This window comes from Equus caballus, chromosome 1 (genome assembly GCF_041296265.1).
Source record: "Equus caballus isolate H_3958 breed thoroughbred chromosome 1, TB-T2T, whole genome shotgun sequence".
Lineage (NCBI taxonomy): Eukaryota > Metazoa > Chordata > Mammalia > Perissodactyla > Equidae > Equus > Equus caballus.
Window position 1 is genome coordinate 153,004,854 of NC_091684.1, and position 113,261 is coordinate 153,118,114.

General features: G+C 42.4%; 2 protein-coding genes across 2 annotated transcripts; one reads left to right on the plus strand and one right to left on the minus strand.

The window, feature by feature from the left end:
• The first annotated feature begins 13,477 nt into the window (after positions 1-13,477).
• On the plus strand, positions 13,478-34,969 carry HDC (histidine decarboxylase). The gene is made up of 12 exons (XM_001499648.6): positions 13,478-13,892; positions 15,969-16,141; positions 19,731-19,844; positions 20,768-20,890; positions 23,202-23,336; positions 23,590-23,733; positions 24,184-24,250; positions 25,067-25,229; positions 25,320-25,410; positions 29,137-29,235; positions 33,668-33,769; positions 33,905-34,969. The coding sequence occupies exons 1-12, from the start codon at positions 13,862-13,864 to the stop codon at positions 34,649-34,651; spliced, it is 1,989 nt and encodes a 662-aa protein (XP_001499698.2). The 5' UTR covers positions 13,478-13,861; the 3' UTR covers positions 34,652-34,969.
• Positions 34,970-40,469: 5,500 nt separating this feature from the next.
• On the minus strand, positions 40,470-86,954 carry SLC27A2 (solute carrier family 27 member 2). Its single transcript, XM_001502007.5, has 10 exons — positions 86,097-86,954; positions 75,290-75,499; positions 70,795-70,953; positions 68,460-68,584; positions 52,104-52,298; positions 48,088-48,178; positions 47,282-47,480; positions 45,550-45,647; positions 42,020-42,150; positions 40,470-40,939 (listed from the first exon to the last, which is right to left on the minus strand). The coding sequence occupies exons 1-10, from the start codon at positions 86,572-86,574 to the stop codon at positions 40,763-40,765; spliced, it is 1,863 nt and encodes a 620-aa protein (XP_001502057.1). The 5' UTR covers positions 86,575-86,954; the 3' UTR covers positions 40,470-40,762.
• Positions 86,955-113,261: the final 26,307 nt, after the last annotated feature.

A 113,261-nucleotide genomic window follows, 5' to 3' on the forward strand; every position in this document is an offset into this window, starting at 1 on the left:
TCAGTTATAAGCAAGAAGGATGGACCAGAAGTGGAAGCCTTCACATCTCAGCTCTTCCAAGGAGAACTTAATAAAACATTCCAAACAGCTAATTGTACAAAAATAAAGAGTTGTTACTAGAACTTTTATTTTTATTTTATTTATTCTGTTCACATCTCCTAAAAGAAGGAGGGAACAGAACTCCTTGTCCCCATGTTCAGAGAGATAGGGAAACACTGATCTCCACACTTAATCTTTCTGGAGGGCCTTTTATAAAATGGATCAAAACTCTTTGACCCAGCAATTCTACTTTTAGGAATATATTTTAAAGAAATATCTAAGGGTGCAAAATTGGTCTATCTCATTCTTACTAATACAAAACCAAACCAAACCAAACCAAACAGACACCCCCGCCCCAAAAAAACTTAATTGTCCAAATATAGGGTTGGTTTAAGGTTTCAGAATATTCCTATGATAGACTATTACACAACCATTAAAATGTTCAACAGATTCTTTTCCTGGAGTACAGTATGATTGATTTTTTAAAAGTTTGTGTCTATGTATGAGTGTGAGGCGTGTGTTTGATGTGTCTGTAGAGAGGGAGTTGCGAGGGGGCACACAGTAGGAGTGTGGAAAGTGAGATGAGGTGGGGAGTAAAGTGTGAGAACTCTAAATAGAAAAGTTTGGAAGATTACCTGATATAACATCCTTGTACTTTTATCTCACTATTCACTTCTTTGGTGATCCCATCCAGTTTCAAGGCTTTAAATATCATCTGTAGGCTGACAACTGCCAAAGTGACGTCTTTGCCCAGGCTTTCCCCACAAACTGCAGACTCATCTAAGTCCCCACTTGATAGCTCCACCCACACATCCAAGACGTGTCTCAGACTTGACACGCTCAAAACTGAACTCCTCTCAAATCCTTCCTGTTCCTTGGGCCCCAAACTTTGAAGTCATCCTTGACTCTTTTCTTTCTTTCGTATTCCACGTCTGCTAAACCATTAGCAAATCTTACTTGTTTTACTTTCAAAATATACCCAAATCTGATCACTTTTTCACTGGTCCATTAGTACCACCATCATTTCTTATCTAGATAATTATAATAACTTCCTATCTGGTCTCCCTGATTCCTTGCTGCCTCAAGTCCACTCCCAACACAACAGGCAGAGTGACTCTCAGAGTTGGACCGTGTCTCTCCTCTGCTCAAATACCTTCATGGTTTTTGATCTTGCTTAAAGTAAATGTGAAGGTACTTGTCATGACTTGAGAGGCACTCCCTGATCTGACCCACTCCATCCCATTACGTTTCTGACCCCATTCTCTCCTGTCTCCTGCTCCATTACTGAACTCCAGGTCGTGCATTCTCCTAGCTGTTCCTCAGACTCACAAAGACCAGTGTCATCTCACTGCCTTGCCCATCCTGTTCCCTCTTTCTCCAGATATGCCGAAGGCCCCCTTTCTCCCCTCTTTCAGATTTTTTCTCAAGTGTTGCCTTTTCTGTAAGGTCTTTTCTGACTTATCCTGTCTTGCACCATTTTTACCCCTTCTCTGCCTCTCTTTTATCTTTCTCACTGCACTATGACTTCTGACATAATAATTATATGTTTCCTCTGTTATTTTCTATCAGTCCCACCAGAATGTAAGCTCTGGGGGGAGTTCGCTGTGACTTCCTCAGCATTTACAGCCGTGCCCGGCACAGGGAAAGTCCCTGACAAATGTTTGTTGAATGAATGAATGAGTGTCAGCTCTGGTTCTCCGGATGGCGGGATTCTTCACATTCTCCTCTGTATGTATCAGAGTTCCTAATTTTTCTTGATGAAATTTGTTTTTAAAAGCATGAAAAGATGTTAATTATGCCTAAATTACAGATAGGGAGATGAGAGAGAGAACTTCCTTAAGTAATGATTGTCAGAAATAAACTGTAGCTCTTTTTACTCTTTTTTCCAAAGAGAATCGGATTTTTCAGTCTTGGCACTATTGACATTTTGTGCTGAATAGTTCTTTGTTGTGGGGCTGTCCTGTGCATTGTAGGATGTCTAGTAGCATCCTTGACCTTTACCCACTAGATGCCGGTAGCTCCCCCCACCCGCAGTTTTGAAAACAAAAATTGTCCCCAAATTTTACCAAATGTCCTCTGAACAAGCTACCAGGAATATCTTGTTACCCAGGCCCTTCATCCACTCAGGAAAGGAATCCACAGGGGATCCACAGAGCTGAGCCTGGTGCCCAGGCTCATTGTTAGAGCCTCCATGGATGAGCCAACTCCAGTGGGGAGCTGACCCAGGAATATGCAGGTGGAGAGTTGGAGAGATGGACGCTGATGCACACTAGAATAGAAAAGACGTGGGTGTCATGGTTGTGTGTGAGTTGTGTGTGTATTGGCAATAACTCAGCATAGGGAAAAAAGGAACCTGACGTTAGAATATCATAAACACGAAACCTACGGGAAAACCCTGCTGCGACTCTGCTGTGGTCAGTTCAGCAACTAGGAAATGGCGAAGTTAGATGAGATTGTCTGCTTATCAGAAGCGCAGGAACCACGCTGAGGAATCACGAAAGGAGGCAGGAGGGATGAAGTCTGATGTTTACTGAAAGCTTAAATCCCCAGGTGAAGAATCTAAGTTTGATAAACAGTATTTCCGGGTAGCACTGGTTGTGTGAGAGAATGTGATGGGGATAACATGGTGCAAGAGTGAGAAAAAGCTTTCCGGTCATTCTATATAAAACAAAAGGAATTAGAAGGAAGGGCGACCTGCTATTGGACTTTAGGCATAGAATGATGAAAGTATTTGGTGGCTGTGTCGTCGTATGTCTTATACCATCTGGATGACTGGCTCCTCACTGGTTTTTCATTCTAGATTTCCCCTAATTCAATTCTCTGCCTTGAAGCTAAAGAGGAGTAAAAATGCAAATCTGATCATGTCACTCTTTTGCTTAAAACCAAAAACGTTTCAATTATTTCCCATTGCCCTTTGGGCAAATCTAAATCCTTGGTAGCCCTTCACAGTTTTGCCCCTTCCTAATTCTCCAGTTTCACCTGGTACCTGGCTCTCTACTACTCTCTATTCCAACCTTACTAGAGTCTGTCTAACCTCGGGGCCTTTGCACATGCTGTTCCCTCTGATCATCTTTTCACACCCTTCTTCATCTACCTTTAATTCAACTTTTTGTCTTAGAATCAATGACATTTCCTCATCAAAATTTCCCTGTCTGACCCCCAAATTAGGTGAGGCTTCCCCAACCTTTGTATGCCTACTTGTCACCCTGTAATGCCATTTTCAAAAATCCTTTGTGGCTTTTGTCCTTCTAGACTATAAGTTCTATATGGCTTGGGTTGGTGTCTGTCTTGCTCTCCACTGTATCAACAACTAGATAACATAGGAGGGGCACAATAAATATTTGTTGAGTAAGTGAGCAAGTAGCCAGCCCTGATGATCTAGTGGTTAAGATTCGGCACTCTCACTGCTGTGGCCCAGCTTCATTTCCCTGTCAAGGAACCACTCCACCCGACTGTACTGTTGGTTGTCATACTGTGGTGGCTGCGTGTTGCTGTGATGCTGAAAGCTGTGCCACTAGTATTTCAAATACCAGCAGGGTCACCCACGTGGGTAGGTTTTGGTGGAACCTACAGACTAGGAATAAGGGGGTGGCCACCCACTTCTGAAAAAAATTGGTCATGAAAACTCTATGAAATAGTGGTGGAACATTGTCTCATACAGCACCGGAAGGTGAGAGGATGGCAGAAAAAGACCAGGCAGGGATCTGCTCTGCTGCACAAAGGGTCGCCAGAAGTCAGAATCGACTCGAAGGCACTGACAACAGTAAGTGAGCAATTAGGGGAAAATGATGAAGAAAAAGCAACAATTTAGTTATGAGTGTGATCTTGTGGAAAAAGAAATTAGAACAATTATAAGAAATCTCCTTGACTTGGAGGCCTGAGTAAGGGGAAGTCACGTTAGACATATATGAGCTGATACCTAGAAAGGGCTCAGAATAGTGCCTGGCACAAGGCAAGTGTGATGTAACTGTTAGCTATCGTTATTGTTGTTGGTAACAAACAGAGGCAACTATCTTAGTTTTATTATTATTTCAGCCTGTGTCACTTTTTCTCCCCCAGCTTTATTGAGATATAATTGACATACAACATTCTGTAAGTTTAAGGTGTGTGACGTGATGATTTGATACATGTATATGTTGCAAAATGGTTACCACAACAAGGTTAGTTAACACATCCTTCACCTCACATCATTGCCATTTTGTTGTTGTGGTGGTGAGAACCTTAAAGCTCACTGTCTCATAGAAACTTTCAAGTATACAATGTACATCCAGTATTATCAGCCATAGTCACCATGCTGTACACTAGATGCCTAGAACTTATTCATCTTATAACTGAAACTTTGTACCCTTTGACCATCTCCCCATTTCCTCCACCGCCCAACCCCTGTCAACCATCCTTCTACTCTTGGTGTCTATGAGTCTGATGTTTTTAAATTCCACATATAAGTGAGATCATACAGTATTTGTCTTTCTCTAACTAATTTCACTTAGCATAATGTTCTCAAGTTTCATCCATGTTGTCACAAATGGCAGGATTTCCTTCTTTTTATGGTTGAATAATATTCCATTGTGTGTTTATATACATTACGTCTTTCTCCATTCATCTGCTGATGGACATTTAGGTCATTTCCATGTTTTGACTATTGTGAATGACACTGCAGTGAACGTGGGAGTGCAGATATCTCTTCAAGATACTGCTTTCATCTCCTTCAGATATATATCCAGAAGTTCCCTATCACCTCTTTGAAGTCAGTTCTTGCGTGGCATATAGGAGAGAGTCAGTGGATGTTTGCTGAACTGATGAGCAAGATAAAGGCGGAGCCCAGGAGTCCCAAGTCTGCAGATCATCCCAAAGTTCAGGAAGCTTTGAAGGGTTTTCTGCAGCCTCACGCTTTAGAATTCTCAGGTGCCTCATCTCCTCAAACACCAGGCTAGGGGCCGGCCTGTGGCCGAGTGGTTAAGTTCGCACACTTTGCTTTGGTGGCCCAGGGTTTTGCTGGTTCGGATCCTGGCTGTGGACATGACACCACTCATCAGGCCACGCTGAGGTGGCGTCCCACATGCCACAACTAGAAGGACCTACAACTAAAATATACAACTATGTACCCGGGGGCTTTGAGGAGAAGAAGAAAAAGAAAAAAAAGAAAGAAGATTGGCAACAGGTGTGAGCTCAGGTGCCAATCTACTAAAAAAGAAAAACACCAGGCTGACTTATTTCCATTAGTTTTTTGGGGAAAGATATATGTGAAAATTAAACTACGTGGATATCCACTACAGCATAACTTACAGCAGAGAAATACTAGGAACAATCTTAATGCTCAAAATACAGATTGGCTAAATAATTCATGGCGATTGAAAGAAGATGCGGTAGAAGAATGTCATTGATAGAAAAGATGTTCAACATACATAGTTAAGTAAAAACTTTAGGTTTATAAAACATGATACATTTGTTTTGTCCAGGTTGGTATACCAGTTTATGGGTACAAAACAAGCCAGATTAATGTTTTTTTTAAAAGCTGTGTACATATATGTATAGGTTAAGAAATGAGTGCCCAACCTTCCAGAAGCAACGCCCCTGTGCACCCTAACCACGTGCTTCTCTGAGTTTTCTGATTTTGTGATAATTATTTCCTTGCTTTTCTTTAAGTTTTACCATCTCTATGTCACCTCTAAGCGATAGTTTTATCTATTTTCAAACTTTATTTAAATGAACTATCCTCTGATAACTTGCTTGTTGTACTCAGCATCATCTTTGAGATTTACCTGTGTTGTGGCTGAAGCCTCTGGCTCAGCGTCAATGCTGTGTAGTATTGTCCTGTGTGATACCCGCAATGTATCCATTCTACTGTGGGTGGAGTTTAAGTTATTTCCAACTTTTGGCTATTACAAACGATGCTACTATAAATGTTCTCATGCTTATTACCGCACATATAAATTTTATTGCCCACATTAAAATGGTTTATGTCCCCATCCATCTTAATCACACAACACCTGCCACCCCCCCCAAAATTCGGTCTGTCACCTGACTCCCTCCTCCCACTCCCTGCGAGGGTTTTGGGAAATCCTGCAGAGTGTGCTATAGGTTTTTTCTTTCTTTTTTTTTTTTTTTAGGAAGATTAGCCCTGAGCTAACATCTGCTGCCAATCCTCCTGTTTTTGCTGAGAAAGACTGGCCCTGAGCTAACATCTGTGCCCATCTTCCTCTACTTTTTATATGTGGGACACCTGCTGCAGCATGGCTTGCCAGGCGGTGCCATGTCTGCACCCGGGATCCAAATTGGCGAACCCTGGGCCGCTGAAGTGGAAGGTGCGCACACAACTGCTGCACCACCGGGCCAGCCCCTTGCGCTATAGTTTTGTATTTCACAAATCTGTGCTGGTCGTCACTTACCACCTGCTGGCCCCAAACTGCTGGCCCCCGCTTACGTGGGATCTTCTGCTTTAGATAATATCCTGTGGTCAGTTTGGGGGCCACATCTTCTTGCAGGCTGTTTGTTCTCCTTCTCCTGTTCTCAGCAGGCACGTCCCTGCTTCACACAGCACAGCTAAAATCAAGCTGTAACTTGAAAACTTGTAACAAGATTCTCCTGGAGGCTCCAGGTTTCAGAAGAAAAGCACAATACAGGGAGAGGGAGGGAGAGACAGAGAGACACACACACACAGAGAACTCTTAACTTACCAGGGAGTCCCATGACTGTGTCCCACCCCTCCATCCCCAGCCAGGGCCAAGTCACCTCCCCACATTGAGAGCATTGTCCCATTGAGAACATTGTCTCATTGAGAGCATTGTCCCTTGAGCAAGCCAACAACCTCTGCAGACTGTGTTCACCCTCCTCTAGTCTAAAGCCTAGACTACCTCCCAAAATTTTAATTTCCTTTCTTTTCCTTTTCTTTTATTTTCTTTTTTTTTTTTTTTTGGTGAGGAAGATTGGCCCTGAGCTAATATCTGTGCCAATCTTCCTCTGCTTTGTATATGGGACACCACCACAGCATGGCTTGATGAGCAGTGTGTGGGTCCACGCCTGGGATCCAAACACACAAACTGTAGGCCAGTGAAACAGAGCATACAAACTTAACCACTACGCCACGGCCCTTTAATTCCCTTTGTTGAGGAGAATTTCCACTGAGTTCAGGGATAACCTCACTCTCTACCCCCAGGGGTGGGCTTGCCTCCTCCAGGACAATTTCATCCAGAATCTTTAGATTTCTCAATGTCTGGTTGCCCGGTCTCGAAAACTCCAGAGGGTGGCATCGCCAGGGTCATCTTGAAGTGAGCTGGACTCAGGCTAGTCCAGGTTCTTTCCCATCTTTCCCTCCAGCGAGAGGTGGAATGGAGCCTGCTCTGGCTCCCTCTTTCCTGTGGTCCCCGGGGGCCTCCACTCTAACTTTTCCTGTGGACAGTGGGCGACTCCTTGAATGTAAAGAGTAAATCGCCTATGCCTGGGCATTTGGAGTCTAAATCCAGACACAGGCGGGATTTATTCCTCTGAGACAAACTGCAGACTTCTTCCATCGGAGGCTGACTTTCGCAAGCTCTCCCACTTGCCCCCATTTCTGGGGGCTGGCCTGGTGGCGCAGTGGTTAAGTGCGTACGTTCTACTTTGGTGGCAGGGGGTTCGCCGGTTTGGATCCCACATGTGGACATGGCACTGCTTGGTAAGCCATGCTGTGGTAGGCATCCCACGTATAAAGGAGAGGAAGATAGGCACAGATGTTAGCTCAGGGCCAGTCTTCCTCGGCAAAAAGAGGAGGATTGGCAGCAGTTAGCTCAGGGCTTATCTTCCTCAAAAAAAAAAAAAAAATCATTTCTGAAGGTCTTTGTTGTTTTGTGAAACTCAATGGCACATTTGAGGAATCATGTAACAAAGGAGTGGCCTAGGGGAGGCCAATTCGACCTCCACCTTCTAGAAATGACCATTCTTGCCTTTGTCCCTACCCTCCTCCCATTCGCTAACCCGCCCACCAAGGTTTTTAAAATCTTCCATTCAACTAATGTTTATTGAGCACCTACCTTGTGCAAGTTAATCGGTGCCAGAGTGGTGAGCAAAACCCCCAGGGGCCTCACTCTTAGGGAATTTGCAGCTCGAAAATGTGGAGACAGGCATTAAACAAACAAATCCTTAATTACAAATTGTAGGAAGTGCTATAAAGGGGCGAAAAAAAAGCATGGCAACTGCAGGAGGTGATGGTGCAAAATTTAGATTGAGGAAGTCAAGAAAAAACTGTCTGAGGAGAGCTTTCTAAGCTAAATTTTGAGTTGCACCTATTAGACAAGGCACTCCCTGAGGTAGGAAATAAGCTGACCTGTTTGAGAAGGTGAAAGGAGACCCCTTTCGGGAGGCTGTGGCAAAGTGAGCAGGGAGTATGAGCTAGGTGGGAGAAGAGGCAGGCAGGGGTCAGATCATGCAAGGCCTTGAAGGCCATTTTAAGAAGGTTAAATTTTATTGTAATAACGATACTAAAACATATTTGATTTAATTTTTAATAGACAGTAAATGTTCATTAAATAAACAAGTAAATCATTAAATACAGCAAAAAATAGTTATAAAAGGCATCTGTGAAAAGTCCTCCTCCTACCTCTGGGCCCCATCTGCTCAATTCCTCTTCCAGATGGCTACAAATATTAATTGCTGACTAATAATTCCAGTGGGGTTTTTCTGGGCACATAAAAGCAAATCTATTCTGTATTCTCATTTTCCATCACTCATCAGGCCACACTGAGGAAGCGTCCCACATGCCACAACTAGAAAGACCCACAACTAGAACATGCAACTATGTACTGGGGGGCTGTGGGGAGAAGAAGAAGAGAAAACAAAGGAAGATTAGCAACAAATGTTAGCTCAGGTGCCAATCGTTAAAAAAAATTCAACCGGGTAAATTTTAAAGGTCTTATTGGCTTTATTCAATCATTCATGAATTGGACAGCATCTCCTCTAGGAGACAGAAAGGAGCTCCAAGGAGCTGTACAAAATGGAAGACTTTAATAGGCAGAAGGGCGTGGGACAAGGAATTACACTAGCAAAAAGCGGATTGGTTGTGGGAAAGTCACCTTCCTTCAGGGGACAGTACAGACCTATCAGGCAGGTTATCTCCCTAGCTGACCAGGTGATTCCTGATTGACTGGCTTAAGAGTCCACTCCTGGGAGAGGCAGAAACTGTAATTAAGTTAGGTCTTGAGTCTCGACTTGGTGATGGTTGGGGTTTAGCATAAGTGACTCCATTTTGGTCTTGCTGTCTCTTTTCTAACAGAGCGTACTCATTCTTTTGCAGAGTTGCATTGTATGCATATGCCATAGTTTAATTAGTCTCCTACTCATGGACATTCAGGTTGTTTCCAATCTTTTGCTATTACAAACCGTGCTGCAAAGAATAACCTTGCAGCCTTGTCATTTCACGAGGATATCCTGAAGTGGAATTGCTGGGTCAAAAGGCAGGTACATTTGCAGTTTTGGTAGATCCTTCCAGAATGCTCTGCACCATGACCTTGCACACAGAATGTATTTTCAAGCAGGGATTTTGCTATTCTGATAAGTAAAAAATGGTAGTTCAGTGTAGAATTAAGTTGATTTTCTCAGTTAGGGGCTTTTAATTTGCCTTTCTGCTAACATCTCCTCCTATTCTTTGTCCGTTGTTCTGTTAGGGTGCGGGTCTTTCTCTTCTTGCTCTTGTGTTATGAGTTGCAAATATTTTTGTTCTCAGTTTGTTATTATCTTTTGACTTTTCTTGTGTGTGTGGTTTTTTTGGTAAATATAGCTGAATTTATGGTTTCTGGTTTTTGAACTATAGTTAGAATGATATTCTTCACTCTGAGGTGGTCAGCAAAGCTCTTAAATTTTCTTCATGGAATTTTAACTTTTATTTTTTTAACAGCTTTATTGAAGTATATTGATATACAAAAAATTGCACATTTAATATACATAATTTGATGAGTTTGGACATATGCATATGTCTGTGAAACTATTACCTTGATTATGATGATGGTTTCATGTAATTTTATGCCTATTTAAAAAATTTACATCTTCAATTTTTAAAAATAATTTATCCAGGAACATATTGTGAGGAATGGATTCAACTTATTATTTTTTTTCCAGGTGGCTGCTCCTTGTTCCGGCACAATTTATTAAATAGGTCATCTTCTTCCCTCTTATCTGAGATGCCACTTTAGTAAATGCTAAATTCCTATAGGTATTTAAATTTGTCTCTTCATACATCAGTATCTCATTGTTTTAATTATTGAGGCTTCTTAATATATTTTAGTACCTTCTTGGTAGGAACATAATCTTCTCGTTACTCTTCTTTCACAAAATTTTCCTCATTATTTTAGTTTATTTTTTTCTTATGAACTGTTAAAGTAGCTACTGAATTCCAAAACAGAACACCCAAAAAGCTTGTTGGTGTTTTCACTGGGATTGTGTTAAATTTATAAATTAATTTAGGGAAAATTGATATCTTTGTGATGCCGAGTCTTACTCTCCAAGAATATGGCATCCTTCCATTTACACAGGTCTTCTTGCATTTCATTCAGTAACAGTTAAAAGAAAAACATGTTTACCATGTTCAAGGAAATAATATTCAAGATTTAAGAATTTGGCAAGAAATTGAAGACTATAAACAAAGAACCGAATGGAAACTCTGCAACTGAAAAAAATACAATAACTGATGACAGGAAACCAATAGACAAGTTTACTATCATATTAAATGCATCTGAAGAGAGAACTCAAAGATAAGTCAGAAAAAAATTTCCAAACTGAAACTCAGAGAGATAAGAAGATGGACAATAAAGAAAAAAATATAATATATATAACATACCGTTTATATAACAATAATACATAATATATGCATATATAAATATATATTCTATATATGAGATAAGGTAAAAAAGTTTAACATAGGCATAATTGGAGTTGCAGAAGAATAGAAGAGACGTAATGAAGCAGAAGCAACACGTGAAGAGAAAATAACTGATATTTTCCCATTTAAAGTGCCTAACTTGGTGCTTGGTACTTTCCATGTGCTCAGTGCACGTCAGCAGCTATCACTGTCAATCTTCTTATTTTTCCCACCCCTGATCCTATGAAAGATTGTACTATTGGCAATATCGCTGGAGTCCAACTCCATTAGGCCATTTTTTTCACTGAAGATCTATGTTCTTGGGGCATTCTTCTTCTTCTTCTTCTTTTTTTTTCCTCACCAGCTTTATTGAGGTGTGATCCCCATACTGTAAAATCCTCCCGATTAAAGTGTACAAATCAGCACTTTTAATATATTCAGAGGGTTGTGCAACCACTGCAACAATCAATTTTAAAACATTTTATTCATCCCTTCCTTCAAAAAATCCTGTTCCACTTAGCTGTCAACCTCTGACTCCCCACGCCCTAGCCCCTGCTAACCAGTAATTTACTTTCTGTCTCGATAGATTTGACTATTCTGGACATTTCATATAAAGAGAATCATACAATATGTGGTCCTTTGTGACTGACTGCTTTCACTTAGCATAATGTTTTCAAAGTTCATCCATGATGTAGCACGAATCAGTACTTTATTCCTTTTTTTTTTTTTTTTTGAGGAAGATTAGCCCTGAGCTAATATCTGCCACCAATCCTCCTCTTTTTGCTGAGGAAGACTGGCCCTGAGCTAACATCCATGCCCATCTTCCTCTACTTTGTATGTGGGACCCCTGCCACAGCATGGCTTGATGAGTGGTGCATAGGTCCACACCGCGGATCTGAGCCGGTGAATCCCGGTCACGAAAGCGGAACATGTGAACTTAACTGCTGCGCCACCGGACTGGCCCCAGTACTTCATTCCTTTTTATTGTGGAATAATATTCTGTTATGTGGATACACAGTACCACATTTTATTTATCCATTCATCTGTTGAGGGACATTTGGGTTGTTTCCACTTTTTGACTGTTATGAATAATACTGCCACGAACATTCATGTGTAAGTTGTCGTGTGGACGTAAATTTTATTTCCTTGGGTGTATAGCTAGGAGTGGAATTGCTGACTCATAAAGGAGCTCTCTGTTTAGCCTTTCAAAGAACTGTCAGACCGTTTTCCAAAATGGCTGCACCATTTTACATTCTCACCAGTAATATATGAAGGTTCCAATTTCTCCACATGCTGACTGATGTTTCTTATTATCTGTCTTTTTGATTCTGGTCATACCCATGGGTGTGAAGTGGTATCTCACTGTAGTTTTTTCAGGGGCAATTTAAAAAAAAATTTATTTCAAAATAATTATAAATTCAGAAGAAGTTGCACAAACAGCATGGAGTCCATGAACCATTCACCCAGCTTCTCCCAATGGTAACATCTTACATAACTACAATACAATATCAAAACCGGGAAATTGACATTGGTGTAATACTGTTGATTAGGTTCAATTCAGATCTCACCAGTTTTAAGATGCACTCTGCTATGGACTGAATATTTGTGTCTCTTCCCTCCTCCCAAATCCATATGTTGCAGCCTAACCCCCAGCGTGATTGTATTAGGAAGTGGGGCCTTTAGGAGATAATTAGGTTTAGATAGATTCTTGAGAGCGGAGCACTGTAATGGGAGTAGTGCTCTTATAAGAAGAGGAAGAGACTGACACTCTCCACCATGTGAGGACGCAGAAAGAACATGGCCATGTGCAAACCAGGAAGAGAGTTCTCAGCAGACACTGAATCTGCCGACACCATGGAAAGGGGTTTGCCAGGTAGGCAGTTGGATATGAGGTTTTGCAGCTGGGAACACTGGAAGGGGCTCATGGATATCACACAGGTAACATTTAAAGCCATGGAAATGGATGAGGCCATCTAGGAAGAAAGACGAGAGGAAGGCTGTACCCCTGAAGCATGCCGACATTCAAGGGCTGGCTGGAGGAGACAGACAGCCAGAGAAGTGAAAGGAAGAGCAAGAGAGGCCATGTTATGGGAGCTCAGAGAGACTGTTTGCCTCAACGACAAGGAGTAGAAACTATCAAATACCAGAGAGGGCAGGAAAGATGAAGACTGGAAACAAATAAACAAAAACGTCTATTCAGTTTGGCAACTTGAAAGCATTCAATCACTTTTTACTCAGAAATCAAGCTCCAGGAGTAGTGATTCCCTCCCCACGGTACTTTCTGCATGTCCCTGACACACACACACACACACACACACACACACACACACACACACACTCTTTTAAGTGTTCAAAGCGATTAAGTCAGGGTGATGTTCGAGTTTTTATTCTTTTTGCTTACCTGCGTCTTCTCATCTCTCTACAACGAGAAGTATTATGTAGTAATAAGAGTATAATCCGTTGTGTGGGTGATAATATCTCCCTGTTCTGAGCGCGTGTGGCCAGCCAGGCAGAGTCTCTGTAAGCGCTGTTCCTCCCTCCCTGCCTCTGACAGGGAAGCGCTGGCAAGTATAATACTAACGATTTGTGCCATTTATTCTGCATACTGTTGGCTTTGTTCTGGGCTACCCACCCGGGAGCATTGTGGAGGCTGGGGCTCTCCTGTCTGCAGCCAGGGGCAGAAAGCAGGGAGGGCTCTCTACCGTAGCACCCGGAGGCTGCCTGCAGCTTTGGGTTGCTAAGCTCACTGTTTAATTTAGAAGCGCCTTTTATCCTGGATCTCTTGACCAGCCAAAATTGTGGTCACTGTTCCCAACAAGGGCTGGGGGAGGAAGGGGTGGGATTCATTAAGCCTAGAGCAAAAGCCTTTGAAGGGCGGAGCTAAGGTGGAAGAAAGGCGAACCCTTTAAATAAAGGGCCCACACTTGCTGCCCAGGAGTGGCCTTCCGCATCCTCCAGGTCTGTCTGTTGAGAAGGAGTAGGAGCCCGAGTGAGATGATGGAACCGGAGGAGTACAGAGAGAGAGGTGAGCGATGGGCATCCCTGGCCCTCTTCCTTGCTGCCACCCCACCACTGCTGCTTGTGGTCAGCCCTGAGATTTGGGGTGTCATTTGACTGGAGTATTAGAATTGCCTTCTGAGCATTGGCTTCCGCAAAATTTTTACTGAGAAAGGAATGTGGGATCAGAATTTAAAACTTTTCTCAACCTCTCTTTCATTCTCCCTCTCATATTCCCACTCATATAGGTCCCCACTACTATGGCACGCGTTTCCTTTATACTTTCCCACAAAATAGAGGATTTGAAGTCCTGAGCCACTAAATGGAAAAATGGGATTATTCATATTCCAAAATAGAAAAAAAATTTCCCTGAGTATTCTGTAGTCACTACAAAATCTTTTCTTTCCTAATATTCATTTCTCTAGGTGTGAATCTATCAGGAGTGTTCTTTCATTTAGTCATTCATTCCATAAATATTTAGCGAGCAGCTACTCTGTGTCAAGGCTTGTGTGACGAGCAAAATCAAATGGTTAACCTGTTTTCAGCATGGCTGTCCTACGCGGGAAAGAGGTAGTTGCTTATAATTTCTCTCCCTATGACTTTTTATATCCTTGTCCCCACTAGTAGGTCGCAGTGCCTGAAGTTCTTATCCAACTTTTCCTCCCTCTCCTCCTCCCAGACATAACTCACCAGGTGGTAGCAGCCTTTACACTTACATGTGCATTAGCTCCTTCCATTTCTTTCCAAAGCCACATTTAGCTGACAGCAGGTTCTCGTGGACATTTATCCTGGGCATGGAACACAAATGCATTTCGTCCTGCCTCTGGACAAGGGGAGGGCTCGGGGCAAAGCTCTCAGAGCTCTGGGGGTTTCCGCTGCAGTCACGAGAGGCATCAGGATGTGCGAAGGCTGAAGGAGAGCAAAACGAAGAGAGCAGGGTGCTGTAATCTCTGTCTCCATCACGGTTTTGTCTGGGGGCTGGTCCTGCTCATAAGAATTTTGCACCAGCTGGTGCAGAGGGAAGAAATCAGCTTCCCTCTCCTTTTCTCAATTTTGTTATTTTTTCATGGGTGGAAAAGGAGCATGGGGAGTACTAAGGAGGGATTATAGATATCAAGAGAGACAGAGAGATGAACACAGACACAGGAAGGGAGAGAAGCAGAGAGAGAGACTCAAAGAGAAAGAGAGGCACTGAATATGGAGACCCTCTCCTGAAGGAATGAAAGGGGAGAAAGAATAAATAATTTGTAGTGGCTTCCGAGTATTTGACTTGGCTATTTTTCTTCCTTATTCATTTGATAAATTTTTGGGAGCATCTAAAAAATATCCTAGGCACTGAGGTGTTGGTGGGGGCAGGAGGTCTAAGATAAAGTGATTAAGACGTGGTTCCACATCTCCCTAAGATTTCAGGCTAGCACAGGGTTCTTAGTCTGGGCCTATGGTGGTGCTTTAGGGATTTCGTGAACCTCAGAATTTATACACAAAATTGTGTGTGTGTGTGTAAGCCTACAGTTTTAATCAGATTCTTAAAGAAATCCATGGGTCTGAAAAAGGGCAGGAATTACTGGTCCAATGGGAATGATGAACAAGTAGGTTTTTCTCCTTAAATCAGAACCTGGCAGGGAGCTTGCCATCTGCTAACAAAGAGTATAGGGTGTGTGCGTGCGTGTGTAAGAGTATGAGTGTGTAACACTTTTTGGATATAAAGAGCCACGGCATTTCTGCTGAACTTGTAAGGTAATGAATTAATAGATGTCCTGTTTTTGACAGGAAAAGAAAGTTTGGAGAAGTGGTCAAGATTGGTAATGGATAAGGAAAGGGGGAGAAAAAAGAAATATTTTACTCGGGCGCTAGAGTTTTATGCTTTGGAGACGTTCCCTCTTGTTTGTTTGTTCATTCACACACTCCCTCCATGATTCATTCCCTCCCTCACTCATTTTTTTATTTTGAAGACAAGGCCTGTGCTGGGGCTCAGACCCCCTTGCCCACCCATGAATCCATCTTCTTCTTCACCAAGTCTCCCGGCCCTGACCGGAGGGGGCAGGCACGAATTGGCCAGGCCCAGTCAGGGGACGTGAGGCTGGTTTCCTTGCCTCCCTTGTAGGCAAACAGATGGTGGATTACATCTGCCAGTACCTGAGCACTGTGCGGGAGCGGCGGGTGACCCCAGATGTGCGGCCTGGCTACCTGCGAGCCCAGCTGCCTGAGAGCGCTCCGGAGGAACCTGACAGCTGGGACAGCATCTTTGGGGACATTGAGCAAATCATCATGCCTGGGGTGAGATACAGTCACAAGGGTGATTCTAGATTTCGGGGCATAGGATGATGAAGAAAGACCTGGGATGACCATTCACCCACTTGGCCAACACCCAAGCCCAGCTTCCGGACGTGCGGAGGGCCAGAACTTTGAAATTAGGTTTCTGAGGCCAGGTGACCTATAGTGTTGGGTGGGAATAAAGACTACATTCCAGGACCTAGTCTGACAGAAGTGTGGAAATCTAATGGGATGAGATGAGAAGTGAAAAGTGTGTCTGAGGGGAAAGGACATTGTGGATAGCAAGAAGGAGAGAGGAGGCTGGAGATAGTCCCTGAAGGCAGAGCCAGGGCCTCCCCTGCAGAATTCGGAGACACTCCAAAGGCAAGAAGGGAAGCTGAGAACACAACCCGCAAGGGCCCCCTGATTGTCGGGTGTGGTGGTCGGCTCCCTCCTTTCTCCTCCGTGAGTTGGGAACCATGTCTTTACTCACCAAGGGGAGGTCTTGCAATCGAACAGCTTTTCAGGAGTAGGAAGGGGCTTTCCCTGAATCGTCTATGCTCTGTGACAAAAGGCACAACCTGGTGATAGCCAGGGGCCAGGGAACAGACAGAAGCTGACTGATGCACGGGGCTTGAGCTACAGCCTGCCGCCACGCAGTGTGACAATATCCCTGGCCACTGGAGTGAGGAGTTGTGCCAAGGTGCTCATTCCAAAAGTGCACCAGTTTTCCTCCCACAGAAGGGCTCCCTTTTGTTGGACTCCATGCCATGTGCCAGGCACTGTAGCTAGCCACATTACAGGCTGGCTTGTTTTATCCTACAGTGACCCTACGACCCCTGTTTTACAGATGAGTAAACTGAGGCTCAGAGAAGTTAATCGTCCTCCCCTAATCACAGAAGTGTGCCTGGCAGAGCCAAGATTTTAACCTAGACCAGTCTCACTCCAAGGGCTCTGCTCTTTCTCCTATGCTGGTATCTCCATCAGTGAGTGACTCAGTGCCCTAGACTGAGCCTGTGCGCCCAGGCACTGCCCTTCGGTTGTGCCCCAACACACAGGCTGCTCTCATTCTCCCTGCTGGGGCGCTGGTGTCCTGAACCGCATGTGTCCAGCAGCTCTTCCTAAAGCTGACTTGAGATTTGCTTCCACCATTTCCTAAGAGCTTTGAACTTAGATGTGACAGAAATATGCCTGGAAGTGGGGATGAAAAATTATTCAAACTCAGAAAGTGATGGCAAGTTTGTACAAAACCACATGCTCCTCTCTCTCTGACCATTCAGGCTATGTCGTAAGCATCTTTTGAAAACTTCCATATCAGCAAAGCTCTGCCAAGGAGGCTAGTCCCCGCTAAGATTATCTCACGGATTTCATTCTGTAAAATGTAATCTGCTGAGGGGCTAACTGTAACTGGGTAGTGAGACTGAAGCAACTGTCAGAAGAGGCGGAAATAAGCTGATTTCATTTGGTAGACAGGAATTCCAGCAGTTGCTGAGGGTGTGGTCAAAGAGGCTCATTTCTGGACCCAGAGGTCTGTCTGTTTTGATAAGCGTTTCTCTAGCTTATCTTATCTTATTTATCTTACAAGAACAGACAATTGCCTCTTGATAGGGTCAGGGGGTGGAAGCCCTTCTCTGGGGTTTCCAAAATACTGTCGCTAAACACATCGATAATGAGGGCCCAATCGTTCATCTCATCTCGCAGGCTGCACTGGCCTCTGAGAGTCAGACTGCAAACAGTTGGCCTTTTGCTTTCTCATTTTGGCCGGCACCACACTGAAAGCTGGATGAATTTTCCCTCCCTACCACCTCTAGACACAAAGAGAAGAAAAACTGTCCTTCTGCTTTAATTCCAACCCTGGTTAGAAAAACGGCATGAACTCTTGGTGAGGGAGAGAGAGCGGCGCAGGGGAGAAGGCAGGCCACCATCCCGCTTAGGAGCTTGCACCGTGGAATCAGACAGCCCTGGGTTTCTGTCTGGGCACTGCCATCTGTCTCAATGAAGTGTGTGTGATCACGAGGGTGCTGCCTCTCTCTGCCAGCCCCAATGCTTATCTGTAAAACAGGGGTGATGGTAGAACATACCTCACTGGGCTGCTGTGAGAATTAAATAAGTTAATGCTTGGAAAGTGGAAGATCCTGTAATTACCTACACTGCCTCCTGTCTGGTGACAATCGGAGGAACAGGTTTGACTATCTAAGTGTCCAGTCAGGATATGTGACGTGTCTGTCACCATGTGATAAGTTTACTGTTAACATTAGCGCTTTACATTTTACAAGTTTCCTCCCACGCCAATCCACAGAACAACCCCAAGAGACAGGATTTATTTTATGGTGAGAAACTGAAGCGTGAGGGGAGGATCCTGGTTTTGTGGGATCTGAATTGAATACAAATTTTGGGACCCCCTTTAAGAAAAAAAGCTAAGACTGGATGGCGAAAGAGACCCATGAAAAGATGGGACTTCGGAGTTTAAGTTCATTAGTTTTGCAATAAATCAACAAGGTCACACAGCTGGTTAGAGGCAGAGGCAACCCTGGAACTTGTGGCCTTGGGCTCGAATCTTATGCTCCTTCTGCTGTGCACGCTGTCCAGGACACTGTCCTTGCACTTGAAGGATTAAAGAAATTTGTGCATGGTAAAACATTCAGTGGAACACTAAGGTGTTGTCCCATGAATTCTCAGTAGGGTGAAACATCGAGAATGAGAGTGTTCCATGGGTTCAGGGAAAGGATCAAAGGGGGCTGGGGAGTTGGGGAAAGGTTTGTGGAGGAATTGAATATTTAATAGCTTTCTAAGAATTAACTGGTTTTGGAGGGTCATGTTTGTATGAAAAGTGCCTTCTTGTCAGAGGACACAGCACTGCTCAAAGACACGAATGCAGAAATGAACAGGGTGTGTTTGCAGAACAGTAAGAGGAAGCCAGATTAGATGATCAATGAGGCCGAGGAGCCACTGAAGATGCTTCTGAGACCCATTATAGAGGGCCCTCCCTGTCTACCTGGCTCCTCCTTACATCAGGTTTAATCTGATCATGGGCTCAGGTGTTCACTTGGAGGCAGGGGTCCCAGGCCCTTGGGCTGGCCCTTCTCCTACCCTCTCCTCGCCTCTCTCCATCCCTACTGGGAAGCTAAGGACAGCTTTGAACCCATTGACCCTGACCCTCAGCTGTGTACCCAGACAGCTCAGCGATCCATAAGACAAGACGCTTTTTGCAAAAAACTGGGTGAGACAAGCACCTGCCCTTCTGTAGTTCGGTCTCCCCTTCCTGTTATTACAAGGCAGGGGCAGTGTTGGGGATAAGCACTGGAGACTAATGCAAACACTACCATAAGCCACAACTCTGATTACTGTAGCAATTTTCGTTTTGCATATTCCTTTCTGGTCTTTGTGTATGTACAAATGCTCCACTGATGAACTATCTTAGTATGTGAGAAATGTGGATGGCAAGAACACCGTGCACATGTCATATTTTTATGGCGTTGTGTCACTTCAAAGTCTTAAAAGTGTCGGCCCATCTCTAGAGTGGGTGCTTCCGCTGGCCAGGGAGGGTCTCTGGAGGAGGGAAGCCTCCTGGACATGCCTCCCGGTGCTGCCTGTGTACCTGCTCTGCTTCTAGGTGGTACACTGGCAGAGCCCCCACATGCACGCCTACTACCCGGCTCTCACCTCTTGGCCATCACTGCTGGGAGACATGCTGGCTGATGCCATCAACTGCTTAGGATTCACCTGGGTGAGTAGCAATGGCTGTAGCTGTAACCAGTGACAATGCGGGACAGAGCAGGACGTGATATCCTGGGGCAGACATTTTTTGTCCTGGTCTCTGAACAGGATTCCAAGTTAAATATTAACAGTGACTACATTCTTTGAGCTTAAACTTTACATTAATTATCTCATTTTGTCCTTTAACCCTATGGAATCATGAGTATTGGCCTCATTTTGTAGGTGAAGAAATTGAGGCGTAACTTATCTCCCCAAGATCACACGGTTCACAGAGACAGAGATGAGATTTGGACTGAGATCTGCTTATTGCTACAGTTTGTGACCCTAATTAAGCACTTTGGTGCCTGTGGGTACAACTTCCTCTGTACTCTTGTCTTTGAGGGGTTAGGGATATGCCCTAAGACTTCCTTTAATAACCCCTTAAGCACAAATCAGCTTTAAATGTGCCAGCAATCTCCTAGAACAGCTTTATATTTTAAGCCTGAATTATTATGAGGTGTGTGCAGTGGGTGGGGAGAGTCGCTGTCTTTTCCAGGAAGGAGTGCTTTCTTCCTTAGTCCTGACACTTCCCCCTTGCCTTCAGAATGCTTCTCAGCTGGGTGTTTTAGGGGTTTGGGGAGCCAAATGGAAGCAATCATTTCTAGCGCTGTTTCTCCATAGAGCCTTGGAGTCATAGGAGAATCTACCTCACTGAGAGTAACATGAATCCAAAGCCCCACATTCTTTTCCGTTTTTGGTTTGGCAGAGGATGGGGTAGGGGTGGGGCAGAGGGCCTGACATTGATCCTACCTCCAGGGAGAAGATAAGTTAGGTTCTCATTGATAACATCAGGGCCCCGAGGAGGACCAGAGCAGAGACAGATGTGTTTCTGGGGCTGGTGGGGCATCTTGGTGTCCTGAGGCTATCTGGATAAAGTAGCTTTCCCTCTTTCAGGCTTCCAGCCCTGCGTGCACGGAGCTGGAGATGAACGTCATGGACTGGCTGGCAAAAATGCTGGGACTCCCAGAGCATTTCCTGCACCACCACCCTGGCAGCCAAGGAGGAGGCGTCTTGCAGGTGCCTCCATTGGCAAAGCTCCCCCTAGCATGGGCGCTAAGTAGTGAAAGATAAGCCGAACCCTAGCCCGGGCAATTCTCCTCTTCTCCATGTCACTCACACCACCACTATCACTGCGACCCCCATCATCATTGCCATCATCACTGTCATGATTGACACCATCATCACCGACTCCACCACTGTCATAGCACCCACCTCTGCCACGGTCACCTTTCCCACCATTGCTGCCACTCCCATCTCAACTGCCACTTTGTCTATACTGCTGTCACTACCGTCTCTACTCTTCCTTTCTTTTTTCTTTGAAAAAGATTAAAACGTCAACACATTATCACATTTCCTATATTACTTGATTCAGGTTTCTTAGTTTATAATCTGACAACTCCCTTTCCTTGTCCCATTTTACACCTTATGGTAAGTGGAAAAGAGAAGGCAAGTAGAAACTTCTTTCTTTCCCCCCATCCTACATCCAGGAGATCCTTGGCAGTGAGAGAAATTAACAACATCAATCAATTGATCTTAAATTAACAACATCAATCAATTGATCTTATCCTATAACCCTATCTTTTGGATATCTGTCAAATGATGCTTCTTCAGATATGTTTTTTTTTGTCAAGAGTAATGTAGCATAGTGAGGCTTTCTGGGTGGATCCTGTAGACCATGCACATTGCTAGGTACTTTTGCATCTGTAAACCTTGACATCCATATATGAGGGCTTGGTTCTGAGAATTTTGAGAAGCCCCAAGTTCTCGAATTCTACTCTAATGTGTAATTTTCCTGGTTTTATAATCTATAAGATAGAGATAATAATAATAATATTAATATTTCCCTCAAAGAGTGGATGTGAGGATTAAATGAATTCTTCTGTCAAATGAAAATAGCTACGCTGCCCTGAAATGAGAACTGGAAAGTTTGCTGGGCCCATTTGCTAGCTAAGTGGCTCCCTCTCTTACCCCAGTCTTGCAGCAAGATTAAAATCTGAACCTCACAAGAAAGACAAATTACTGCATGTTGTGGCCCTTTGGGTTGTTAGCGGATAGTTCTAAGTTCAGATACTATACCTTGGAGGGCATGCTAAATGTCTGCTGTACATGATTTTGCTTTTCATCTAATTATCTCGAGAATCCTGTAGGTAAATAGCATCATCCCCAATTTTTGGGATAAAAGCACTGATGCTCAGAGAGGTTGAAAACTTGCCCCAGGTCGTGCAGCCGGTAAGTGAAAGAATGATTCCAAATCAGGCCTAAATCCAAACCGTGCTTTCTCCTGTATTCATCAGCCATGTGAACATGTTTTAGTGCTGTAACCTCTCTGAGCACCAGTATCCTCATCTGTAGAAAGAAATGACAGGTATCTGTGAGAGGTTTTATGAGGAGCAAATGGGGTGACAGAAAGTGTTTTGTGAACTATGAATTGCTACACAGATGGAAGGTAGTATTATTGTTCTTACTATTCTGCTGGCTTCCTTTTTGTGGAGTAATTTCCAGCCACTGAATATCTTGTGGGATCTGATCTGTACCACTCCCTGTGACACTGTCTGCCAGGCTTTTTAGCAGGGAGCTATCAGCTGTAGGTCACCTGAAGATTTCAAGAAGCAAAGACACCAAAGCCCGACTGACTGATGAGAAAGCATTGAGATTCCCATGAGGTTGTTGAGGTGGCCCTTAGGACTCTCACAGTAATGGCCAGAGCAAAATCTTATCTAACCCTCCTTTGGAGAATCGATACTCCCACTCTGGGAGGCAGCTAAAGGGATGCTCTCCATTTTATACGTGGAAAAGTGTCTTCTGGAGGGGCAATATTAGCCAAAGGTCATGAGAGCCACTGTTAACAAAACTGAGACCAAAGTCATCAGCCTCTCACATAGGCCAGAACCTTCTCTTTTTGGCATATCCCTGGGGAAACAAACTCCATTTCTGTAACTAATAAATTGAAAGTTCTTTCTTTTAAGCAAATTTTACATGGAAGCAAACATAGCTATAAGCAGACTAGTCTCCAGCAGGGGCTGAAGTTCTCTTTTTGGTCTCTGTGGCCTCTTTCACAAAGATGTTGACATTCGGTGCAAATTTGCTTTCATTACTTCCTTGGAAAATTAGAGGAGAGAGACGTGTCCCAGGAATGCGTGGGGTGTTGTGAATAGAGAATGCAGAGTTGGGGAGGAAGGACAGCCCCTTAGGCAGGAGCTGTATACTTCCTTTGGAATAGCTATTAAACACACACACACACACACACACACACAACCATGAAACCTGGGGGCATTTGCCAAGAGCACACAGGGAGAGGCTGCCACTGGTAATCCTTCTTCCACTACAGAGCACGGTCAGTGAGTCCACCTTGATCGCCTTGCTGGCAGCAAGGAAGAGCAAAATCCTGGAAATGAAAGCATCTGAGCCTGGGGTGGACGAATCCTCCTTAAACGCCCGGCTCATTGCCTACGCCTCTGACCAGGTGAGTTGCCCGACATGGGCCAGACCTTCAGGTTAGTGCTTGGCTTCTGGAGAGTTAGTCACTGAGCAATTTTCTCCTAGACATGAGCATGCTGGAGGTTAGGGCAGCTCAGGCCTCGGAGGTTGTCCCCAGGAGCTGCAGGGGAAGATGAACCTCAGATGTTATCTTTGATTCCCTTCGTGTGGCTTCAGCAGTTTCTGGGGCGTGCTTATCCCAGGATGACTCTGCTAACAGGTTTCTTCCGTTGTTCTAGGCTCACTCCTCAGTGGAAAAGGCTGGTTTGATTTCTCTTGTGAAGATGAAATTCCTGCCTGTGGATGACAACTTCTCGCTCCGAGGGGCTGTTCTTCGGAAAGCCATCAAGGAGGACAAGGAGCGGGGCTTGGTGCCTGTCTTTGTAAGTCAGAACATTGTTCTGAGCTTAGAACGATAGAACTGGGAGGTGAGGAAGGAATTTTGGCAGAATTCAGGTAAGTTACGTGCTGCAAACAAAAGCAGAAAGGTCCTCAAATACATTGTATTTCATTGATGTGTTAGGAGATAAATTTTGTGGGTCATCATCAGCATTAAAAAAAAAGAGATATAATAGAAAATCTCAGAGTGCATTCCTGTAGCCAGACTATGTATTGTTTGATGAAATTTTTATTTCAAATACACATGTATATATGTATTAGGTTGCTATATAGAATGTATTTCTCACTGTAGGACATGGTAAAATATAGTGTGAAATACACACTGCACTGGTAGGATGAGTGGGGTAGGTAATATCTGTGATTAAATCCTTTTTCAGGCCAGATGTGTCCCACGAGCCCACCTTCTCGTGATAACTTCCTTTATCTTCCTCCAGGTCTGTGCAACACTAGGGACCACCGGGGTCTGTGCGTTTGACTGCCTGTCAGAGCTGGGCCCCATCTGTGAGTGTCTGCCCTGTCTGGCTAGGAAGATGAATAATGAATTTTAGAATGCTCCCTACAGCAAGAACATGAAACCAGCTCTATGGAATTATCTTGCCCCTCCTCAGTCAGTGCAGAGAGCGTGGGAAGAGCCACCAAAGGTCACAAGTGCCTCCTCCCAGGCAGCCAGGTCACTGCTTTTCCCAGCCGTGTGACCCAGGGTTAGAGTTGCCCTCCTTTGCATCCTGTCCCAGGAGGCAACAGTGGGAGAGCTGTGGGGTTCTCACCCTCTCGCTGGTACGGGGAAATCGACTCAAAGCAGGCTCTGTCCAAAAACACAGGGCGAATGAGGCATAGTGAAATATTTTCTAGTGTAGGCTAAGAAAATGAAAAGGGCAGGGCAGGGGAAACCATGGGGGGAGATAAAGGCAGAAAAGAAACTCCAAGGTGATTGTTTAAAATCCCCAGGCAAGAAACCCACTAGGAAAGAGACATCCTCTCTCTAATGTGGGCATTAGATGCATTCACATTGCTCTCTGGGCCAGTAGGAAGTGGATTTCCGTGCCAGGTGAGAGAAGAAGGCCAGGGTGAGGTTCTGTAGGCTTTCTCTTTAGGAGGTGACGGCGTCTTATTCAGTCCCACTCCTCACACTGACTGCCCTCGGTCCCTCTATTTCCACGTGCCTTGACGTCTCATTTAGCCGGAGCAGGCCATCTTTTCCCAGCTCTTCTCTTGTAGTCCGCCAGTGAGCTGGCCCAGGCAAGAGATGCCTTTTAGCTGACTGGTGGCAACCTCCACTCGGCCCACCTCCTAACCAGGTGACGTTTGCCTCCTCAGGTGCCAGCGAGGGGCTGTGGCTCCACATTGATGCAGCGTATGCTGGCACTGCCTTCCTGTGTCCAGAGTTCCGGGGGTTTCTGAAGGGCATTGAGTATGCCGATTCCTTCACCTTCAATCCTTCCAAGTGGATGATGGTGCACTTTGACTGTACCGGGTTCTGGTGAGTGTGGCGGCCGAGCTCCCAGCCCTTGGGAAGGCCTTGCTTCCTCTGAGAGCCTGCAGCCTCTAACGCCCACTTGGAAACCCACAGGGTCAAGGACAAGTACAAGCTGCAGCACACCTTCAGCGTGAGCCCCGTCTACCTCAGGCATGCCAACTCGGGCGTGGCCACCGACTTCATGGTGAGTGGCCAGCCGGGCAGCCTCTGAGATGGAAACTGGCTGCATCTGACCCCTAAGGCTCTCCTGTTTGTTGGCTTCCGTCAGAGAGCGGCCCTCTGTGCACTCACTCCATAATATTGCCTCTGTATACCTTTGGTTTTAAGCTGTGCCTAAGTAGATAGCATGAAACCCAGGAAACTTTAAAAACTCTGGAAAATGAAATCAACCTTTGAGGCAGTATACACGTTTCTGGAATATTTGCGGTATTTTTTTTTATTCCCAGAAATGTCCTTCCTGCCACGAGTGTCCTTCCTGCCTTCTTCCTCCATTCTGGATAATCTTTCCTGCTTCCTACCCAGCAGCAGGGTAGGGTGGAGGATTTCCTTGGGTGTGGAAAGAGGCTCCTTGTCTAAACCACTTTCATCTTTTTGACCCCAGTGGAGGCCCTGTGGGAGGCTCCGTGGTGGGAGTGGGCCACGGGTACTGGATGCCTCGAAAAATTCCTGGCCTTCTCACTCGCTGCACCTCAATCTCTCGAAAGTGCCCACGTTCTCAGCCTGTCTTATCTCTTGGGGAGAATAAGTTCTTCAGATTTACTCCTCAGTTTGAAGATGAGCCCTTCCTTTAATTGTAGCGGAGACAGGGATGTAAACAAACAAGTTACATGTAACACGACCAAGGAGAGAGAGCGGAGCAGAGTGAGACCAGCTTGGTTTGGAATGCCACACCAGCAGTGAGCTTTGGGAAACTTAGTGGACCTCTCTGACTCTTGGTTTCCTCATCTGTAGAATGGGCATAGAGGCACTGATTTCAAAGGGTATCATGAGGCTGAAATGGGAACGTACATGTAGATCACTTAGCACAATACTGAGAATGTGGCAAATGCTCAATAAATGGTAGACATGATATTCTTAAAAGCTCTTTTAGGTATTTGTTATATAGCAAAGTGGGTCAGTGTTTAAGTACTAAAGCCAGATGGCCTGAGTTTGAATCTTAGCTCCTCCATTTATGAACTTGCATGGCCTTGGGCAAATGACTTAAACTCTGTGTCTAGGTTTCCTCATCTGTAGCATGAGGGTGGTAACGATGGTGCTGGCTTCTTAGGCTTGCTGTGAGGATGAAATGAATAAGACAGTGAGGCACAGGGAGCAATGCCTGACATCAGTGAGGGTCATACTTTGTGAAGAGAGGGTTCTGTCTTTTCTCCTTGGGCAACAGAAGTGTCTTGCCCTTTTAGCCCTAAAATAGCTCCAGCATCTCCACCTCTTGATTCTGTTTGTTATTCTCCCTCGGACCAGCTCACACTTCCTTTAGATTTTGAAGCTTTTTGATTGGAATTGCAGGCAGTAAGTTTGCAGTGGTGGGGTAAGGCCCTCTTGATAAAATAGAAGGATAGTGGTTATCTCATCTCCACTGCCCCAAGGGGCAGATATTGTTGGATAACTCTAGGTTATTTTCCTGAGTGTAAAATGATGCCCATTCTCCTGTAAGTGAACTTGGACCATCATAACTTAAAAGCATTATCTTTCCCTTGCCCATTTTGAATTTCATGTTAATTTTTGTTTGTTTGTTTACAACCATAATCTCAAGATCTTCCTGTGGTCCCTTCCTCTCAGTCTGGAGATTTTACAGTGTGTTCTGTATTCTAGATAACTTATAAAAATATTAAACTTCTCCCAGCACTGGTCTGGGGGAATCTTACTATTTATATTTCTGCATCCAGAAGATGCTGCTTTATGCTTTTCCTTCCTCCACCTCTAATCTTATGGATTTAATTTTCGAGTCTCCTAACAGAAAATCCTGAAGCTGCTGTCTGATGTGGTGCTGGGGGTCTTCATTGCTGCTCTCCCCGATGCCCCAGCCTCGGGGCACCCAGATAGCTGCAGCTTTAAATAGAAGCCCAGCCATATTTGGGACGAGCCAGAATTAGAGCAGCATTCTGGGAAAGAAGACTTAAGGTCTTCATCCGTGGGGCCCCAGAGCCATCTGCAATCAGGGCTAGATTCTCTTACATCAGGAAAGTGCCCTCTCCTCTCCTGACTAGTGAGTGGGACATTGTCTTGCCGTTGGTGGCAGAGACCTGCAAAACTTGAAAGGACCAGAGCAGGCTTGGGAATGCATTGAGTTAAAGAAGAGCCATAGCGCCATTTACAAGTCCAAATTTCCTTTTCCAACAGAAAGTACTGGCCAGAACCCACCCTGCTGGGTCAGCATGTGTTGTTTTTGGAACAGTGACAAGAGGAATAACTAGGGGTACAGAAAGAGTGTGAAGAAATCAAAATTAAAATCATCTCTGCCTTTCCTTTTAATTTCCTCGTGAAATTAAGTAGCTAATTGGCTGTAATCGAATGTTTTTAGAGATGGCCCCTATAATCCATTCACTCTGCTCCCAGAGTGTCCGTCTAGTAAGTAGCGGGGTTGAAGCTTTCCCTCTTACAGAGATTTTGTCCCGTTTCCGGGTTTTGACGCCCTCTGCTGGTGAACCGAAGTCCCCAAGCTGATTCTCAGCACTAGAGTGTTTGGCTTGGAAATCAAAGGCTTAGCCCTTGATGTGAGAGACACATTGTCCATCAATAACGGGGCAATGTGCCAACTGTGTCTGGGTCAGGAAATGGGTGAAGGATGAAGGTGAGCACATTTTTGAGGATTTGGCAATCCTGTCGATGAGTAGATAAATATTTGATGGAACAAAAATTTATTTTTAGTGAACAGAAATTGTGGTAGAAGCTTCCTGACATTTGAGGAAAAGGTCATTAAAAACCACATTACTCATCAGAATAACTGCAGATGTTTTCCAAACCCTTTGTTCTGTTTTCAGATCTGAGAAATTGATTTGAAATTGGTTTGAAATTTTTCAGGTGCCTGCAACCGTGGACTTTAAGCTCTGTTGAATTTGGTCACCAGGAGCAAAGGGTCAATTTTAGTTTAACAGAGGCTGAGAGGCGGATGCTCATTTGAAATCTGAAAGCTGGAGGGATGCCTCCTGAGGGCACAGGAATGTCACAGGAAAAATCAGGACAGGGCAGTGAGATGAAATAATGATCATCTTGGTTCTAGACAGAAATACTGCTGTGATCTGTAGCTCAAATTTTTATCATCTCCTTAGCCAACACTTGCTGACAACTTCCTCTGAGGCTCTGTGAATCTCTTCACATGCTGCCCTGGGGGTTGCTGTTGGTTCTCTGTCTCACAAGGAGCCAGTGAGGAGGCAATGCCCAAGGTCACGGCTGGTGACTGGCAGAGCTGGAGGAGAGACCCAGGTCTGTGGGCTCCAGCATCTGAGCTCTTGACTACTATACTTTACATTTTGGGGGAGGATAGAAATATATTTATTTTATAGAAATAAAATAGAATAGAAAATAAATTTATTTTCTGCTATTCAAAGAACTTAGACTCTTCTAGAGAAAAAAAAATGTATTGACCTTATCCTGAATTTCAGCCTGGGTTGAAATGTTTAAAGCAGCATTTAAAGCAAGGCATCTTGTCTTCGGTTCAGGGTCATGGACTCGATTTCCACTTGTCCTGCTCTTAGACAAGGGTGTGTTGGCCAGCTTCACCAGGATTTGGTCACATGATGGGGTAGGCTTTGGATAATTTGCCTTAGCTTCTCCTTAGCAACATCTTCGGGAGTCACGGTGACATCGTCCATCCCTGGAGGGCTGGGCAGACTACGGATGATAAAACCCAGGAGTGCATGAGGGAGCAGGTGCCCTCGTCTAACGCTGGGCACTGTGTTCTCTGTTCTAGCACTGGCAGATCCCCCTAAGCCGACGGTTTCGCTCTATTAAACTCTGGTTTGTGATTCGGTCCTTCGGGGTGAAGAATCTTCAAGCCCACGTCAGACACGTATGTAGTGCACAGACTATGGGCTGAGCCCGGGTTTGCTTTGTGTCCTAGTGGGGAGGAAGGCTGGCCTCTGCTTTGCAGACCTGCCCAGGGAACCTGCATTGTATGCGCAGGTGTCTGGGTCTGTTCCCGGGCTCCTGGGACTCCATCATTTAGGCGCCATCTCTTTTTTAGCTAGAGGATCAGTGAGCAGGACATGACACCGAGGGCTGCCTGGCACCTGTCCCTCTTGCCTGAGTGTCTCACTGTTCCTTTTGCTATCACTGAGCCTGGGGAATGATAGCCTGAGAGCCTGGTTCGCAGAGAGAGAAAGAGAAAGTAAATCAAAGGGCAGCATGTGTGGCCAGGCTAGGAGCATATCTTGTCTAGAATTACCCCGATTGTCACGGCTGTCTGAAAATTTTAGTCGCTATTATGGTTATGCCTGAAACCTGGCTCTCCTGGCTTGGCCAGGTAGACCTACTAAGTCTGGAACAAACACCCCTGCATTGTGTCAAGAGGTATTTATTGAAGGACTATTTGGTACAATTTATTTAAACTCAATTCAACAACAGCCACAAAATTATTGTGCTAGGAAAGCGGCCCAGAGGTAAATGAGACAAACATAGTCCCACTGTCGTATTCTTCATGGAAAGGGTAGGACCTAACCAAGAACTTGCCTAGCAGCGTTTTTCTTTCATTTGTACAAGCACCTATGCAAAAGATAATGTCATCGGTGAAAGCAGCCGGGTACATCCAAAGACACTGTCCTTTATTACTGCGTGTCTTTCCCCTTCCACCTTGCCCCTAGGGAAAGAAACACAATACAAAATGAAACGGTGGAAGCAGGAGCTGTGATAACTATGACTGGTTTACTCTTGGCAATTTTACATTGTAATCAACGTCAAGGTGTTTGCGAACTGGATGTTTATCAGTGAGTGGCTGTACCCAGCATATTGAGGGACGTTGGGCACATTGTGCTTTCCCTAGATCCTCAGACTCAAGACTGGAGGGTTGTGCTGGGGAATGAGGCAATGGAGGTTACAAGTAACCAGGAAAACTCTTTCCCTGACAACTTAGGACTGGATATCACCGTGCAGGTGCTGGCCAACTTCCCGAAATGCTGCCTTTTGCAAGTCAAACCCCTGACCTCCCATCAGTTCCCCCATTGCCTACACTAGGCCCGCTCTCCTGGGCCTGGCCTTCAAGGAGCTGATTATCAGCCTCTATTTGAGCTCAAGCTTCTCACTGACCCTTTCCAACTCCATCCTCAGTCTGCCTCCGCACCTTCACCTGTGTGTTGCTCTCCCTTCTCCAAATGTGCTAGTGGATTAGGTTCTGCTTCTGCCACAAGCTTCCCTGACTATTCCCTCTGCCCTAGTCTCAGCTTCCTTGGCATTCCTAGGATCACCTACTCAAGCACACTTACAAAACTGACCTCAAAAGACTACCAGTGTCCCATAATAGTAAGGGGTGGAACTAAAACAAAGTTGTTGGATATGAATTAGTTTTATCTCTTCAACTTGACTGCGATCAAAATTGTTATTACTTGAATAGTGCCTTAAATTAAAACAAATAACTTAAAGTGTTTCATGAGATTCTTACAGCAAGGCTTGGGGTGGTCACCCTGATCAGCCCCAGTTTATAGGTGAGACTCAGAGATGGCGATTGCCCTGCTCAAGAGTGGAGGGCATCCTTTCTTCACAGTTCTGGGCTATCTTCTACTATGTGAGCCCTTGAAGGTTATAGAAAACCAAGTCGTGTACCTCTCTGTTATACAGCTTTAGAGAATGGGATCTGGGTTTGAGTTTTTAGTTCTACCCTTTACTATTTGGTGACCTTAGGCAAATTACTTAATCTTTCTATGTTTCTTTTCCTAATTTATAAAGTGGGAAAATGATAATACCTCACTCAAAGGCTTAGTGTAATGATTAAATGAGATAAAACATATAAAGTCCCTACTTAGCACAGGACCTAATACTTGACTAAGTACTCAATGAATATTTCCTCTTCTCCTTTCTCTTCCTCCTCCTCCTCCTTTTCTTCTGCTTCTTTCTCCTCCTTTTCCTCCTCCATTTTTTCCTTCTTCTAATCATAATAAGTCATCATCATCATCATCAACATCATCATCATCATCTCCTATCACCTACGCTAGGGACTGGTAACCTTTCAATGTAAAAGGCAGGTAGTAAATATTTTTAGCTTATTTCTAAAGAACTTTATTTACAAAAATAGGTAGGGGTGCTGTACTTGGCCTGCGTGCTGTAGTTTGCCCAGCCCTGACCTAGAGTGGGACCGGGTACTGGTAGCAGTGCTGCTTTCATCACCCACGAAGGTGGTTTCTGGTGGCGGGGATGTCACCTGTGCTGTCTCCCTCTCCCCTGGCTCTGCTTTTATCTCGTTGCAAACACCCTGTGTTGTAGGAGGCAGCAGAGCATGGTGGGAGGAGAATGTGCTTGGCGACCAGGAGACCTGCATTCTGTCACTTGTACCTTGGGGAAGTCACTTTCCCTTGGCTCTTCCTAGAAAATGAAGAGGTCGAACCAAGATGACTTCTGGGTCTCTTTCCTTGCTCAAAAGCATCAGTTTCGTGGTCCTTAGCTAGCCTGATTCTGGGTCTGTACCTGAGATGTCTTAATGGTACTCAGGTAGCTTTAAGAAAAATTTACTCAGAAAGATACAGAATTGGCAGGGCAGGTGGGTGGAAATGGACTGGAGGGAAGGAGATACAGGGGAGAATCATGACAAAATTAGAAAAGGAATTGCAGACATAGAAAACAGCTAGGAAACAGTTAGCAGGGTGCTTTCCTTGAGAGAGAGCCTTAGGACTTGAAAATGGAAAGTTCTTTGGCAGGGACTGGAGACTATTTTAAACAGACTGGGCAGTGAAGAGAGGAAGAAGGGGTTCTGGACGAGCATTGTAGCCACTTGTTGCATCATGATGGAAGACATGATTAGCCAAATCCCTGGGCTTTCCCTGAAAGAGAGCAGCAGGTGTGAGAAGAAGGTGATAGCAATTACTCAGCAAATCTTTCATGGAGATCCTTCTGGATGCTTGGAGAAATTTTAAAAAAATGAAAGAAAAGGCAAATCTTGTCCTGTTTGGTTAATATTCCTAGATAAAAACAAACAGGAAATTTAAAAAATGACAAACTTCAGTGAAAGATTAATATGGTACAAAGCTTTAAAATTATTTTTTGATTGTAATGTAATATACGTAATACAAAATTTAATTTTAACTTTTTTTTTTCTGAGGAAGATTCAGCCTGAGCTAACATCCATGCCAATCTTCCTCTATTTTCTTTCAGTGTGTGGGCCACCACCACAGCATGGCTGCTAACAGAGTGGCGTAGGTCCACACCCAGGAACAGAACCTGGGCTGCCAAAGTGGAGTGCGCTGAACTTAACCACTAGGCCACTGGGTCTGGCCCTCTAATTTTAACTATTTTTTTTTTAAAGATTGGCACCTGAGCTAACACCTGTTGCCAATCTTCTTTTTCTTTTTTTCTCTCCTTTTTCTCCCTAAAGCCATCCAGTACATAGTAGTATATTCTAGTTGTGAGTGCTTCTGGTTGTGCTATGTGGGACGCCATCTCAGCGTGGCCTGATGAGTGGTTCCATGTCTGTGCCCAGGATCTGAACTGGTGAAACCCTGGGCCTCCGAAGCAGAGCATGCAAACTTAACTATTTGGCCACTGGGCTGGCCTTCAAATTTTAACCATTTTTAAGTGTACAGTGCAGTGGCATTAAGTACACTAGTAATGTGTGCAACCATCACTACGATCTATTTCCAAAACTTTTCCCACCATTTCAAGCAGAAACTCTGTACCCATTAAACAGGTGCAAAGCCTTCTCCACGGTGTAAGTGGGGATGATATGTAAAAACACGTACTTTGTGGAATGTTAGAAAAAAGGAGATGAAAGGGCATTTGAGGTGATAAGGTTTGAGAGGAAGGGAAAGATGTAGGCTTAGGATGGGGGCAAGGCTGTCCAGAGCCCACATGGTGCCCTATGTGTAGTAGAAACAAGCATCTCTTCCTCTGGGCACACGCAGCCCGGGTGAGGCACCCAGCTGGGAATGCAGGGCATGGGCTGGGTTTCGGCTCTCACTTGCCCCCTCTGCCAGTCAAGAAGCTGTGAAGCCGGGACATGAGGACAGATTGCCTTGATTGCAAAGCACATGCCTTCTGGTTCTGGGGGTGAGTTGAAAGAGGGCTCTGAGACATGAATTCTCAAGGTGGATCTGATACGACAAGACACAGGGAGCCATTGGAGGTTCTCCAGCTTGGAATACGAGCAAAGCCAAGCGGAGAAGAAAACCAGGCAGAAGCTATTCAGGTCTCTATGGTTCAAAGGTGATCTGGTTTAAACCCATTTAGCAGTGTGAAAGTTTATGCATAGTTGTCCCTTGCCTGATTATTGATCTCAGTTCTCTCTCTATTTACAATTCTAGGGCACTGAAATGGCTAAATATTTTGAATCTCTGGTCAGAAAGGACCCTTTCTTTGAAATTCCTGCCAAGAGGCACCTTGGCCTGGTGGTTTTTCGTCTAAAGGTAATGCCATCTTCCACAGTCTGTGATGATGTTATTTGGTGATCATTTGGCATCTTGGAAACATAAATGCTGGGCTTCTGGGGATGCTTCTAGAGGATGTGATACAGACTTCACTTCTCTTTATCCTTCAAACAGGGTCCTAATTGTCTCACAGAAAGTGTGTTAAAGGAAATAGCGAAAGCTGGCCGTCTCTTCCTCATCCCGGCCACTATCCAGGACAAGTTGATCATCCGTTTCACTGTGACATCCCAGTTCACCACCAGGGATGATATCCTGAGAGACTGGAATCTCATTCGAGATGCCGCCACTCTCATTCTGAGGCAGCATTGTACTTCCCAACCTAGCCCTCAGGGCGAGAAACTCATCCCCCAAACCAGGAGCCCCAGAGCCTTGGCCGATGAAATGTGCCTTCCATCTGTCAATGGGGCAGGAGATGACTCAGCCCAGACCAGGAAGATCATCAAACAGCCTCAGCGTGTGGGAGCCAGTCCTGTGAGAAGGGAAGACAGCCGCCATCTTGAAACCCTGCCGGACCCACTTGATGACTGCTTTTCAGAAGAGGCTCCAGATGTTACCAAGCACAAGCTGTCCTCCTTCCTGTTCAATTATTTGTCTGTACAGAATAAGAAGAAGGCAGTGCGCTCCCTCAGTTGCAATAGTGTGCCTGTGAGTGCTCAGAAGCCACTGCCCTCAGATGGCTCTGTGAAGAATGGGGGCTCCTCCCGGGTCAGAATCTTCTCTAGGTTTCCGGAAGAGATGATGATGCTAAAGAAGAGTGCCTTCAAAAAACTAATCAAGTTCTACAGCGTCCCCAGCTTTCCTGAATGCAGCTTTCAATGTGGGCTCCAGCTGCCCTGCTGCCCTCTGCAGGCCATGGTTTAGAACAGGGGCTTCAGCCAGAGTCCACGGATGTGTTTCAAGGAGTCTCTGAACCCCTCAAAATTGTATGCTGAATTCGTGTGCTTATGTGTATGTGCATTTTTCTTGAAAGAAAGCCTATAATTTTGATCAGATTCTCATAGGGGTTCATGACTCAGGATAGGATACTGATGGAGAATTTAAGCCAGCACAGTCCAGAAGGTTCCAGTAGGCTGGCCAAAAAGAAAGGGTCCAGGGTAGTATACTGGCAGGTAGTGTCCATGGCTCAGCTTGTGACATGAAATATAATGTAGAAATAAATTGTGCTTTTCCCTGAAAAAAGCATATGCTGTGTCACTTAATTATGTCACCGAAACATTGATTAATTAACTAGGGCATGTCCTGGAGACTTAATGCATATACTTATGGATTCTGCTTTTTAGGATGCTGAAGATTTGAATTTAACTGTGAAAAAAAGAGTTTGGAGGAACCCTTGGTATGAAGAAGGCAGGCAGCTTGAGTCAGGCACTGTGGCTTACAGTTTATCAATGAGGAAACCGAGGCCCCAGGTCACACAGCTTGTGAGTAGGCAAACCCAGATCTCTGTCTTTGATAAAGTTCAGGCTATTACACCACATTGTGTTGTTCAAGGCTGTACTTGATTAGAAGCTCACGTAGGCCCCTCCAGTCCTTTGGTGCATTTAAATGTTCCCTCTCTAGGTTTGGAATTCTTGCATGTCCCCCTTTTTTTTTGGACCCTGTAGTCAAATAAAATATGTGCTCACAGGCAGCTTGCCCATGGTTGGTTTATAAGCCAAAAAATCATTTTCTTCCCATTTCAGACGGTACTTTTACAGGGAGTGGTTCTGAAATTGGTTATATTAACAGGGTCAAAGGTAAAGCCAGATATTAGTAAAGAGGTAAGGACAAGTTTTAATCAGTAATAACTATTGCAGAAGGGAAAAGAGTCCAGCAAGAACTGGACTCAACTTCGACTTATGCAGAAGTCACTGGGCATTTTTTAAATTAAAAATTTTTTTTTTTTGGTAAGGAAGATTGTCCCTGAGCTAACATCTATTGCCAATCTTCCTTGTTTTGCTTGAGGAAGATTGTCCCTGAGCTAACATCTGTGCCAGCCTTCCTCTGTTTTGTATGTGGGATGCCTCCACAGCATGGCCTGATGAGAAGTGTGTAGGTCTGCACCCAGGATCTGAACCTGTGAACCCCAAAGCAGAGCCAAAGCAGAGCATGCAAACTTAACCACTATGCCACCAGACTGGTCCCGAGGTCACTGGGCATTTTAAAAGGAGAATGAGGGATCAGCGAGGGGTGCGAGCAGGGGCTCAGCAGAGTCAGGGAATTGAAAAAATTACAAAAAGCAGGAAGAGAGGGTTGGTCCACGTGAAACCCATCTGGGGTTGCTAACTGACACTAATCAAAGTTCGACTCCTACCCTCCCACAGAGACTGGAGACAGAGGCCCCAAATTCAGGTGTTTGCTGGAACAAGCAATAAATTTTTTTGGCAGCCTTGAGTTTTTGCAGACAGGCACTTTAAGGGGAACTATGGTCATCCTGGTGTTGTGGCCTTGAGCTGTTAGAAACTATGTCAGTGTTTGTTCAAGTCTTTATAGGCCAAGGTTGAGGACTAGCAGGGAAGAGGGCTCCGAGGAGCCTGGCTAGAGTCTGGTTAAGGAGAGAATCTTTCCTAAGAGCTTAAAGCTTCATGTTGCCCCTTGTTCTCTATCAGTGGTCCCTGAAATTTGCTGCAGCCTAGAATCGTCTGGGAGTCTTTTAAAACCATACTGATGCCTGGCTCCCACTCCCAGAAATCTTGATCTAATTGGTATGGGTGGGCCTGGGCTTTGGGATATTTGACAGCTCCCCAAGTGATTCCAGCATGTAGCAATGTTTGGGAAGCCCTGCTCTAGAGTCACTTGCTATTCCAAGAAGCCTTGGCATCTCCAGCTGCTTCTCATGCATGTTCAAACTTGAGAAGCATGACTCTAAGCTGGTGGTTCTCAAACTGAGCCTGCATCAGAATCACCAGGACGGCTTGTTGAAACAAGATTGCTGGACCTTTGCCCAGTAGTTCTGATTCAGTAGGTCTGGAGCGAGGCCCGAGAATTTGCATGTCTGACAAGCTCCCAGGTGATGCTGATGCTGCTGGTCCAGCCCACACTGTGAGAACCACTAGTCTATGAAGATGTTGTGTCTTCCTGTAAGGGCTGGATGGGAGCTTAGCCATGTCAATGAGCTGTGTGACTTTTGGCATGTACTTAACCTCCCAGGCTTCAGTTTTTTCTTTTACCAGATAGAGGTTTGACTAGACACTCTCCAGGATTTCTTTTAGCTTTGCTGTAGCAAATAATATGTACATGTGTATCTAGTAAATAGATATGCACTGTTAACATGGATTTTCAAGCTTTGTGCTGGGTATTTCCTGGGGCCAGCACTTTGAGTCACTCCAGGTCTAAGATCCGAGCCTCAGTTAATAAAGATAATCCAGTTCTGAGGAACTGAATTACACTAAGCACACACTATATGTAACTCAGGATGCGTTTTCTTTATGTCAGTGGTTCCCAGAATGTGGCCCCTGAACAACAGCATCAGCACCACTCGGGAATTTGTTAGACAAGCAAATTCCAATTCCAATTCCAACTCTGGTGAATGGGTCCCAGCGGTCTGTGTTTGACCGAGATTTCCAGGTGATTCTCAATGCTCAAGTTGGAGAATCACTGCTGTGCGTGAACTAGAAGACTCAGATCATCTCTGTAGCTAATCTTCTCTGCCTCCTCCCGCCCACCCCCCAGCCCTTAGAAAAGCTTGCATGGGGAACCAGATGTTTATCAGGGTTGCTGGATGCAAAAGCAACAAATAACTATGGCCTACTATGTGCCAGGCACCGTGGATAGAACGATGAGCAAGATAGACAGAATCTCTGCCCTCATGGATCTTACAGCTTCATAGAAGCATGACATCTGTGCAAAGGAAAATTGATGATCATAATGGAATGTACCATCAGCTATATATGACGCCCTGTGCACTCTGGGGAGATAGCAACCACGCTGACTAGAAGACCTGTGTTGGCCAGCCAGCCCACCTCCCCTCGAACAGTGGGGCGCTGATGCTAAGCTCCACCTTCTTTCTTGTTAGCTGCCTCTTTGCACACTTCATGCAGCCCCACCAACTGTAATGACAAAATAATTATTGTTGACAAGTTAAAACACAAGCAGAAGACTCTGGCCTTCCTTCTAGGCGTCTTTCCAGTCAGCTTTCCTTGAAGTTCTGACCTGACTTCCTAGATAGAGGCTTGGAAAACTCCATCACACTAGTGATGAGCTCACATCTGGGTCTACAGCAGGCACCCACTAAATGTCTGTAGAGTGGATGTAAGAGTGAGAAACACATTTAACAAATCTTCTCTTAGGGTGGGTGACTGCACCTGGTTCATCATATCCATTTTTATCCTGATTCCTATTATCTTCCATTTCAGATGCTGACATTTCCTAGTTTTACCCCCGAATTATTTTGATGCCTGTAGCATCCTATCTATGCGCTGATTCTATGTTTCCAAACAATACACTTGAAATCAGAGAACTATTGAATGATTTACATGGAGATAGCATATGTTTTAAAAAAAATATTCATTTGTACTTTCAAATGAAGATGACTTGTACAGGTATTTCTATGGGCACAATTTCTCACCCTTTAAAAAGAGAAGAGTCTTTAAAAAGTTGATTGTCTGTCACAGGTAATGGGTTATGCTGTTTACACATATGCAAACCCAGGTATTGGGATTCTGTGCTGGAACCTCTATCCCTCACAGTGGAGCTGTGGTACCTCAGTCACAGAGGGCTGGGGACGGGGGAGGCTGAGGAGGCCCTCAGGCTGGGACGGAGAGTTTCTAACTGGAAAGTCTAAAATGTGGCTCAAAGGTGATCAGGCCTCAGCAGGTTTTGGCTACTGGAAAACTAATGTTCTGGCTAAGGGTGTTAGTCCTGACCTCTCTTCTGAAAAATGGCCCTGTGGGGGCCGGCCCAGTGGCACTGCAGTTAAGTTCGCACGTTCTGCTTCGGTGGCCTGGGGTTCGCTGATTCAGATCCCGGGTGCGGACATGGCAGTGCTTGGCAAGCCATGCTGTGGTAGGCGTCCCACATATAAGGTAGAGGAAGATGGGCACGGATGTTAGCTCAGGGCCAGTCTTCCTCAAAAAAAAAAAAGAAAAAGAAAAGAAAAGAAGAGGTTTAGCAGCAAATGTTAGCTCAGGGCTAATCTTCCTCAAAAAAAAAAAAAGAAAAAGAAAAAAAGCCCTACGACATAGAACGATGTCACTGCTTTAACAGAACCTCTGCTGACAACCGGGTTCACTTTCACAAGATTCCAGTAACACCACTGCACAATGTGATATTCTCAAAAACTAAGGTTGTGCTATCCCCCATCACTCAGGTTGAAATTCTCCCTGGGAGATCAATAAAGCAAAGGCAGAAATACTCAGAATTTTGTGAAAATTCCCAAGCAATAATCATTCTAAATTACTGGCAAAATTCCCAAAGATGCAGTGACATCCAGAGTTTTCCTGACGCCCTCCTTAAGTCATTCATGCAAGATAAGTGCTCAGGAAACGTTTATTGTTGGGCATCACGAGCGGGGGCAGGGATTCTGGTCATGACTCCTTAGGAGGCACCTAAAAGAGTGGAGAGAGTTTAAAAACTGTTTCTAGTATTGTGTTGGGTGGGGGGGTGGTGACCTCTCTTGTCATATATTATTGAGGATCCCTGCATATGTGTGCCTGGGGTCTTGGGTCTAAGCTGGGGGAGAATTGGGGCTCCTTGCCAGCTCCCGGTCATCTGAGGATGTCCTCTAGGAAAAGAAACTCCACCTCTTTTAGGGAGGCCGGGGCGAACGTGGGTCACACTTTCTGGATGTGGACTTTGTGACCATGATGCTCCTGGGGCCCTGGACAAGCTCTAGTTAGGAACATGTTGTCCTGAGTGCCGCCACCAAAGACCTGCTCCTGGAACGCTGTGTGTGCACATGCAGGGGTTAAGGAGTTCTACTCAGGAAAGGAGGCAGCTGAGTGTGAGGAGAAAGAGCCAGTCTGGAAGAGCTCCTCAAAATTCACAAACCTTCCTGTGTCACGGGAGGGCCTGGCGTCCTTGACCAGGCTCTCTGGCAGGAGACTGGCGGTGGAGTGGAACCACCTCAGGTCTGAGGAGCATGCGGGACTATGGGTGCTAACTGGAGATCTGGGACTTCTCCGGTACACAAATTTTGAGATTTTACATTTAAAAAACTGGGAGAGTCACATACTAGATTTCTGTTTTCTAAATTATCAGAAGATCCTGGAAGTACCTGAGCTGTACAGCCTTGTGACAATAATCAGCTGACTGAAGCGGAGTAGTGGCTGTCCCCAGGTTTGCCACATTCATTTGTGACCTGCTTCTCTCATCCACATTACCAATGTGAATCCTGAAGACACTTGAGTTTGCAGCCCTTGATGTAGCTCAAACATACTTACTGAACACCTTTTATGCACAGAACTCTGTTGCTGTAGACTTAGGTTCCTTCAAAGACCATGGGTGGCATTATCACTTGTTGGATAATGATGCTTGTAGATAGTGGCCAGGATGCTATTAGGTGGGGAGAGCTGGCCTTACACTGGAGCTGGACTTCCATTGGGTTGCTCATGGTGACCCAACCCCCTCACCTCCCAACTCCTTGCCATTTTTTATCTAGAATGCCATTATCATTCTGGGTGGGGCACCTGTGGAAAGTTAGCAATGAGGCAGTCAGGCTCAGGGATTGCATTTAGAATATAGTCAAGAAAGAGAGAGTGCCATCTCATACATCGGTGTTCATCTATTTTATTACGATTTAAAAAAAAATATTGCCCTCCTTCTAACAAGCTTAGTTTGCAAACACAAACAGTAGGTGCAATGGGAAAACAGTTCTCTAAATCTTTTCACTTGCAAAGGTTCAGGTGTAACTAAAATAAGTCTCTCCTTATCAGTACACATCAAAAAAATAGCACCTCATAATCTTCAGTCAAATTAAAGTTAGATTACATTAAGTGGCTGTACTAGGGCCAGTCAGTTTCTTTCTGGAAATAGTATGAGTTATCCTCCTGGGAATAGTCAGAGTTTCAGAGTGTTACCATATATGGCATTGTAAATGTCCTCAGTCAAAGGCACATACATTTCTGCTTTGTCTTCCAAGAAATACAAGGCATCTTTGATGACGGCAGGGTTAAAGCCCTCCTCCACGAGGGTCATTTTGCGGTGTTTAAAAGTTCCCGTGACCTCAATGGTGTCCTGAAAAACATCGAACGATCCACATTGCTGTAGTGTTTTGCAAACAGAGTAGGGTGCAGGGCAAGGGGAAAGGGTGGAGCAGGGGGACTGGCAACCCGTTGGCATCTGGCTCATTTGAGAGCTGTGAAAGTGAGTTTTGTATAATACTGATGCATCCTGTTTTCAGGCGGTCCTTTGTGGAGGTATTTTCCATTCCCTTAAAACTTTAAGATCACCTGTGGGGAGAGGGGAGCTGCCGACAGTGGAATGTGGCACAGAGGAGTCTTGCTTGGTGAGCTTCAGGTGTTACTGGACTATCCTGATTAATGGTGGGGTGGGCTAGGGGTCATCTACACCAGACAACTCTGTTTTTTCAGCCAGTTTGTCTGTTAGACTTGTTTTTTTTTAGATTTGTCCATTAGATTTGTTTTTTATTCAATTAATAGGGGATGATCTGCAGAAATTTCAATTTTTACATCTCTCAGCCACCTCCTTGTAAAGCAAACGTAGGTGCTTTATGAACATCAATAGAAATAACTCTATAAGCTCAGCTATATCTGGTACCCTAACATTCCATCCTCAAGTCTTCAGCTCCAGGAGACTCAAAGAGCTCACAGAGCTCAAGTCCAAAAGTGAGAGTGCAAAACTAAGTAAGGGGTTAACGTAAGGAAAAAAAATCCCTCTGGCAGCGATAGTTAATCCTTTGGTAGTTCCAACTGGCTAATGATGCCCAATTAAATTTCACACCATGGAAAGGTGTAGGACTTCAGTGGATTTTTCCATTCTTTAAAAGCAGAAACAACAAATAAGAGGGTGGAGCATTTCTAGCTTACCTGTCTATCATACCTCCTCAAACACAGACTTTGTGAGTTATTCACTAATACGACTGCCAAATGAACTGGCCTGTCATTTTAGAGAGAAAGGGGTTATGATTGGTTCCTGCTAGCTATATTTTCCGATATGTCTGCTTCCTTATTGAGCTTCCTGGAAAGGGTAATGAAAATTTGGCCAATGTGGTCGCCATGGTAGAAAGGGAGGTGTTCCTTAAGAGACAGGTGTCTCCGAGAGAAGATAATTGAACTTGATAACCAGAGGTCTCACCTGTATTCTTAGAAACCTGGGCCTTGCATAACTGGGCAGGTAATCGACAACATGCTTAAAGAATTTCTTTCCATCAAATTCACGGTCTTCCTTTAGTTTGATCGAGGCCATGCCAATTCGACCTTCGTGACCTAGAAATAAAGTGAGAAAAAATTAGATGTGTTATAGCTATTTATTTTATTCATGATGCTTTGCTAGTTCAAAGAAGAATGGACAGAGACAACATTATAGCAGGGTTTCTTTAGGATAGTTGGAATTTTTTTTCCAATATATGTTGAAGTTATTCTAAAGTGAATATAATAATAATAATAATAGCTCTATAGTGACTGAATCTTTATTATATGCCAGGCCCTCTCCTAAGTGTGTTTTATGGACTATCTCATTTAACTCTTATAACAACCTTATGAAGAGGTACAAATGTTATCTCCATTTTGCAGATGAAGAAACTGAGGCTTGAAGACATTAAGAGACTTGCTCAAGTTCATGCAGCAAATACGAGGCAGTGTCAGAAATTGAATTGAGACAGACTGGCTCTAGAGCCTGTGCTTGTAACCGTCATCCTTCTTAACAGCCTAGATGAAAAGACCCAAGTGAGAAACAGGTTGAACCAGTGGCTGACGAACTTTTTGTTTTGGATTCCAGTGAAAAGTCCTTGCTCCACCGTCAGGAATAACAGAGCTCAGGTTGTTCTTTAGGTTGCAATGCCAAGTCTGTTGCACTTCCAGGCACAAACACCACCTTTGAGACTTACTTATTTAATCAAGGTTCCTAATAGCTTTGCCTCTCTGCATTTCAGACAAGCTGCGGGACAGGAGGGTGAAGGCAAGGTGCAAGGGTGAGCTGTTTTGTGTCCTCCCGTCGATGCCCTCTAGTCCCAAGAGGCTGTGTTCCCTACAGAGAAAACGCGTCCTAATGGCTCTTTCTTCCCCATCAGGCAGGGCCGTAAGTGGAGAGGTGTTTAGAACAATTACCATTGTTTTCTTGTGAGGACTGTGGTAAATAGGCATTAATATATCTTCTACCTGATCGAGCAGACCCAGTGGGAGTCCAGGTCCACTTCCCTGAACTACTTAGCTGTAATCAGAGAGGAGGAAGGAGCCACCCTTTGTCACCTGGGCCCCAGCTTTCGAAATCTCTCCCATGGTGATTGTGTGTTTATCTATGGCTCTAAAGAAGGCAAAAAACAAGAGGGAAAATGAAAAGAAAGGAAACACACCCTTATATGATTTGTCTCTTATCTGAGGAAAGAAGGCAGGGCATCGGACCCTTTTTATCTAGGGGTCCCTGGAAGCTCTCTCAAAGGCACCTGTCTCAATCTATCTCCAAAAAGCTCCTTTTAGAACTAAGGCAGAGGCTGACGCAACAGAAATCTTCAGTGTCGACTGGCTTCTTGCTTCTTGCTCTAGCAGAGGCAATGCCCATCTGGGAGACAGATGGGCCTGTTGGGTCTCAGCTCTCTGCCCGTATCCCCAGAGGTTGGTTTGGAGCTAGTTCAGTTCCAGGGGGAAGGTTCCAGTCTACAGCAGTTCTGGCCAGGGGTTCTCTAGAGCTGCACTGTCCAATATGGGAGCCACTGGTCACATGTGGCTATTAAAATTAACTATAATTAAGTAAAACCAAAAAAACAATTGCTTAGTTGCACTAGCCACATTTCAAGTGCTCAGTAGCCATGTGGAGGATATTGGCTGCTATATTGGACACTGCAAATATAGAATATTTTCATCATTGCAGAAAGTTCTATTGAGAATAGAAAGTTCTAGAGAGTTATTGGGCAGTTCTGGTATGACACCTAGAAAAAGTCAACCCCATTTGAGGCCCAAACCTAGAAGTACCCTCCTGGTCCAAAGCTGAGATCTGTGGAGGCCTTGCTCAGCCCTCTGATACTGAGAATCACCCTTCTGGACTGACGCCTTAGCCTAGATAGACCTGCCGCATTTCTAGGCTGGAATGGGGCTGGTCTCTGCGTGTGGGAGATCAGCCAGCAGCACTTGTGGCATTGAGAATCACAGAATCTGAAAGCTGGGAGATACTTTAGAGTTCATCTCTAATCTTTCACTGCTGCAAGAATTCTCGTAGGATCCTAGGTGGACATCCAGCCTCTTTACAGGCCCCAGTTGGTAGGGTGTTCCCTACTTTAGAAGACAGCGCATTCTATTGTTGGTCCCTCTGGTTATAGTCAAATTCTCAGGCTAAAACTTGCTCCTGGTCATTTCAATCCATGGCTTTTGTTCAGTTTGCTGGAGCAACATGAACACACCTGGTCCTTGTTCCAAACATTTGAAAACTTCTCACCTCCTCTTCCTTGTTCTATTAGCAGTGGCTCCCACACTTTACTGGTCATTAGCCTCACTTGGGAATTAAAAGAAAAGACATGAAGGGCCAGCCCGGTGGTGCAGTGGTTAAGTTCGCACGTTCTGCTTTGGCGGCCTGGGGTTCCCCAGTCTGAATCCTGGGTGCGGACCTACACACCACTTGTCAAGCCATGCTGGGGCTCTAACATCTAGAATTAAAATGATTTCTTTTCATGCCAACCTTCATGTATATATTTGATAAATACATGTTTAGTATTTACATAGTTAAAATGAATTAGAGGCTGGGCCTGTGGCCTAGTGTTAACTTGCTCCACTTTGGCGGCCCAGGGTTTCGCCAGTTCTGATCCTGGGGGTGGACATGGCACTGCTCATCAGGCCATGCTGAAGCGGTGTCCCACACAGCACAACCAGAGGCACCCACAACTAGATTATACAACTATGTCCTGGGGGACTTTGGGGAGAAGAAGAAGAAGAAAAAGAAAAACAAAAACAAAAAAAGAAGATTGGCAAGAGATGTTAGCTCAGGTGCCAATCTTTAAATAAATAAAAAATAGAAAAATAAAATGAATTAATTTTCTTGACAAGCTTAACTGCAGGGCTGAAGTGATCCTAATTTTAGTGATTTGCCTGAAGTCAAATAGCCAGCAGGTGTTGGAGCCAGGACCCAAAGTCAGACCGTGTCACTCCCCGCTCTGCCGGCAGAGGAGATCTGCAGATGAAGGGCTTGGTGATACCACTCCGTGTGATGATTTGGAAACTCAGTGGGGTGGGCTGGGGTCAGGAACCTGTTTAAAAGAGGAGTCTGGACAAAATCAGCTCCTTCTCAATTTTTTCTCCTAGCAACTGCACTTGCTCTTATTTGCATCTCTCCACTTAGAGACCAAGATACCATTTCCCAGCTCTCCAGCATGATGCATCTTTTCTCGAGGTGTGCCAAATGCAGCATGGGACCCTGCATCTCGGAGAGATCTGGCTTCCCTGAGAATCCAAGAGCAGCTGGGGAGCTGACCCACAGAGGAAGGCCCGGTTCAGATACACTGACTTGGCTGATTTATAATGGAAGAGAAACAGACGTAGGCCTTTACTCCCAGGTGGCTGAATGAGTCATTTGATCCTACAGCCAGCAGGAGAAAGAGATGACAAACTTTGCCCTGGGGTTAAAATCACGTTCAGTTACTGCATGGGTTTAGGCACAGGTTTATATTATCTTGTGTATACCTGGCACAGGTACTCCATAAACATTCGCTTCTTGGACAAAATCAACCAGTCCTATTATGTCAGCGACTTCAGTGGTGGCCACGTTTTCCCCTTTCCACCTAGAAGAAAATGCAAGGTTAGCAGAGGTCACTGATGGTCTCTGGCCCAGGTTGCAACGACAGAGAGCAGGTGTTTTCTCCAGAACTCTGCGGTGTCACTGCATTTGTCTTTCTTCCCTGGGGCCCCACAGTCTCCAACTTAGTTTTAGGAGAGGCATCCTGCTTGAGGAATAAAAGACAAAAGGCGTAGACCTAAACAATAAAACGTGGAATTTCAATTTTGCCATGTGAAACAAGATACACAGAATGAATGTTCTTTTAAAACACAGGCTTGGCCTAAGAAAGGCACTAGAAATCAAAAATAGATCTCAATGACTTTCTGCTGGATTTAGGTCCCTCACTTTTCTCATTCACTAACTTTGGCTGCTATTTAATTCACTAAGTGAGCTTCTGTTTAATAGAATTTCATGCTTGTATTTCAGGGTCTCATGGCAATGAGAAAGCTTTTTTTTTTTTCCAGGAAGATTAGCCCTGAGCTAACATCTGCTGCCAATCCTCCTCTTTTTGCTGAGGAAGACTGGCCCTGAGCTAACATCTGTGCCCATCTTCCTCTACTTTATATGTGGGACGCCTGCCACAGCATGGCTTGACAAGTGGTGCCATGTCCACACCCGGGATTCGAACTGGCAAACCCTGGGTCGCTGAAGCAGAATGTGTGAACTTAACCATTATGCCACTGGGCTGGTCCCTGAGAAAGCTTTTAATAAGAAAGAAAATATACTTTATTTGCAGGGAGACTATAATGTTAATACCAACCAGGTGCTAGTTCCCCACTTAATAAAGAGGTAAAATTTGTCTTACATTTAAAAACTCTTTATATCTCCCAGAAGTATCTTTTTAGTAACATGAAGCTGGCATAAAATAACAGTATGGATCCTGAGTCATGGGATACTAGAGATGGAAGGAATCCTGAGGATCGTGGGGATCCTCATTTCATGGGTAAAGGAACTGAGGTTGAGAAAGATCACCTACTTTGATAACGCTGCTGGTCAGGGATAGAGGGGAGCCTGGGAGCTCAGTTGTCCTCATTCATATCCATGCTCTTTCTACTACAGCCAGATAACTTCCATCCCTTCCTCATTCACTCATGCAAAAAGTAATTATGTGCATCAGGCACCGTGCTAGGAGCTTGGGGGTGAACAAGCAGACACAGGGTCTGGGCTCAGTGAGTTAACACAGGAAGGAAGCTGATTAAACCAAAGCGTCCTGAGGCTGGAGGATCATATTCCTGTTGGGAATTAATTTCATGGTCCGTTACAATGACTTTCAAACTTCATTGTGCCGACCTGGGGGTTTTGTGGGAAACCACTTGGTTGAGGATGGAGAGTGGGAGGGAGGGGAGCAGCTGGGGGCTTGGAACCCTTCACCTCCTCTTCAACAATATCAGCACCACGTTAATATGCATTTGATTTTATCTGAAGAAAAGCCCCATGATTGGAAACAGTGTGAAAACTCCCTGGCTGTCCCAAGAATGACCAGTACCAACTGAGGAGAAACGAGAGGAATTGGACAGATGAAGCTATTTAGCTTCCAAAAATCAGAAGCAGGTTTTCTGTCCTATTTTCATCTGGTTTTGCTCAACCCAGTGCTTGTGCTTGTGTTTGTTTTTGGCTCAATAATTCAGAGAAACTAACCGGAATGTATCTCCAACTCTGTCGTGGAAGTGGATGAAATTTTCTTGGTCAATCATTAAGAGATCTCCAGTGTTGAAATAGACGTCTCCTTTCTTAAAGACATCTCTCAGTTTTTTCTTCTCTGTCTGAGCCTTTCCTCCAGCATAGCCGCTAAATGGTGCCAGTTGTGTAATTCTGCCAATCAGGAGTCCAACTTCACCTAAGACAGACGGATGGGAATTGTTAACTTATGTGCTAGCAGTAGGCACATTTTATTATTAACCTTTTCTTAAAATGAATGCCATACAACCTACTGGCCACAAGCTGACTGCAGGAAGTGTTGTTTTCCATGCACATGTACCCGTCCATCCACATACATCATAGACACACAGGTATGTGCCACACACAGTACATTATTCTATATGGCCACACATTTGTGATTTTTTAAGGCTAATCTTTTAGTGAATAATGATGTACACACTTAATTAGACAAATGCACAGTAGTTTAAGCTGAAAGGTAAAGACTCCCTAAAACTAACTATAGTTTTTACAATCATAATTACATATCTCTTCCTACAAAATGCTTATCTCATAATCAAGAAGTTGTGAAGCTAGGTTTCAAACTATAATTATGTTACATGTAGTGGTAAATTAGTACCTTTGGGAATTTCTGTAACTGTTTCTGAGAGTACAAACATAAACCCCTTTTCTTCCCACTCTGATAAATTTTGCCATACTGTTCATTTTAGCAATGACATATTAGTTCTTAATAATCACTTGGTGAAGGTAAGCAAGGCACAGGTTCACTGAACACAAATCCACTGTACCTTTGGGAACTTTGATGCAATATCCATTTGCATCTCGGACAGGTTCATCTTTCTCCACATCATATTTAATCAGTTCATAATTTATGATTTTCTAGAAAAATTAAAACATATCATTTTGAACACACATTCTTTCACAATTTTTTCTTTTTTATTGTGGTATTGCACACATAAAGGATACAAAGTACACATATCCTAAGTGTACAGCTTGATGAGTTTTTACATATGCATACACCCATGTAGCTACAACCCACATGACGATATGAAACGTTTTCATTACCTTAAAATGTCGCTTCTTACCCCTTTCTGTCAAATTAACCATTATTGTGACTTTTATCACCATCAATGTCTTAAACTTCAAATAAATGAAATAAATAGATGCCTCTGTATCTGCTTCTTTTGCTCAACATAACGTCTGTGATATTCATCCATCCATACTGGTATTTGTTTCAGTGGTTTATTTTTTGTTCCTATGCAATTTTCCTTGCATGGATATACTACAATTTATTTATCTCTTCTCCTGTTAAGGAGCATTTGGATTGTTTCCAGTTTTGGACTATTAAAACTAAAGCTATGACCATTCTCACACATATTTTTGGTGGACAAATCACAAGTGGGTTTTAAAAATCTTGTATAACCTTAATATGCCACTGTTAGATGTCTCCCATTTCCAGGGACACATTCTCCAATGTACTTAAGGATCAGTAGTATAATTATTTCATGTCCATGGCTATAAAGTTATTAAAACTCCATCATATTTCATATATACTATAATTCAATGGCGTAAGAATTTAAATTCATGTAATTCAGTAAGAGCAATAAGTATATTATTTTCTCTATTGACAGAAAATGTAAATATGACAGTATTTAGATGTAATTACTAGCCATTATTGCTGTGTCCATTTCAAATTTGTATTCAGGTCTATATCACAAATTAACCAATCATACGCTTTGATAGTAGCAGACAACCATTAAAAACCAAGTAGCATTCACGGTCGACAAATGTAGATCTCGTCTATTTGCAAGAATGTAGAAAATCTGGGGGTGGTAGCCAATGCTGCTTTCCGCATCAGTTGAAGGGACATCTTCCTTTTTCTTTTTTTTAGTTTTTTGAAAACTATGGTTTTGTTTAAAGTAGAAAAACTGACAATAAAACATGGCAATCTTGGATGAGAAGCAAAGATCTCGTTATATACAGCACCAGCTTCTAAGGTCCTCAGGTTTGGTTTAAAACAAAAACTTCCTTTCAATTCATCTTTGAGGATCAACAGTAACAACGCAGATAGCTTGCACCATGCCTCAACTCAGCTTTCTGCCCTCTCTTGTTTTGAACTGCATTTAGCCTGGGTCTCTAAGGTTTGAGCTACTACAGGTTGGACTGAAGCTAACTAGAGAAGACTGACCCTCTCCACAGCAGGTCCAGAGCGGGGTAGGAAATAGATTCTTGGTCTGTAGTGGAGCTGCCCACTAGAATTTTCTGTGATGGTGGAAATGTTCTATATGTGTACTGCTCAACATGGTAATCACTAAATATATGTGGCTACTGAGTACTTGCAATGTGGCTAGTTCAACTGAAGAGCTGAATTACAAACTTTATTGACATAATTTCAATTTAAATCGTCATGTGTAGCTAGTGGCTACTGTATTAGACAGCTCAGGTGTGGAGCACAGAGCAGAGACCTGTAAAGTGTAGCTTGGCTGTCATTATCAGAGAGGTTCTTTGGACTCAGGAACGCCTTATGATCAGGCCAGAATATAAGGAATGGCATGACAATAATTATTACAGCTAACAATTATTCAGGGCTCTTATATGATAGGCATTAGGCTATATCCTCTAAGGGTTTTTTCATAAGTATTTAATTTAAACCTTTCAACACTCCTTTTCCCTTAAAACACTGAGTTTGGGCCAGGCACTGGGCTCTATATTTTCTCTTTTATCTCTGTTTTACAGATGGTGAAATTGAGGTCGAAGGAACATAAAGTGACTTGCTCAGGGTCACTTAGCTAGTATGTGATGGTGATGCAATTTGAGCTCGAGAGCCAGATGTCTTATGCACACGGATTACAGCCCTCTGTCCTCTGCTGGTCAGTCCCTGGGGACACAGGTTGCTTGGGAGCCCCGGTGTGGCTGTTTCATGGCCAGGCGGGATGGGCTGCTAGAGGCATACTGACAGCAGTGACTGCTCAAGCCAGTGGAGGTTCAGTATTCGCTGCTTCTTCCTGGAATTTTGCATACTGGTGGTCATCTGGAAGGCTGACTGCTCAAGCACGAAAAAGGCAAAGAAATTGTCTGGAGACCCCAGGCAATAAAATGAATGAGAGGGAAAAGAGACTGCTATGTGATCTGGCTTAAAAATTAGAAATACCAATTATATATCTGATGAGCGGTTAATATACAAAATATATAAAGAACTCCTCTAACTCAAGACTGAAAAAACAAACAATCCAATTAAAAAATGGGCAAAGGATCTGAACAGACATTTTCCCAAAGAAGATATACAGATGGCCAACAGGCACATGAAAAGGTACTCAACATCCCTAATCATCAGGGAAATGCAAATCAAAACCACAGTGAGATATCACCTCACACGTGTTAGAATGACTATTATCCAAAACACAAGAAATAATAAGTGTCGGTGAGGATGTGCAGAAAAGAAAACCCCTGTGCACTGTTAGTGGGAATGTAAATTGGTACAGCCACTATGGAAAAGCATATGGAGGTTCCTCAAAAATTAAAAATGGAACTACTATATGATCCAACAATTCCACTTCTGGGTATTTATCCAAAGGAAATGAAAACACTAACTTGAAAAGATATCTGCACCCCCATGTCCGTAGCAGCACTATTCACAATAGCCAAGACATGGAAACAACCTGTCTATTGATGGACGAATGGATAAAGAAGATTGGTATATATATATACAATAGAATATCATTCAGCCACAAAAAGAAGGAAATCTTGCCATTTGTGACAACATGGATCGAGTTTGAGGGCATTATGCTAAGTGAAATAAGTTAGACAGAGAAAGACAAATACCAGATGATCTCACTTATATGTGGAATATAGATTAAAAAAATGAACTCATAGATACAGAGAACAGATTGGTGGTTGCCAGAGGCCAAGGGTGAGGGGTGAGTGAAATGGGTAAAGTTGGTCAAAAGGTACAAACTTCCAGTTACAAAATAAATATCTCCTGGGGATGTAATGTACAGCATTGTAACAATAGTGAATAATACTGTATTGTATATTTGAAAGTTGCTCAGATAGTAGATCTTAAAAGCTCTCATCACAAGAGACAAAAATGTGTAACTATGTGAGGTGATGGATGTTCACTACACTTACTGTGGTGATCATTTTGCAACATATACAAACCTCGAATCATTATATGGTACACTTGAAATTAATGTAATGCTATATGTCAATTACATCTCAATTAAAAAAATAAGAAATACGTTTCTGGTGGAGTCACTAGGTGAACACAAATGTTCACAAGATCCTAGAACTGGGGTGCATCCCAGTTCTCTCAAAGGCCTAGAGAGTGGTTCTTAACCCTGGCTAAACAGCTTTTAAAAAACACTGATGACTGGGCCTCACCGCAGGACAACCGAATCCAAAGCTTGGAGGGTGGGGCCCTGCACTGGATATATAGAAAGTTCCCCAGGTGATTATGACGCACAGCACCATGAAGGGGAAATACGCTGTGTCACAGTGTACGGTAAACTTATGAAACTGGGAAACTTTAGGAGTTTTATCATATGCAGGTATAAATGGCATCATGAAGACTTCACATAAGTTGCAGATGAAAAAGGCATAGTGGGTTGTTATTCACAGAAATTAAGGTTTTTAACTTCGAGCACCCTGTCTTTTTGAGGTCATTGTCACAGAGAAGGAGCAAAGCCTCCCCTGGTGATAGGAATGGGACACGGCTCTGATGCTTCATGAATTTCCAATAATTATATCATCACGATGTATCTTTTAAGAAATCTCCAGATATGCTCTCATTTTTCAACGTACTTACCCTCAGTAGGTAGTTTACTCTTCCAACAGCACCAATTTTTCTTGTATAATTCGTAAAGGCGACATTGCCTTCGGTGGCAGCATAGAACTCCTGAATGTCAATGTCTCCAAATCTCTTAATAAATTCTCTCCACACATCTCCTCGCAAGCCATTTCCCAATGCCAGTCTCACTTTATGATCACGATCATTTGGTTTCTGCAGTAGAAGGAGGAGGAGACCAAATTGAAACATCTCTGGAGCCTGTACTTACATATTAATCTTTGCTTTTATGTTTCTACATATTTCTGTTGGTTATGAATTCACCTGAGTGCATGCCTTTTCTGTCCCCTCCACACACAACTCCCTCTTCCTTCCCAACACATGCAGTGTGGACCAACAGCTAGCACTCCGATTTAATAACCAAAGGCTTGGATTTTTCCATTTTGATTTTTAAGAGGCAAGGTGAGACAATTTGACGGAACTAAGTGATGCCAACATTTAATCCATATCCAATCTGAAGTTAGAATAACGTGTTGATTGTTTTCTTGATGGAGCTGGTGAGTCTCAGTGAATTTCCAGAAAGGAGGGGCCCCATGGGAAAGATCTGTTGGAGACTGACACAATCTGAAGAACCACCTCCACTTGACGATGAAGAAGAAAACTGGGAGCACAGTGCAAGGAGAGAGAGAGAATAATTTCCCACAGTCATTAAAGAGCAATACTGTTAGGGTCTGCTGGGACTGAAGAGAAGACTCTAGATCACGCCCTCAGATAACAGGTAGAACTGGAGGTCACAAGACCAGGTAAAGCTGAACCAAGACAATGAAACTGTCCCAATGGGATGTGAAGGGGAAGAGAGGGAGGAAGCTGGCTCCCAGTTGTCTTAGGTGGCCTAGGAGGAATATGCTTTATTACAAATAAAAATCACAAAGGAAATTCTGTTGGTTTTTTTTTTTTTTTTTTTGGTGAGGAAGATGGTTCCTGAGCTAACATCTGAGCTAATCTTCCTCTCCTTTGTGTGTGGGATGCTGCCACAGGATGGCTTGATGAGCAGTGGGTAGGTCCATGCCCGGGATCTGGATCTGAACCTGCGAACCCTGGGCTGCCGAAGCGGAGTGCACATAAACACCACGGGGCTGGCCCCAGCAAAAGGTGTTTTGAATGTAAGAACTGAAAGGAGAGCTTGTGTTAGCAAGAGGGGTGGGGTTGGGACCAGCTTGCTTCCCATTCAACCATAATCACTTATGAGGCCCCTACAAATATGTCCAAACCATGGAAATTTTAATGATATTTTGTACAGTATTAATGAGGCAATTTACGTCCTCCAGGAGATCACAGGCTGGTTGGAGAAAAAGGTAAATAAATAAGTATAATTTTAACTTGCAAATTTGGTAATTCTCTGACCTTTAATCCAAGAGAAAACAGAATGGAATGGGGTAACAGTGCTAGGTAACTAGGACTCTCCTCTCACATCAAATATTAATTTCTTTGATGGAACAGCAACTTGCTTAAAAGAGCAAATGCTCTAAGGAGCATTTTCTACATTATCTCCTACTCTGTGAAGTCACTGTGAAGTGATTTTGGAATAAGATTCCTTCTTTGAAAAGAACTGCTCTGAGAGAGAGGCTGGCAGCTCTCTGATAAGGGGGAGGGCCTTTGATGCGGCAGTTAAAAACCATACCAAAACAAACCTTGCGTTGGTTTCCACTCAAGAGGAGCCAAGGAGCCAGGGGGACAGCTTGTATGCCTTTCATTCTTAAGTAGCTCCTTGGTCAAGACTAGGAGGTGAAGCTCTTTCAGGAGTCCTAACCGGAGACGTGGACAGATACTGGTCACTGACAAAAACTGGGCCCCTGGAGCAGACTTTCTGAGTAGGAAACGTGTAGAGAGAGACCAGGGGCCACATACCAGCGGTTCTTAAGCAGGGTGGTCAGGCCCCAAGAAGCCTTTTGAACTTGCATGAACTTGCATGACTGCAGACATTCTCACTGAGTGGGAATCTGTTCTCTGATTAAGCTCCCTGGGTCCAAAGGTCACTGAATCTATTCTCTTTTATAATTACCAAGTGCCTATCAGGGTCGGGGGAAAGCATCATTCTGGTTTGCCAGGGCCAGGCTTGGCTTATGCTTGTTGTCCCGATGTGGTTATCACTCTCAAGTGTCCCCATCTGGATGGTGAATTGTAGGGTCACCCTGTCCCTTAAGGCACTACTCTCAGTAAGGATTGTCAGCTTTTCAGAGATCATCCTTGCCTCCCACACTGCCGTCCCTCACTGCCACTCTGGGAATAAAACTTCACAAATATTTGAAGAATACTTATTTTTACTTATAAATAAATGCCCTGATCTGGGGTTTGCCTGCTCCCAGGCCTGCGTGAGATGCTCCAAAGTAGCATTCTGACATGTAAACCCGAGACCTTACTTATCCCATATGTAGCCCACGATCACCCATTTAGCTCATTTCTTCGTCCCAGTGGTGGTGAAAATCTCTCTCCCCCATTAGACTGTAAACTCATTTAAGGCCAAACCTCTCTCTCTGTCACTCACAGAGCTGGACCTGTGCTTTGCATATGTGCAATCGCTGCAGTGAAAGAAGAAATAAGCTCCACTGGGAAACCCCCAAGTTCCCGGTCCAACAGTTAATGGCAAGGACATGGGCACAAGGGCAGGGATTAGGGTGCGGGAGACCACAGGTGCCTGGGTGTGTGGGCGGCCGGTCAGCCTCACAGGTGCAGCTGTCACCTGCAGGTGGCATGTAGCTGGGCTCATAGTCACAATACCATGGGCTCAGTTTTCATTATGAGCTGAGGGATCTTGTTACACCAGCAGAAGGGATTAAGGCTGTAGGCTGGAAATGTTTGTGGACACCAAATGGAGATCCTGGAGCCTTCTGAGATGTCTGGTTCTCACCTAAACTTTCACTCACCAGTGGCTAAGAGGACCAGGGGGCCTCAATTTTCCTTTCCCACAGGACAGAGTGTTTCCTAATGACGAGAGCCACTCCTCAAAGGAGCTGTATTTTAGGTGAAGACTCACTTGCTCATTACTCTTTAACAAGGATCAAACTTTCCATTCCATGTTGGAAGTGAGGTCAATCCTACCTGGGAGACTTCCATCCACACTGGGATTAGATGGCGGATGAAGGGTGAGAGGTCAGGGCCATCAGAGAGGAATGTAGGGCACCCGGTAATTAGAGGAAGCAGAAAACGTTTTCTGGGGTCTTTGCTATGTGTCAGGCATGGAACCTGCATGATCTGACTTAAGGTTCTAAGGAATCCTACTGAAACATGAGCAGTGATAAAGTATTTGCTTCATATTACACTTGAGAAAATGTAGCCTTGAGTAGCTTAAAATAATTTGCCCAGGATCACACAGGTAGCAACACAGTTGCTCCAAGATTCAAATCCAAATCTATGTGACTTCGGAGAGCACTCTTTTCCTTAATTAAAAAAAAAAAAATGACACTCACATAGTTTAAGAATCAACTAGCACTGAAAGGCTTTCAAATGAAGAACGCTCCTATTCCACTCACCTGTCTTCATCTTTGCCATCAGTTTACGACCCAGATGCAGACACTTTTAACCCCTGTACGTGTTTCTTCTTATTTCCATATTTCTAAATTAAATGCTTATATCACTATCTTTTGATTCAACATTTTTAGCTGTTATTTATTGATTTCCTGTTGTGCTAGATGAGGATTAAGCTCTCTCCCATTTTTCCAGTATCACAATTTTTTGGTTAAATCAATATTCAATGCTCACATTATTCTGCCCGTGCTATACCACTGATGAGCCAAGAAATATACTATGAACAACTTCTTGAACAAATGTTTGTTTTTCCTGGAATTTTAACTGCCTGCCTGCCCATTTGCTTCATTTTTGTAGTTTCTATTTGTAGGTCTTTCTTCACGCTTCAACGGCCTCTAAATACAATGTGCCTCACGGTGAAATCTATCAGACCACGCAATTTCCTTTTTCCCGTCGTGCTTCCTTTTATCCTTCTGCTCCAATCTGGATGAGTTCACCTCTCTTTCCTGGCTCCTGTGTCTTCTGCTCTCTTTTTTCACTCTCCTAGTTGGATGGAATTTTCTCTAGTAACTTCCAAAAGGACGGTATATAGGAGGTAAGTTTTTTTTGAGACTTTGAACGTCTGAAAATATTTTTACTTTATACTTGATCAACAATTTGGTTGGATATAGAATTCCGGATAAGCAATAGTTTTTACTTAGAATTTTGAAGGCACGGCTCCTTTCTCTTCCAGCTTGCAGTGTTGCTGTTGGCAAGTCAAATGTTGTTTATTTTTTTTACCAACGAACTTTTTAAGTTTATTTGGTATTGTACTTTATTAAGCAATCCATTTTTTAAAAAATTGAGGTAACATTGGTGTATAACATTATATAAATTTCAGGTGTACATTATTATATTTCATTTTTTCTGTGTAGATTACATCATGTTCACCACCGGAAGACTAATTACCACTATCACCATACACATGAGAAAATCACCCCTTTCACTCTCCTCGCTCCCCGCTTCCCCTCTGGTAACCACCAATCCAATCTCTGTCTCTATGTGATTGTTTGTTATTGTTTTTATCTTCTATTTATGAGTGAGATCATACAGTATTTGACTTTCACCCTCTGACTTATTTCGCTTAGCATAATACCTTCAACGTCCACCCATGTTGTCACAAATGGACAGATTTCATCTTTTTTTATGGCATAGTAGTATTCCATTGTGTATATATACACCACATCTTCTTTATCTATTTGTGCCTTGATGGGCACCTAGGTTGCTTCCAAATCTTGGCTATTGTGAATATTGCCACAATGAACATAGAGGTGCGTACATCTTTATGCATTCATGTTTTCATGTTCTTTGGATAAATACCCAGCAGTGGAATAGTTGGATGGTATGGTTGTTCTATTCTTAATTTTTGAGGAATATCCATACTGTTTTCCATAGTGGCTGCATCAGCTTACACTCCCACTAGCAGTGTATGAGAGTTCCCTTTTTTTCACATCTTCTCCAACACTTGTTATTTCTTGTCTTGTTAATTATAGCCATTCTGATGGGTGTGAGGTGATATATCGTAGTTTTGACTTGCATTTCCCTAATAATTAGTGATGTTCAACATCTTTTCATATGCCTGTTGGCCATCTGTATATCTTCTTGGGAAAAATGTCTATTCAGATCTTTTGGCCACTTTTTAAATGGGTTGTTATTTTTTTTGTTGTTGAGATATGTATGAGTTCTTTATATATTTGGATATTAACCCCTTATCAGATATATGATTTGCAATTGGTTCCCAATTGGTATGTTGTCTTTTCGTTTTGTTGATGGTTTCCTTTGCTGTGCAGAAGCTTTTTAGTTTGATGTAGTCCCTTTTTTTTATTGTTTCCCTTGCCTGGTCAGACATGGTACTTGAAAATATGCTGGTAAGACCAACGTCAAAGAGTGTACTGCCCATGGTTTCTTCTAGAAGTTTCATGGTTTCAGGTATTACATTCAAGTCTTTAATCCATCTTGAGTTAATTTTTGTGTATGGTGTACTTTCATTCTTTCGCATGTGGCTGTCCAGTTTTCCAAGAACCATTTATTGAAGAGACTTTCCTTTCTCCATTGTATGTTCTTGGCTCCCTTGTCGAAAATTAGCTGTCCATAGATGTGTGGGTTTATTTTTGGGCTCCTGATTCTGTTCCATTGATCTCTGTGTCTGTTTCTGTGCCAGTACCATGCTGTTTTGATTACTTTGGCTTTGCAGTATATTTTGAAATCAGGGAGTGTGATACCTCCAGCTTTGTTCTTTTTTCTCAGGATTCCTTTGGCTATTTGGGATCTTTTGTTGTTCCATATAAATTTTAGGATTCTTTGTTCTATTTCTGTGAAATTGTAGATTTTCTGTGAAATCTGTATGGACATTTTAACTATGTTAATTCTTCCAATTCAAGAACACAGCAGATCTTTCCATTTCTTTGTGTCTGTTTCAATTTATTTCAACAATATGTTATAGTTTTCAGTGTACAGGTCTTTCACCTCTTTGGTTAAATTTATTTGTAGGCATTTTATTCTTTTTCTTGCAATTGTAAATGGGATTGTTTTCTTAATTTCTCTTTCTGTTACTTCATTGTTAGGGTATAGAAATGAAACTGATTTTTGTATATTGATTTTGTATCCTGCAACTTTACTGTATTCATTTATTATTTCTAAAAGTTTTTTTGTGGCTTCTTTAGGGTTTTCTATATATAAAATCATGTCATCTGCAAATAGTGATAATTTCACTTCTTCCTTTCCAGTGTGGATCGCTTTTATTTCTTTTTCTTGCCTGATTTCTCTGGCTAGGACTTCCATTACTATGTTAAATAAGAGTGGCAAAAGTGGGCATCCTTGTCTGGTTCCTGTTCTTAGAGAGATAGCTTTCAGTTTTTCTCCACCGAGTATGGTATTAGCTGTGAGTTTGTCACACATGGCCTTTATTATGTTGAGGTACTTTCCTTCTATGTCCATTTTATTCAGAGTTTTTATCAATCATGGATGCTGTATCTTGTCAAATGCTTTCTCTGCATCTATTGAGATGATCATGTGGTTTTTATTCTTCATTTTGTTAATATGGTGTATTACATTGATTGATTTGCGGATGTTCCTGCATTCTTGGAATGAATCCCACTTGATCATGGTATATGATCTTTTTAATGTATTGTCTTCAATTTGCTAATATTTTGTTGAGGATTTTTGCATCGATGTTCATCAGTGATAGTGGCCTGTAATTTTCTGTTTTGTGTTGTCCTTGTCTGGTTTTAGTATCAGGGTAATGTTGGCCTCATAGAATGTGTCAGGAAGCTTACCTTCCTATTCAACTTTCTGGAAGAGTTTGAGAAGGATAGGTATTAAGTCTTCTTTGAAGATTTGGTAGAATTCACCAGGGAAACCATGTGTTACTGGACTTTTATTTATTGGGAGGTTTTTTTCTGAGTAAGATTAACTCTGAGCTGACATCTGTGCCAGTCTTCCTCTATTTTGTGTGTGGTTTGCCACCACAGCATGGCTGCTGGTGAGTGTAGGTCCATGCCCAGGAACCAAACCTGGGCTGCCAAAGTGGAACTTGTTGAACTTAACCACTAGGCCATGGGGCTGGCCCCTTGTTGGGAGGTTTTTGATTACTGTTTTGATCTCCTTCCTGGTAATTGGTCTATTTAAATTCTCTCTTTCTTCTTGACTCAGTTTTGGAAAGTTGTATGATTCTAAGAATTTATCCATTTCATCTAGATTATCCAATTTGTTGGCGTATAGTATTTCATAGTAGTCTCTTACAATCTCTTGTATTTCTGATGTGTCATTGTAATTTCTCCTCTTCCATTTCTGATTTTATTTATTTGAGCCTTCTCTCTTTTTCTTGGTGAGTCTAGCTAAAGGTGTGTCAATTTTGTTTATGTTTTTAAAGAGCCAGCTCTTGATTTCACAGATCTTTTCCACTGTTTTTTGGGTCTCTATTTCATTTATTTCTGCTCTAATTTTATTATTTCCTTGTTTCTACTGGTTTTGGGCTTTGTTCTTCTTTCTATAGCTGCTTTAGGTGCACTGTTAGATTGCTTGAGATTTTTCTTATTTGTTGATATAGGCCTGTATTGCTATAAATGTCCCTCTTAGAACCACTTTTGCTGTATCCTGTAAAATTCCTGTAAATGTCATATTCTCATTTTTATTTGTCTCCAGGTATTTTTTGATTTCTTTTTTGACCCAGTTGTTGTTCACTAGGATTTTGTTTAATCTCTACATATTTGTGGCTTTTCCAACTTTCTTCCTGTAGTTGATTTCTAGTTTCATACCATTGTGGTCAGAAAAGATGCTCAATCTTAAATTTACTGAGACTTTTTTGGTGGCCTAATATGTGATCTATCCTGGAGAATTTTCCACGTGCATTTGAAAAGAATGTGTATTCTGTGGTTTTTGGATGGAGTGTTCTGTACGTATCTACTAAGTCCATCTGGTCTAATGTGTCATTTAAGGCCAATGTTTCCTTGTTGATCTTCTGTTTGGATGATCTATCCATTGGTGTAAGTGGAATGCTGAAGTCCCCTACTATTATTGTGTTACTGTCTATTTCTCCTTATATATCTGTTAGTAGTTGCTTTATATATTTGGGTGCTCCTATATTGGGTGCATAGATATTTACAACTGTTATATCCTCTTGTTGGATTGTTCCCTTTATCATTATGTAGTGCTCTTCTTTGTCTTTTGTTACAGGTTTTGTTTTAAAGTCTATTTTGTCAGATATAAGCAGATTTTATGACCCTTGTCTTGGGTGTGCTGACAAAAGCTGCTTATTGTAGCAAAGCTCTCCACTCAGATCTCCCACTCCTCCAGGGAACGTTTCATACCTTAACGCTCCCAGACAAAGTGTTGAGGTAAAATGTGGCTTTTTCCTCTTCAGAAAGGAATTTCTGTCTCTTTTACCTCAGTCAGCACTGTCCCTTGTTGTGGGGGTTATTTTCATGCAGTTTCTGGTTCTCTCTCAGGGGTAATTGTTCCAAGAGTAGTTGTAAATTTGTTGAGTCCATGGGAGGAGGTGAGCTGAGAGTCCTCCTCTGCTGTCATCTTCCCAGCAATCCAAATGTTGTTCTTATAGAATCTTTTCCCTCTCTTTTTTTGGTAGTCTTAGATCTCATCATAGTGTAGTTTTTTAAAAAAATTTTAATTCCACTCATTTTATTGGTTACTCAATTGGCCCTTTCAATCTGCCCTTCAGTCCTGGGAAGTTTTCTTGTATTATTTATTTAGTAATTTCCTCCTCTTCATTTTCTCTATTCTCTTTTGCTGATTTCCTATTAATCAGATGTTTGATCTTTTGGATTGATTCTCTAATTTTCTTATCTTGTCTCCCCTCGTGCACATCACTTTATCTTTTCTCCAACTTTCTGTAAGCTTTCTCAACTTTATCTTCCAAACTTTCTGTGGATTAAAAAAATTTTAAGCCACACATTTTTATTTTTCAGGAGGTCTTATTCTGTGTTTTTTTTTTTTTTTTTTTTTTTTGTAGCATGCTCTTCTTGTTTTGTGGATATAATATCTCCTCTAATTTCTCTAAGGATATTGATTATAGGTTTTTGGAAGCCTTCTCCTGTTCTTTGAATTGATGCTTCTTCTTCTTTTCTCTTCACGATCTTTCCTGTTGGAGGCTTTCCTCAGGTTTCTGCTGGTCCTTGATGTCTGTTCATATTTAAGAATAAAGCAACAAAAAGATGTTTGAGCAGCTTTGTGTGGTAGGAAGGGGCTACTGCCAGGTAGGCTGTACTGTCTGATGATGGAGAAGTGAGCCAATGTCCAGTTTCTTTTCTGGAAAAGCTTACTTCTTCCTAAGAAATACCTTCCTCCAATCGCTTGCCTGCAAGCAAAAACTAGCTACTGGAGCTCTGGAAGCTGTGCAGGATAAGGTTGCTGAGGGTCTCCCTGGTCAGAAAGTAGATAGTTACTCAATCTTTGGTTTCAGTGACTCACCTCTGCCCTCCTCCACTCTTGGGGTCCTTGAGTTCAAAGCTCCTCTAGGTCTTCTCCAGAGAATAAACCTCCTGTCTCTTACAGGGGTGGGAGAGGGAAACAGCATGGCTAGCTGCTTCTTACACACTTTCAAAAATCCTCCTGTTTTCAAGCCTGACACCTTATGCCATTCAGCTGTATTTGGTGCCTCAAATTTCTTAAGCTTCAGGAAGTCAGTCAGCTTCCTTCTTGTGGGTACCTGCCTCTTAGGTTTCTCCTCTCTCAGCTCTACTATGTCAATGACCTGCACCTTTCAGTTCTCCCTACTATGCAGTTCCTGGTTGCAATGTCTCAGTTTCTAATATGATGGCACTTGTGTGTCTGTTTCTTGTCTTCCTTGTTTTTGGGAGACTTCCAAAGGGCAGAAGTTATTTACCATCTTAGAAAAATTCCTGAGTCTGTGGTCTTAACAACCAGTGTGTTATATTTCTTCCTGGCTTCCTGAGGAGAAAAAAAAAACACCCACCAACAGGAGTGAAAGGGTGAGACTCAACCTCTCCACTCTACAGAAAAGGCCCTTCTCCTCCAGTGTCTCTTCCCACTGCAGCCAAAGGGACTGTCTAAAAACACTATCTCCTACATTACTCTTCCACAGAAGGCCCTTTAGTGGGTGCTTTGTCACATTCACATCTAAGTTTCAGCAAAGTAAAGCCTTTGTCACTTGGCCCAGTCAGTCACTGCTTGTAGTTCCCAATATGCCAGGTCTTTCATTCCACAGCTCTGCATGTGCTGTTCCAGCAAACCAGAAGTCCTTCTTTCCCCTCATGGCTGGAAAACATCTCTGCACCCTTCAAAATTCACTTTGTCTGGAAAAGCTTTCCTGATTCTGTTCTCTTTCCCTGGTGTCCCCCTGTCCTGGCCTCCACAGGTCAGACTAGTCACTCTCCATTCTGTGCTGCTACATATCCCTCCATTTTGTTTTCTACCAGAATGGAGGTGATGCAGAGACTGAAATTTTAGGCTGGGAAAGGACCACAGAGGTTATCTAATTTTGGAGGGAAGGCAGACAGCACTAGGGAGGTACATTGAGTCTACTCAGCTGTTTCAGGGTTCTGGTCTATCTTATTTCCCCTTCCAAATACCATGATGTTGATGTGTGGCCCCTGGAATTATTTCCTGGTTGCCTTTTCCTCCTCCTTCTCCTCCTTCCACCCTGGTCACACTCTTTGCACACAGTACAAAGCTTCATCTAGACCTCTTCCTGTAGCTTTAGTCCCTAACTGGAGTAGTCCCTAACACTCAGCTTTAGCAATATCCTGTTCCAATAAATACTTTTTTCCCTAAATGACACTGTTTTAAAGGCAACTACACAGACAAAATGGGAGCTGACAACTGCACAGTGCAGGAAATGAGCCAGACTGGCCTTTCATTATAAACAGGTAGTCTGGATGCTAAGGCCCAAATATGACAATGGAAGGCAGGTAAAATGGATAAGGAATATTCAACAATAATACTGTAAAATCACTTACGTCAATAGCTTTGCTATCCAACCCCCTCTCAACCTTAGATGAGAATGACTGACTAACTGGAATGTCTTCTCATTTCTTCCTTTGTGCATTTGGGGCAGAATTTCCATTGATTCATTCAGTGATATGTATGGAGCACCTACTATGAGCTGCACATTCTTAGGGAGCGAATAATGCCAATAACGGCTACCATTTGTAAGTATTGACTAAGGGTCAGGTACTTTGCTACATGCTTTATGTACATCATCTTGTTTTGTCTTCACAGCCCTCCATGAGGTCGATACTATTATTTCCCCTGTTGGCTGATGGGAAACTGAGATTTAGAGAATTTAACTCTCCTGCTTACATGGTAGAGTCAGGATTCAGGCCTGCTGACTTGAGAGTCCTTGCTCTTAAGCACCATATTAAGTCCCTTGAGCCAAATCTGAACTCCTGCCCCAAGGGTGGCTGGGAGCATTCCTCCCTAGTCCACTGCTTCACCAAAGGAGCTACTGAGTATGATTAAGAAGGTGGAGGAGAAGCATAGTGGCATCTACCTCCCCAGCATTGCCCCAGATTCTCCTGATGAACTGTGCCACGTCTGTGGACGGGTATCATTTGATTGATCTGCTCAGTTAAGGCAGGAGTTGCCACCCTGATAACCACCGCTTGGGGGTTGGTGGTGTTAGCCCCTCCAGGGCCAGCCTATTCTAGGCAGCTCTAAGGGTGAGAAAGTTCCTGATTACATTGATCCAGAGCCTTCCACCATGAGTGCTAGTTTTTATTCACTTTTGTTTGAGAAGTCCTTTTGAGATAATATTTCTTTAAGCTCCCTTTAAATCCATAGAATCTGTCCTTTCTATTGTGACCTATTTTTTTTTAAGTTGTGGAAAAATACACATAACATAAAATTTAGTATCATATGCACTTTTAAGCATACAGTTCAGTGGAATTAAATACATTCATAATGGTTTGCAACTGTCACCATCATCCATCTCCATAATTATTTTCATCTTGTAAAACTGAAAGTCTATACCCAATAAACAATAACTCCCCATTCCCTTGCTTCCCTAGCCCCTAGCAACCACCATCCTACTTTCTGTCTCTATGAATTTGACTACTCTAAGTATCTCATATAAGTGGAATCATACAGTATTTGTCTTTTTGTGACTGGCTATTTCACTTTAAATAATGTCCTCAAGGTTCATCCATGTGGTAGCATACTGCAGAATTTCCTTCTTTTTTAAGGCTGTATAATATTCCATCGTACATATATACCACAGTTTGCCGATCCATTCATCCATTGCTGGACACTTAGGTTGCTTCCACATTTTAGCTATTGTGAGTAACACTGCTATGAACATGGATGTACAAATATCTCTTCAAGACCTTACTTCCAATTCTTTAAGGTATGAACTCAGAAGTGGAATTGCCGGATCATAGGGTAATTTTATTTTTAGTTTTTTTTAGGAATTGCCATACTGTTTTCCACAGCAGCTGTATCATTTTACATCCCCACCAACAGTGCACAAGTGTTCCAATTTCTCTACATCCTTGCCAGTACTTATTGTTTTCTGTCTTTTTGATAGTAGCCATCCTAATGGGTGTGAAGTGGTATCTCATTTTGGTTTTGATCTGCATTTCCCTAATGATTAGAGATATTGAGCATCTTTTCATTTTCTTATTGGACATTTGTATATCTTCTTTGGAGAAATGTCTACTCAAGTCCTTTACCTATTTTTGAATCAGATTGTTTATTTTTTTTTGCTGTTGAGTTTTAGGTGTTCTCTATATATTCTGGATATTAATCCCTTATCAGATATATGATTTGCAAATATTTTCTCCCATTCTGAGGGTTGCTTTTTTACTCTGTTGATAGCATCCAGCATCGATAGAGAATTTTTTAATTTTCACGAAGTCCAACTTTTTCCTTTGTTGTCTGTGCCTTTGGTGTCATATTCAAGAAATAATTGACAAATCCAATGTTGTGAAGCTTTTGTCCTATGTTTTCTTATAATAGGTTTTTGCTCTAGGTCTTAAATTTAGGTCTTTGATCCATTTTGAATTAATTTTTGTATATGGTGTTAGGTAAGGGTCCAACTTCATTCTTTTGCATGTAGATATCCAGTTTTCCCTGCACCAAAAGACTGTCCTCTCCCACTGAATGGTCTGGGAACCCTTGTCAAAAATCATTTGACCATGTACATAAGGGTTTATTTCTGTGTTCTCCATTCTGCTCCCTTGTGCTATATGTCTGTCTTTATGTTAGTACTACATTGTTTTGATTACTGTAGCTTTGCAGTAAGTTTTGAAATCAGGAAGTGGAGTCCTCCAGTTTTGTTCTTCTTTTTCAAGATTGTTTTTGCTATTTGGGGTCCATTGAAATTCCAAAGGAATATTAGGATGGGTTTTTGTATTTCTGCAAAAAAATTCATTGGGATTTTGATACAGATTGCATTGAATCCACAGATTGCTTTGGGCAGTATTAACATTTTAATAATATTAAGTTTTCCAATCCATGAACATGGGATGTGTTTCTATTTATTTATGTCTTCTTTATAATTTATTTCAGCAATGTTTTGTAGTTTTCATTGTACAAGTCTTTCACCTACTTGGATAAGTTAATTCCTAAGTATTTTATTCCTTTTGATGCTATTGAAGATGGAATTGTTTTTATGATTTGCTTTTTAGATTGTTCATTGTTAGCCTATAAAAATGCAACTGATTTTGTATCCCACTATTCTGCTGAATTCATTTATTAGTTCTAACAGTTTTTATCTTTAGAGTTTTCTATATATAAGATCTTATCATTTAAAAACATCTTTAATTGAAAGTTTTTTTGATGTTACTTTGGTCATTTCTTACAATTCTCTTAAGTATTTCCCAGACAAACCAGAACCCAGGGGTCGGGGGAAGTAAGGGAAAAATGGAAACTCCAAATCCTCCAGAGCAGAAGTCATGCATGAATTATACACCAAAGCATAATGTTTTGAACAAATAAAATCCTAATCAAATTCTCTGTTTTCCAGAATCTGAGACAATATTAAGCAAAAGGAAAAAGTGGGAAGTTGTGTATGTGTGAGCGTGTGTCAGCCTGAAAGAGCTACACACAAACATGTTTATTTTCTTCAAGTCCAAAGGTGGCTCTCATTAGAACTAATAGAAATAACACACCCTCCCTGAGGAGGATTCTGACTGACAAGGGGTTGCCTTTAAGGCAGAGAAGAAAAGCCAAACAGAAGGGCCCCATATGGATTTCTGGGTTTTAATATAGAGGCATGCAATCTTGAGGACCAGACGGAATACTAATGTGAAAAAAATTCAATAATGACATCGACAGAAATGGCTGTGGGAAAGGTCCTACCCCAGCCTACAGCTAATTATGACCCTCATGAATCTATTGAGTCTGCCCCCCAAATCAGAATAGTATGTGCTGAGCCTGAACATTTTGGGGGAACATATTACCTCACTCAAGTTAATTATACATTTTTCAGCAGCAAGATTTTTTTTTTTTTTTTTGCTGTGGAAAATTGGCCCTGAGTTAACATCTGTTGCCAACTTTCCTCTTTTTTTGCTTGAGGAAGATTAGCCCTGAGCTAACATCTGTGCCAATCTTCCTCTATATGTGGGTCATTACCACAGCATGGCTGAGGAGTGGTGTAGGTCCACGCCTGGGATCTGAACCCACGAACTTGGCCTGCAAAGTGGAGTGCCCCAAACTTAACCACTATGCCACAGGGCTGGCCCCCAGCAGCAAAAATTTTGACGTTCATTCAGCAAAATTTGTTGATGTCTAGGACGCACCAGGTATAGATCTCAGTGCTAGGATCTGGCAGCAAACAAAACTCCTGGTGCGTGGAGCTTTCATTTAATTGGGGGAGACAGACAATAGTCATTTAAAGCTGTACATATCAGGAGTGATAGTGCCGAGAAAAGCAGTAACCCACGAGATGGACACCCCGTGAGGGGCAGGGTGATCTGTCTGATAATTAGTAAGAGGGGCCTCTCTGATGAGGTGACATGTGGGCAGAGACTGAATGAAGTGAGGACAGAAAGAACTGGGGCAAGAGCACCTTATACTTCTGTCTATGTCACACAGCACACAGCTGTTATATAAGTTAAACATAACAGGGGCTTAGAAATAGTAATTTATCCACTTAGTGGTCCTTCGAGGTTGTTTTCTTATGATAATTGAAAGGATTAAACGGAGCAGAATCTGGTGAGTTTACTGCATTGTCGAGTCTAGTGGTTCTCAGCTGGGGTTGATTTTGCCTGCCAGGGGACATCTGGCAACGTCTGAATACATTTTAATTATCATGACCTCAGGGGAGGGAGGGGTACTTTTGGTATGTCCTGTGTAAAGGCCAGAGACGCTACTAAATCCTACAGTGCACAGAATAAGTCAACACAGCAAAGAAGGAATGGGCCCAAAACGTCAGCAGTGCCACTGTTGAGAAACCTGGAGCAGGTCTCCAGGCAGGCTGCCAGATTTCTGATGAGAGCTGAGGGACTGGACAGGAGGAGCTCTACAGAACAACCTCAGCAAGATATCTGGGCCAGGCCCAGTTGCCTAGTGGTTAAGTTCAGCACACTCCGCTTCAGCTGCCCAGGTTCGGTTCCCAGGCACAGACCTACAGCACTTGTCAGTGGCTATGCTGTGGTGGCAGCTCACATACGAAGAAAGAGGAAGATTGGCAACAGATGTTAGCTCAGGGCAAATCTTCCTCAGAAAAAAAAAACAGAAGAAAAAATCTGGATTTCTGCAAACAGGGTAGATCCAAGGCCCTTGGAGTTACTTTGGGGAATATGTGTTCCAAGTTTGGTGACAGACTTAGTTGGATGGTCTGTCCCCCAAAGCCACATGGGGATTTATTCATTACAGAACATTAAGTAGAAGTTTCCTGCTGGCCTTTGGTAGAAGAGAGAGGCAGGAGACAAGATGTGGTCCCTGCCACCAAAGATTTCACAGCCTAGGGAGGGTAGGAGGCATGAAAACAAACACCTGAAATGTGACAAGGGCCACGAGGGGATAGAAGTCAAATGCTGTAGGGGAAGGGAGTAATGACTTTTGTTAGAGTGACCCAAACAGGTTTAACATACGAGGTATCATTTGAGCTGGGCTGTGACAACGAGCAGGCTTTAAATAGGCAGAGAGGGAAGCAGACGATATGCTAGGTACAGGGTAAGATGTGAAAACAGGTAAAAAGGTGGGGAATAATAATAGTAATAGCAATTGCCATCGAGCAAATCCCCTCCACGTGACAGGTGCGGTGCCAAGAGAAGCAACTGCAGTCTAAAATGAAAACTGATGTATACAAATCAGCTGAAGCCTAGCTTGAGCCAAAGTGCCTTGAATTCCCATCTTATCCATTTCAAAAAGATAATGAGACATGGGAAGTGTTACCTGGGGTGAGTTGCATAAATACCGAATCAGTTCCCCGATGTACTGAATGACAGTGACGTTATACTTTCTGCAGTCATCCCAAAACTGGCTGGCAGAAAATTTGATCCGCAAGACAATAGTAGCACCTACAGAGAAGGCATAGAAAGTGTTGATAAAGAAGTGCTACAAAAAATATCTCCCCAATTATATTTGTCATTTTTGAAAGGTAGAAATTTAAATATCATATTCACAAACAAGTATTGAGTACCAATCATATTCAATGCAAAAAAACAAATAAGACTTGGTTTTGTCTTGTAGGAACTTCCAACCTAGTGGGAGAGAAGACACAAAAGTCTTTCTAATAAAAGTCATTGTGCAATAAATGGTTCAAAAGAGGCCGTTCAAAAAGGAATATGAACATGAGCGAGTGTGTGTGCGTGTTTGTGTATGTGTGTGTGTAGATTAATTCTGCTCAGGGGCAAGGGCTGAGAAAGGCATAGTTTGGAAAAGGTAAGATTTGAATTAGGTCTTAAGAAGTAAATACGGAGGAAGATGAAAGAATTGCAGGCAGAGGAAAAGACATGAACATAAAGACAGGACAGTCTAAAAGGTTTGGGGGATGGCCAAGACTCAGTTGGCTTGTGACTGGGGTGGAGAAGGGTGGGTGGGTCATGGGAGATGAGTGTGGAGAAGAAGCTAGGGGTGCAATCCTGGAGAGCTTGGAAGTGCCAGGTCGAGGAGCCAGACTTAATTTCATAGGTAATGCAGAGCCAGAGTCTTGAGCAAGTGGGAGATATTCTTCTTTGATGGGGGAGGTGGACAAAATAATGGTTCCCAAAGATGTCCCCATCCTGATATCTAGAACCTGTGAATATGCTACTAACACGGCAAAGGGAACTGTGTAGATATGACTAAGTTAAGGATCTTGACATGGGAGGATTATCTTGGATTATCTGGGTGGGCCCAATGTAATCACGAGGGTCCTTGTAAGAGGAAGGTGAGAAGGTCAAAGGCAGAAGAAGATAGGATGACGGAAACAAAAGGTTTGAGTGATGTGCTTTGGAGATGGAAGAAGGGGCCAAGAGCCAAGGAATGCAGGTAGCTGCTAAAAGCTAGAAAAGGCAAGGAAACAGATTCTTCTAGCCAGAGCTTCCAGAAGGATGCAGCCCTATTGCCACCTTGACTTTAGGACTTCTGACCATCAAAACAGTAAGAGAATAAATCTGTGTTGTTTTAAGCCACTAAATGTGTGGAAATTTGTTACAGTAGCAATATGAAACTAATACAATGGGTAAAAATAATATGTCTGTCATAGTCAATTTAATTACAGGCATGAAATGTAGTTAAGTGAAATAAAAATCTTACAAATATTTTTTCATGTTATTAATTTTTACTCCTAAATATACAAAAGTCCAATGTTTTAGAAGAAATTTTTTAAAACACTATTTTTTCTTCTTTAGCATGTATTTATGGTGCTTAAGCAAACATGTGAGTGGTTGAATTGTCCCTTTGGGAGACTCACGGTCACCCTGTTCTTGAAGGGCCCAGCGATATGATGAAGCCCAGTCCTTGCTTGCTGATTTGGAGGCTGGTACTGATGCTGGGCCAAGTATTTTATAGCTGATCGATAAGTTGATGAGGGAAAGAAGCAGAGGCTTGGGTAATCATATATGTATAAACATATGCATATGTATATGTATATATAGATATACGATTATTTAAAATGAAATGCCACATGGGAGAAAAAATTAACTTTCTTAGCTTATAGAGTTAGAGATGGCTCCCTGGAAGAGGTGGATATTGGACTGAGCTTTAATGTATAAAAGTGGCATAAACCCTCCTGAAAGGAGAGAAGACGGCAACTCTAATTTGAGCAGTAAAGGTTGAGAAGGAAAGAGAGCGATGACAAACCAGGTATTCTGGCCAGAGCTGAGGAGCGATGGGAATAGGGAAGAATGAAGTAGAACAGGGACAACTGAAGGGACAACTTAAATCCGATGCTGATGGAGATAAATGTGTAGATTTCTGAAGATGGAAATGATGTAAGAGAATTATTTATGGAATATAAGAATTAAATGTCTTAACCTGGATAAAGACCTAAAATATTTTAAAGAAGTTTCCTCCTTGATAAACTAAACAATTACAGCATTACATTACTAGACAAGTAGGCGTGAGAAACTATAAATTATTTTACATAACTGCTTGCGATGCGTGAGCCAAATAGTCTTGTTATTAACATAGAATTAAACAGTGTTCCTAGCACACAGGAGAGTAGCCAAATCTTGTATTACTTTTCCTTGTGAGCAGCTGTGAATGTGCACTGAGCTCCGATGTCTTGTTGAGGAGAAAAGCTTACCAATCACCATACATCCATTTGCGCCGATCATCAGCCCAGCACTGTGGTACAAGGGTAAAGTGGTATAGATGACGTCATCTTTCTTAATCCCGCTTGAAACAGCCAGGCCGGTTGCATGCCATAAGCGACGATGATTGATCATTGCAGCTTTTGGGAGACCTTTGCAAGACACAAGAGAAGGCATGAGTGAGCCAAGATGGGTCATTCACAGACACGTGGTCTGGGAGAGGGACCTCGCTTAGGAAGAGTCATCATCTCGTGATTACAGAAATGCACAGGGCATGGCCAGGATCAGTTAGACCAGGAGTCGGCAAATTTTCTCTGTAAAGGACCAGATAGTTTATGTTTTAGGTTTTGCAGGGTCATAGAGTTTCTGCTGCAATTACTCAACTCTGCTCTTTCAGCCGAAAGCAGCCAAACACAGAAAGGAAGAATGTGGCTGCGTTCTGATAAAACTTTACAAAAACAGATGGGGGGTTGTGGGGGCTGTATTTGGCCCATAGGCCATAGTTTGCTGACCCCTGAGTTAGACGATTATTACAGTAGTAATTTGAAGAGAAAGGAATGAACACCTATTGAATTTCTGCTCTGTGCCTATCACCTTGCAAGGCATTTTCAAAATTTCATTTAATTTCTTAATGAATAAGTAGAATTATACTCTCGAATCTACAGATGAGAAGGCTGAGATTCAGAGAGATTAAATAGCCTATTCATCTCATCACCTTCTTTCATACCACTTTTATGAATTTCTTATGTACTTTTCTGGGCTTTCTTTATATAAATAAAAGCAAATATGAACATTTGCTCATATGTTCTTGCCCTTTCCTCCATTAAAAAAAATATGCACACTCTTCTGCGCTTTTTTCCCTTCCACTTAACAATGTATCTTGAAGCTCTCTCTGTATTTGTACATAGAAATTTCCCTTATTTATTCATTCATTTATTCTCTCTCTTTCAGTTGCATCAAGTCATTTGTATGTGTGTATTATAATTTATTTATAGTGCTTTGCTATTTCAAATGATGTTGCGGTGAATAGCCTGGAGCACCTGGTAGCTCACATTATGAATGATGCTATATCTTTAGGATAAACCTGCTGACATGAGATTACAGGGTCAAAAGGTATAAGTCTTTGTAATTTCGATAGATACTGCCCCATTGCCAGTTATAAGGGCTGTCCCCATTCACCTTCCCGTCAGCAATACGTGAGTGTACCTGCTTCCTCACAGCCTGCCATAGTGTGCTCTCAAATGTGGGGATTTTTGCCAATCTGAAAGGTGAAAAGTGGCATCTTGGTGTCGTTTTAGTACACCAGAGTAATACACTTGCATTTTCTGAACTACAATTTACGTAATTTTTTGGTAAGATTCTGTTGAAAGGCTATGCTTATATTGCTTCCCATGGAAAGTCCGTTTAGTTGGGGAAGGGATGACGTCATTACTAAGGGGCTGGGGCTCGAGTTTACAACCTGAGTGGCTACACTGGCTTTGTGAAGAGGAAGGCGGTTCCCTGTAGACTCAGAGCATTCAACACTCGATGGTACCTCAGCCAGGGATTGCCTAAATTACAGCAGTTTGTTATAAGGCAAAGCAATGTGGCCAGCAATCTATGAACTTACAAACACAATTCAAAATGCAGCTTCTTTGACAGTGGGCCAGCGGCATTGTGTTAGTATTCACGCCCGATTCTATACTAACATTAAGAAATAAAAGAAAGCATCAATAAATCAACTGTATTCACCATGGAAAAAAATCATCTGAATAGTAAAAGCTCTGAATCATATTTTTAAAAAAGAAATGCACATCGTTTGCCGCTTTGAAGAACTTTCAGAAATTCCTTAATTTAAGATTTTGTATTAATGAAGAAATAAGAATATTTGGTAACTATTAAATAATTTTGTGCTAATGACTGTCTTTGAGGAACAGAGAAAACATTTGTTCTCTAGTGGCTTAAATGAGTTCTTTTAACATTTACAGGAGTAATTTAGCAAATATTTTATTCAGAGATGAGAAAAGTGAAATAAACATCAACCCAATTATCTTCCAATTAAATATAAATTCTGAATTATGGGATTAAATTAAAGAGTGTTCATTCTCTTTTTCTACCTAAGGTGGGTGTTTGACCACCAAGACCTGCATTGTGTAGAAATTTCATACTTGTCTGTTCAGTATTAAGACTAGATAGAACTCCCTGTCACTAACTAAGGCCTCGTTTTATGTCAATTGTTTCCCAAATCAAAGTTTGCAGTTTAATTTTACCATTCTATTAAGAAAGAGGATAAAAGTCCCTTATATTAACATAGTGTGTATGTATGTAGTGGAAGCATTTGGTTAACTGTCATCCCACCATCATGTTGGCATGGCAATATATAATTTTTTTGTGTGTGTGTGAGGAGGATTGGCCCTGAGCTAAAATCTGTTGCCAATCTTCCTCTTTTTGCTTGAGAAAGATTGTTGTTGAGATAACATCTGTGCCAATCTTCCTTTGTTTTATGTGGGATGCTGCCACAGTGTGGCATGACGAGCAGTGCTTGGTCCACGCCTAGGTGCTGAACCTGTGAACCCTGGGCCGCCCAAGTGGAACGTGCAAACTTAACCACTACACCACCCGGCCAGCCCCAATATAAAACTTTTGACAAATAAAAAAATGATAGACATTATGCTTTGGACACCAGTTTTATTTTTTATTTTATTTTATTTTTTTTTGAGGAAGATCAGCCCTGAGCTAACTACTGCCAGTCCTCCTCTTTTTGCTGAGGAAGCCTGGCCCTGAGCTAACATCTGTGCCCATCTTCCTCTACTTTATATGTGGGACGCCTACCACAGCATGGCGTGCCAAGCGCTGCCATGTCCGCACCCGGGATCTGAACCGGCGAACCCCAGGCTGCCGAGAAGCAGAAGTGCGCACTTAACTGCTGCGCCACTGGGCCAGCCCCGGACACCAGTTTTAATGTGTCATTCCCATCCTTCTCTCCTCATTTACGTAAAGAAAATATTTAGCTAAAGTGACTGTACAAAAGGATGTCGACACTCAGGTTAAACTCAGGTCTGGGAACTGGGAGATGAGATGGGTGCTGAGAGCCGGTGGAGGTGAAGGAGAGAGTACCCGTAGGGTGGTGTTCAGATAAAAGGCTTGAAGATACCTTTAGCCTTATCTATAATGTTTGATTATTTTACAAGGAAAATGCATGCATATATTACCTGCTTAAATTGAATTAAAATTTTAACCAAAAGTGATGAAACTTTCACATATTCAATTTTCTAATGTTAATAATCAGCATTCTGGGGCTGGCTTCCTGTCCTCCTTTTGTTTCTTTTTTCTTCCTTTCTTTTTTTTTGCTGAAGAAGATTCGCCCTGAGCTAACATCTGTTGCCAATCTTCTTCTTTTTATATGTGAGCTGCCACCACATCATGGCTGCTGATGAATGGTGTAGGTCTGTGCTCAGGAACTGAACCTGGGCTGCTGAAGTGGAGAGTGCCAAACTTACCCACTAGGCCACAGGGGCTGGCCCATGTCCTCCTTTTAAATATATCCCTCAGGTTTCATATTATTACATTTTGGTAACATTCTGCCTGGCCTAGAGTAGGCAGACACTAAATATCTGTTAAATGGATGAACTAGGAGGTATTGTGGCAGAGTGGTCAGTTGTATGAGCTGTGGAGTCAGCCTACCAAGGTGAATCCTGACACTTCTACTTCTTATCTTGGGAAGTTCTTGAAATCTCTAAGTGCCAGTTTCTGAATCTGTAAAATGGGAATAAGAGTAGTACCTATCTTAAGGGTGGTGGGAGAGTTGTAGGAACATATGCTATAAAGCTCCTAAGAGAGGGCCTAGTACATCCTACCCTTAATAGTGCCTGTTCCATATAGCAGTGTTCCAATAACACTGTTAATTGGCAGTGTTTTTTCTTGGTGGCTCATAAAATAATAGTGCAGCTTACAGTTGAAGCCATCCTAAATTTGATGAAATATAGTATTTTAGGCCCTGAGCTAGAGCCATCCTACACCTGCAGCACCAAAGAGCTCCAAGTCAGTGATGAATAGGTGGATGATAGTGGTGAAAATATTATATAAATATAACCCATTATTGTCCTATAGTATTCTCTGGTATTCCATTTATAATTGGTTACATATTATATATGGACTATGAATATAATATAATCAAAATACAATCATTAAAAAATAAACAATTATTAAAAAAATTCTAACAACTTATTCAGTGCCAAATTTCATCCATTGTCATACCTATTTTTGTAGTTCTTGGTTAACCTCTTTTTCTGTTCTACATACCAACTAGGGGGAAATCTGCTTGGAGAAACTCAAATGGGATCATATGCTATGAAATAAGATCAGTTCCCACGGGCAAAGAGCTAAATCCTCTCACGTATTAGTTATCTGATAAATTTCGCCAAAGAAAGAGAACATTTGAAAACCTAGCCCAAATTTAACTCCTTCAGGATAGGTGCATTTCTTTGAGAATCCTCTCTTTATTTTTACCTGTGGTTCCAGAAGTATAAATGTACAAGGCAGGAGTGGAGAAAGTGACTTCCGACCTCCACGATTCTGGAATGGGTTCCGTCGACACTTCATCCACCTTGTCCAGCAAAGAGTCGATCCCATCTGTGTTAGAAGTTCTGCTCACATAATAAACAGACACATCATCTTTTTTCAGGCTTGGCAGCACCTCTTCAATAGCTTCTTGTAATTCTTAATTTAACAAGAAAAAAAAATCCAAACAAATTTAATTAGTCCATTAACATTTTATCAGTGCAATAAACTTTATGGTATTTGTTTTCAGTATAATTTTTGCTAAAATGTCTAGACATGACAAGTCATGCTTATAGTTATGCATTTTTAAACATAGAATTTGCCACATCTGAAAATATCACACGATTCCAATAGTTGAGGGAAGGCTGGGTTTTGATGGTTTCATAAGCAGCAGATGGTTGGTTAAAATCTGTACAAACAAATGGACGTATGGGTAAAAACCAAAGGATATAGTGCATAAATTATACACATGTTTGGCATACATCTCAAAATTCTCCAGAAATGAATTTAGTTATTCCTAATATGTGCCCCACAAGACCAGCGATAAAAAGAAAAAAGAAAATTTAAGGAAGGAGAAGAGAAATGAAAATAAGAGAGCTGCGCTAAATAACAAAGATGATAGAAGCCAACTTTATATACCATATTTTCATTTTTTTTCCCACACATCAGTAACAAGTAGTTCCACTAGGAAGGTTCAGCGATCTGAGAAATAACCTCCAAATTTCATAAGCACATTCTCTGGTCTGAGGCAAAAAGGACTGATTAGCATGTTTTTCAGACTGTGGGTCACAATACAGTAGTGGATTGTTAAAGTTTAAAGTGACCAGTATTTAAAAAAATTAAGAGAGAATGAAATAGAACATTTCAGAGCATATCACACATAGTAACAGGTAAGTATTGTTTTTAAAAAAGTTTTGTTTCAGTTATGTGGTGTCTGAGCACTGGGTCACACACAAATGTATTGTTTTTTCTTGCCTGAGGAAGATTCGCCCTGAGCTAACATCTCTTGCCAATCTTCCTCTATTTTATAGGTGGGTCATTGCCATAGCATGCTGACGAGTGGTGTAGGTCCGTGCCCGGGATCCAAACCTGTGAACCCAAGCTTCCGAAGCAGAGTGCGCTGAACTTGACCACTATGCAAAGGGGCTGGCCCCCCACAAATGTATTTTTCACTGCAGTTCAAGGTCAAAAAATTTTAAAGGCACTGAGTTAATATGTAAACCACATTTCATGTTTGCCACTGGATTTCTGTGCCCTTAAACCATAAGATGAGATGGCCTTTAAACTCACTTGTCTTGAATTGTGATAACTGAAGTGAATAGACTTATTCTTAATGGGAAGGTGACTCAGTACCCCTGGGAATTACCTTGGGGAGCCTATACCTGATTCATCTGATATGCTTTGTTTTTCAGATGTTGTGTATGATGTCTCCATCAAGACAAGAAATATCATCTGGATAGACGCATTTAAAAAGTTTTAAAGCATGTTAACCAAAGGACTCATGCACTTGGTAAAATAAATCAAATAGTACAAAAGGGTTTATAATGAAAATCAGTAGGTCCTTACCCCACCTGTCCTCACAACGAAACCTTTTGCTCAGATGCAATCACTTTCAGTTTTTTTTAGCTGTTTCTTCTGGCAATCACCTCTCCATCACCAAAGAATGTGCTTTTCCTGCTATCTCTGACCTATCAATTTTGATCCCCACCTCCATTTTACCCCGTCTACTCCCAACAGTTATGATCTTTACTTTACTTTATCTGGGTTAATGGTATTTACATCTATTCTGAGACATAATTCTGTCTTCCCAGCGTTGCCTATGGGTTGGCTCTAGAAGATGAAAACCAATCATCAAGATCGACAAGATGGTGACTAAGTATCTATCATTCACGGCAGAGCCAAATAAAATACTCTAACCATATTTCCTTTCTTGAACTGTTTTCTCCTGGAGTTTCTATTGGCTCTCATTCTTTAATGTACTACTTGCCTCAGTTCTTTTTTCAATCTCTATTAGATGAGCTTCCGTCTTTTTTTGCCCTCCTCTACTCTTTTATTTTGCCTGGTTTCTCTCTCGTTCTTCAGCATTTCAGGAAGATTATAAAAAATATTACTGTTATAAAAGCTGGAGCGGTAACGTCCTAGCCCCTGCCACTGCCTTGGTTCAGGTCCTCACTATATTTCCTGCAGAACATCACAATAGCCTCCTGACCTCCTCCTTGCCTCTAACCTCTCCCTGCTTCCAGTTTATCAGCCACACTACTGCCTGACTTCCCGTTACTGCCCTGTTTAAATTCCTTCAATAGCCTACTATCTACCTTTTGTCCCTTTCCTCTAACCACACTGATCTATATGAATGGGATGTGCCCGTACTCTGCTCGGAATGTGCTCTCACCCACTGGTCACCTGGAAAACTCCAGCTCATCCTTCGAGACTCAGCCTCCGTGCCACCTCTCTCTGTTGCCTTGCCACAGAGTCAAGTTAGCTGCCCCCACCGAAGCCTGCATAGACTTCTCCCAGGGCACTTAGTATGTAGTATGACATGCTTCAGTTCGTTTTCTCCTCTGTTAGACACTGAAAACTTTCAGATTAAAGGATTATAACTTAATCATCTTGGTACCCCCCCAAACACTAGATAAATGCTCAATAAATGTTAATAATTGAAAGAATCTGCACAAAGTATTGTATCAGTCAGTATGGAAGAGACAGAGGAATAAGCGAAAGCTGTTGATTTTAAAGGATTCAGCTCTTGCAATACTGTGAGTTGACAGATCTCTAATAAAATAAAATGCAAAATAATTTCTGTGAAGCAGGTATGGTTTGCATACAAGTAAGGGGTCACAAAAGTAAATTAAAAAACAACTACTATAGCTATTTGAGAATGAAGAAATCTCCTCCTTCCCTTCTGTCTGAGGCTGAGGTGATATAGTCAAATAACGTTCAGAAATTACCTGGATTTGTTCTTACTCCCTTCCTCCCTCTCTCCCAACATTTATCCAGCATCTATTTGAAGAGAGCTCCCCATGTGCCAGGCATGATTCCAAGCACTGGATGCAACAGTGAGCAAACCAGACACTGTCCCTGTTTTCATAGATCTCTGGTCTATTGGCGGAGGAAACAGAAAATGAAATAATCCATTAAAATAAGGTGTCAGAGGTGTCACAATAAGGGAAGGAGATGGTGCTTTGGAAGCACAGGGGAGGGGCACAAAGACATTTCCAAGGAAGTGTTATCTAAACTGAGACCTGAAAGATGAGCAGGCATTGGCAAGAGGAAGATCCACTGAAATTGACTGAGCCTGTTTCTAGTAGAGGGAACAGCATATGCAAAGGCCCAGAGGCAAACAGCATGGTGCCAAAGTAACTAAAAGAGGCTGAAGCTGACTGGAATGGAGAATGGGAGGGGAAGAAGGTTGGGAGAAGAGGCTGGGATGTAGGTAGAGACCTGACTTAAGTCAGGTAAATGGATTGGAGGGGGCAAGACCAGAGATTTGGTAGATTAAGCTTGTTTGCATTAAGGTAGCAACAGGGAGTGGAGAGAAGTCGATGTATTTAAGAGATGTTTGGGAGATGGAATAGACAGGATTTAGTAACAGTCTTGATGAGAGGAAAATTATAGGTCAAAAGGGACTTTAATTTTTTCTGTATTTTTTAAAGGAAAACATACTTAGGCATTAGTTGTATATCTAAAATTAATAATAGTAATAATAAAAGTAAAAGCAAATGTAATTAAGCAGGAGTCATCCTGGATCACAGTTCAAGCAATTTAGCACATGCATCTTCTACTTCATTCATGCTTCTACCTGGCCCTCTGCAGGCATTTAGTTTGTTATCCCTGACCTTTCACAGAAGTCACCTCATCTGAATGGAAGGTCACTGCCCCTGTCCAACACAATTTCCCTGCTCGTCCTCTGGGCTGTTGGTGTAGAATTCGCGTTTGGGCATTGACTTGGGGTTCCAGCGGCTCGGCAACCACACCAGGACACACCTAATATGTCCTATGTAGCAGCCTTCCTTCCTGTAAATGTAACAATCTGAAAGGAAATTCTGGATGTGAATGCCATTTATTAACTACACACTTGATATTCAGCATCTTAAGTCTTTTATAAATATAATTCATGTTTTCTCCTTCACACATGAATTTTTTTTTTTGTAATTCCTATTGTAAAGTCTGCTTAAGATAAAAGTGGTAATCAGCCAGGACACATAGCTCAAATAATCCTATTTGTCATGGGTTGAGTTCCCTGGGTCTCAGATTCTGTGTGCTCTCAGGAACGACACCTGTGAGGTTGCAAGGGAAGTAGACTGGACAGAGGGAGAAGCTGAACTGTGACGCAGTCACAACGGTGGCATCCCTCGGCTGATCCTCTGATCCTATGGGGACTCTGGGCCTGGGATGGCCCTTCAGGGTCGACCCAAATTAAGGGAAGTGGGCTCTACCTTCATGCCTGCCCAACAACCAGTCACTGGATGCAGGCTGGGAGAGGTGGTGCTTGACTTTGGGCAAAGTGGCTTTCTTCAAGCCAGAAAGTTCCGGAAAGGGCCTCAGCTGGCAGCTATCAACTGCCAATGCTCCCAGCAGCTGAGGAACAAGCACCTCAGTCCTGCTGTGGAGATTTGGGCAGCGCATCGCAGCATCCGCTACACCTTTCATTCTTACTGATAACGAAGATTGAAAATATTCACTTGCATAGAACAATTTGTATAGTAGCTTTCCATACATCACTTCACATAATTTCCACAACAACCCTGTGTTCGAAATACCGGCAACCCTGTTGTACAAATGAGGACAGAGGCTCAGCAAGTGTATGCATGGAAGATTACAAACAAAATAAAAAGAATTACCGTGGGCTTCTGGGCATCCCACCTCCTTGTGTTAGCCGTTCAGGTTCAAGTTTTGGTAACGTGCCTTACATTCTGGAAGGTGCTGTCTACTTGACCTTCTGCTCAGTGCTTGTTAAAGCATGTGGATCTGCCTTGAAAGAGTAATATAGGTGATTTCTTGTTCATCTTTTTGATGAAGCATAACCTTGAGCTTTATGAAAAGCTTGGGAATGAGAAATAGTATTCACGGAAAGTTGCCTGAAGGGCGTAGAATAGACCTGTCACTTCTTCAATAGTCTAGGTTTCCATCACGGGTTGAAACAGAACCCCAGAGAAAGCAGTACACATGTGAGTGATAGAAAATTGAGGGATTACAAAATCCCACTTCCCCCCACTTAAAATCTGTCTTGTTAAAAAGAAAATAAAAAAATATCAAGGTAGCATAGAAAGTTTCCCTTCTCCTGCTCCTTTGTTTTTGAAGAAGGGAAGAAGAGAAATTTCTGAATACACAGGCCCATTCCTAGAAAGCAGGGAGAGAGGGCGGGTGGTAATTGGAAGCAATCTTCATCACCAATGTGGCAAGAGGCTACTGGCTACACCTGCAGCTTTCCAATAGGGGAAGCGTTTAATCTTCTAGCTTGTTCTGCTCTTAGATCGCCTCATAGAATGGCTAACTGATGGAGTTTGTTAAAGAAAACACCCTAGAAATGTTTATCAGTAAAGGAAGACCTGAAAAGAAGCCAGTGAAAGGAAATGCGTTCTGATGGAAATTCCGGGATGATTGTGAAACGGTTGGTAGATGAACAAGTCAGGATGGAAGACTTATCTTTTCTTCATTCAGAAAGGCAACAGAATCCCAAACTGGTTCTAACACAGCTCTTGCAGACAGTCTGAAAATAGTTTGAAAAGGCCGTTTGTAACTGGGATGTTGCATTTCCGTCACTGGCAGTTTGGAGTTATAATATTTAATAACCTATCGTCTAGTCTGTACATCAACAGATAGAGGCAGGCATAGGCCTTTCCCTCTCCCTGGCCCCCAAAATCAATCCCCCTAAGATCAGAAAGCTCTTTAACCAAGGTTAAGTCCTGCCAGGAGTAAGTAAATCTTTAACAGGAAAATAGACACTCAGCTTACATTTATGTAACTATATAATTTCTTAATATTACTTTTCATTTCTCTCAAAGTTCTTGCTTATGTGAACTCTTGCTTTCTAAATAGCCCTGGAATCAAGGGGAATTCCTTGTCATGGGGTTACCAAGTCACACCAGGCCTTACATAATTGTTATCATTTGATATCCATAAGCAACCACGTCACCTATCTACCAACTAGCTACTTCCCTATCTCTCAGAGGCCGTGTGTGTGTGTCGGGGGTGGTCCTTTGTAAATACTGGGCCCTTAGACTCATTAGGCAGAATAATCCAAACTCTCTCCTTTCTCAGATTCAATAAGAGTAACAGCTGATTTAGACTTTATTTTGTTTTTACCTCTTCATTCTTTTCTTGTTTCCGAAGAAAAAGAACTTTTAAGTATTCTCAAGTATGTTAGCAAAGTGCTAGTTTGTTTTCAAATGGAGTTGTACAACCACCCCCCTTGCAACCTTTAGTTATGAACAGGCCAAGAAGAAAAGTTTGAGAGAATATCTTTAAGCTAGCTTTCTATTCAGAACTTGGGCTACATGGTTGGGATCCCAGCCCTTGAATACATTACTCATTTGACGTCTGGGTGTCTGTCCTCCACTAGCCTATGCACAGACACTCCCCACTATGGTCCCAGCCCATCCTGTGCTCATCACCAGTTCCCTCTCTGGCAACAAGACCCAGAGAGAGCACCTTTCTCCTACAGTCCACTGGTCAGAGGTAAACAAGTCTGTGGGAGAGTGAGGCTGGGCCTGAGGGAGATTGGGTCTACGTGGATTTTCTCAATTCAGAATACATTTGATCTTTCTTAGCATCATTTTTCCTGCCCTCATGCCCAATCCAATGGTTCTCAAGCTTCAGAGAAGAAAGCCTGTTACAATCAACCAGAATGGTGGAACTCATTAATGCCACAAACATTTATTGAGTGACTACTATGTGCCAGGTATTACTTGGGCATTATTCAAAGATATATAAGAGAATTCTAAGCCTTTGAGACAATCAGGGTGCACTGAGGCAATCATCTAAGTTACTCTTGGGCAGCCCAGAGAAACCAGAGGGGTTGAGATAAGATTATCTCTATACTCTGATCCTTGACTAAAGTTGGCACTGGAAAATTATCTCCTTCCACAGAGGTGAGGCCACTGCTGTTGGCCATTCCTTAGATTCTCTGAGTCCCTATTTTTTCTACAGTAGAGTCTCTTCAGTAAACAATTTAAAAAACGACTACTAAGTCCAGCAAGCTGTTATCCTTACGTAGTAAAACGCTTTAATAAGCATCTCACTGTGTTACAGACCTGATGAAAAACTGCCTCTGGGGTCCCCTTGCGGACGCCCCCTCCCCAACTGCAGTTGCCCAGCTCAGTCATCAGTGCCCTCAAGAAGCCTTCACTCTCTGCTCTTTTTCCCCCCACAGCACTTTGTAGCTCTCTCAGCATACTCATCACATTCTCCTGGGTGTCACAGTCATTTATATACTTGGCTTAATTCTTTTACAGGACTGTAAGATCCTTGACCTAATCATCGTGTCTTCCCATCCCACCATAGCAACTAGCTTGTTCCTTGTGGGGACTCTCTAAATGTTCCTTAATGTGAAAACAGATAGTACCATCTGCTTTTCTTAATCTAACCTCAAAAGTTTGTGACAAGAATTATCCTTCGTCCTGACACTACTTTATAATGAAGTTCTTCTGTTTTAGGACTTTCAATGATGCAATGTCTCTGAACATTATTGGAAGTATTTTCCTTTATCACATTGTTTAAAAGAGGTCCAATTTATTTTTCACAACCTTGCAAAACCAGGTCAAAGGTAATCTAGAACATTTTATAACATTTCTGGATCTCAGTCTTACAGTAGAGAGTATCTTTAACTGTTACTAAGGCCTTGTACAAGAGTAGTTCCTATACCGTGGAACTTCTTGCATGGTTATGTTGAGCCAGGTGGTATAGACCTGGCCAGGGAGCCAATGAAGGAGGTCTGGGTTATCCTTGCAGTAGAAGCACTAGTTTAGTGATGAGCTTAATGCTAGCATAAATGGAAACAAAGCAAATTTACTATTTTCTGGGCTCTTTTGGATGTTTTTTACAAAATATCCTATGTTGTATGAAATTAAATATGCTTTCTTGTTCCGCCTATATTTTATGTTTGGGAAGTTGCTTCAAAAACTACTGGCCCAATAAGTTGGTTTCTATCAACTACAACGTTGATACAGGTTCAAACAGCTGAAGGCAATTTTTCCATGTGATTATGTACATCAGACTCATCTATGGAGAAGGATCCTGAAAAGCACTACAGAGAGTAAATCATATTCTCTGGGAGACCAGTGCTTCTGTTTGATTCAGGGAAGTCTTTGTGAATCTCTGACTTTCTGTAAGTACATTCTGAAGGAATAATTGGGTACTGACATTTCTGAGAGGGTTGAGCTCTGTTAAGCTTTATGAAGAGTCCCCCAATTCAGGACAACTGGATCAATGCTTATGATCAATGCCACTGTGCTGGTCCTTCACACGCACTCCAGAATTTCACAGATAGTTGGAACTCAAGCTCTCTTATTAACTCCATAGCCCTAAGGCTGAAATTCAAAGCACAGAATCAAACCCAGTTGAATTTCCACCCCTCCAATATTTCTAAAGTTTCTCATCTTTATGTACCACGTTCAGATGGTGTAATAAATAAAAAGTACTCTGGACGTGAGAAAAAAACTCAGGTTCTGTCCCCAGCTCTGTGTTGCTAACTAGCCATGTGACCCTAGGCAACTGATATCACCCCTCTGAGCCTTTGTTTGCTCGACTATAAAACAAGTGGAAACTAGGCTGATTGTTTCTCAAAGCCTAGTCCTCAGACCATTTGCTTCAAAATCCTCTGGGGGTGGGGCTTGTTATAAAAATACACATTCCTGGGCCCCACCACAGTCTTATTGAATCAGTGTTTTTTGAGGATGGGGCTCAGGAATCTGTTTCTTAAAACAAGATTCTCAGTTGATTTTCACGTTCCTTGAAATTTCTTTTCTAAACTTTTTATTGAAATATCACACACTCATTAAAGTTAGAGGATTATAGGATTAGAATATTTCTAAGCTCCCTTCCAACTTTAAAGAATTCTAAGAATCAGTCCATTCAACACATTTACACATGGGCGCATTTACCAAGCATGCGACTTTGGACTCTGTTACTCTCTTGGCAGGAACTGTTTCAGGTCAGAGTGTAATCCTGCATGGTGTCCAATAGTCTCTGAGTGACGTGGAATAACTGAATGTTTTTCAAATGCACGGCCTCTCTCAAAGGTCAGTTTACTGCCAGAGAGGGCCGGACGTCCACGGGAAAGTGTGGTTCACATTTGATCTGAACGTCACAATTTCATTATACCCTCCACATAACTGACCTAACATCACACTCAAATGGCAGAGGACTGTTGGCCTGGGTGGGAAAGGAGCTATCCAGTTGTATTTCTGACTTGATTACAAAACCAAAGTCTATTAGTTATTTAAACCCAGACTTCTTTATCAATAAAACTCCCAGTCCTTGACCTCCCTCACAGGGGGGCTGGGGTACCATGCAGGTAAACAGGATTTAAATCCCACCTGAAGTGGTACAAAGATCATCGTGCTAATGACTTCCCTCTGAATTAACTGGTAACTAGATTTGAAAGAGTCTTCCAGTTACTCAGTGGTGAAGTTGTCTCTTTTCCCAGGTAGCTAGAAATTGTTGAGAATTTTCTTGAAAACACCACCCCCTTCAAATAACGTGGCTACCTTTAAAATTATCCCCTTGCTTTTAAACTTCTATACAAAGCCTTCATTTTTTGGATTATTTATTTTACGCCGTGTGAAACAAGTATGTATGTTTCCTACAAGTGAACAGACACCTCATCGTTCTGTGACACTAGGCCGACTGCTTAGCTGGCCTCAGCTATGAAATGAAGGGGGAGAGCAAATGGATGCTAGATCCCTTCCAGCTATAACACTTTACATCCACGAAGAGGCAGGCAGCACGACGGAGGGAAAGCCATGGGTTTTGAAGTTGGACAGACCCAGGTTGGAATTTTAAGCCTCAGTTTCCTTAACTGTATAACAGGGGGTAATAGTATATTATCTCTCAGAGTAATTAAAGTATTCAGCATAGAGCCTGGCACAGAAAGCCATTCCAGAAAGGTGAGGCTTCCTATGGTTCCATGTCTTTCAGCCACACCTGGTTAGGCCTCCTCTCTATGATAGCGTGACAAGCAACCCCTGGTCCTTACTCACGCACAGAGACAAGACTTCTGGGAAGAGAAAACCAGCAGTCCTGTAGGTAACAGGGTCTCAGTTTCTTCCTGGCCTGGTCACTATGAAGTTAGCATGAAGTTACCATTTCAGGTCTCGGTTGAAATGTGGCAGGAAGTAACAACAGAACCAAACGGCACTACTGCTGTAGATGCAGTGGGAGTTCACAAGGGCACTGCGGCAGATTCCCCAAAGTCTTCTCCTTGGGGATCAGGTGAGGTCAGCTTTTCTCTGCAGTGAGAATTCACCTCTCTGGCCTCAATAGTCTCATCTACAAAGTCTGATAGTAAACCCTACCTACTGTGAAGATTAAAAGCACCACTATATGGATAGTGCTTAGTTTAGTGCCTGGCACGGTCAGCTTCCACAGCAGGCCGTTCTAATCGATAATTAGCGTTTCGAGGAAGGGTTGTCATCCCCTCTCCCTACCTCTCCAGTTCCGATCTGAATCTCCCTCTCCAACCCCTATACCACGCTGTGGCAGGTTCATGAAGGTGCGGAGGAGCCCAGTACCAGGGCGGGACAGTCCCCAGGCTCACCTGGCGAGACAAGTAGGACCTTCGCTCCGCAGCACTGGAAACAGTGCAACAGGGACTTGGCGCGGATGTTGTAGTTGAGGCACGCCATGGGACAGCCTAGCTTCATCAGCCCCAGCCACAGCCACAAGTAGGTCGGTTCATTGCCCATGAAGATCGCCACGCAGTCGCCCTGGCGCAGGCCGACGTGGTCGTGCAGTGCCCGCGCCACCTGGTTGCTGCGCCGGTCCACCTGAGCGTAGGTGAACGTCTCGTCGCGGAAGAGCACGAAAGGCTTGTGCGGCGTCTGGCGCACCTTCTCCAGGAAGCCATGCAGGATGGTGCGCACCGGTCGGCGCCGCTCGCAGCTGCGCGCCCGCCGGGCCACGCCGGCCACCCGCAGGAAGTAGCCCAGGTCCTGGAAGAGGTAGGGGCAGCAGAGGTTCACTAGCAGCGGCAGGAGCAGCAGCCCCGCCAGGGCCGTGTAGATGGCGGGCAGCATGACGGTGGCGGGGCCCCCAGTCCCCGCGAGGGCAGAGGGCGCACTCTGGGCGTGCAGCGCGGCGGCGGCGAGGGGCACGCTTGGGCGGACGGCGGGCGGACTGCACAGGGGCGCAGGGCGAGGCTGGGGCGACGGCGGAGCGCCTGGACTGCCAGCACCACCGCGGGCTCTCGGGCAGGTGGAGTGGTGTGTGGGTGCCGGGGATTCCGGGCGGGACCGACCGGCTGAGCCCGCCCCCTCGTGGGGGTGCAGTCACCTGCGCGCCCGGCGGGCCCCTGCGGTCCTCCCTCGGCGGGGAAGGCGCCTCTGAGGCTCCCTGGCAGCTTGGCCACCGCTCTGCCTGAGTCTGGAGGTCTGGGGTCAAGTCTGGACTCCTCTCTGTCGTGACCGAAGGACTTTACCCCTCGGAGCCACAGTTTCCTTATCAAAATAGTGATAATAAGACGGACTTAGCGGATGATGATAAGACTGAAGGAGATAGTGCAGGTGTAGAGCTATGGCTATTTATTGCTACCACTAGTAGAGTACTTCATAGAGATGACTTATTGTTAGTATCAATAAAGTGCCTTATAAATGCTAGACAGTCCTATTATTTATTAGTAGTGGGTACCAGGTGCCACTGCCAAATCAGAATCCCATCCATCTCTCTTTCCTGGTCCCAGGAGCTATCCGCCTGGTCTCTCTTTGTTTCTCAGATTTGCGTCGCCTGCCTAACCCCAGCCCAATTGCCAGGCGGTCTCCTGTGGCAAGGATTTCAAGGTGGAACAAAAGCGCCAGTGATTGTCATCTCCAGCTCATCCCAGCTCCCGGGCAGACAGTGAGGACAGGACGTGCTAGCGCCCCCTGCCCAGCTAGCCCAGATTTGGCGAGAAGTAGCGCCACACTGCCACCTGAAATCAAACTGGCGATATTTTGATTTGTTTTAATACTCTATTCTAAGTGATCTTTTTCCCCTTGTATGTTGGCAATTCTCAAGTATTGTCAGCCCAATTCAACACGCATTTACTAAGCGCCTCTGTCAGAGAATAGTACAACAGAGGAAATTAAACATGATTGGCGTTTCTTAAAAGCCATTTTAATGTGACCCTTTCTTTTAATTTCCCTTAGTTCCCCTCTGTTTCTATGCAGAGTGAATGCTTGCTGCTTGCTACTGAGGGTCAGGAGCTAAGTAAAGCAGTTTTACTTTCTCTCCTGTCCTGCATTCATCCATCTTATTCTTATGAGATAACCACAAGTAATGAATGCCTACTCCTGCAAGACATTCTGCTAGGGGCTTCCCTGTATTATATTTTTGGAGCCTCACAGTCATCTAAGAGTGGCATTTTCGTGCTTATTTGCAGACAGGAAAGGGACGCTTAGAGAGATGAGTTAAGATAGCTAGTCAGTGATGCGTGGGTTTTGGAACTGTGCCTGTTTGATCCCAGGGTCCTCTCTTAGCAACCAGGTTATGCTGCCCTCCTATTTGCTGGGTTTCTATCTATGTCTTCTTTTTCCCTCTGCATTTTTTTTTTCCTTTTACAATCTCCCCCTCCCCCATTTTTTAGCCCCCTCTTTTTATCCCTGGGAACTGCTCAAGCAACCCTTTCCCGTTTCCTGACTCTCACGGCTGCTCCAGCTACCATCTAATGACTGGTTGCATCATTTCCCTAGGGAGTTGGTGGGGGCCTTTGTTATCCCCGAGGAGAAGCCTGTAGTGTTAATCAAAGTACAGGTCAGGACAGAAATCATCTGATGTGCACGTCTTCTTTCATGTTGAAGCTCAGAGCCAGCCCTCCCTGTCCATCCAATGCCACCCCCATCCCTTTACGGCTAGTCACTTCAAAGCCTCCTAGATCCCTCTTGTTTTTTTCCTTAAACAGCTCCTCTCTAGAGTGCTAGCTCACCACAAATGCCCACTTTCTTCTTCCTTATTCTGATGATCACTTTAGCCTGGTGCATCAGCAGTTTTCAGTGGCAAGTGAAAGAGAAGACCCAAACTGACTTATGCGGAAATTGCAGAGCCCAGGGATAGTATAGGCTTCACGGCAGCCCTCATCTATGGCTTAAGCATTGGGACCTGGGCCCAGTTTCCCTTTCACCGCTTCTCTGCTCCACCTCCTCCCATCTCCTGTAGTAGGCTCTACAGACGTGATCCAAAGATGGCTGCCAACACCTTAGGGTTCCATGCTTTCTGTGTCAACTTCAGACAGAAATATAAGAACTTTTTTCTTACGAGTCCTCATTAAAAAAAACAAAAGAAAAGGAAATAAAAGAATAGAAAAGAAAAGAAATCTCTGACTGGATTATGTGCCCATCCCTGAACCAATCTTTGTGGGCTGGGAGAAGAGAAGTGCTGATTAGTTTAAGCCAATCAGGGCTCACCCTTGGAGCTGGGGTATAGTCAATCCCACCAACACCATATTGTGGAAAATATCAAGGTATTATTAAAAAGTGAGAGGGAGAGGTGGGGGAGAAGAAATGAATTTGGGGAGGCAATTAGCAAATATTTGCTATCTATCTGTCTATCATCTATCTATCTTGGAACTCTTCTTCCCAATGATTCTAGCTTTGAACGTGTGTAAGTGAGCAAAACTGAGGCCATTTTACTGTGCTAAATGGGCCCAGCTTCTCTTCTGTGTGACTACTTGCTGCTCTGTACATACTCTAAGAAATCCACGTGCTCTCCTGATTTATGGCCTCTGCTTACAGTATGTACTCCCTGATAGCTTAATAAATTAAAACTTTGTTCTGTGGGTTTCTCTCCAGGAATAGTCTGACCACAGGTGGGAAACACACCTACAAGGTTATCCATCACAGCTGACAGAAGAGTGGAACAATGTGATGCCTGGAGACCAACATCCCTGGACCCTCTCCTTACTGTCCGTTTTCTCTATATAATTGCCTTAAGATTCTGTAATCCTGGAAGATGGTTTATTTGAGACATCTTCCTGATTATGCCAGCTAATTGAATTAAAACTTACCTTTCTTGATTCCTAGCTCTTTGTGATTAATTGGCTCAGACCACAGCGAGCAGAGTGAGCCCATTACTCAGGGTCACCTGGGCTCCACATGGTGCTCTGCCGCCAGACTAATAGTCTCCTGTGGAAGTCTTGGCCTCGATAGACAATTGTCACTATTTGTACAGCACACTGGAATACCTCTGGGCTGGAGCTGATCGGATGCCCTGGGTCCTGCCTGGCTCCTTTGATGGGGGAGGGGCTTGCTAGCTTAGCCCAGTGCTTACCCATCCTAGGAATATTTGCTGGGGAGCTCTGGTCAAGTTTGAACTTCAAACTTTATTTTCTGGCTCTTCTGAATCTGAGTTGAACATTCACTACACTCAACCAACAAATATTTATTTAATTTCTACTATGAGCAGAACATCCATTAGGCACTAAGTATTTAAAAATTGGCCAAAACTTAATTCCAACTACTCCTTTTCAAGAACACTTTGTTATAGCAAGTCTAGTCTACACCCTCCTAAAAATGCCCCGCACATTCCTCTCTCTAGGGCTTTATTCTTGCCTATTTCCACCCTGAACTCTGCACATCCCACCTCTCCACTAAGGCAGTGGTTCGTAGATTTCTGGATTTCTCGGTCCAGTAGCATTTCAAAACAAAGTTAGAAACCCAAAGTATCAACTTTAAAATTTTTTGAGTAAATGCAGCTTCCCTCCAACCAACTACAGTCTATTTTCATTATTATCTCAGTAAAAAGGGAAGTATAACTGAACTGTACACTTATAAATGGTTAAAATATTTACTTTTATGTTATGTGTACTTTACCACAGAAATATACAAAAAAGAGAAAAATACATAAAAGTACACACAAAAAGGAAAATATAATCCTTTTCAAGAAAGGCTGAAGACAACAATAGACCAAGATATGAAAAAGATAGAAATTAAAATATTTTTGAATGCAGAAAATACAACTTAAATTTGGTTTATTCTATCATATAGAAATTATTTCTATACAAGTTTGTCCATTTGGAAATATAAATTGAACAGTGAAGCAGGAAGCAGACCCAAGTCTTGGGCATTGATAGAATTTAGGATCGTTTCAGCACTGACATCTGAAACATGGAGCCGCTCCACTTCCTTACCCTCAGTGGACCTCCTTGATCCCCGCGTCCCCCGTGCCGCCACGTCCACAGAGCATACTTGTTTCCTTCATCAAGAGTCTTGTCCCTCCATGGCCAGTCACTTCCAAGCAGTCTCCTAAACTCCTCTTTTCCTTAAACTTTCTACCCAGAAAGCTAGGTTACCTCAAATGCCCTCTTTCTTCTGTCCTATTCTGGGACATCGCAGGAGTGAGTACTGCAGTGCATGCTGACAGCTTCAGCCTGGGTCAGGACTTCCCTGCTGCTTCACCTCCATGCATCCATCTCTGCTGATGTCTTAGAGACGGCCTCCCGGTGGCAGTTCCCTGCTCCCTTCAAAGTCCCCAATCCCAACCTCAAATGTTCTTTTAAAGTAGATGCTCTCTCCTCCTACTTAATGGAGGTGAAGTAGCCCACTGGTTCTTAAATTTCACAGGCATCAGAATCACTCAGAGAACACGTTAAAACACAGCTTGCTAAGCCCCGCTTATTTTTGCTAAGAATTTCCAATTCAATAAGTCTTTGGTGAGGCGAAAGAATTCACATTTCTAAGAAGTTACCAGACAATGTCGATGCTGCTGGTCCAGGGACCACACTTGGAGAACCACTGACTTAGCCCCAGTGGTTTCCACACTGCTCAGCAGAGCCCCAGGTCTTCTGAGGAGGCACTGAGAATTCCTTGCACAGCGTGGGAGGAGAAGGGCTCTGGGATCCTACCCCAGCTCCAATCAGAGCAGCTCCATATATATCTGTTTTACGTATTTGAGTTCCATGTAGATCTCATGTGAAAAACGTGTTCCAAAATCGTTATCTTTTAAATCCTCCAGCCCATGTGGCTCTATCCCTTGTACTGACCTTATAAACCTACCATATAGTTGGCTCTTTACTGTTTCATGCCTGTTAATTTTGCCTTCCCAACTAGAATTCAACTTCCTGGGATGAAGTGATGGGAAAGAGCACGAGACTTGAGGTCAGAAGACCCGGGTTCAAGTCCTCGTCTGTCACGCATAGGCTGAGTACCTGTAGGTTAAGTTACCTGAGCTCTCGCAGTGCCCTGTGTTAATTTTGTAGGCCTTGAGGCTCCTAATGCATCGGGACTATTGTTAACAAAAATATGTAGGTTATGAAACCTGCTGCTTTTGTGACGTTACTGACTACAAATAGGAACTTTACATGACTGATTCCTTCAGTGGTTTGTAGGAAAGTTCATGTCCAACTCTGTTGTCTGCTGTGAGTCAATCACATTCATTTTATTTATTTATTTATTCTTTTTTATTTATTTAATTTTTGTAATTGAAGTACCATTGGTTTATATAAATTTCAGGCGTACATCGTTATATCTCGACTTCTGTGTAGACTACATCATTTTTACCACCAAAAGTCTAGTTCCCATCCGTCATCGTACAAATATGCCCTTTTACCCGTTTTGCCCTCCTCCCTCCTCGCTTCCCCTCTGGTAACCACCAATCTATTCTTGTGTCTACGTGTTTGTTTTTTTCATTGTTTTTTAATTTTCCACGAGTGAAATCATATGATATTTGGCTTTCTCTTTCTGACTTATTTTGCTTAACATAATACCCTCAAGGTCCATCCATATTGTTGCGCATGGCAAGATTTCATCTTTTTTATGGCTGAGTAGTATTCCATTGTATATATATACACCACATCTTCTTTATCCATTTGTCTGTTGATTGGCACTTAGGTTGTTTCCAAGTCTTGGCTATTGTGAGTAATGCTGCAATGAACGTAAGGGTGCATGTATCTTTTCAAATTAGTGTTTTTTTGTTCTTTGGATAAATACCCATAGGTGGAACAGTTGGGTCATATGATAGTTCTCTTTTTAATTTTTTGAGGAATCTGCGTACTGTTTTCCATGGTGGCTGCACCAGTTTGCATTCCCACCAACAGTGCCTGAGTGTTCCCTTTTCTCTACATCCTCTCCAACGCTTGTTATTTCTTGTCTTGTTACTTATAGCCATTCTGACGAGTGTGAGGTGATATCTCACTGTAGTTTTGATTTGCATTTCCCTAATAATTAGTGATGTAGAACATCTTTTCATGTGCCTGTTGGCCATCTGTATGTCTTCTTTGGGAAAATGTCTGTTCATATCCTCTGCCCATTTTTTAATTGGGTTGTTTGTTTTTTTTTGTTATATTTCGGATATTAACCCCTTATCGGATATATGATTTACAAATATCTTCTCCCAATTAGTAGGTTGTCTTGTTTTGTTGATGATTCCCTTTGCCATGAAGAGGCCTTTTAGTTTGATGTAGTCCCATTTGTTTATTTTTTCTTTTGTTTCCCTTGCCTGAGGAGACAAGATATTCAGAAAGATACTGCTAAGCCTAATGTCAAAGAGTGTACTGCCTATGTTTTCTTCTAGGAGTTTTATGATTTCAGGTCTTATGTTCAAGTCTTTAATCCATTTTGAGTTAATTTGTGTGTATAGTGTAAGATAATGGCCTACTTTCATTTTTTTGCATGTGGCTGTCCAATTTTTCCCACACCATTTATTGAAGAGATTTTCCTTTCTTCATTGTATGCTTTTGTCTCCTTTGTTGAAAATTAGCTGTCCATAGATGTGTGGGTTTCTTTTTGGGCTCTCAGTTCTATTCCATTGATCTGTGTGTCCGTTTTGCTGCTGGTACCATGCTGTTTTGGTTACTATAGCTTTGCAGTATTACTTTGAAATCAGGGAGTGTGATACCCCCAGCTTTGTTCTTTTTTCTCAGTATTGCTTTGGCGGTTTGAGGTCTTTTGTTGTTTCATATACATTTTAGGATTCTTTGTTATATTTCTGCGAAAAATGCTGTTGGGACTTTGATAGGGATTGCATTGGATCTGTAGATTGCTTTAGGAAGCATGGACATTTTAACTACAAGCAAGAATATCTTTCCATTTCAAACACGTTTCTAGAAATGTGAGTGGTCGGTACTCTGTTGAATGCTTAGCATAGTGGCATTTGGGTAGAGATGTAAAGGATGTGTGGGTATTCAGAGAGGGAAATTGTAAGAGTTTGGAGGAGATGGTATCTGCTGAGATTGGCCCTTCTTTTGGAGAATGAAAGCGAGATTGGGAACAATTAGTTGTTGGTATTAGACATGAAGGAGCAGGTCCCCCCTTTTTTGGGCATACTAGTTGTACTTGCTAAATACACAGTCAAGACAAAATACATTTTGACAAAAAGGTGTTTGCTCTCATTAGTTCTGATCAGAATGGCTTTGATTTGGTGTTGAATTCTAACTTAGGGAAAACTCCTAGTGAAATGATTGTTGCCTCTAGTGCTAACATGTGTGCTTCACAAAATTTGGTTTCTACTTGTTCAACAACCCTCTTTCTCCTCTTTTGACATTGCACCGCAATCCACAACTTCTGCCCCCAGTCACAGTGCACCTTCTCCACCCCTGAATGTGTCGATTAATTCTTTACTCCTTATCCACTTTGCCTCTGTTTTTCCTTCTCTTGTAATATCTTATTCTTCCCACTTCTTTTTTTTTTCTCTTAAAGATTGGCACCTGAGTAATATATCTTGCTGGTCTTCTTTTATTTTCTTCTCCTTCTCCCCAAAGTCCCCCAATACACAGTTGTATATTCTAGTTGTGAGTGCCTCTGGTTGTGCTCTTTGGGATACCACCTCAGCATGGCCTGATGAGTGCTGCCATGTCCGCGCCCAGGATCTGAACCAGTGAAACCCTGGGCCACTGAAGCAAGCACACGAACTTAACCACTCGGCCACGGGGCCGGCCCCTTCTTTCTACTTCTTAAGTTTAAAAATTTCTTAGGGTTATGTCTTCAGCCCTCTTCTCTCTAGGCAGCCTCCTCTATTCCCATTGATGCTGAGAAGTCCCAAGTCTAAATATTCAGCCCTACCTTCTCTCCTGAGTTCTAGATCTGATTTGATGTGGCGTACTGAGCACCTCCAGATGAATTCTTTTTTTCAGTCACTCATTTATTAATTTCTTCATTGAGCATTTATTTAAAGTGTACTAGGTGCATGCCACTTCGCAGTGAAGCATGTAGGGCAGGTTAATTATTATTTTCTCATTCCCAGATGAGTAAATTAAGATTCAGGGAGATTAACCAACATGCTGAAGGTCACACACAGCAGGTAAATTGTGGAGCAGGGACTATAACCCAAGTTTTCTGATTCCTAGTTAGGCACTGGTACACAAAGTGCTGTGGGTTGAAAGATGCTGCCCCCTCCCCCCAAAACGATCTACACCCTGAATCAGTGAAGTGATATTTTTTGGAAAAAAGGATCTTTCAGATGTAATTAAGTTAAGGATCTCGAGATGAGATCACTCTGGATTAGGGTGGCCCCCAAATCCAATGACAAAGGTCCTTAGAAGAGAAAAGAAGGGGAGAAGATACACAGAAGAGAAGGCAGTGTGGAGATGGGGACAGATTGGAGCGTTGCCTCTACGAGCCAAGGAAGGCTAAAGACTGCCGGCAGCCACTAGAGGCTAGGAGAGAGGCCTGGACCTGGAGTGGATTCTGTCCCAGAGCCTCCAGAAGGAACCAATCCTGCCAACACCTTGATTTTAGACTTCTGTCCTCCAAAACTGTGAGAGAATAAATTTCTATTGTTCTAAGCCTACGAGTTTGTGCTAATTTGTCACAGTCAATGAATATACTAAGCCACATTATGTTTCAAATAAACTAGGATTCTTACTGCAAGACTGGGATGCTCAGTAGACCAAAAAGTCCAGCAGTTGATGAAGGAGAAAAAAGTACAAAGCTCTGAAGTAAGTTCCACTAATTTCGTTGGAACAATAAGAAACCTTGTGTAACAGGCTTCAAGGAGTGTAAAATTCTCATCTGGGAATCTGAAGTCTCCCATGCAGTCTTAGAGTCCTCTTTTGACCCCAGAACTTAAAACTTCTTGATCATTCATCATGATGGTGATTCAACTTTTATCTGTCACTGTTTTGTACCCCCTGCCATGAATTTCACCCTCACTTTTGTAAGTCGTTCCCCCGTCTCCCTTCGCGCTGCGTGGATTCTGCTTAATGATGTCTTCTGTTGCCTGATGGCATGTGATTGCCTCCTTCTCTCTGCATGACTTTCAGCTTTGGCTCCCTTCTGGCTCAGTTATACTCCAAATTTTCTAGCTCATGTTCATGAGATAACAAATCTGGTAGCCCAAACAAATCACCCACGTACATGATGGTATAGAATTCTTAAAACGAATAGCCATAGGCTGCGCTCCAGCCCACAGAGTACTGCGTTTGAGTCAGGTGCACAGTCCTGGTCCACTCAGCTGTGTGTATTCCTCGGGCTGCATGGAGGCAGGACGCAGGAGGAGGGCGGAGTTTCTTGATTCAAAAACATGTCACGGTACATAAGGTACTCACTAGTAGAGACTTGGCAATTTACCCTTAATTGGATTATAGGCATGGTTAAAGCACACTAATTAGCTTTTCTTATCTTTCCTGTTTATTTCAGGTTGTGACGTCTCCATTATGTTACATCTCTCTACTACATACAGCAATAATGGATAACTAACTTCTACTCACTAACAAATTATAGTGTCATAAATTAGTGCTTACTTAGGTGGCAAGATTATTTGTGTAGATTCAAGTTTTTGTCTGGTGTCATAGTCCTGTCTGAAAACTTCCTCTAACAATTCAAGAACTGTGTATCTCCTGGCCATGAATTCTTCCAGCTTTTGTTTTTCTGAAAAAGTCTCTATTTAAACTTCATTTTTAAAAAAAATTTTTTTTAAGATTTTATTTTTTTCCTTTTTCTCCCCAAAGCTCCCCGGTACATAGTTGTATATTCTTTGTTGTGGGTCCTTCTAGTTGTGGCATGTGGGACGCTGCCTCAGCGTGGTTTGATGAGCAGTGCCGTGTCCGTGCCCAGGATTCGAACCAACGAAACACTGGGCCGCCTGCAGCGGAGCGCACGAACTTAACCACTCAGCCACGGGGCCAGCCCCCAAACTTCATTTTTGAATAGTATTTTCACTGGGTGAAACATTTTGGCATGAGAGTTTTATTCTTCTGGTACTTTCAAGATGTCAGTCTATTGTCGTCTGGCTTGTATAGTTTCTGATTGCTGTAATTCTTTGTTTCTTTGTATTTTATGTATTTTTTCTGGCTATCTTCAACATTTTCTCTTTATCTTTGGTTTTCGGTGGTTAGAGTAGGGGTTTGTGTGTTTAATTTATCCTCTGTTTGGGGTTCTGTGAACTTCTGGATCTATGGTTTGATGTCTTTCACAATTTTGGAAAACTTTTTGGTCATTATTTCTTCAAATATTTCTTCTTTCCTAGTTTCTCTCTCTTCCGGCTCTATGACTCCAGTTATTCATATGTTGTATCCCTCGATATTGTCCAACAGTTTCTGGATGCACTGTTTTTTATTCACTTTTTCACTGAGTTTTTTTTCCTCAGCTGTGATAAGATTATCTAAATAGTTCTTCATTTCTGGTATTGTGTTTTTTATTTCTAGCATTTCCATTGGACTCTTTCTTATTGTTTCCATCTCTGCTGATATTTCCTATCTGCTCATGCTTTTTTTCTTTTTCAGTGACTGTTACTCTAAAGGACTCCTCTCTACAGCTGTTTCCTACCCACCTGAGTAGGTGGGTCCTATGCAGTAGGAGAGTCCCTGTTATGATCAGAGTTCTTCAAAGTTAAATGCATGTACACATATACCCCTACACACTTGCCTTTTGTTTCATCATAATGTTAATTATGATAATCAGGAAAATAAGTCTGGCCCTGATTTCTTTGAGAGGGAGGAGGTCAGCTATCTAAGATCAGTTCAGACTCCACTAGCGATGCTAGGAACTGCTTTTTATCTTCTGGCTTGTAGCTTGCTTTCTCATGTCTACCCTGTTTCATGCTTATGACATGACCCAGACAATATCTAGGGATCTTCTGGGCACCCTGGCAGACCTAGCAGTCAATCATGGCGTTCTGTCAGACTGAGTCTAAGCATGTATCAGAATTGTTCTTAACACAGTACTCTAAGCTGCCATCACCAAATCATCAGATTTGACCTCTGAGATTAGTTCTACTCACTCTCTCTGTGGCATTGATCCATAGCTGGACAATAAAATTATCAGGGAAGCTTTAAAAATAGCATGTCATAGTGTTATTTTTTTTAAAAAGTTCATATATTTTTGAGATACACACCAAAATATTTATTGATGAGATCATGTTGAAACATTTGAGAGAGAGTTGTAGACATTGTGACATTTTATTCCTAAATACTTCAGCATGTACCATTTAAAAAACAAGAGCATTCTCTAATCTACCTACAATAGACATAACACTTGGGAAATTTAAAATTGATATAATTCTATTATCTAATATTTTATTTAATATTATTATTAATATGAGTCCTTGATCAGATTTCCTCAATTATTTCAGTAATGTCTTTTATAGCATTTTTTAATCATCCAAGAGCCAATCAAGGATTATACACTGTATTTAAGTATCTGTTTCTTTTGTCTCCTTTAATCAAGAACAGTTCCCCAGCATTTTTTGGTCTTTCATGACATTGACATTTTTGGAGTCCAGGCCAGTTATTTTGTGGAATGTTCTTTAATTTGGGTTTATCAGATGTTTTCTCAAGACTAGACTCAGGCCATGCAGTTTTGGCAGGAAGACCGCAGAATTCAGGTTGTATCCTTCTCAGTGGCTCATATCAAGAGGCGCCTGCTACCTGTTAATCCCATTATTGCTCATATTGTTTGATCTCTTAGTCAAAGTGCTAACTGCCAGATTCATTGTAAAGGTGTATTTTTCTTTTCAGTTAACACATATAAATAACAATAAAAATACAGAAGTAGGTCCTGAGGGCTTGGAAATGGGTTAACTAAGTGAAGATGAGTTCAAAATAGCTATCATCAAAATATTCAATGAGGTAAAGGGAAATATAGAGAAACAAGTCAATGAGTTCTGGAGTTACTTCACAAAAGAGATTGAAATTATAAAGAAGAATCAATGAGAAATACTAGAGATGAAAAATACAATGGATCAGATAAAATAGAATGTGGACTCCCTGAATGCCTGTGTAGGCACCATAGAGGAGCAAATTAGCATAATTGAAGATAGACAGGCTGAATGGCTCCAGACAGAGGAAGATAGAAAACTAAGAATTAAAAAAACTGAAGAAAATCTCAGGGAAATAGCTGACTCAATGAGAAAATACAACTTAAGAATCATCGGAATTCCTGAGGGCGTGGAAAAGGAAACTGGAGCAGAAATGTGCTCAACAAAATAATAGAAGAGAACTTCCCAAATCTAGGGATTGAGAGAGAAATGTGTGTGGTGGAAGCATTCAGATCTCCTAGATTTGTCAATGTAAAAAGACCTACTGCAAGGCATATAGTAGTAAAAATGGCAAAAATGAATGGCAAAGAAAGACTACTCAGGGCAGCAAGGCAGAAGAAAATAACCTACAAAGGAACCCCCATCAGACTTTCAGCGGATTTCCCTACAGAAACCTTACAAGCTAGGAGACATTGGAGTGATATATTCAAAACTTTAAAGGATAAAAATCTTCAGCCAAGAATACTCTATCCAGCAAAAATATCCTTCAGATATGAAGGAGAAATTAAATCTTTTCCAGACAAACAAAAGCTAAGGGACTTTGTAGTCATAAGACCTCCACTACAAGAAATCCTCAAGAAGGCTCTCATATCTGAAAAAAGAAAAAAAGGGAGTATGGGGTCACAAAACAAGAGTAGGGAGACAAATAGATAGACTCTGAATAGGATAGCAAATATTCAACTATCGCGTTAGGATAAAGGGAAGGAAATCACCAAAGCAAAGACAATCTTATCACTCTAACCACAAACTCACAACACAAGTTGGAATAAGAGATGAAAATAATAATTTAGGAGGGGAGGAGGAAAGGGACTGAAACAGTCTAGGCTAAGGAAGTAAGAGACCACCAGAAAATGGACTATGTTATATGTGAGATTCTGAATACAAACTTCAGGGTAGCCACTAAACTAAAAAACAGAACAGAGACACAAAACATAAATAAGGAAAAATCTAAGAAACCCAGCATAAGAAATTGCAGAAATCAATGGGTAGGCTAAAACACACAGGACGAGAAACAAAGGAAACACAGGAAAACTGGAAAACGAGCAACAGAATGACAGCATTAAGCCCTCATGCATCAGTAATCACCCTCAATGTAAACGGATTGAACTCTCCAATAACAAGACACAGAGTGGCAAAATGGATTAAAGAACAAGATCCAACAATTTGTTGCCTCCAGGAAACACACCTCAGCTCCAAGGACAAACACAGGCTCAGAGTGAAGGGGTGGAAGACAATACTCCAAGCTAATAGCAAACAAAAGAAAGCAGGTGTCACAATACTTATATCAGACAAAACAGACTTCAAGATAAGGCAGGTAAAGAGAGACATAGAGGGCCAATATATAATGATCAAAGGGACACTTCATCAAGAAGAAATAATGCTTATAAATATCTATGCATGCAACACAGGAGCACCAAAGTTCATAAAGCAACTATTAACAAATCTAAAAGAAGATATCAAAAATAACACAATAATAGTAGGAGACCTCAACACCCCACTCACATCAATGGACAGATCATCCAGACAGAAAATCAACAAAGAAACAGTGGAGCTAAATGAAAAGCTAAAACAGTTGGACTTAATAGACATACATAGAACACTCCATCCAAAAACAGCAGAATACACATTCTTCTCAAGTGCGCATGGAACATTCTCAAGGATAGACCATATGTTGGGAAACAAGGCAAGCCTCTACAAATTAAAAAAAATTGAAATAATAGCAAGCATCTTCTCCAATCATAATGCTATAAAGCTAGAAATTAATTACAAGAAAAAAGCTGAGAAAGGCGCAAGGATGTGGAGACTAAACAATATGCTATTGAACAAGCAATGGATCATTGAAGAAATTAAAGAAGAAATCAAAAAATACCTGGAGACAAATGAAAATGATAACATGCCATACCAGCTCATATGGGATGCAGCAAAAGCTGTATTAAGAGGAAAATTAATCGCAATTCAGGCACATCTTAACAAACAAGAAAAATCCCAAATCAGCAATCTTAAACTACAGCTAACTGAATTAGAGAAAGAAGAACAAACAAAGCCCAAAGTCAGCAGGAGAGAAATAATAAAAATTAGAGTGAAATAAATGCTATTGAAACAAAAAAGGCAGTAGAAAGAATCAGTGAAACAAAGAGCTGATTCTTTGAGAAGATAAATAAAATTGACAAACCCCTAGACAGACTTACAAAGAAAAAAAGAGAGAAAGCTCAAATAAACAAAATCAGAAATGAAAGAGGAGAAATAACAACAGACACCGCAGAAATACAACGGATGATAAGAGAATACTACAAAAAACTATATGCCAACAAAATGGATAACCTAGAGCAAATGGATAAATTCTTGGACTCCTACAATCTCCCAAAGCTAACTCAAGAAGAAGCAGACAATTTGAACAGACCAATCACAAGGAAAGAGATTGAAACAGCAATCAAAAGCATCCCAAAGAATAAAACCCCAGGACCGGATGGCTTCCTGGGGAATTCTACCAAACTTTCAGAGAGGATTTAATACCTGTCCTTTTCAAACTATTCCAAAAATTTAGGGAGGATGGAACACTTCTTAACACATTCTATGAGGCCAACATCACGCTGATACCAAAGCCTGACAAGGACAGCATGAAAAAGGAGAACTACAGGCCAATATTGCTGATGAACATAGATGCAAAAATTCTCAACAAAATTTTGGCCACCAGAATACAGCAATTCATCAAAAAGATCATACATCGGGGCTGGCCCCGTGGCCGAGTGGTTAAGTTCTCGCGCTCCGCTGCAGGCGGCCCAGTGTTTCGTCGGTTCGAATCCTGGGCGCGGACATGGCACTGCTCGTCAGACCACGCTGAGGCAGCGTCCCACATGCCACAACTAGAGGAACCCACAACGGAGAATACACAACTATGTACCGGGGGGCTTTGGGGAGAAAAAGGAAAAAATAAAATCTTTAAAAAAAAAAAAAAAAAGATCATACATCATGATCAAGTGGGATTCATACCAGGGACACAGGGATGGTTCAACATCCACAAATCAATCAACATGATACACCGCATCAATAAACTGAGGAATAAAAACCACATGATCATCTCAATAGGTGCAGAGAAAGCATTTGAAAAGATCCAACAGCCGTTTATGATAAAAATTCTGAACAAAATGGGCATAGGAGGGAACTACCTCAACATAATAAAGGCCATATACGACAAACCCACGGCCAACATCATACTCAATGGGCAAAAACTGAGCACCATCCCCCTGAAAACAGGAACGAGACAAGGATGCCCTCTATCACCACTCTTATTTAACATAGTACTGGAGGTCCTGGCCAGAGCAATCAGGCAAGAAAAAGGAATAAAAGGAATCCAAATAGGGAGGGAAGAAGTGAGACTCTCGCTGTTTGCAGATGACATGCTCTTATATATAGAAAACCCCAAAGAATCCATTGGAAAACTCTTAGAAGTAATCAACAACTACAGGAAAGCTGCAGGGTATAAAATCAATTTACATAAATCAGTAGCATTTTTATATTCTAATAACGAACTAACAGAAAAAGAACTCAAGAACACAATACCATTCACAATCGCCACAAAAAGAATAAAATACCCCAGGGTGAATTTAACTAAGGAAGTGAAAGACCTATACAATGAAAATTACAAGGCTTTTCTGAAAGAAATGGATGACGACATAAAGAGGTGGAAAGACATTCCATGTACATGGATTGGAAGAATAAACATAGTTAAAATGTCCATTCTACCTAAAGCAATCTATAGATTCAACGCCATCCCAATCAGAATCCCAATGACATTCTTTACAGAATTAGAACAAAGAATCCTAAAATTCATATGGGGCAACAAAAGACCCCGAATTGCTAAAGCAATCCTGATAAAAAAGAACACAGCTGGAGGCATCACAATCTCTGACTTCAAAACATACTACAAAGCTACAGTAATCGAAACAGCATGGTACTGGTACAAAAACAGGTGCACAGATCAATGGAACAGAATTGAAAGCCCAGAAATAAAACCACATATCTATGGACAGTTAATCTTTGACAAAGGAGCTGATGGCATACAATGGGGAAAAGGAAGTCTTTCCAACAAATGGTGCTGGGAAAACTGGAAAGCCACATGTAAAAGAATGAAAATTGACCATTCTTTTTCACCATTCACCAAAATAAACTCAAAATGGATCAAAGACCTAAAGGTGAGACCTGAAACCATAAGGCTTCTAGAAGAAAATGTAGGCAGTGCACTCTTTGACATCAGTATTAAAAGGATATTTTTGGACACCATGTCTTCACAGAGAAGGGAAACAATAGAAAGAATAAACAAATGGGACTTCATCAGACTAAAGAGCTTCTTCAAGGCAAGGGAAAACAGGATTGTAACGAAAAAACAACCCACTAACTGGGAAAAAATATTTGTAAGTAATACATCCGACAAAGGCTTAACATCCATAATATATAAAGAACTCACACAACTCAACAGCAAAAAATTAAACAACCCAATCAAAAAATGGGCAGGAGACATGAACAAACATTTCTCCAAAGAAGATATACGGATGGCCAATGGGCACATGAAAAGATGCTCATCATTGTTGATCATCAGGGAAATGCAAATCAAAACTACACTAAGATATCACCTTACACCCATTCAATGACAAAAATAACTAAAACAAATAGTAACAAATGTTGGAGAGGTTGTGGAGAAAAAGGAACCCTCATACACTGCTGCTGGGAATGCACACTGGTGCAGCCACTATGGAAAACAGTATGAAGATTCCTCAAAAAATTAAAAATAGAACTACCATACGATCCAGCTATCCCACTACTGGGTATCTATCCAAAGAGCTTGAAATCAGCAACTCCAAAAGTCTTATGCACCCCAATGTTCATTGCAGCATTATTTACAATAGCCAAGACGTGGAAGCAACCTAAGTGCCCAACAACAAATGAATGGATAAAGAAGATGTGGTATATATATACAATGGAATACTACTCAGCTGTAAAAAAGAACAAAATCGTCCCATTTGCAACAACATGGATGGACCTTGAGGGAATTATGTTAAGTGAAATAAGCCAGATAGAGAAGGACAATCTCTGTATGACTCCACTCATATGAGGAATTTAAACATGTGGACAAAGAGAACAGATTAGTGGCTACCAGGGGAAAGGGGAGGTGGGGGGTGGGTACAAAGGGTGAAGGGGTACACCTACAACACGACTGACGCACAATAATGTACAACTGAAATTTTACAAGATTGTAACCTATCATTAACTCAATAAAAAATTAAAAAAAAATAGGCTAAACGTCTTAACAGACACCTTACCAAAGATGATATAAAGATGGTAAATAAATGTATGAAAATGTACTCCACATCATATGTCATCAGGGAAATGCAAATTAAAGCAACAATGAGATACCGCTACACATCTATTAGAATGGCCAAAATCCAGAACACTGACAACACCAAGTGCTGGGGAGGATGTGGAACAACAGGAACCCTCATTCACTGCTGGTAGGAATACAAAATGTCACAGCCACTTTGGAAGACAGCCTGGCGGTTTCTTGGAAAACTAAACATGCTCTTACCATACAATCTAGCAATTGTGCCCCTTGGTATTTACCCAAAGGAGCTGAAAACTTATGTCCACACAAAAATCTGCAAAATGGATGCTTACAGCAGCTTCATTCATAATGGCCGAAACTTGGAAGCAACCAAGATGTCCTTCAGTAGGTGAATGGATAAACTGTAGTACATCCAGACAATGGGTTATTCAGCGCTAAAAAGAAATGACTATCAAGACATGAAAATACATGAAGGAGACTTAAATGCATATTACTAAGTGAAAGAAGCCCATCTGAAGAGGCTATATACTGTATGATTCCAATATATGACGTTCTGGAAAAGACAAATCTATGGAGATGGTAAAAAGATCACTGGTTGCCAGGGGTTGGGGGGAGGAGGGATGAATAGGTAGAGCAGCCTTTTAGGGCAATGAAACAACTCTGTATGATACCATAATGGTGGAAATATGTCATTATACATTTGTCCAAACTTACAGAACTTAAACCACCAAGTTGAACCCTAATGTAAACTATGGACTTTGGATGATAATGATGTTTTCATAGTTGTAACAAATGAACCACTCTGGTGGGAGATGTTGGTAATGGGGGAAGCTATGCATGTGTGAGGACAGGGACGTATATGGGAAACCTTTGTACCTCCTGTGGTTTTGGTGTAGACCTAAGACCGCTCTAAAATGTTTTAGTATTTTGTATTACCAACTCATATAGGAAATAAATGAGCAAATAAAAAAAAATAAACATTTACGTAATTCAAAAACAAAGACTATACAAAAAAATATAATCAGAGTAGTTCCATTGTTTTCCCTATCTTTTTCCACTCATTCCCATCTTTTCCCCTTAGGTAACCAATCCCATTAGTTTCTGGTTTATCCTTCCTGCATTTCATTTTGCAAGAATAAGCACATGTTTTCCCCCCAGCTTTATTGAGATACAATCGACATATAACATTGTAAGCACTTATTTTTTTATTTCACCTTCTTTCTTACAAAAAGTATCATATTATATATGCTTTTCAGTTTTCATCTTGCTTTTTTTCATTTATAGAAAAATATTTTAATTTCAGTTTTCTCTTACACGTAGTTCTGACAAACCAGTTTTGACTGAATAGAAATATTGTTGTCCTGTCGCACAAAGCCCCCAAATTTCAAGAGTTCCCAAAGACTGGCCAAACATCTTCTATTCTGGGGGCACCTGAGGGCATGTATGATAGAGGGAAAGAGGAAACGGAAAGGATGGGTGGGGAGAGGGGCAGGGGAGCAAGTAGGGAGAAAAATCAGCCTTGAGAAAGCATTTATTTCACCTGTAGTGAAATTTCCACTGGATGGCAGTAACAGCCCAGGAATAAGATTCTAAGTGTGTTGGGAGAGGGAGAAACCTACTGGAAGGAGCTATGGAGCTTGTCTGGTACAGTCTGTGCCCAGTGCAGAAATCTCAGAAATGAATTTACTCTTCAGATCATACCAATTTAACTTTTAAAACCTAATTCTCAATCCTGTTTCTTATCCTTCAGTAATTTAATATTATATTGAAAAAAAAGAGATCTGATCCTGAATTAATCTATAGATGGCCTCAAATCAGACAAGAGGCTATGAACAGCAAATATTAAAAATAACTTTAAGATTCAGTATAATTTATTTTTAAACCTAAAGTTAATTAAGATTTCTTTATTAAAAATATCTTAACCTCTTTATTCTTAGTTTAATTTTGTTTGATTCTAATTTTAAAAGCAAGTAAAAAAATAGACAAAAATTGAAAAGTAGACTAAATAGCAAGATTCATTCTAACTCAGATTAGGAACCGACAGTTATTTTCAGGAATTATAGAGGTAATACCATACCCATAATTAATTCAGCAGATCTTGCAAAAAGAACTATTTAATATCAGTCATGGCCTTTCATTACTCTGTTAGACTAGAAGAAATAAGTATCTTCCATTTGCAGGCTCATCCCAGCAGCTGAGAAGGTCTACAATTAGTCTTACTGCCAAAAGCCACCTATTTGGGGGTTTAGGAAGAGGCTTGGAACCCGCAAGCCGAGGGCTAAGCTGCAAGATTCCCCTTCTCTTCATCTTGTGCTTTTGCTGCCTCCCACTTTCTAGCTGGCTGCTGAAGTCCACACATGGATTCATGCTGTCCCTGGGCTGGGCTGGGGCATGAGGGGTCCTAACCTGAGGAAGTGACGGAACAAGGTCAAGCACAGTATTCACTAGTGTAATATGATATGGAACCAACTAGTTCCATAAGTATAGAAGGGAGAAGAGATCCCATCAACTGGGACTAGTCAGAGAGGCTTTCCAGGGGTAGATGAGCTTTGAAAACAGTGCTGAAGGAAATAGTAGATGTGAGTTGGTGGCTGGGAAAAGGTGGACACTGTGGAGAGGAGAAAGATGTAAAAAGTATGGATAACTGCAAATCATGCCATCTATATTATGGCGTTCTTCCACGACGAATGAAGGAAAACGTGACTTAATTGTAAATGCAAAAGTCTATCATGTTTACTAGAACTATTTGAGGATGTCTTTCACATTTCTTCCCTTCCTTTGCATTTCTATCACCAACATCATACTAGGCTTTCCTACTAGCTTTATGAGTGATTAGTCCACTATTTTTAGTATATATTTACCTTTACCAGTGAGATTTATACTTTCATATGTTTTCTTCTTGCTAATTAGCACCCTTTCTTTTCAACTTAGAGAAGTCCCTTTAACACTTCTTTTAAGGCTGGTTTAGTGGTGATGAACTCCTTTAGCTTTTGTTTGTCTGGAAAACTCTTTATATCTTCTTCAGTTCTGAATGATAACTTTGCTGGATAGAATATTCTTGGTTGAAAGTTATTTTCTTTCAACACTTTTAATATATTGTGCCACTCTATTGTGCCTGCAAAGTTTCTGCTGAAAAATCTACTGATAGTCGTATGGGGGGGTTCCCTTGTATGCAAGAAGTTGTTTTTTTTTTTTTTTGCTGCATTTAAGGCAGTAAGATGTGTGTGAAAACTTCCCTCTGGGAGATACTCCTACCCTGGAGCCCGGCAGATAGAGGGCGCTAAGATGGTGCCTACTGGCTGGAATGAAGGAGAGGGAGAGCATATAGATGGCACCAACAGGAAAAAAAGTGCAAAAAAAGAAAAAGAAAAGAAAAGGAAAAAAAGCCTATTGTTTAAAAAGGAAAAGAAAAGGTGGCGCCTGCTGCCTAGTGTGGGCAGAGGGAGAGCTTGAAGATGATGACCTCCACCGAGCAGACCCCTAGATGTATGCTAAATTAGATGTCTGCCCTGCAGGCTGAAGCTTTAAGAGGAGTAAATGAGCCTCATTCACATAGACTCTGGCCTCCTCTTAATGGTCCCGCTGAGCCCTGGGACTGGTGAGTCCAAGCACGTGGGCCCTTTAAGAGCGGTTCTCAGATCCTTACAGCCTTGTGGGTCTGGTGGGTGCCAGCCTCGCTGGTTTTAACAGTTAGATGTTTTGGGGGCTTGTCTTTCAGATGCAGGTCTTAAAAAAGTTGGGGTGCCCGATGTGGCTTCTCATGTCGCTCAAGGTTTTGAGTTCCCTCCTGACTGCGGATTGCTGAGGCAGGGGTGGGGTTTAGGGAGAGATGGTGTCCCAGCCTCTTCTGCCTGCTTTGATGTGGGCCTTTTTCTCCTTTGCCCGCTGTGAAGGGGTTGCTCCGTTTTTAGTGTTTTTTTCAGACAAGTCCTTCCACATGCAGATGAAGACTGACACGTCTGTGGGAGGAGGGGAGCCCTCCTCTACCACCATTTGGAGAAACGGTGACCTTCCTCTCAGCTCTTGGTTCTCAAAATTCCCACCTGGCTCAATCTCTCCGAAGGGAATCAAGAACCGTGGACTGGGATCATGGCAGAAAGACCTTGGAGAGTCTGGAATCTTTCTCTCTTCCCCAAGTTCGTTACCTTTTGGTTTCTCTCTCCTTTGTAGGAATCATCAGTTATCCCTTAAAAGGGCAAGAGTCCTGTGTGCTTATCTGCAGGGACAGCAAAGCAGGAAGAGGAGGAGGCGATGGCTGCCCTTGCTGCGGGCTGTCTTGGGAAGGGGCTGCAGAACCCCAAGGGTTGGGGTAGATGCAGGCAGCTTTATGAAAAAGGAGAAAGAAGAACAGAGGAGGTGGGTCCAGGGAGCAGGCATGGGCCAAGAGTGTCCCGGGGCTCACAGACACTGAAGTGGGGATATCTGACACGTAAGTCCTTCCATGGTAGGTTCTGGAAGGTACTGGTGGCTTTTTGCTCTTTTGAGGATAGTCTAATAATTGTCTGAGATGGGTCCTTTTGTAAAGCATTCTCAGTTAGTACTTCCCAAAGCTGCCTGCACATTAGAATCACCTTAGGAACTTTAAATAGTACAGATTCCCCAGTCTGACCTCAGAACTGCAGAGTAGATTCTCCAGGAGTGGGCCCACGTGTCTCTAAGTTTTGAGCAGTTCCCCTGTTGATTCTCTTGCAATTTATTCAGGTGCATATTTAGGAGCCACTGCCCTAAACATATTGAAACTTACGTGTAAATTATTTCCTCCAGTGAAGCAGGATATGTTGTTTCACTTCACTTGTATTTTAAATTCAAGAATTAGAATAAATAAAATCAAGTTACGACTTTAACACATGATAAATATTGACCTACTCTGGCAAATAACATTTACTGAATAATGACATCCATAGCACTCTTAAGGCTTCCCAAGCGTGCTTTCTTACCTACATCGTCATAAGTACTCTGTGAGGTAATCAACCGAGCAATATTTAATGAGTTCCTAGGGTTGATCAGGAACAATGCTGGGTAGATAGGGGAATGATTATTGCTCCCATGTTACATGTTAGGAAATGGATTGTAAGTGATTGAACTCGGGTCCCAAGACTAATCTTTAGAAGAGTCAGGACTCTGGACCTGGAGTGACTCAGCTTGGCTTTGCTGCTTGGGAACTTGGGAATTTGCTTTGCACTAGTGTTGTCATGGTTACCCTGGGGCATCTCCTAGTTATCAGTGAGGGCTCGATAGATTCATCTTTCTTACCCTTTTGTTCTTTTTCTGTTGTATGCAAGCTCCCAATTACACAGGCAAAAAATCTTCTTTTAACTTTTCCAGCCAGCTACCAGTTTATCGCATTTTCCTTTTAGGCTTTTAGAACAAATGATCTATAACAGCTGACTCCAGCATCAATTTTCTTTCTTAATCTTTATAGTCTCTCTCCTCTTCTCTTCACTCCACCCAGATAACTCTAATTTAGGTCACACAAATGCCCTTCACAGTTAATCAGAATAGGCACTTTTGAAATCTCACTTTCTTCATGCTCTTCCTTTCCCGCCACCACCCTCTTCCTGTTGTCCAAATCCTCCACCTGCGGGTGAGGCCATCTTTCTTCACACCCTTCTTTTCCTTCCTATTCTTTCACTTATTTCTCCAGTCGTCCCTCACACAAGGCGCTAACTTGGTCCCCTGCTTCTACTCTCCTTATTCAACCCCACCCCACACACAGTGTCCAATAAGAAGTTCTCTTCCAGTAGTCATTGTCCAATTCAAAAGGTTACATGAGATCTTTAGAGCTTGTGCTATTAGGTCTAAATTCCAACTCTTTTTGATCTTCAATACCCTCAAGTGGTTTTCTTCTTATTCACCAAACTCATGCCTTGCAACTGTCTCAAGCAACCTTCTCGCTCTTGCCAGACAAGTAGGTTTGACACTTGCTGCCACGCGCTCATCCCAGACGTGACACCCACCTCATGCGGAAGCTCCTTCTTCTTGCTTCTTGCCAGGTGATGTTGTTCAGCATCAAACTCTTCTGAAAGCAGTGTGGAGTTGAGATAAAGCATAGCCTTTGGTCTCAGATGGACACTGGCTCAGATCTTTGTTCTACTCCTTACAAGCTATGTTACATTGGGTGAGCTACTTAATCTTGATTTTCTCATCTTTAAAAGGAGGCTATCACCTCTTTTGCAAGTTTATGGTGAAGATCTGAGATAATTTATATGAAGTATCTGGTACAATGACTAGCCCATAGTGGACACAGATTAAGGCTCACTGCTAGTACTACACTAGTAACAACTAGCAATTGTTGCTCTTTGCTGAGTCTCTCTGTGGACAAAGTAGCAATTGGTTAATTGTTTTCATGTTTTCCATTTGCATTTTTTAACATGCATATAATTCTGCTTCATTTGTGTGTTTTAAAAATATTTGAGGTACGTGTCTGTGACTAAGTCATGTTCCCAAGTTGGCTGTGTTTTAAATGCTCTTACTGAGCCTTTCATTGGCGTTTAGGACAGTTTAGTACATTACAGTGGGTGACTCAACATAACTTTCTTTACACTGACAGCTCATATCACAATATTTTTCTCCATACTGTCTTGAATTTGGAGATACTTTGAGGGTCTGTTTGCTTAGAGTCTGTCTTTAGGTCTCCACACTCAGAAATGGAGCTCTGGTTGATGTTAAAAGAGTCCAGACAAGGAGGAGCCAGGACCCGGCAGATAAATACAGCCTGTTGAGGGGATGGGGCCCAGACCTCGGGGAAGATCTAGCTGCTGAAAGTGGGGAGAATGGAGCTTGTAGGGAGGTGGAAACCAGGCCTGAGGATGTTCAGGGACTGGATTTCAGTCCCTGGAGAGAGAGAATAGCCTGGTAAGAGCCAAGCAGAGCTCTAGTCTTCAAGGGGTATGTTCCAGGCAGAGACTTATGCAAGAGGCTGGGTATGGGAGAAAAAGTTATCTGGCTTCTAGGGTACCCAGAGGGCAGGAGGTGGGACTGAAAGTTCCAACCCTCTAATCACATGGTTGGCTCCGCTGACAACCAGCCCCCATGCTTAGGTGCTGTCCAAAAGTCACCTCATTAACAAAAGACAAACACCCCTATTGCTCTCCTCATTTAGGAGATTCCAAGACTTTTAGGGGAAGACAGACGTCATTAAACAAAAAATTACAAGTAATGGAATAAATAGTTACGTATATAAGGAAGTACAGGATGATGCAGAAATATATGAGCCTTGAGACTGAGTTTCAGTAAGAGGAAGGAATGCAGAATCAGAAAAGACTGCGTTAGTCCTGGGATCTTGTAGGTGGGGACCAAGTTGAAGAGCCTTTGAGAGCCGAGGAGGCTGGGCAGGGAGTCCTGGACAGTGGAAGCTTGGTTTTATGGTTCTAGGTACTTCCTTTCAGAATCTCCTATAGGGTAATCTCTCCCTACTCTGTGTTATTTTCCTCTGCAAGATTTTGTGTTTTTGTGCTTGTCCAGCTTTGATTTCTATCTGCCCATCAGGCAGAAAAAATTCTGCTATGCAGGTGAACTCCAGGACTCAAGATAAAATATGATTTCTAATAAAAATACTTTAGACTATAGTGGTTAATGAAGTTCTTTCCCCTCATGTGTATAGTCTAGGATAATCAGTGAATTTTCTCAAGTTCAAATTTGAAGTTTTATAGAAAGATGGTTAGCAGTAACAACCACCTAATATTTGAACTGTTAGGTTCAGTCTGTCATATCAAAGTCATTCGAAGTAGTATTGACTCATCAATAGAATGGACACGTTGAACTACCTTATTTATTCACACAATTTCCCCCACTACCAGCAACTGAATCCTGTTCATGCCAACTTTGGCTTTGAAAAAACGAAAAGATTTGCAATTCAGATAGACTTCTTGGAAGATGGAGATGGTGGTATGGGTGAGTGTAGGAGAGCAGCAAAGGGAGAAAAGGGTAAATAAAAAGTGACTGGAAAGTGGTATTTTTATGGAAAATTTTTCTTTGTAATTTCTGGTTTGACATTGGGATATTTGCAGTCAGTGAAATTCGATTGACTTTACAAGATACACTTCTTACGTGATAGTTCATCCTTGGCATTGTGCCTTCAATTCCAGTACCTGCCACCAGGTGGGAGGCAGTGCCATTTAGGGTGTCCAGGTGTGGCTAACTGATGACTGAACACATATTTCATTCCGGTTTAGATATCTCTATGTATGGACCAGTGATGCCTTGTCCTTGCTAACCACATCCACGCCTGTTTACCACATCTCTGATAATTTCTTAGTGTGCATTCCCAGGATTGGAAAGATTAATTCCCAAGGTATATACACATCTGAGGTGTTTGATACACCATCAGGCTGCCCTCCAGAAAGGTTGCACCAGTCTGCCCTTTCACCACCAGTGCATGAGAGAGACTGTCCCAGTGTAGCTTCCAGATTACAGAAGGAAGAACATGAGATTCTCTCAGCCAGTGACTAGAATGAGCATTACAGTTGGCAAGTGGTCCTCCAGCCTTTACTGAAATACTGATAATTAGGTTGATCCGTGGCAACTTTGGTAAGAGAATAGCTGGGCAGAAAATCTTGAAATCGTGTCACCAGGTGTGGTACAGTGGAAAGATTGCTAAAGTGGAAGTCAGGGGGCCTGAGTTCTGGAATTTAATAAGTGTTAGATTCCTTCCACTCCCCTCTCTGACTGTTACTTGTCTCTAAGATGGCACCCCTCCTAGCTCTAACCCTGTAGACAGCTATAAGGGGCATGTGCGCCACTTCATGAGAGAAGCATGGAGAACCTTGCTGACAAGGGAAAGACAGCAGATCCCTCATGGTGAAGAGTGACACAAAGTAAGATTATTCTTGTGCCCCAGTTGTTTGTTATGCATTTCCTGGCAATATGCATTGTTGACCTCAGAGACAGTGATTCAGATCTTATCCTAAGAGCACATTCACTCTGAGAAGCTTCCAATAACTGGAGCAAAATGCTGGTGGTAGTTAGTCAAGATGTTTAAATGTCACTTGGTGATTGATCACTTGTGAGTCATGATGACGCACTGTGATGCTCAGCATTCAAAAGACACGTGGCTCTCCTCAGCCAGCACTGCACGGAAAGATAGATGCAGAATGAGTCCTCCCAGAAAGTTCTCGGTAACACAGGGAATCTAGGTATCTCACAAAATGTTGCTTTTCTAGAAAAACTTACTCATCGATTAGTAAGAGCCAGGGATTTTGGGCAGCT

Coding starts and splice junctions, on each gene's coding strand:
- HDC (XM_001499648.6), top strand. CDS start 13,862: ATGATGGAACCGGAGGAGTACAGAGAGAGAG. Junction 25,230..25,319: donor TTTGACTGTACCGGGTTCTG/GTGAGTGTGGCG, acceptor GGAAACCCACAG/GGTCAAGGACAAGTACAAGC. Junction 33,770..33,904: donor TGGTGGTTTTTCGTCTAAAG/GTAATGCCATCT, acceptor TCCTTCAAACAG/GGTCCTAATTGTCTCACAGA.
- SLC27A2 (XM_001502007.5), bottom strand. CDS start 86,574: ATGCTGCCCGCCATCTACACGGCCCTGGCGGGGCTGCTGCTCCTGCCG. Junction 68,585..70,794: donor AAATGGATGTATGGTGATTG/GTAAGCTTTTCT, acceptor CCTTCTCTGTAG/GTGCTACTATTGTCTTGCGG. Junction 40,940..42,019: donor CCAGGTTTCTAAGAATACAG/GTGAGACCTCTG, acceptor GATGTTTTTCAG/GACACCATTGAGGTCACGGG.